This window comes from Tyto alba, unplaced genomic scaffold, assembly GCF_018691265.1.
Source record: "Tyto alba isolate M040663 unplaced genomic scaffold, T.alba_DEE_v4.0 Super-Scaffold_48, whole genome shotgun sequence".
NCBI classification, from domain to species: domain Eukaryota; kingdom Metazoa; phylum Chordata; class Aves; order Strigiformes; family Tytonidae; genus Tyto; species Tyto alba.
The window spans coordinates 15,479,070-15,620,027 of record NW_024881324.1 but is presented as its reverse complement, the minus strand read 5'-3'; the positions used below and the strand labels follow the sequence as shown (position 1 = coordinate 15,620,027).

General features: G+C 41.4%; 9 protein-coding genes across 19 annotated transcripts; all 9 read left to right on the top strand.

The window, feature by feature from the left end:
- Positions 1-4,236: 4,236 nt before the first annotated feature.
- On the top strand, positions 4,237-9,795 carry LOC116961322 (leukocyte elastase inhibitor-like). The gene is made up of 8 exons (XM_032991961.2): positions 4,237-4,398; positions 5,275-5,459; positions 5,724-5,786; positions 6,218-6,346; positions 7,383-7,500; positions 7,818-7,960; positions 8,465-8,632; positions 9,171-9,795. The coding sequence occupies exons 2-8, from the start codon at positions 5,292-5,294 to the stop codon at positions 9,573-9,575; spliced, it is 1,194 nt and encodes a 397-aa protein (XP_032847852.2). The 5' UTR covers positions 4,237-4,398; positions 5,275-5,291; the 3' UTR covers positions 9,576-9,795.
- Positions 9,796-18,125: 8,330 nt separating this feature from the next.
- LOC104361395 (serpin B11) lies at positions 18,126-25,005 on the top strand. Its single transcript, XM_032991960.2, has 8 exons — positions 18,126-18,154; positions 19,405-19,589; positions 20,086-20,148; positions 20,746-20,874; positions 21,986-22,103; positions 22,428-22,570; positions 23,298-23,465; positions 23,626-25,005. Exons 2-8 carry the CDS (start codon positions 19,422-19,424, stop codon positions 24,028-24,030), a joined length of 1,194 nt encoding a protein of 397 aa, XP_032847851.1. The 5' UTR covers positions 18,126-18,154; positions 19,405-19,421; the 3' UTR covers positions 24,031-25,005.
- A 7,384-nt stretch (positions 25,006-32,389) lies between these two features.
- Positions 32,390-38,938, top strand: LOC104361391 (ovalbumin-related protein X). The gene is made up of 7 exons (XM_009967519.3): positions 32,390-32,557; positions 33,197-33,247; positions 34,523-34,651; positions 35,447-35,564; positions 36,296-36,435; positions 36,758-36,913; positions 38,537-38,938. Exons 1-7 carry the CDS (start codon positions 32,390-32,392, stop codon positions 38,936-38,938), a joined length of 1,164 nt encoding a protein of 387 aa, XP_009965821.3.
- A 6,762-nt stretch (positions 38,939-45,700) lies between these two features.
- Positions 45,701-53,640, top strand: LOC104361392 (ovalbumin-related protein Y). Of its 2 annotated transcripts, none has more exons than XM_032992024.2 (8): positions 45,701-45,855; positions 48,398-48,582; positions 49,240-49,290; positions 49,910-50,038; positions 50,796-50,913; positions 51,150-51,292; positions 51,631-51,786; positions 52,590-53,640. In XM_032992024.2, exons 2-8 carry the CDS (start codon positions 48,415-48,417, stop codon positions 52,989-52,991), a joined length of 1,167 nt encoding a protein of 388 aa, XP_032847915.2. In that variant the 5' UTR covers positions 45,701-45,855; positions 48,398-48,414; the 3' UTR covers positions 52,992-53,640. The 2 variants fall into 2 exon arrangements, with proteins under 2 accessions (XP_032847915.2, XP_009965822.2); XM_009967520.3 differs by lacking the exon at positions 45,701-45,855 and adding an exon at positions 46,408-46,452.
- Positions 53,641-68,465: 14,825 nt separating this feature from the next.
- LOC104361393 (ovalbumin) lies at positions 68,466-73,855 on the top strand. Its single transcript, XM_009967521.3, has 7 exons — positions 68,466-68,633; positions 69,117-69,167; positions 69,750-69,878; positions 70,555-70,672; positions 71,899-72,041; positions 72,213-72,368; positions 73,440-73,855. The coding sequence occupies exons 1-7, from the start codon at positions 68,466-68,468 to the stop codon at positions 73,818-73,820; spliced, it is 1,146 nt and encodes a 381-aa protein (XP_009965823.3). The 3' UTR covers positions 73,821-73,855.
- Positions 73,856-82,606: 8,751 nt separating this feature from the next.
- LOC104361396 (serpin B10) lies at positions 82,607-90,631 on the top strand. The gene is made up of 8 exons (XM_032992021.2): positions 82,607-82,646; positions 83,734-83,911; positions 85,219-85,332; positions 87,008-87,142; positions 87,532-87,649; positions 88,020-88,162; positions 88,724-88,879; positions 89,718-90,631. Exons 2-8 carry the CDS (start codon positions 83,744-83,746, stop codon positions 90,120-90,122), a joined length of 1,239 nt encoding a protein of 412 aa, XP_032847912.2. The 5' UTR covers positions 82,607-82,646; positions 83,734-83,743; the 3' UTR covers positions 90,123-90,631.
- A 2,456-nt stretch (positions 90,632-93,087) lies between these two features.
- LOC116961333 (heterochromatin-associated protein MENT-like) lies at positions 93,088-120,127 on the top strand. 3 transcript variants are annotated; one of them, XM_042806710.1, is made up of 8 exons: positions 93,088-93,134; positions 94,445-94,621; positions 95,557-95,640; positions 112,685-112,822; positions 114,773-114,890; positions 115,450-115,592; positions 118,134-118,301; positions 119,163-120,127. In XM_042806710.1, the coding sequence occupies exons 2-8, from the start codon at positions 94,454-94,456 to the stop codon at positions 119,562-119,564; spliced, it is 1,221 nt and encodes a 406-aa protein (XP_042662644.1). In that variant the 5' UTR covers positions 93,088-93,134; positions 94,445-94,453; the 3' UTR covers positions 119,565-120,127. The 3 variants fall into 3 exon arrangements, with proteins under 3 accessions (XP_042662644.1, XP_032847914.1, XP_032847818.2); XM_032992023.2 differs by lacking the exons at positions 112,685-112,822; positions 114,773-114,890; positions 115,450-115,592; positions 118,134-118,301; positions 119,163-120,127 and adding exons at positions 96,031-96,168; positions 96,424-96,541; positions 97,130-97,272; positions 98,394-98,561; positions 99,624-101,118; XM_032991927.2 differs by lacking the exons at positions 93,088-93,134; positions 94,445-94,621; positions 95,557-95,640 and adding exons at positions 109,801-109,977; positions 111,072-111,155.
- Positions 120,128-120,432: 305 nt separating this feature from the next.
- On the top strand, positions 120,433-130,731 carry LOC122154802 (serpin B6-like). Its single transcript, XM_042806711.1, has 8 exons — positions 120,433-120,595; positions 122,807-122,916; positions 123,360-123,537; positions 124,543-124,680; positions 125,769-125,886; positions 126,119-126,261; positions 128,677-128,844; positions 129,531-130,731. The coding sequence occupies exons 3-8, from the start codon at positions 123,370-123,372 to the stop codon at positions 129,933-129,935; spliced, it is 1,140 nt and encodes a 379-aa protein (XP_042662645.1). The 5' UTR covers positions 120,433-120,595; positions 122,807-122,916; positions 123,360-123,369; the 3' UTR covers positions 129,936-130,731.
- Positions 130,732-131,361: 630 nt separating this feature from the next.
- SERPINB1 (serpin family B member 1) lies at positions 131,362-140,116 on the top strand. 8 transcript variants are annotated; one of them, XM_042806705.1, is made up of 8 exons: positions 131,468-131,555; positions 132,107-132,245; positions 133,060-133,235; positions 134,975-135,112; positions 135,968-136,085; positions 136,707-136,849; positions 137,609-137,776; positions 138,527-140,116. In XM_042806705.1, exons 3-8 carry the CDS (start codon positions 133,068-133,070, stop codon positions 138,926-138,928), a joined length of 1,137 nt encoding a protein of 378 aa, XP_042662639.1. In that variant the 5' UTR covers positions 131,468-131,555; positions 132,107-132,245; positions 133,060-133,067; the 3' UTR covers positions 138,929-140,116. The 8 variants fall into 8 exon arrangements, with proteins under 8 accessions (XP_042662640.1, XP_042662639.1, XP_042662643.1 ...); XM_042806706.1 differs by lacking the exons at positions 131,468-131,555; positions 132,107-132,245 and adding an exon at positions 131,362-131,390; XM_042806709.1 differs by lacking the exon at positions 132,107-132,245 and having other exon boundaries at positions 131,504-131,555.
- The last annotated feature ends 842 nt before the right edge of the window (positions 140,117-140,958 follow it).

Sequence of the window (140,958 nt, the reverse complement as noted above, 5' to 3'; positions counted from 1 at the left end):
TTGGCTAGCTGGATTTGGCTAACTCCACTGAGCTGTGATCGGTTACTGATTTACAGCTGGTCAAACTAATTTATAGTACCCATGCTGTATCACAAAAAAACTGAGTTGATAAAAAATGGAAGATTTATTAGGTATTGTGTCTTAGACCTGAAACTTACATGCACATTTTAAAATCTCAAATTCTCCTGACTTTAATATCCCGTATTATATTTACTGAAACATGAAGGAACTGCTTTGTTTCCCTACTCCTTTCTGGAACTGGAAGTGGGAGAAACTCAGCTGTGATTGGAATAATGATTATTGGCATAATATACAATTTTTAAGCTATAAAGTGAAGAAATACTACTTCTCAGTGTTCATGGCCTGAGACTGAATTTAAAGACATGATCAGTGTTGAAAGTTTGACTTTCACAGTATCACTTTTAATCTTTTATGCTTGGTCTGAGCTAACTTTACATGCTGTGTCCTCTCAGTGTGAGGCAAGTAGTGGCAGTAGAAATTTACACAGTAAGCATCTGCCGCTCCTCTTGAAATTTAGCACAGTGCATTTGGGTTGCACAGTGTTTCAGCTTTCCTCTCCAAGCTGTGGGGCCACAGCCCTTCTTAGAGGATTAATTAGCAGCTGTGGATGCTTTGTCACATGGTGCTCATCATCTCCCTGAATTAGGTACTTGCTTCTTGCCTGGTATCAGCTGGGGGAAGGGCCACAATTTGGCCCTTAAATCACAAAATCAGTTGATACCTTATGAGCAGTGAAGTGAAATGCCTACCCCATAGACAACTATTTGTCTTATTCACTTATCTTCAAAGAGAATTAAACTACTTTAGAAGCCAATTCAACATGTATTTAAAATCAAATAAAGGTGGCATACTTCAATTTTCAGAGGAGTCAAGAACCTCAGAGGTATTGCTGTAGAAATCTTAAACACTGGTTTGACTCCTGGGGAAAGTTTCACCCTGAAGGCTAAAAAATAAACCAGAAATGGTTTAACTGGTGCACTTCAAGAGAGGCTGCGTTGCAGGATTTATTTGACCTGTTACTTCCTAAGCTGTCCTGTGGACTTCTCAGAATTTGGCTCTCAGTCATTTTTGGTTTTGGCCTTGGTGTTATGGATTGCTAGAGACTAATCTATTTTAGACAGAAACTCAGATAAGTATGGTAATTCCTTCTGATCATGAGCCCGAACATAGCAGTATCATTATTAAAAATACTAACAGTAATCAAATGATGTTTAGAAACAATCCTGTCACTGATTTCTTACAAATAGTCTTATCTCCCCAACCCTTCAAAAAAAAAATGTCTGATGCATTGTATAACTTCTAATTTCCAGTCTCCCTTCCAGTATTTATAAACTTTCCATCGCCTTTCTCATGGATCATCCATCCCACACTTCCAACACACATATGGAAGTACCAGCTCACTTTCTTGGATGGTTTCAGAAAATCATCCAGAAGTAACGCTTTGAATTCACTTATTTCTTTTTCAACTTCTGTGTCATACTATATTTTATTCCACTAGCCCAGTAGAGTCAACTTAGCAAGGTAAACATATAGTAGTGTCTGTCTACATTCAGATAATACCAGGGCTTGTTCCCCTTGAACAGAACAACAAGAGAGGAAACATGCAGTCTGACGGGTAGCTGGGCAGCAGTGCTACTAGTTAGCATCTTCTGGGTAAGACTCACATAAAGTGTTGTAAACACATTATCAGGATTAAAATTCAAACTTCAGCCTCAGTATGATATATATAATATAAATACAAGGAGAGAACTCAAGGACTGATAACTTTGTAGTTCAATAGCTGTATTGTAGATGAATTCTGGTTTCCAGAATCGGCTCCCAGGACTATTCTTGTTTTAATACACAGAAATACACAGGAAAAAAATGTATCTATATGTGGGCAAGTATCCTAACAATAATGATATAGAAGTATTTTGGTCTATATCTTTCTGGTAGCGTCATTTTTTCCTCAATTTCTTAATATCTGCTTAGAAAAGAAAATGGTGAATAAAGTACTTCAGTTGTGAGCTTCCATCCAGCTCTTCAGAGGGTGCTGCTGTGCAGCTTTTCCACTTGAGTCCTCAGGCATGAAATTATACATTCTTAATTATGAGACAGTGTGTCACAGCTCCTGTATAAGAGCACTGCCAGCCACCTACACAGCTCCAAGATTGTTTCTCATTACTCCCCCACTTGACTGCTACAGTTTGGAAACAGGGTCCAGCTTTTCCATACACTTATTGACAGTTTTAACCAGGCTGGAAGAGCACTACTGAAGGGCCCCTACTGCATTTTCTGATGGACGTCTTCTCCCACTCAACGCCTCGAGGGGCAGCCAGCTTTAGGCACAGCACCGGTTGCAGCCCGCAGCCTCGCAGTGCCAGGCGTTGCCCCACCTCTGCTCACACCCCTGACAGCACCTTTCCCAAAGAGACCCCCACTGCTGCCTGTCACTTCTCTCCCCTGCAATCCGTCGGCACAAAGCAGTCCCAAACACAGGCCAGCAATGACTAGTCCTGCCTTTCCCCCAGCCCCCAGACCGCCGAGTGCAAAATTATCTTACTAAATGGTAGAGGGGCAACCACAGAGGGGAAAGGCTTTCTCAATCCAGAGTCCCCCCAATCATATTTTCAGATTATATTAATGCAATTATTGTGTGATATCTATATGGAGGCTTAACTGCATTTTGCTCAATGGAGTCAGCTGCTGGTCTTCTGTGAGAAATGCGATATTCTGCCCAGAGCAGTGCTGAGTACAGTGCCTGTTGGACTAAAATAAACACAGTGTTCAGCCCACAGCCAGCCTTAAGACCCCAGGGGGAAACATTGTGAAAAAGCTGACTGCTCCTTGTGAAGCAGAACAGCCTCTGGGGTCAAAAGATGTGTAAGGGCTTTGTCAGTGTGGCCCCCACTTTCTTGTTCATGAACAATGGTGAATATGAAGGTTCCTGAAAGACACAACCATGGGCCTTTGGTGTATCTCCTGTACCCCCAGACAGGAGCAACCCCCCCTTGCTGCCTTTTTTGCTTGTTGTTTTGTGCAAGCCATCCAGAAGTGCAAACTGACAATGACAATAGAACTCAACAAAAGCCTCATGAATCCCTCATGCGTGCACATGATGCAAAACCATCAATGCCTCAAGCTCCCCACACAGTTCTGCTGAAACATGTGGGCTAGACGTAGGGGTTAGGAAACCAGATCCAAAGCTGGAGTGCAGAAGCAAATATTTTGAGCTGAGCACCTCAGCTGAAAGTGCCCCCATTGCAGTGTCTAACTCTCTGTGGTATCGTGGGGAAAATCCATGTCCAGCCTTGTAGGGGCAAGCAGCACCAGTCTGAATGAAGGAGTTGCTCCAGCTCAGTGCTCTTCCCTGCACATGACCAGCAGTGCTGGCCATACTGAGGTCTCCTGTGTGGGGCTGCTGGTGCCTTCACTTTAACCTCCTTTTCCTGCATGAGGTCAATGGGAAAAGCCTGTTCCCTAAAATTCTCACCATATGAGAGCATCCTGGTGCCAGGATCTGTTCCCAAAGATGTGTAACTGGGACTCCTCCTGCCCTCTGGACCAGGTCCTGTAGCACCTCTTTAGGCCTGCCACCTCCTCACCCGCAGGCCGAGAGATGCTCAAAAATCAGGTTGGGATGTGCTGCTAAAGGCCACCGTGTGTTCCCCCTGCTCTCTGGCTCTTGCTGACAGAGGAAGAAAACAGTGCCCAGGTCCCTGAGACAGACAAAGTGCTCATGCTGTGGCAGCCCCAGCTAAGCGTAGCCCCCAGGCAGAGAAGCTGCTGGGGCACAGACTGGATCATTGCACCTCTCTGGGAAGGCCTGGGTTGAAGAAGAAATAGCATGTTGTGTTTATGGATCTAGCTCTGTCATGTGTGGCAGGACTACCAGGGCTCCCCATGAGACAGACATTATCAGATGCACGTAAGTACTTCAGGGAGAGGGAGGGGTGCCCCTCTGAACGCTGTGTATCAGACTCTTATTTTCTGATTTGTTTCTGTTTCCTTCTTGCTGTTACTGTATGCTTTCTGCAGATGCTTGCCACGTCTTTGAGATAATTTAGCAGAGCTAGCTAATGAGATGTAGCAGCAATCAACAGGGTGACTCCTCTTCTGGGAGGAGAAAAAGATCTATTTCCTTCTTTCACTCCTTGTTTCAGAGAGTGAAAACCAGAAGAGACTGGATCATGTCTCCCACTTTGCCGTGGGGCGTGAAGAGCCATTCTGCTTGTACCCTGTCTGTTGACCCTTGATTTCCTGGGGCACTCTTCCTCTTCAGAAATAAACTGGGCAGGCAGCCAGACAACACTGTGGTTGGCTTCGATTTAAGACGGGGGCAGAACACCACCCTCCATCAGCGAGGAAGCTGTCAGAATCAGCTCTTCCCAGGAGAAGGTAACTTTCTCAGCTTCAACTTTGCTCAGGGTAGAGATAGTAATGGAAACAGAAGCTGGAGGGGAGAAAAGTGTGTTGCAGCCATGCACAAGGGCAGGCTTTGGTGTTTCTGCCTGCAGGGCTGACTTCCACATTCCATGGATGTGACAGTCCCAGGATGTAGGAAGTATGTATCCAAATTCTTTGCTCCAGTGAACAAGCTCACTCAACAGCAGCAGGGAATCTGATAATTCCCTTAAAAGGCAAAAGGAGATAAATGGCAAGGCAGTAATCGTAGAAGTGCTGGGACATGTGTGAACTTGCTGCCTCAAATTCAGGAGGCAGAGGAATGTCTTTTCACATTGTTGTTTGGCTATGTCTTGACAATCTAATTTGCTGGTATCTCTGTTGGTCGTTATCATGCAATGTGCTTCATGTTTTACACAATATACAAACAAAAAAAAGTGTCTAGTTTTTGTACAACATATTTCAGTGAAGCACAGTGCCTGAAGGTTGGCCCATGCTTCTAAACCATGTAGCTGCTCTTGCAAGAAAAACAGCATGTTGACTACGTGGCTGTATTTACACAGTGTACAGCCTTCAGAAAAAAAAAAATCAAGGGCATGAAAGTGAGTGTGGAGCTAACTGGAGCAGACTGTGGAAAAGCAAGAGTATGACTAAAGGGGTGATTTGCCCAGAGGTAATTGTTCATGTCAGGGTGTGGGGCGAACTTTGCTGTGAAGTGCTAAGTGTGGTCTGAAACCAGCTCCTGGATCGAGTCAGTGCTTGGGGTGCTGAGTTTCCTGAGAAAGGCTCTGCATTTCCAGTTCTCTCCACACTGTGTGCTCTGACCATGGCAATGTTTGTGAGGTGGATTACATAGCTGTCCTGTTGCAGGCCTTGGCCACACCACAATGGGCTCCCTCAGTGCAGCAAACACCAAGTTCTGTCTGGACTTCTTCAAAGAACTGAGCAAAGCAAAAAGAAATGAAAATATCTGCTTCTCCCCACTGAGCATCTCAGCTGCGCTGAGCATGGTCCAGCTGGGTGCCAGAGGCAACACAGCTGAAGAGATGGAAAAGGTGAGTTTCTTTCCCTTTTCTTGGGAATTGCTATTAGAGGCTTATATCTGGAAATGGAAAAGAGGCAGGAGACTTCTGGCAGTCTGGGCCATGTTCTTCACAAACAGCAAACCGAAAGAAGTGGCAACTGCTGGTCTCAGAGCTCTCCTTTCCAAACACCCTCATGTGACTTGTGGTGCCTGTGAGTCTCCAATGCAGCCTCAATGCGTTCTTTCTGTCTTCGCTAATCTATTTACATAGATTTATATTGCATTTATATCGCAGATGCTTCATATTCATGAGGCGCTGAGCATGGCAAGTTCAGGAACCAAGAGCACGACTGGAAAGGTGAGATAGTATCTGAGCTTTGTGATAACATTGGACTGTAGCATGAAACGAAGCAGGGCAAGGCAGACTTACCTGCTAAATGACAGCATTTCATCCAAAAGCATTGTGAGAGTAGAGTTCAGCCCCGTTCTCATCAAACTCTGAAACCTGTGTGCACATACAGAAGAGACCCCATTGCTTTGCTCTGTAAAGTGTTGCCAGGTTTAAATAGGATGATCCCTTTCCAAGGTGGAAATTATAGGAGGGGAGGGAGGCAAGTGTGTGACTTTGGATGGTCAGGAAGCCCAGACATGTGTTTGTGGGTCTTTGCATGCCCCTTGGCCCCACAAGTGCATTTGGGGAGAGTGACTATGATTTCAGCCTGAGGGCACACAAGTGGAGCTCCAGGGGAGAGTGTCTTGCTAAAGAAAGCTTTGCCCTGCTTCTTGCAGTGTGAAGAAGCTGGAGGAGCCCATTCTCAGTTCCAGGAGCTTCTGTCTGCCCTTGGCAAAGCTGGTGCCACGTGTTCCCTCAACATTGCCAATAGGCTCTTTGGAGAAGTGACTTTTCAGTTCCTTCAGGTAAGTGACAACTGCTTACAGGTTTTGTGGTTTTGAAAAACTTCTGTACTACACTTGGAACTTCTGCTAAGGACATGAAGTTGCACGTTTCTGTCTTGCTGTTGCGAAAGAAAAGCAAGCTCTCACAGAGGGATGAAACACAAAGTGAACAAGAGTATAAAAAGAGCAACTTCCAAGATTTAATAGGCTTTGGGCAAAGTCAGGGAAAAGGGCCTGCATTTCCTGAGGAGGAGATAAGAATACTTTTGAAAGCCCTGTGTAGCAATTTTCACCAAAATGATGTTTCTTCATGCTTTGATATAGATGGAATTGTCACCCTTCATCTATATTTTTTTAAATGCTGCAGCACATTTGCATCTTTGAGTAGTGTAGTGCAGAGCATTTAATTGTTCCAGACAAGGGAAAAAATCCAGTTTTTCCAGACTGCAAACTGAGACTGTGGGGAAAGAGTTTGTGTCGTTTGTCTCTGCACACACATATATATGCTAAGACCTGACTTTAATGGCCTGATCCCAGAGGGTTCTTTCTGCTTATTTGTGCTGTGCACAACAGGGTAGATGAAGTCCTTGCATGTTATTTTTCATTTGCTGGCACTTTGAAGTGAATGGGGCTCCACACACAGTGGGATGAGAAGTGAGGGCCAGGGAGCAGCAGTGGGGAGGTTGCTCTGTGAGGACAGGGGAGCAGGGGCCATGGTCGTGCCCTGCCCTCCCCAACATCTATCTTGCTGAAATGGTTGTTGTGGTGAAAAAGCAAAAACACTTCTTTCAAATAACAGCGAGAGTAAAAGGCAGCGGAGCTGGGTCTCTCTTACATGACAAGTGTCCCAGGAACTGGTTGCTTGGCTCCAAAATGTGCCCAGAAAGTCTCTCCTGAAGAGTCACAGTGCACGTGCAGGACATTAGTAACTGGAACAAGTGGTTCCACACAGAGCTCTGATCTACAGGTTGGCATCCATTTCTTGGACTCCTATTTTTCCCTGTGGTCAAGCAGCTCCCCAGTTACCATCATGAGATGTTTCTTCCCTGTTTTGCAGCAATACTTAGACTCCACAAGGACTTTGTACCATGCAGAGCTGGAAGCAGTGGACTTCATTAATGCTGCAGAAGAGTCCAGGGCGAAGATGAATTCCTGGGTGGAAAAGCAAACTGATGGTAAGGACAAGGCCTGTGCTTGGCTGCCTGGGTAGTGTGCAACAGGACCATGCGAGAAGTCAATACATGGTGTATGAGTTTTTTCCCTTTTCTGAGTGTAGCAACATTCAGAAATGCAATGGAGTGATGCATTTTGCTTGTGGCTGCTGTAAAACCAGCTTGGGACATAAGATGCTTCTGGGAGCTTTACCTCTGCTAAAGCTGTGAATCAATTCTTGCTGTGGAAGGACAGTTCTTCCAAGTGAGGAAATAACGGGCTCATCCTCAGTCAGTGGTCAAAACAAAAGCATAATTCACCTTTGTTTGTTATTTTAAAGGGAAAATTAAAGATCTGTTCCCTCCTTGCTCTATTGATCACACAACGGTGCTAGCTCTGGTCAACGCTCTACACTTCAAAGGGCAGTGGGCTATAAAATTTGAGGAGAAAAACACCAGGGAAATGCCTTTCAGGATGAACAAGGTACAGCTGGGACAAGAGCTGTAGGGTGCAGGGGAAAGTGGGAAAAGTCTGGGTAACCTGTGCTCTGCTGTCTGCAGAGCAAGTCTCTGCCTGGCTCAGGTGTGGGGGCCCAATTTGTCCAAGCCAAGACTTCACTCTGGAGTGGGAAAGCAGCACCCTCTTCCCAATTGCCTCTGCAACAGAGGTCACATGAAGGCAAGCTTTGGTACCTTCTTGGAGAGGCTAAGTTACAGAGGAGACTTTCCTGAGGGCACATCAGTCTTTCCCAGGGGGTTGTAGCGGGACAGCGCAGAGGACAAGAAGCCCTTAGAGCAACTGTTATGGCTTTCATGGAGCTCAAGCCTCAGACAATGCCCTCAGCAAAAATATATAGTGGTTTGGGGAGTGTTCATGGAAAATGAGCAAGAAATTTCAAGCAGGTTGACCCTGTGGGGTTTATTACCTGCCTTATTTTGTCTTTTTTTTTTTTTTTTCCTGACTATTGTTTGACTTTCTGTATTCTAGAGAGAGGTCAAGAATGTACCAATGATGTGTCGGACAGGAAAATATAAATTAGCCAGGAGACAAGAAGAGCAAGTGACAGTGCTGGAACTCCCGTACACTGGAGAAGACCTCAGCATGTTCATTCTTCTGCCAAAAAACATTTGTGATGAGTCTACTGGCCTTGAGCAGGTAACACTTCTGTCTCTGCTCCTGTGAGGACAAACTACCCGTCCATCCAGTACTTAAACAAGATGCTTCCCAGCCATGCATGTCAACCTTGTGTCTTTTATTGTTATGGGTTTTATCTTGCTTTCCATAGGTGGAATGCTATTGCCTGTGTAAAGACTAGAGAGGCTCATGGTTATATAGATTGCTTCAGGAGAGCAGAGAAAGACTGAGAAAACCTAATCAAAAGCAACACTTCATAGTCTTTCCAAGGAAGTTAATGCCTATTTCAGTGGACAAAATGTAACACTAGCAAAGGGAACTTACTTCTTGCAAAAGTATCAAGACATGATGCTTTATTGGTGTCTGGTAAAAATCTGAACAAATTAGAAGGAACCCTCTGAGAAGGCTGGATCTGAATTTGCCTGATTTCACACTTGGTAGCTGTAAGGCACAGGTTCTGTCTTTATGAAAACCAGGCTTTTCCTTAAAGGAAAGTGTTGCTGTGAGCATTTTAATCTTGTTTCTCATGACCATGATACCCTGTGTTTTCTCCTTGCAGCTAGAGAGTGCTATCACCTATGAGAAATTAGCAGAATGGACCAACATGGAGAATGTGTATCCACAAAAAATTACAGTATACTTGCCCCAGTTCAGAATGGAGGAGAGCTGTGAGCTCATACCAGTACTGCAGGCTCTGGGGATGAGGGATGCCTTCATCTTTGAACAAGCTGATTTCTCTGGGATGTCAAGAGGGCCTGGGCTGTTCCTCTCCAAGGCCATTCACAAGTCCTTTGTGGAAGTTAATGAAGAAGGCACTGAGGCAGCTGCTGCTACAGGGGTGACTATAATACCATTGTGCCTCCACATTCCTTACAAGTTCAGAATTGACCACCCATTCCTGTTCTTGATCAAACACAATCCAAGCAAGAACATTCTCTTCTTTGGCCGGTGTAGTTCCCTCTAAGGGTAGAGCAGGTTCTACTTCTTTCTTCCCAAAGAGAGCACAATACTGTGGTAGAAAGGAGTAAGGCATAAATAACATGTTGCAGGTGTCACTGGCATTTCCTAATACCCATAATCTTGATCCCAAGAAAAACCACCTAGCTGCTTTGGCAAGACTACTGGAAAAAATTATGATGGGCCTTTCCTGTTTAGAGCTCTTCTCAAATGAAAGAACAGTGCTAATGGAGCTTATTTCATTCTTATTTCATTCTTAACCATAAGAACTTTCATTGTAGTTGGGTTGTCTAAACAGTTGGGTGAAGTGATGTGTAAATAAGAAGTCCAAAATGATGTCTCCCATGCCCGAGAACAAAATTCAGCCCCAAGTCTCCAGCTGAGTTGCTCAGACACCTGTGCATACCAGGAAGAAAAAAGGGCCATCATGAAATCTCAGTTTAGAAATGAACCCACACTGTTGTGTCTCTCCATGTAGCACAAAGGCAGACAAAGGGAGAACATATTTATGAGTACATCCTGTAGCTAGTTTCTAAATACAGGGGAGAAAAAGGAACCTGGTCTTAAATATATAGTAAACTGTAGCTCTGCAAAAGAAGACACATAGTTGCAGGCTTTCTCCACTCTCAAATGAGAAGGCTTGCTGGCAGGATCAGAGCTCTAAAGTCACCCCGCAAGCATTTGATGGCATTCCAGCTCCTGTTTACCTCCTGTGGCTTAATGGTGAAATATATTTCATTCAAGATGGATGTTTAGGAGAAGGGTCACACGGCACTTTCCACCAGCAGCAGCAGTGGTTGTGTGTGCTGCTGTGGCACAGGGACACTGTTCCACTGGCCCAAAAATGGATAGTTGTGTGGGAAGCATTGTGCCATGCAGACACTCTTAATGTCCCTTCATCAGCATTTTGTAGTTAGATACTTGCCTTCATCTGGAACAGTGTGAGACACTTCTGTGAGTGAATAGATTTCACACGGGTGTCCCAGGTCAAATACCAAAGCTATTGAACATCATGTTTTGTCAAGGCATTCTTGTTCACATCCAACAAGCATGCAAGACCAAAACAGCAAGGGCTACTTTGCATAGTCGGCGTGAAAGAATATTTCATGGAAGCATATTGCTTTAAAGTCAGCTTTTCTCTAATGTCTTATTCTGTGTAGAAAAAGTATTTTGTTTTATGAAGGTTGTTGGTAAGTGATACTGGTCATAGGTTCTACATTAGATATGCATAAATGTTTACAACCAGATGGGGTACAAGTATTTGGTATTCCCAACGTGATGTGTCTGGGTTATAGGCAGGCCAGAAATGAAGAGGCTGTCAAATTTTATCCAGGACAATATAAAAGCAACAATTTTATCAATGGTGAAAATCAGTGCAACAGAGAGAAATCAGAAATGAGGAAAGATATAGAGAACTTTATTTTCAGGACAGTTTAGTAGTCCTTGGTTACCCCAGGCACCTAGATAGGGAATTTGAATTTCAGAATGATGAAATGCTATATTATACAAATTCCATGGCAGGATGGGGAAAACATACCTTTTGCACATCCCCATTATTCCATGGCCTGAAGAAGAGCCTTTTTCCATGGGAGCAAATTCTCTTTTCACACCTCCTCTGGAGTTGACTCAGTTTATATTGGCTGAAAATTTGTCCCTGTGTTTTTGAATTGTGCACCTGTCAGTTCCTCAGAGGGCTTGGCAGATTGGGAAGGGTATTTCCAAATTTTATTCTGCTTTCAAAACTTGGTCACTAACAATATGTGCACAATATCGGCTATCATGCTCCACTTCTGGACCACAGTACATCTGATTTCCCTAGCTGGAAGGACTGGAATGAACATCCCCACAGTAACTTTTATGCTAATGACACATTGGACTACCAAGCAATTGCATAATTTGACTAGCTACGGAAATCATACCACAAGGATCGTCACGAGAAGGAAGAAGAACAATTACTTTTAACATCCAGTCCGACGGCCAAAAGCAATACCTTTCTCCTCAGATTTGTGAAAATTATACAATGCTCTACAGGGCTGAGCAGCCCTGAAGGGCATTTCAGGTTTCCAAGTCCATAATTTGTTGAAGTAGCTCAGTACCTACCAATACCCACAGTGTTTTGGGTAGTGTGATTAGTGTAGCAAGAAGTTCTTGATCATGAGTACATCTACATTAATTACATTTTATGACCAGGGAGACACTCCCAAACACTATGTCTTGTACAAAGAATAAATTGACTAATAAGTACTTTCATGGCTTGCGCAGTAGCATATGTGAAAGTTTAAAGATGCCTGGATGTAACTGTTCTAATTTACAGTCAGAATGATTTAGGACAGAAAGGAGTTAAAACTCCAGGGATAAGGAAGGACTGAAACAGAGGTTTGGAAACTCTTTGTCTAAAAACTTCTAAAAATGGGTTCAACAAATACCTATCAACTGTAATCTAGACATCTTTGATCCTACCTTAGGGCAGCAGATGCACTAGACAATATCAAGGCTCCTTCCAGCCACACATTTGTGTCATTTCCAATCAAAGCTAATTAATGGCTACATGGAGTTGCCAAAGAACAACAGAGACTTTCTCAATGTATCTGTTCAAAGTTATTACAAGATCTGTTGGTAGGAACAGATTTTTCATTCCTTTTTCATATATGTTACCTTGGAAACTTAATTTGCCATATGTACAACAGATTTTATCATCATGTTCTTCTTTACTAAAACCATTGCCCATCCATTGTATTTTCCATGGTTGGGTACCAGAGCCCCAGAGGAAGGAGTCCGCACACCATGTAGATTGTGGGCGGTAGCTGAATGCAGATTTTACAGTAAGCCTCCCCCATTTCTTCAGGTACAAAATGTTTCCTAGCAGTCCTTTGTTCTTTACAACGCAGCTCCAAGAACAACATGAAAATGACTGTGAATGCTGATCTGTATTGAATGTGTTGTGTTCTCCAAAATGTTTGGGAATTCCTCACCAAATTTAATTTAAATTAGCACTGTATAAATTCTTGTGTCAATCCCCAATTCCCTGAAGATATGCCTTGTCCTATGATATTACCTATGCCTCTGTTGGTGATGAAACAATAAATGTTCGTGATGAGGGTTTATTACTTGCCAATGTCCTCAGTAACATTGAAAAAAGCTTGAGGATTCTAAGGAGAAACACTTAGATGATAAAAACCAAGGAATTTCATTTTCACAAGTGCATAAACATGCTTAACTCCCATTTCTATCACTTGAAGCACTCCAAAGTCCACCAGAATTATGATAGCCAAGTTTCCCTTTGAATTTGTGCTCTTGGTTTCCATCATCTTCTGGGCTGCAGAATGACTGGTTTGGAGGATTATCAGGGCCTCAGCAACGAAATCATAAGAACTGATGTCCAGAGAGGCCACTGATGTATCATCTATTGACCCTAGCCTAGATTGAAATGCCAAAATCCTGATGTTTCATCTCAGCAGAATTTTCATTCATGCATATATTTCATTGTTAAAAAAAAATGTAACCAGTCTCTACCTTCATAGGAATGAACTTCAAAATGCAAATTAATGTCTTTTGCACTTTCAAAATCCCCCCAAACCAGCTCCATTGCATGAAAATACCTATTATCTTTTTCAGTGGTTAATCGATACAGAAAAACTGCCCCTTTCTTAAAATGCAAAGGAAGTTTTCTACTATCTCCATCACTGCACCCAACAATGCTGACTGATGAGAAAAGCCATGCATTGAGATGGATGGAAGTTTAACTACTTGAGGTAGAGCTAGAAAAGGAATGTTTATGGACATTCTGTATCTCTTATCTTTAAAAAATGCTGCATTTGTTCATTAGGTAAAAAGACCTGGCTTATAAAATGATTTAAAATGCCACAAGGGAATGATATTCAGAGATAATGGTAAATGAGATCAGTCACAAAGCCTGGATCAGCTGGAATTATCAAATAGGCTCATCATGCAGAAATATTTATCTGTCTAGCCATAAGCCCTTACTCTGTGGAAGCCAGTTAAGAAGACACATGCAGACATCCTTGCTTACAAATGTAATCTCCTATTGTTAGTCATGGCTCTTGAGCAGGTGGGAAAGGGTGTCAGCAGAGAAGATACAACAGGCAGAACTGGCTGCATTGCTAGAGCTTTTCTTGGATGCCAGTAAGATAAGTGAATCAAAGATGAAGTATTTTTGGATGCTGTTTTGGGACATGTCTAATCTTCCCTGGAGAGTAAAGGGGTCCATTGCAATCATGGAAAGACTTCTGGTGCAAGAAAAAAGTTCAGGTGGAAAAAAACAGTGCTGGGCTCACCTTTTCCATGGCAAGTTAAATGACCAAAGTGAGGTGGCCCAAATCTCTCCAAAGTTGACACCCATCAATTCCTGCACTCTGTTGCCAATAAATTCAGTATTGGAGAGTCAGCAGTGGAGTTTAGAAGGTAAAACTTGCTTTTCACTAGGTCCTTGACTCACACTGCCTGAAAAATCACAGGAATTAATATCAGACTTTGCTCACGTGGTGCTTCCCAAACGAGTTGAGACCGTCAGCAACATCTGAAGTCTCTCCCACTTCTTCATCAACTTCAGGAGGATTGTTCTGTCATGCTAATGTTGCTCTGATATGATGTATAAAGTTTGTTATTTTTTGTGATGCTTATATAGCAGGTGCCTGAAAAATAGGGTTAGCCCTCCTGATGGTTGGCCCAGTGAAAATCACAGAAGTCCTTGTTTCGTTCTTGATATTCAGCAACACTACTTACCCAATGGTACCTTTACTCACTGACAACCTCGGACACATCAGATACTCTGTAATTACTGCCGGAGAACTCTCAGAGTGGTAGCAGAATGTGCATTTTGTCAGATGATAGGGACAAGTAGAGCCTTTGCTGTCAAGCTGGAGATCAGCCTCTTGATCCTCAACAAGAAACTACTTGCCTGCTGCATCCTGCAGACACTGACAGCAAGGGAAGTATATGGCTGCAAATGGTGAGAAAAAGCCAAGGGAGAACTATAGCCATCCAGGGTCACTGCTGTGTGTCCACTTGCAGCAAAGAATGATCACGAGGGACATGCTGATGGTCTGTTCTGTACAGAATGAGTTGTTGCTTCTTGATGTGAAATTGTGTTCTACTGATTGACAACACTGAGTGGATATCTTGTTCCTTGTTTTGGCCTTCCTACGCTTATCTCATCCATGTAACCAGAACTCTTTGCAATTTATAAATCATATAGAGAACTATTCATTGCCTTGGTCCTGGCACCAAGGCCACCAGAAACAGTAATAGAAATGTCCCTGGTAAGTGAAAGAAAAGAGACTTTCAGCCAAAATGACTGCAAACAGGTAAACAGCGCTGAACAAAACTTGTCCCTAAGGGTGTGGTGCCATTTACAGTCTTATTTAAATGTGGGGAACTTCAGGGGTAAGAAGCAGCTCAGTCTGTGATTCACTCCTCTGTGCCTGAAATCCAGCAATGAACCTTTGCATTATTCAAAGAGCAAGAAGGGAGTCACAGGGCTGACAGGGGTGCTGCGAGTCCTAGTCAAGCTCCCTGTCCAAAGGCAGGATGAGCTATAGCTTTTCTTTTCCCAGCAGGCATCGGTGCACTGTGTCTCCTCAGAACCTACAACACAGGAGATCCTTCAATCTACTTGAACAAAACCTCCTGTGTTTCTCAGACATTCCTGTTAGAGAGCTATGACTGGCTAAACCACTCTTCTAACCTGCATTATATTAACCTACAAGAGACTAGAAGAGCATCAGAAAATGTTCCTTTCTGGGAATTAATGTCAGCCCAGTTACTTCATTAGCCATAATTTGACCACTGACAGAAAATGATCCATGTGTAACAAACCTCCACCAAATGGAGCAATGGAACAACTGTTAATCTTCAGGGTAACTCAAAACGTAATACAAACAGAAATATCTAAAGAAACAAAGAAATAACAAACAACAAAGAAACCTGCTTGTTAAAGACAGTTAAGCAAGAGTTCAAAAGTATCACAAAACTAAGCAGAGCTAGGAGTATAGTGTTTCACTCTGCTAGCATGTTAGATAACTTGAACTTTGCCTTGAGAGATACACAGAAGCATGAATTTTAAGGGGACTTGTGGCTCTAGCACACACCCCTGTGCCTAAAGGACATGATTTACTATGCTCCAGGATTGTAATTTTCCATTCACTATATTACTTCAGATTCAAAATTTCCAGTATTCCTGAAAGAGAAATACACAGTTATGCCTTGCTGCTTGAAAACCTCTTCCCTTCTTTTGCTCTGGGACATGACTCTGACTTAGAGCTCTGGTATCTTGCTGCTTCTGCTTGCTCTTATATTTCTACTGCTCTTACATTCCACAGCATTTTTCTTCCAACTGTGCTATGTCCCATGCCAAAAATAAGAATGAAAGAACAGCCCACCACTGCAAGAAAAGGAACAGTATCTGCCTGGTTCTGCTCTGCAGTTTCCTTTAGGCAACAACATGAGGAACAGGCTCAGGAGCTGGGTTTTGAAGGGACTGTGGAGAGCAGCCACTTCCTCAGCAGAAACCAGGAAAGCAACCTGGACACTTCTTTGAGAAGTTTTCTTGCCCCAACATTAAGCAAGTAAAACCAGACTCCACGGCTTTCTTCCCTTCAGTCAAAATCTGTGCAGGTCTAACCCTCTTTTCCTCAGGGCTTGAACGAACAGCGCGTTTTTAATTTCTATTTCCTCCAAAAAAAGAAGATAGAAAATTCAAACTGGAAAAAAAATAAACACGTGAATATCTTATGACTGATGTGAAACTGCCTTCAGAGCTTCCTAAATACCAGAGAAGTCTAGTGTCTGATTGGGTTGATATGTAAGTATATGCTAGTAGTGATAACCAAATACTTCTTACAAAACAGTGTTCTAAGTGTTTGTGCTTGCACACACTCATGCAAATACTTGCCCACCCACACACCATATCAACATAAACATCAAGGAAAATTTTTTTTCAGGAAAAGAACTCCAGAAAGGTACTCATAATTAGGTTGCTCTGTCCCTGCTGCCTATGCCTTGATGAAGCAATATAAGACAAGGACCAGACTTCCTCAGAGACACTGATAAAAATGAGAAGTAAGGAGAAGTTCTGTGCTAAACTTAGGTGATGCACCACTGTCTTGTGGAAATCCTGCCTGGACAAAGCTCATCCAGCTTTCCTCTAAACTCATCTGCAAAATGCAAGGTTTTGAAAGAAGACTAAGTGGACAGGGATAGCTTCTCTACCTACGTGTTGTCCCTTGTGTCAGAAATGCCTTCCCCACTTACAATAGAAATACCAGGAGAGGAACAGGGCTCCCATATTTCCATCAGGAATACCTAAGGAAATATGGGTGATGCATGAGGAGCCCCTAACTGCAGCATCTCTGCAGGAAGCAGATAGGAATGATACAATGTGATAGGAACGCACACAACCTGTGCCCCATCACGGGAATGCACACAGCCTGTGCCCCATCACGGGAATGCACACAACCTGTGCCCCATCATGGGAATGCACACAGCCTGTGCCCCATCACAGGGAGGCACACAACCTGTGCCCCATCACGGGAATGCACACAGCCTGTGCCCCATCACAGGGAGGCACACAGCCTGTGCCCCATCATGGGAATGCACACAGCCTGTGCCCCATCACGGGAATGCACACAACCTGTGCCCCATCACAGGGAGGCACACAGCCTGTGCCCCATCATGGGAATGCACACAGCCTGTGCCCCATCACGGGAATGCACACAACCTGTGCCCCATCACAGGGAGGCACACAGCCTGTGCTGCACCACTGCAGCAGCTGTGGCACTCAGCTGCAGCAGAGCCAACACACACACACATGGCACAGCTGTGCTCTGCGTGCACGGTGCTCGCTCTGCAAGGGTGTCATGCAAATGAAAGCGAGCTAGTCTTTGTCCAAGCTGTTGGATATTCAACAAAGTCTGGAACATATGGTTAAATTCTTCTTCTCCATTAAGGACAAAATTTCTCATTGAGGAAGAAAACAAGTAGGAAATGCACCCTGGAAGGGATCTTCAAGGGACAAGTCTTCAGAAGCACAGAACTGTAGCAGGCAAAGGGAATTACCCTATTTCTACCCCAGAACCACCACCTTACATCACAGTTGGCCAGACAGGTACTTTTATAATTTATATTTTTCTTTTCCATGCTACTGTGCCACCTGCAGAGCTTTTAATATTTAATTTCTATGACAAAATTATATGTGTTTGTATTGGATAGTGCCACTTCTGACAGCAACACACATAAAACTTTGTACAATTTATTTTTTTACAGGTAAAATCCCTGAAATCTCCTTTGTTTGTAGGAGTTTGCTTTCTTTTTTTTAACTAGGTAGACTTTTCTTACATCTCAGTATGTATTTAAAATTGTGACTTCTTTCTGAACCCCTAGCAATAAGGAAAAATTCAAGATTTAACAGAATGTCCCCTAATTATACTAACTGGTTGCAACAGACAGACATGTGACTCATCGTGAGTGAAAATTATGCTGCCACTGGGAGTGGCAATGGCTTTATATCCCACTGCTCCAGAAGCCCTGCCACCAAGCTCAACAGTCGACAACATCAGTCCTGAGGAGAAGGTAAATATCTCCTTGACCTTTAATTCTAACCTTCACATTACAAATAACATAACTATGAAATGTCTAAATATTGATATGTACATTAGCCGTGCATTTATCTGCTTAGCACATATGTACTGTATATAGCATATTTTGAAGAAGTGAGAATATTTTCAAGATGCCATGCAATGTTTTGGATTACAGTAAAGCGTATGGGCCGTGTTCATCAACTATGCTTGTACAATGGCGTTACCAGGTGTGTTTCTAAAGATTAAAACCAAACCTTTTCTCACTTCTCCTGCATGACCCAGATTGGTAATTTACAAGAGTATAATCTTTCTACAGTATTCCATCTTTTAAATATTTATCTGGATAATTTAATTCTTCTTGCGTAATGGAGGAAAGGTATCTTTCACATCTGTGGAGCAAGTTATTTAGACTCAGTAAGAATAAAAACTAAAGTGACTTAGAATGGTGGAAACTCTGAAATACTGAACTGACTTTCTAAAGGATCAGATGCCTCTATATCACTTTACTGGATGAAGACACTGGGAAAAGGATTTCATAAGAAAGGAACTCTGTCCTCGGTGTAAGATGTGAAGAGTTTTTCAGGACATTCAAGATCATCTGCTAGTAATAATTGTGATCATAACCAAAGTATATCTGGGAAAAGTGTTAAAGCTGCAGGTAAAATAGAAAATATGGCAGATAAAATATAAAATATGACTGGAATTTTCCACTAATACACAATGTGCCTTTGTTGAAAATCTTGCTAACTGGCCTATCTGTAGTTTGATTTTCTGTCAATGTTTGTTAAGCAACCAGCTATAGAAGGACACAGTATGTGAGGCACAGCTGATAAATGCACACAGTTTTTCGAGAGAGGCACAGAGAATGAGGTATGATCAAGGGGTGTGATTAAAAAGTACTATGCCTAGAGGACTCGAGGCAAGAAAAATCGGGACAAAAAGTGAGCTGGGACTGTAGTTAGGACAAAGCTAGGGCCAAGTGACAAAGCCATAGCTGTTGTTTGAGGTAGAGAAACAAGTGAACTCAGAATATTGTTTCTGAAAATGTCTTTCTCCTGCCATTCAGGGTACTGGTTTTCAGATTCAGTGTGAAATCCCAGACGTGGAAAACCAGGAAATTTCTGTGAAGTGCTGAACAGTTCAGCCACCCTACTGCAGAATACTTTACTGTGCTCTGCCAAGGCATCTAAGCGTAGCAGGCGTAAGGATGAGAAACCTAAATCTTTGTTTCCCTTGTTGCAGGTGATTGCAGTGCCACAATGTGCTCGCTCAGTGCAGCCAATGCCAAGTTCTGTCTTGACTTTTTCAGAGAGCTGAGCAAGAGAAACAGAAATGAAAACATCTTCTTTTCCCCCCTAAGTCTCTCAGCTGCCTTTGGGATGGTTGTCCTCGGAGCCAGGGGCAACACACTCACACAGATTGAGAAGGTAGGTTTCCTTTGTTCTGAAAAGGGGACAGTGGCAAGACATGAGCCAAGAGCCTGATAGTACCATCTGACATATTTCCTAAGGATCCAAAGGAGTGATGTACACAGAGGGCCCTTTAAAAATACCTTCTGTTATGCTATTCCTAATGCCAAACTTTTTCAGACTAAACACTATTACATTAATTGATCATTCAGTGAATGCATCAGTGCTAAAGAAAGTGTTTTGGAGGTATCTCTCCAGGGCTCAGAAGTGGTGACTCCCTTTGACATGGTCTTCTGCCTTCTCTGGATACCTGAAGTCTTCTTTCTTAAGAGGAATGATTTCAAAGATTTCATGAGCTCACCCTCCACAAAAATTTTTTCACTTGCAAGGATCTCATGATAAAAGACAGACAGGACTTGCCCCACTGTGGCTGAATTTTGGGATAGGCTTGCAACACTGTTTTAGCTTTGAGGTACCTTCACTCAGCTGCATTCACCCAACATTTACATTGCAGGTATTTCATTTCAGTGAAGTTTTGAGCAGTCCGAGCCAGGGAAACAGATACCCTTCTGAGAAGGTAAGACACAGTTGCAGCTCTGAGATGAAGCAACTGGTGCCGGTTTGTCAGCCCTTCGCCTGACAAACTGACACTTAATCAGAAAGCAGGGGCAGGGCTGAGCAACCTCTCTGTCTAGATTTGCAGACCTGCTAATTACTGTTCTTTTATTAGCTATTTAAGGGGGCATATGAGATCACACATTTCAACAGCTAAGCCTTCTCATTACAGGTCTCTAACCAAAACAGCAGTACCAATCTAAAATGTGATATGTGCTTAAATTGCCACCTGCAAAGTTTGTCTACAGGGCATGGCAAAGTCACCTTGGAGCTTGCTCTTCCCAGCCTCTAAGCCTGCAGACTTTTGCACAGTGAGCACAGAGTCATCACTGTAGGATACAATGTGATTTGGAGGCCTGAAGGGGAATCCTTTTGTAGTTCTGTACCTCTGTTACAGGGGGGAGTTGTAGGTGGTGTCGTGATGCATTTATTCCAATGCCTGTATCAACAGGGTGGAGTCAGGCTTCTCATACAGCGAGAGGCTGCGATTCACACTCAGGTCCAGCTTTGCATAGGAAAGCTCAAGCCTACCATGAAACTTCTGTTTTCCTATTTGAAGTGCGAAGAAGCCGGAGGAGTCCATTCCCAGTTCCAGGAGCTGTTGGCTGCTGTCAGTGAACCCAGACCAGGCTGCTCTCTCACCATTGCTAACAGGCTCTTTGGAGAAATTACTTACCCGTTCTTCCAGGTAAGTGGCTGTGGTGTCCATCTCAATAGCTCCTGGGAGTTACGAGATCAGCAGAGTTTCTTCCATCATAAAGTACAAAGGGCAGTGAAACACAATGGTGCTGTCAGGGTGTGCTGCCAAATGACTGCACTCCACAGCTCTTGCAGTCAGGGAGCCTTTCCATCTCAGCTGCCCAGTGGCTAGACACGGGCAACAGCAGAGCACTGGGAAGCTGTGACTTAAAGGCTTTTATATAAAGAAGCAGATCTACAGTAACAGCTCTCCCTGGGCATTCCAAAAAATGTGGAGGTATTAATCGCCATCAACAGATCCTTGCCACGCACACCCAGTGTCTAACAGCGCTGGCGCTTGCTGTCTTATTTCTAGCCAAGAAACAAAGCTTTGTGACTAGCAGAAATCTTGTTTTTCTTCCCCTGTGTCTCCTCTGCTTCTAATAAAATGATTGTGCTCACTCTTCCACCTTTCCTTCAGAGTCTATGCAAATGTGGGACTTGATTCCTGTTGTCTTTTTAAGCAAGCCTTTGAGATTTTTGTCCATTAGTCTACTTTAAGTGGAAATGACCATCTCAGAACATTCCTGTGGAACACTGACAGCCAAGGTAATGCAAGTGCATACAAATAATTTCCTCAGGAAAACAGACTGAATGTGTTTATAAAAGTATAGCTAGAAACAGCGCTGTTTTATCTCTTCACAAGTCACTCCCCCACCCCCGCAAAACCCTCACTGCGATATTAGATACCCTGGTTATTTGTTTAAAATAAGGCAACCTTCTTCATTTGGTGTCTGGGGGAAGACATGCAGCATAACAATGATACATAAGCTTAAAGAAAGGTACCAGGTTTTGATCTTAGATATTTTTTACTGTGCTGAGACATTTCTGCTGCTCAGTACATCTTGAAAATACAGAAAGATCTATTTGCAAATGTGGTTTTTCTAAATAATCTCTCTCTAAAAACTGCTTGAGTTATTTCAGTGAATTTCTTATACATACCTTTTTTACTCATTCCTTCCTTGCTGATCTACTACGTGGAATTATCCTGAAGCCTTGAAAATATCTATCTTATAAAAATCACTGTGTTGCAATAAACTTCTGTTATTTGTACTTTCCAGCAATACTTGGATTCCACAAAGAAATTCTATCGAGCAGAGCTGGAACCAGTGAATTTTAAATACACTGAAGAAGAAGCCAGAGAGAAGATTAACTTCTGGGTGGAAAATGAGACAAAAGGTGATGAAGAAAATGTGCGGGTTGTTTGGTTTGCAATTGAACCAGCTAGGAATATAATGTCTGAACTTCAGTTTCCACCTTTTTTTACCAAAGGTAGCAAGATTTTTATATATTAAACACTGAATGTTTTTTCTCAATAGGAGATAAATGTAGGAAGAAGCACAAAAATGCCTTGAAAAGCTTCAAAAGCTGTACATAAACTTTTTGTTAGTTGTCTGACAGCATTATACTACTTTTCAGATTCACAGAAATATTTATTAGTAGTCAAATGGAGCTGACTGCATGAAGAAAGTAATAATTACTCTTAATTCATTATTTTTAAAGGTAAAATCAAAGACCTATTTGCTGCTGGGTTTATTGATCCATCTACTGTACTTGTCCTGGTCAATGCTATATATTTTAAAGGGAAGTGGGCAGTACAATTTAAGAAAGAAGACACTAAGGAAACCTATTTCCAACTGAACAAGGTACAGTATGGGCAGGAACTGAAACAGCTAGGGGATGGAAATCAGATGTCTGTCTCCTATAACAACAGATGGGAACTTTCCTCCTCTCTGTTATCCCAAGACAAAACACTTTTCTTCAGCTAGAACAACAGAAAACTACAACTCCTCTCCAGTTTGAGAACCAAATATGTAGCTGTTTCTGTCAATTCACATCAGTAGTGGGTCTCGTGCATCCTGGCTGGTTCAAAGTCACTCAGCACGTGCACTAACTTTGGGGATTTTGCAACCAAGGATGCTGTTTCAAAAATAGCCTGCTTTTGGGACTGAATTTGAGGATTCTGTTGTTCTGTTATCGCTTACCAACAGAACAGTGTTTGTTTTCAGAAAAAAAATGAGCTAAAGACAAATTATCTCAGGAGAATATATACATTACTCATGAATAATCTAGATTCATGTTTGCATCAGATGCAACAGTTCCTCATTGGACATGCCAGAAAAAAGAAGGATGTAATGAGGGAGTTGAGTAAACTAATCTGGCACTAATAGAAATTAAAAAGTAGGTTTTATGCTTCTAAAATGGATAACTTTATTGGAGCTACAGTTAGGAGAGAGGAACACATCAATGATACAAGTACATTAAACCCATGTCCACTGTAAATAACGTTTCTGGACTGAACTCTAATCTCAATACTGAAAACAGTTAAAACCAGGGTGATCATTTCTGTATTTTCTGTTTCATGTGTTCTAGAATGAGAGAAGGACAGTGCAGATGATGTTTCAAGAAGGGTATTTTAACATGGCCATCATAGAGGAAGTGAAAATTAAAGTGATAGAGCTCCCATACTTCAATAATGAACTGAGCATGTTCATTCTCCTTCCTGAAGTTGTCTGTGAAGACTTTACTGGCCTAGAGCAGGTAATACTTCCTAGTGTAGCACACATAAGGGGCTGTAAACAGAGCAATTCTTTAACATTGTTCCAGTGTGGTCAGAAGACAAGCAGGGAAAACCGAACCTTTTTATCTTTTCCTTCTGTTCATTATTGTGTCAGTCATTATTGTCAATACTGCCTTACAGCTTGAATGCACCCTCACGTATGAAAAACTGGCAGGATGGACCAGCTCAGCTAGGATGCAACAGCTGAAAGTGAAGGTGTATCTGCCTCAGTTCAAGATGGAGGAAAGTTATGTTCTCAACAAAACTCTCCAGGAGATGGGAGTGATGAATGTTTTTGACTGGGGGAAAGCTGATTTGTCAGGAATCTCTATGAAAGATGGTTTGGTTGTGTCTAAGGTCATTCAGAAGTCATTCGTGGAAGTCAATGAAGAGGGCACTGAAGCAGCTGGTGCCATGGGGTTTGCTACGGTGCCTTTGTGTCTCCCAGTTTCTTATGAGTTCAAAGCTGACCATCCATTCCTCTTCTTTATCAGACACAACCTTACCAACACCATTCTTTTCTTTGGAAGATATTTGTCCCCTTAAGTGGAGTTTATTTTGGAAATTAGATCTTTCTCCCCACTAACATCCCCACTGGCAAGCACTGAGGACAAAAGAGGAGCACATTTTCTCTAGGCTTTATCCTAAGGTGCTAATTTACTGCAAAAAAGGCTATCTGATAAGAGCCAAAGTAGAGACAAAAATCTAAAAAATGTTAACTGTTTCCTTTCTAACATCAACTTCAGGCATGTTTTAGTTTTAGGATGCCTCACTAAAATGACATCTACCTTAAAATACACTATGTGATATTTGCCAAAGAGCTGTAGGCCTGTAGAGATATCTGCATAGAAAATCTTATTTTGAGGCTTTCCTAATGTAGTATGTCTCCAATAAACCCATCATTTTAGTGCCCTGAAGATGAGTGATACCTTCTCCCACATGAAGGAGACAGGAGGATGGGGATCTGCATTAAAAGGATAAACTCAGGTACTCAGTCTGTTTTAGCTTTACCTACCCAACCTCTGTGTAGGTCTCAAGGAAAATGCTACTTTGTATGGGAGTAGCAAAGTATTCCTGCGGGACCCCTCCTTTAATCATTGATCAGGGGTAATGGTGCAAGCTGGAATTCTCGGGATTTTTTTCTCAGAGAGCAGAAAAAGCAGAAATGTTTTCTAGTGTAATCTTGCTTGTTCTCAAGCAGGGAAGACCCATTGCTTTTTTTCTTTTTTTTTTTTTTTTTTTTTTTTCTGTGGGAAAATCTGTATGTGCTAGGAAGTTCTCCAACTTCTTCATAAACTTCCACGTAACAAAACCAGTGTTTCAGAACAATGGAAGGCCTTTGCTGACAAGGTCTGCTCTGCAATGGCTATGAATTAGACATTTAATTCCCATATAAAACTTAAGTAGTGATCAGCCATTCTCACTTCTAAAAATCATCTCTCTTTTTGCCTCAGATACCATGAGTTTCTTGTTTCATCTGGTTTATTCCTCATTAGCATAAAAACTAATAAAAAAATCTATATCAATGGTATTTAGGTGGATTGTCTGTATTTGTTCCATTTATAATAATAAAAACACTGCAAACTAAATATTAAATGTCTGCAGAATTAAGTGGACAGAGGGACTAGTCTAATGTAGCATGTATAAATAATGCTAATCCTTTCAAAAATGTGACACTGAAGTCTGCCTCACAATTTTAAGTATTCATCATGCTAAGTTTAGTCACTGGACAACTCTACATTAGGATACATAAGCCCTGAACCTTACCTAGTGTTTCTCTCTTGCATTTGATTTTACCAGGGAATTAAGAATGCAGTTTTATGACATGGTTGACCCAGTCTAACTGAGGAGGAGGATGCTGCTCCCCTTGCCTCCTTCCTTCCATGTGTTTCTTCTCCCTCCCTTACGCCATCACTATTATTTGCCTGACTTGGTGATGAGCAGTTCTCTGGGACATAAATCAGGAGGAAAATTTCTGGTAAAGTTAATTTGCTTGATGATGACCTAGTTCCCTAAACCACCTCCTGGATGTTGCAGAGTAGGTGGTGGGAAAGTGTAGTGAGGGGTTACGGAGAAAAGAGCAGCCTGCACATTTTGGCAGCGGGTAATGTCCAAAATCCACAGATACATGAGAAATACTTGCTTTTAAAGAAAAAATATTTCCCGTCTTTGATGACTCACTCTCCTTTTCCTGTTGCTCACTGATGCAAAGCAAGTAAATGCTGAGAGCATACTAGTGCCATTTCAGAACTGCGGATTTAATGGTCTCTTCCAAATGCTGAGATATGTAGGAAAAATTACAGTAATTTACAGTACCCAACACTAATTCAATTACTAAATAAAGCAGTCTAATGGTAGTCTGTGGAGCTGTCTCACACAGCTTCAATTTCGGTATGAAATACAGCCCAAAATAGTAAAATTACTAGTAGAGGCACAGCTTTTCATATCAATTAGCTGGTAAGAGAAGAGAACACCAAACATAGGCTGTGGGCATTTCTGATGAATAGGATATGCAAAAAATAGCCATGTATGTTCTTCAATGACTGCCATTGGTATGTTATATATATCTGGTTTGTTTCAAATATAAAATACGTAAAAAAAAAAAAAAAGTGAAATGAACAGTGTTAGAATGTATTAGCTTGCATAATCAGATCTATATATTTTCAGACAAAATGTAAAAGAAAAACAATTAATGGCATAGGTGACAAAGGCAAATGCTGTAAAATATTATCCCTAAGAGTACAAATCTTACAACAAGAAAAGGAAATCTGCGTGTGAGCAAAGGAGAAGGTGTGGCTGAAACAAGGCTTGTCACTTAGCTTACTATAGCAGTAGTAGTCAGTTATGATTTTTGTTTTTGTTTTTTTTTTAAAAAAACTTACTTTGGGGATATTTATATAACTTCAAAACCACAAACAAAATACAGCATAAATGAAAAAAAAAAATCCATTTTTCTCTTCTCATAATCTTTTTTCTAATTGCCATATTTATTTGTAAAACAGCTAAAAAATGTGGTGAAAACAACCAGGAGCTGCAAAGTAATCTCTTGCTGCTAGTGTAGTGGAAGCAGCTCCTAATGTAAAGGGCAGTGCTCCCACAAAATCAGAGACATTTTCTTAAAAATAGCAGGTAAACCCTGCACTGTGGCAGCAAGTGCTTCTCCTGTGGGGAACTGTAGCTTGTAAATGTGCAATGCCAAACACCAGAGCTTGCAGAGCAGAGCAAAGCCAGAGACTCCGATTGGTGCCTGGTGCAGGCACGATCCCAAAGGGGTGACACTGCCTCTTCCCCAAGGACAGGCTCGATGCTGAGTGTTGCTGCACAGCCTGTTGAACCACACAGGTGTATTTCATAGCTGACAAATATGTACACTATCAAAAAGCAAAGCAAAAGAAGTCAAATACTATTTGCATGAGCATGCATGGAAAGATAGTGCCCATTTGTCCCACACTAGACAGATTTGTGTCTTTCCACGGTTTGATTACTGAGTAACTCTCAATTTACATATTCACCTTTCCACTGGACTCTAATTTCTCTGATGGTTGCAGTTCTCAGTTTTCTCTGGTATTTTCCTTTCCTTGAAACTGTTTCTTAGTACCTATGTATAACATAGTTATAATAATAACTTCAAAGATTTACAATGGAAGGACAAGAAGTTCAAAGGAAGATTTTTGGGTTGTCACTGAAAAAGCCAGAGAGCAGTATTGAGTAATATTTTTTTTTCCCATATGAAAACTAGTGCTTCTTTCCTTCAAACTATAACTGGTAGAAGATTTTATACCAGGAAGCCTGGTTCCTTATGATCCCAGTAAGAACGGCGCTGAGACCCTGTAAGGTATCACTTCAAATACCATTTATTGGAGCTAATACTATAAAGAAAAGGAAGAAAGTAGAGCCTGCACAGATGAGCTACTCAGCAGCTGTGTGCACTAGGCAAAAAGCAGCCCTGTTTGCCAGAGAGCACCATGAGCATGACACTTGCAGCAAGTGAGATTCAGCTACCTGAGGAGTGGCAATCGGGCAACCCTCTTCCTTTCTTTTGGCAAGTGTGTGCAGCAGAAAAAAAAAAAGTCACTGTTTTACTGCTGCTTTATTATAACAGATTGAGCTCTTGCTAGAGCCAACCGGCAGTCAAGGGGTATAGAGGACTGGTGGATGTGCTCGGCCTCCTTTTGCCTTGGGTTGCTGTGCAAACACAATGCACATTGACATACCAGCCACTATGTGCTCTGAAGGGGAAAGGACACGTTAGGCATTAACTTTACCCTGGGCCTGACACACTGACTTTGAGAGGTTTCATACAAGGTATTGGTTGTCTATAAGTGCCACAGAGCTGATCATCTCCAGCACAGCAAATACCATGACCGAATAAAAAGCATCAGAAATCCTGCAAATGGGACTTCTTTAGCCATATCTCAGGTCACTGAGAGATGCCAGTATAGCCTCTGCTAAGCCTGATGAGGATGGACAGGCCACCCAAAGCATAAGCAAACATTACCCCCACCCACTGCATAATAGTTGCAGAGCAAACATAAGAAATTAAATGTGATAATCTGAACAGAGAAATGATGGAAAGCGCGGCTTTTTCTGCTGCTTAGAATCTCCTTGAATATGCCAACAGTGAGGAAGAGGGGCAAACACCATGAACTAGGTCAGGCACAAAGGGCAGCAGAGTCCTTGCTGATGTCTTTCTTGGGACAAACATGGATATGGAGCTGATTTTAACCTGTTTGTCTTGCTTTACAGTACTACACTCTCAGCTTTTGAATTTAAGGAGGAGCATCTGATTTCCCCAGATCCAATGCCCTAACTAGGAAAAGTTACAAAAGAGCACTTGTCTGCCTCATGGTAGCCCCTTCTGATAAAAATTTTCAGCTACTCACAGGCTGCTCCTGCAACTACTTTTGCATTAACATTCAGCATAGAAAAAATAACAAAGCAAACCCCAGGGTGTGTAGTGACGGACTACTTTCTGGAGAAGTTGTACTGCCTCATCCACAACTACTGGCAGAACCAAACTTTCTCTCTTCCATGAGCTCATTTATTTTGGGTGGTTTAAACTATCTTGCCTGCCTTGACAAAGTAGTTTTTCACATTAGGGTAGTTAGCATAATTCAGAAACTGAGCAGTTATCAGACATTCAACAAGCTTGCCTGCGCAGAGAACTGTTGTGGTCGTTGTGCTGCTGCAGAGATATGAAATGTAGAGTGTATGAAGAAGGCAAATATATTGGCTGGGAGAACATACCAGAAATACCTACATGGCGTCTTCTAGAGGACTTGATGCAACAAAATGTTTGCTGAGCAAATCTTAGACATTAGGCAAAGAGCTGGCTGGTTGTGTCCTTCAGGTGCATGATCCACAGATGTCGAAACAGGACAAACCCATTGAACCAGAGCATACAAAGGAGTGTGGGTTCCCAGGAAAGCTCTTCATGGGAGCCCCAAAGGCATGTTTGGGCAACTGCTGACCAGTAGCTGGAACTCTAATGTGAATATGTGAAATGGGAGAATAAGAGAAGATACACTACAGATCTTTCCATATAAAACCTGTGCCCTCAGGCAGTGATGGCTTGATAGGATAAAATAAAAGCTACAGCAGCCCAGCTCACAGAATAAGGAACATTGAACAAGGTGAGAGGAAAGCTGCTTACTGTTTTTAGTTTTTCCCATCCTCATCCCTGCTATAACATCCTCAGATGAAAAACTCGTTCTGAGATGGGAAACTGAAAGCCACTCCAATTATCAGGCTCTGCATGTACATGCCTGCATTTCAGCATTTCAGCAAAACAGAACACACCATTAAGAGTAAAGTAAAAAAAAGCTCCCTTTCCCTTTCACAGAGGGTGCACCTACTGCTGTATTCTCTGTGACTTAATATGTACAAATTTGGGATTTCTATTATCCATCTCTATGGCCTTTACAGATGCCAGATTTGTTTCGTTACTGCTCATCAAGTCTATTATTCAATAAAGAGTAATAGCTTTATACAATTGAATTATATTCAATATTGTGCATTATGATTGTCTAACAGACCATGAATGTTCCTGCAGACAGATTCTGTAGTTTATTCACCTGCCATAGGAGAAAGGTAGGTATGGAAGATCTATGAGAATGGCCTGTGCATGTACCATGAGCCTTGTTGCCATGACCTGTGGAGAATGAAAATTAGAAGCTGACTCTCAGTCATCCTTTAAATCCTGCTGGCTGGTAAAATCCATTTCTGAATATCTGATTACTGCAGTCTGACTTACAGCCCAACAAATATGTAATTTCTGACTCTTTCTCAAATCTCTTCTTCTGCCATGCCCACCCTTAGTCCTCTAATCCACCTTAACACTGATGCTTTGAATGTTTTCATCAAAATGAAGTTTTAGCAAGATGTGTTTTCTCCTCAGAGTCCTTCTCCCTGCCTCCATATGTATGCTGTAGACCCTATAGTTTAATCTCAGGTAAAAAACTTTGGCCTTACCTATGTACAGAAATAGCTGTGGCTGTGCTTTTAACAAGTACAAGCTATAAACCACACCAGTCCTTGGACTCCAGGAATATACTTCTGCATTTTGGCAGACCAAAACACCATTCAGTACTACTTTGGTCTTGAAATATAAACAGAAAGTTTTGGGTTTGTTCTTACATGGAAAAAATCAACTTCAAAACCCTCTGAATGGAATGACCATCCGGCAGCTGGCTCTGCTTGGCAACAGCAGATTGTCACTGTCCATAAGGAAGCTCCCCTTGTTTCACTGCACAGACACTGCAGTGAGTTGTTGCACGTATATTAGTCCTTCTGCAGTTACCCAGTATCCACTTTTCCCCTCACACTTGGTGGGAGTACTGTTACAGTCCTTTCTGTACTTCCAGTGCCCCACAGGTGAGAAGTGACACAGCTCGGTTTTCAGGGAGTGATGCACTTTTTTGCAGTCCCTGGTAATAGAAAACTCTTTCCTCAGCTGTATCCATGGATGGACACAAACGATGAACTCTGGTGGGAACTGTTTGCTCGCTCCCAGATCACTGCACTATGACTAGGTCTTATTTTCCTGTAATATTTTGGGATCTTTACCTTCACTTGACTGTGAGAATCACCCGATCTGATGTTACAGCTAGGTTTATTAAAAATGTATTATGTTTCACTGGACATATTTGTAACACTGTTTTTCCTCAGTTTTTTGCATTTGTTTTTCATTTGGCTCTAGTTAACTAATATGGCCCAAGCACATTACTGTGTAAAATCAAAAGAACTTTATGAAACATAGCTTTAGACTTGAACTCCAATTGCTTTGGTACCACCTTACAAGCTACAACAAAAGCTTAAATAATTAATTTTTTTCTTATTGGGCTTTACTTCAACAAATAAAGGTTGACTTGCTGGAGTACCAGTCTAACATTGGTCTACTCAACGTTTCAAAGTGCAATGAATCAAAAGGTCATGACAAAAAGTAGTGACTCAAAAGATGACTCCTTGAAGGCTAACAGTGGGAGTGTCTCAAATGGTACAGTATATATCACCAAGATCTCAAAGAATCTGTTTAGGGTCAGCTGACGAGCTGGATTATTACATGCCTCTGAAGTTTGTGGGGTAAGTATTTCTCCAAGTAAAATATAATTTCTAATTTACATTCTTTAATATGGAAAAAAAGTGATATTATGTTTAAGAACTTTAAGGTAAGTATAAGATATGTAAAAAGACAGCATATACAGTAATTTTACCTTGCCTTATCAATATATCTTATACTGCTTGACTGTCAAATACTTTTAGGTGTGCAAAATGTGAATGTTTGCACATCATAGCTTTGAGTAGAAATACATCCTTTTAATTGAAAATCTGGTGTCACATTAAAACTGTTCTCTTAAAATTTTAACAATTATTTTGGGAATAAAGGCATTTCTCTTTTCTCAGTTTCACTCTCTGGAGAACACAGGTGAAGTATGGTATGACAATTCACAGACTGTGGTTCCACAGTCATTAGTGCCAGGTGCCTCTGAGGTCACATAATCAAACATACCTGCTCCACACTATGGGTATGCTGCTATTCCTCCAACTTTAACTGGTTTAGAGATACAAGAACAGCATGCAATTTTCTCAGTCTCAGATTCAAAAGAGAGAATGGCTGCAGGTTTCAATGAATATCCTTAACATGTCACATTCATTTTCATGTACAGGACTTGCACCTGACTGAATGAATGCAGCTCTACACTGTTTCAAGCTGTATTGTCAAAACCCATGTTTATGATATATGTGCTTATGCTTTTTCTCAACAAAAAGCATCAGCAGAGATTAAATGTCTGAAATGGGACTACTGGAAAGAACTCCCATAAATCTATAGTTCAGTATCTAAGCAACTGGCTGGGTTTACAATTCACTCCTGTTATTCCTATAAACTACAGGAAAGTAATCTTCAAATTTGTGGCTGGTTGTACTAAGCAGCAGTAAGAATTGCACTGAGAGTATAATGAAGTGACTACATTTGTTTTAAAGATCTGGAGCATGGTCCAGTGCAGCCACAGAAATGAAATATGAAGTTTGCATTGTCTCAAACATAATTCAGAGTCCTCTGGATGGCCACAGGGAAACTCATCCATTCAGTGTTATATTCATCATATTGAAGCATGGATCTAACTATCTATTTCCTAAAAGGCAAGTACAAGATACTATCTTGATGATGAGCTAGTGCCTTGCTGAAAGAAAACAAACATGCATTCAAAGATAATTGTGTCAGGAGTTACAATATTTCTAATGATCACAGAATCTGTATACTTCATATCATCCATTGGTTCAGCATCACAAAACCAGCAATGAGCTAGCAGTTTCTGGGCTACTGAGAGTACTTTTAAAAACAAGTGCCACATATCACCACTACACAATTATATTTCTCTTTGCTACAGACAACACTGATTTCACAATGGGCTCCATCACTGCAGCAAATGCAGAATTTTCTTTTGATGTATTCAAAGAGCTGAAAGTCCACCATGCCAACAACAACATCTTCTATTCCCCCCTGAGCATCATTGCATCCTTAGCCATGGTTTATCTGGGAGCAAGAGGTAACACTGAGTACCAGATGGAGAAGGTAAGTCGCATAAATGGATACAAACACCTTTTGATCCTGTTCAACACAGCAAGATTATCCATTTACATCTTTTGGACTTTCTCCAGTTGAGGGGAGGAAGTCACATAGTCACATCTGGCACTAGATTCAAACCTGCCTAGAAAAAGAATGGCATTCCAAACTGTGAGGTTTGGATCTCGGGATGAGTTTCACTTACTGTTGCTTTCCCCAGGAAGTGCAAGAATGGCCTTTGGTTTCCATTAAAAAAGAGCAGTCTTGAAGAGTGGTTAAGGCAGGTCTCTTGTTTCATCTTGTATTATCTCACAGGCCTGATTCCTTCCAGGTGTAAAGGACAACCTGTAATATACAAAAGATTACACATTCAGAAAACTAGAGTCACAGTTATAAATAGAATAGATTAAGACTGTAGCTGGTTTATAGACTGAATGCCATTAAATGGAAAAGAAAAGATCATAGTCACAAATTTTCAGTGTGGCATATGCAGTAAAAAAACTGATTTAAAGCTCACATGAAACTTCTCAGTTCATCTATGTGCTAACCAGACCTGCTTAGTCCAAACCTATAGTTTCAACATAAACATCAATGATTCTCAGTAGACTTAATGTATGCAATTTCTTCTACTGATACTTCCAATTGCAGGTTCTTCACTTTGACAAAATTGCAGGACTTGGAGGAACAATTCAGACCAAGGTACAGAAACCTAAGATACATTTATTTCCTTTCACATTTTTCTCCTGAGAATAGACTGTTCTGGCTGTGCTTCAGGTAGGTTCAACACCTTCTCAAACATTTGCTAATGCTCTTAATTTCACAGATGTAAGTAAGAAAAAAAATAAAAGTGTTGCACCAGAAGAAGTGACAGGATAGGATAGGATGCTTTGGGCACCAGGCTACCTTCTTGTGTAGATGAGCATCTGCACACCTGCAAGTGTTGCTGGGGGTCAGCACTTGGAAGGGGCTCAGCACCTGGGGCTAGGGTGCAGCATGCAGACCTGCAGCTGTGACTCCAAAGTAGGGCAGGAAGATGCTTCAGCAGAAAAGAGCCCAGAAGCCTCAAAGACTGGAAAGTAATCACAGTCTTTCAAAAGCTACAGGGATTTTTCCAGACTCTGACTTCCACTGCTACTCCAAGAGCACCATGAGGGTTTCCAGTACCTTGATACCAGCTGTGTGCTTTCCTCTGTGCTAATCTGCTGCCTCTGTAAAGGTAACACAAGCCATTATCTCTGGCCTGTCCTCATCCACTTGGGATCAAGCACAAGGTGGGATTTGTAAAGAACAGAAGACTTTTTTTTTTTTTTTTTTTAAAAAAAAAAAAAAAAGAAAAATAAAGGTAATATCAGCTAGAGCATTTAGTGGCTGGTTAAGAATTTAGGAAGCAGTAGTTCAACAGAATTCTTCTCATAAAATTGAGTACCAGCCATTTTTTATCATTGTGCATTTTTCTTACACTCTCTTAGCCTGTGCCACCTGGAACACTATTCTTGGGACATTAGACAGTTGAACCATTTTTTCACTATATTATGAGACACTTCCTGACTCCCTTGTCATCTAGCACTATTCTCCCATCTGCAGCTTCAGCAGAAAGCTGCCATGAAAATGCAAGCAAAAGCTGGGAACTAGAGGCTCTGTATCTATGACAACTCACCAATTGCAATAATTGACACCTGAATTTTTCTTTTTGTCACCTCACCCATGAGCCATACAGTGTCAGATTCAACACTGAGGTTTTCTGCTTGTTATTACCTAGATTGAGTGTCATCATATGCTATGAATTAATTTGTACATCATTAGTTGCTTATATTGAACATCCCTCCCATGGAGATTTTAGACTGTAGTACATGTTTATCTGCAAATGTCCAAACACTGTGTGTTTTCCCATGTTATTTGTACCTTATAAACAATTTTCTTCCTAGTAAAATAAGCTAACAGCTATCTCTTTTTACCTTGTTATCAACAACTCAGTGTGGCAAGTCTATGAATTTCCACATACTGTTTAAAGAACTTCTCTCTGATATCACTGCACCAAAAGCCAATTATTCACTCCACATTGCCAAGAGACTCTATGCTGAAAAGACATGTCCAATCCTACCGGTGAGTTGTACATTAGAGTGATTTCTTTCTAAACCCTGTACAAACCTGTAATTAAGGGGGATTTGCCAGAGTAGGTGATCTGTTAATTCAGTGGTCCCCACTGGAGTGACTTCCACACCTCTCCCTTTGCCGCAGCCCTGACAATAGCCTGAATGGAAAGGAATTCCAGTTAAAAAGATGGTGCCAATCAAAATGAATGGAGTAATAAACAAAACTATTTAGTAATGTAATTCCCCCCTCCCTGCTTGCTCCCCCAAAGCCTTTTCATTTTAATAGATTGTTTGTTTGTTTGTTTGTTTGTTTTTTCAGGAAATAATTTGACTTCAGCACATTTCACTTGAAAACTTCACTTCAGAAACAAGTTTTGAAAGTGTCAGAATCTTTCATTGGATATTTTCAAAACAAATTATATGAATATTCTAAATCAAATAAACTTTTTATATTTCAAAATAAGGGAAAATGCTTAAAAAAAAAAAAAGTGGACATAATGGTAATAAAATACTCTGAACTGCACCTGAAACAATGTTTTTGGATCAATCTTTCTTCAAGAAAATATTTAAACATTTCTAATATATACTTTTAACTGGTCAAGTAATAAAAATGTCAGATCTGAAAATGTTATGGATCAGAATAATTTTCCTGGTGCAGTTTCAGCAGGTTCTTCCAGGAAGTAAGCAATGAGAACAGCCTAACCATGGCATCGCAATAAAAATCCTTTTAGCCATATTTTATTTCACCTTCATACTGTTTTTTAAAAAATTACTAGTTTGGTGGCTACAATTGCTGTCTTTACAGATCTACTTAAAATGTGTGAAGAAATTGTACAGAACAGGTCTGGAAATGGTCAACTTCAAAACAACATCAGATCAAGCCAGACAGCTCATTAATTCCTGGGTGGAAAATCAGACAAATGGTAAGGTCCGACAAGATTTTGAAATATACTTTCCTCTTGCAACTGTGTTTGAACAAGACTAAACATTAGATGAGAAATTTCCTCCTCCCAACCCCATTAGTGGTATTTCCTGTGGAAAGGGATGACTGTTGCACCTGTGTGACAATGACAGTGTGCTTTAAGCATATCTGGAAAAGGCAGATGTGCCAGGATATGCACACTTTATATGGACACTTTTTGTGTCTGGAGAGCTTAACTCATGCAAGGTTAGTCCCAGCTTCTCTAGAATATTGGCATAATTTTATAAAGACAGGCTGGATGGGTAAGAAGTGGGCTTCCACGGGAGAAAGTAATGCATGCACTAGGATGATGGTGTAAAGGAATGACTTGAGACCTTGTGTATATTTATTGTACTGAGGTGGAAGGAAAACCAAAAGTGAAGTGTGAAAACCAGAAAATCTATATTGCTGCTTCCCTCTCCTGTTCCTTCTTTTATATGTAAATCTTTTTCCAGCACTGGTTAGAAAAATTCATGGGGATGTATACCACACTTGAACCTACCTGTCTTCTTGCAGAAATGTTTGGCCAGGTGCCAGTCATTCTGCATTAAATTTTCCTCATGAACCTGAATACCACATGCAGACCTTTGAAGAAGAGGAAGTCAAGTCAAGCAGCAGCATGTCAGCTGACCTTTAAAATGCAAGACTACTGCTATGAAACTTGCCACTCTCTGCCTTGTTTCTTCCTTAAAGGACAGATCCAAGATATCCTTGAACCAGGCTCTGTTGATCTTGATACTATGCTGGTCCTTGTGAATGCCATTTACTTCAAAGGGATTTGGAGGACAGCATTTAAAGAAGACTCTCAGAAATTTCCCTTCAGCGTGACAAAGGTAGGGGGGCATAGACACAGTTTTTTGCCAGGAAGCCAGGCCGTTGGCTTGCACAGCCAGCAGTCAAGGTGTTACACATACAACATGCTGTGGTCACTGGCCAGGTGATTTGGATGGGCCCCTCACTGACAGGTTTGCAAGAGCCGTGTCTGACCAGAGAACACCAGCAGACAAGAGAGGAAAATGGAGACACAGCTCTTCTTCAAAGGCAACATGCTTGAAAATCGAGTCGTGTCCCTTTCAAAGGGCTTGTACATTTGCCTGCCTGCTTAAAGGAAAAATTGCTCCCCGGTCATGTTGACTCACGCTTCTGTTTTTGCAGCAAGAAAGCAGGCCTGTGCAAATGATGTGTCAGAACAGTACCTTCAAAGTGGCAGCAGTGGCTGCAGAGGAAATAAAGATCCTGGAGCTTCCGTACGCCAGTGGACAGCTGAGCATGTTGGTGCTGTTACCTGATGACGTCTCTGGCCTGGAGCAGGTACGGCCCTGGCAGGGGAAGCAGAAGAGTTACCACTTCAGTGGGACTTGGCTGCCACCAGACCTTTTGCTGCCCATGTACACGCGAGGTGCCCACAGCACGGCTGTGCTGGGCAGGCAGGGGAGCACAAAAGCCCCCCGGGGGCTACCAGGTGCTCAGGCAGAGACTGGCCTCTTAGGAGAGCCCTGAACTCAGTCTAATAAAACAACGGTAAAGGAGTGAAGTGCTGTTGTAGACCTGCACAATAAGATGTATGACTGGGCAGATATTTTTTTTATATTGATAGGTAACTTCACACACACACACGTATAAACTGTTGAGCACATGTTGCTAAAACTGATGAGAATGAAGCATTCTTTGCAGGAATCAGTAACAATTTTTTTTACAAAATCCTCATTGAACATCATAAATGGGCCACTTTCAAAAATTGTTGTGATTATGTCATCATGGAATGAAAACCAAAGTTAGATAAAACATATTCTTGGCAAAATATTCTTGATTTTGAAATGGTGAAACCAATCAAGCTAAACTAACTGATCAATAACACTACATCAGTTAAATCTTCAAAGAGTCTTAATTATAGAGATGGAAAGGAAATGCATGGAAGATATTTGGAAATTACACATCAAACAAAGAAAACAGAAGAGAGTTTGGTCTAATAGGGTGAGCATCAACAGCAGAAAGAATCCCTGAACATACAAGGAGAGAAAATGAGAACAACATAGAAAGTAAAAGAAGACATCAAAAATGCTTTAAGTCAGGTTGAGTCAGTTTTTGCCAGATGCATAAGAACTACTAATAAAAACGGTTTTGTTGTTTAAAGAAAAAAAAGGAGAAAAGTGGAATCAGTATGTAGTGAGGCAAGAATACAAATGTAATCTACTGACAGTGCAAAATTAAATAAAAAGTTTACCTTGGTCTTGAAAGAAAACGAAGCTAAGCAACTGAGTGAATGCAGGATGCTCATAGCAAAGATGAAATAAAAATGGCCAGATACAAGGGAGATGCAAAACTCAAAACCTTAATTTGCTTCGGTCAGGTGGACTGTATTATCTTCATGCAGGATTTCTGAAAGAAATAGAAGAAAACTCAGAATTCCAGTGTCAAACATTTTAAATAATCAAGGTTTTATCAAATTACCTATCTGTGCTAAAGAAAGGGAAAAAGTGATGCAGCTTGCATTATGTAACCCATTATGCTTATTTCTGCAATTTTTTGGAATTATGTTATAAAGTAATTAAAGACATAGAAGAGTTTGCATTTGTTAGGTACTATCAACAGTAGGTAAATTTTCATGGCCTTTTTTTTGCCATCTCCTTCACAATCTGACTAATTTTCTAGGTTGTGAAACTGTTGGTTTGTACCACATGAGACAGAAGATTAGTTGGACAGAAGGGGATGTGTCAGGTGGGTAAGGAACTGAATAAAAAGAGAGTGACACAGACAGTATTGGAGAGGCAAATAATAAACTACAAGAAGGATGTTGATAAGATCCAGTTCAGGAACCATTCTGGTTTGGTTTGTTTTGGTTTGTTTTTTTTTATGATAGCCTTGATTAAAATGAGTGGTAAGAAGAAGCTGTATTTGTGTCCTAGGCATTTCATTCCCTCCCTCTCTTTGCAGCTTGAGAACAAAATCAACTTTGAAAAACTTACAGAGTGGACCAGTCCTAACGTGATGGAAACAAAGAGAGTGAAAGTGTACCTCCCGCGCATGAAGATTGAGGGAAAATATAACCTCACATCTGTTTTAGTGGCCTTGGGTATGACTGACCTGTTCAGTCCTTCGGCCAATCTGTCTGGCATCTCTTCAGCAGAGAACCTGAAGATATCTGAGGCCATCCATGAGGCGTACATGGAAGTCAATGAAGAGGGCTCTGAGATGGCTGGCTCATCTGGTGTGATGGAAGACATCAAATATTCTTCTGAGTTTGAAGAGTTTAGGGCTGACCACCCATTCCTTTTCTTGATCAGACACAATCCAACCAACAGCATCCTCTTCTTTGGTAGATATTGTTCCCCCTGAAGAAAGAGCAAGCCAGAAATAATGCTTGCCTTCCCCTCAGCAACAGAACCCCTTTACCTTTACTGTAATATTGTAGCATAATTGCATCTCTTCAATATTTTCTCCAAGTGGAAAGCCTAATCTAATAAATGCCCATTGCGGAAGCTTTCACTGCAAAGACATAGCTGCAGGTGAGGAAACAGCAGCAAGCAAGTTTACTCCTTTCCCTTCTCATACAGGTTTCAGGATTGCCTGAGCTGAGCAAAGACTGAGCCAACAGAGAATAGAGGCACGCACCAGCCAGGAAGGGGCCAAGTGATTTTCACTCAAGGAACTAGTTGCAGGCATGACTCCAAGTCTTTGGGAGTCCATTATATAGAAATCCATGCACTGTGCTCATCCCATTCCTTGGTAGAATCCTGCTGACAAACCCATGTTGTTGTTCCTGAAACACAGGCTTTGAGATCTCCAGTCTGGAGGAGATGGCTGTGGGTAAGATTCTGTTATGCAGGTTATTAACTGGTGCTTATGTAAATTTAATTTTTTTTTTCACTTAGCTGTTGGGAAATGGTGTACATGTCCACTATCACCAGAGTTGTCCTCTCAGCATGAGTTCCCCACCTAATTCTGAATTTCTTGCAGAGGTTCTCCAAAGTCATGGAGAGTCTCCCTTCCACTTTAGAGAGCACAGAGATCTAACTTCGTGTAGGTACAGTTATGTCTTCTCACACAGTGTAGATTAAAAGCCTGAAACATGGATATACGGATGATCCAGATGATCCAGAACTCAGTGAGAATTAGCATGTAAAGGAGATCTGAATTCTTGTTTGAAACATTGGAAGACACTTTAAAAAAAATTGAGAAAATTTTGATTTTTATGAAAAATCCTGCAAGTGGTTATAAAGAATCTGATTTCTCCATGGGAGTTTTGTGAAAAAACACAGATTTCAAGATATTCCCTGTCTCTGTTGAGCTTGCTTAGCAAGTAAACTTCAATTAGTCATTGGAAAGCCCTCAGGTGAAGTTCAAAACTTGAGTACATTACTCTTCCATGAATGCAGCTGAGCTTCTTTGTTCCTATGCCAGTTCAAGGCTACATCTCTTATTTTTAAGAAATAAATGAGAATCCTAATATTCTATGTCTTTTTCTTCCATTGCCATCTGCAAATATGAATATATTGGCTCAATACTAGGTCCTGTTTTCATTCTAATCATACATCATACATTATTGATTTTGATGCATATAACTGATTTTTTTTGTTGTTCACATAATAAAAGAAAATCACAAATGCTTGTCATGAGAATTACATTCATTTTCTGGACCACAAACCTTTAAAAATATCATTACGTTGGTTGTTGTAAGTAAGATAGGATTTAGTACAAAATCCCATTTTTAGAATGAATAAGGTATGTAGATATGAAGTTTTCTAGGCGTTGATGAAATGCATAAATGCACATATCTAGAATTTGATTCTTCTCTGTATTACAGATTATCAAGAAACAGCCCAATCAAATACTAATTTATTCTTATGCATTTTTCAATACAAATCCAATGGGTATTAAAGAGGCACTGACAATCAGTCTGGTAAATATTTCAAGGAACAGCTATTCCAGCAGCTATGCCATTTTAGATGGTGAAATCATCTGAAAATCATATAACTCAAATGACATAACAAAGAATAAGTAGATTGACAACTATTAGGCAAAGAATTTCCCCACTGAGATATTCTTGTTAATGTCTGGCTATTTCCACATTAGCATATAATGTGGTCTGATAAAAGCAGATCTGTAGAGGAAAGCAGCTGGTGTCACAAGTCTGACATCCACATTACTTGAGTATCATCAGGATATTTGTGATACAGATGCAGCTGTTTTTCAGTGGCAAGACCAGCTATTTTACCAAGTATACTTCAAATTTTTTCTTTAGAAATTAAAGCAGTAATATGAACAGTTCCGAGAGATGCAAAACTTCAACACCTCAAGGTTCAACATAAGCAGGTAATTCATCTCTTGCATTTCTTGTAGCCAGAAGCAGGCACTCCAGTCTGTTAAATTTGAAAGCCCATACACTTAAACAATAAGAAGACTTAAAAAGGGTTACATTTGCAAAGTAGCCTTCCTATGATTATTAAACTGGAAAGTGCTTGAAGTACAAAGATATGCCTCAGTGACCAATGTTGTTTCCTGAATGACAACAAAGGTCTGAATGAAGGAATGGGAAAAAAGCAAGGAGGCAGGAGGCTTATAAGCAAGTACAAAGCTTCCCCTTTCTCAAAAACGGAAAAGAGAAGGCAGCAAAACGTGCAAATTCAGCAATACTGGACCAAACCTGCAACAAAGTAACAATGGCTAGGACCTGACCCTGGCCACCACAGACCAGGTAGGAGGCACAATATTTAAAGGGAAGTGGAACAGTATTCCCCGTGAAGTGGGTGGCAGACCTGGCCGGTGGGATGATGAATGCCCGCTGTGGCCTCTGCACTCTCCAAAACCCTGGGGAGATTTGGGAGAAGCAGCCTTTCCTGTGCCCCAGAAAGACAAGGTCTGTGGTTCAGCCTCTCTGTGCTCTCACTCCCCAAGCAAGCACGCAGTGGGAAGGTGCAGGTGCCCCAGGAGCAAGGCTGGACCCCATGCTCTGCCCGAGCACCTCCACGCTTTCACCTGGCAGGTTTCATTGCCCAGGCATGGTTCTGGTCCTCATGCCAATAGGTAGCTGAGCGTATTTATTTTAAAAAGAAAAAAAAAAAAAAAAAAAAAAAAAAGTGGCCAAAATTTTAACAGTAGTAAAATGGTCTGAAAGTTTTTATTTGAAAAAAGACAAAAATAAATAAACCTTGAAAACCTCTTTGCTGCTACTGGCATTTTTGTTGTAGCCTTACAAAAGCTTCTGGCATTTGTTTTCTGAAAAATTGAGAACCTGTTTCTCTGTCAGACTGCTGTGCATGATCAGGTGGAAGGCTTGGCAGGTCACACATGTGGGGCAAGACAAAGCCTGAAACTTTCTGCACCTTTCAGTGCAACTAACAGAAGCACAGATCGGTGCAAGGGCCTCCCAGTGAGAGGTGACTTTGCTCCCTGGAAAAGTCATGGAAACTTTACATGGAAACAGTGTCCTTCTGTGGGCCTTGCCAGACACTCCCGTTCTGAGTGCCTCATCTACACCACAGTACTTTTTTTGCATATTAATGTGCAATAACGCTTCTGCCTCCGTCTCCCTTGAGATCTTCCTCTACATATAACACAAAATCACAGAACAGCTGAGATTGGAAGTGTCCTCTGTTGACTGTCTATTCCAAGCTCCAGCCTTCAAGCAGGGTCAGCTACAGCAGGTTGCTCGGGACCGTGTTCTGCTGGTTTTAGCTTTTAACTATTTCCAAGGGTGGAGACTCCACGGCTGCTTTGGGCAACGTGGCTTTAAATCCCTCCCCACAAACAAATGTATTTTCTTATGTTTAAATGGAATTTATGCTATTTCAGGTTGTGTCCATTCCCACTTGCTTGTTCACTGGAGAACTGGCTCCATCTTCTTTTCACCTTCCCATCAAGTTATGCACATGGATAAGATGCCCCCCTGCACTTTCTCCTCTTCAGAATAACAAGTCCCATCTCTCTGAGCCTCTCCTCTCATGACAGATGCTTTAATCACTTCTTTGCCTTTGTGGCTCATCTCTGGTCCTGCTCCTGTACATCCACATCTCTTTTATACTGGAAAGCCCAGAGCTGGATGCAGTGCTCCAGCTGTGGTCCTGCCAGCACGGAGAAGAGGTGAAGAATAACCTCCCTTTACCTGCTGGTGATGCTTCTTCTAATGCTGCCCATGATGCTGTTGACTTTGTCACAAGGACACATTGCTGACTCACGGTCAACTTGGTGTCTGCCAGGACCCCCAGTTCTTTTCTGAAAAGCTGACATGACGGCATGGAGCTTTCTGTAGTGACATTTCTCCTTCTCTTCTCTCCTTTTCTGCAGCAGTCTTCTCCTGCAGGTGAGGCAGGAAACATGTCAGGCACATTATTAAGAATCTCAGTATGCTAGTAGTCAAAGGAGAGGAAGGCTTCATGGAACAATGTGTTGAAACAGCGAAGAGATTAGTTTATTCTATTTTGTGCAAAAGAAAAATGCTATTTTTCCAGGGAGCACGTGTGAAGATAACTGGCATGCTGGGCAGCCTTCCCGTGAAAGGTGGGAGGTAAAGTGACAGGCATGTTGACATAAGCAGTGCTAATCACAGGCTGCCATGAACAGTCTTGTCTGTGAGGAAGGACCGTGCTAACTAAGATCTCATATGGCACAGCCAGTCAACTAGTCGTGCCAATGCCAGTGGCCACATGTCCTGCATCGTGTGTATGTCGGGTGTAAGGGCCTTCATTTTCTTCAGGTTGGGGAAGGAACATGGTCCTACAAGACATCTGAGAGGGAAACCATCATTGGTAGCTACAGCACCAAGTTTTGCAATGGCAGCTAACTAAACAATCACTGGCAGTCTCTCTGAGCAAGACAAACACAAAAAAATCAACATGCTCCTTCCTACTGACAAAAGAGCAGCAGCATGGACAAGAACAAAATCTCGAGTTCTGTGTGTGTTGCTGTGATTGGTTGAGAGGCTTTGGTCTGTGAGGTGACCTGGACTTCATATCCTTTTGGAAAGGCCCAAATGTTCAAGAGTCTATTGGTTTAGGGACAGCTTCACAATGAAATGCCTGGCAGAGCAAAGGACATCAGAGCCTTAACTGACCTCTTTCTTGGGGCAAGCATTGTCGAAACAAGGACATGTGGCAAAACACATCCTTTTGTGTTTGTGCTGCTTTACACAGGTGTGCTGAACAGAGAAATCCATTATCTTTTATCCTGGGAGGTGTTTCAGTTACAGGAAGGTTTGCTTAATCTCACTAGACTCCATGACAGATCTAAAGTCACTGAGTAGACTATGCAGTACCTCTTATATTATTATTATTCTGCACTGAAGCCTGATCATGATCAAGATTTTTACTTACTTGTGGAATGATTTTGTTGCTTCTGCAACTTGCTTTACATTAATCATTCATTTGACTGATAGAAAATAGGAATGCTAACAGAAACAGTAACCTGGGTTGTGTGCTAACATGCTCCTGGAGGAGTGTACTACCGCTTCTCAACTGCAAAACAAAAAATTCCTTTAATTAATGAAGATATTCAACTCAGAAGTATTTTGAAAACTGTGATATTGCTAACAACATTAATGCTGTGAATTGTCTGTTATGAAACAACTGTACTGACTCACTGGACATCTTTGTAGCTACTAAGCTACAGGCTGTCTATGGTGGTCCAAATGTGATTCAGGTAGCTGGTGCACAAATGCCAAGGTGGGTCACATATGGTGAGCTGGAGCATACAGCTAGAGAATTTGATGGTCAAGGAAGAAGATTCAAGCCATACTCAGAAGTTAGAAGTGACAGGGTAAAACATATTGGTTAACCCTTTGACTTCTGAGCTGTAAAGCATACAATGGACCATGACCGTGGGTGTTAAAGCCTGTTTGAACAGGAACAAAGCAGTCTTAGACAGGGAAGGCAGAAGGGGCAGCAGCCACAGGTACAGCTTGCATTTTAGGGAGCACTTCCAACCATGTGATTGGAGGTATTCACCATGTGCAGACACATTGACCCATTTGACTTGTCTTTCCACCAGCACAGTGATACCATTTTCAGTTAAATGGCACTCACAATGGTGACCAATTTACATGCTGCTCCTGTGAGAGAACAGTGCATTCTCTATACAGTAGATTTGCAGTGATGGGCCACCAACGTGAGGCAAGGCCTAAAGATCTTTCTTCAAAAGCACTGTTGTTGCACAGCAATGGCTGTAGCAGACCAGTCTGGGCTACACACTGCCATGTAAAGTACTAGTGGTATGTTAGTGCACCAGTCCAGACTGAGCCCTTCATGGTAACTGTTGCACTAGCATCTTCAGGTGAACGGGACTAATGAGGACTGTATTAGGGAGAAAGATATGGATAATTCAGCAGCTTTCCACTAGCATAGACAACTAAGGGTTAAAGAGTCCATCTCTTCTCTCCAGAAGCATAATTTGTTCTAGACAATTTCAGAGGCATTTTGTGTATTGACTTTGGATTCCTGCTTTAAAATCACATGGCATTTAGAAAGGTCAAAGCAGTTTCTTTTACTGTCTGTTCATTCTTTCAATTCAAAGGAATTATGTGACTGCTTTCTCCTTGCTATTGTATATTCTAACTGTCCTGCAGACCATGAATGTTTCTTCAGCTGTTTTTTTCACCTGATGTGCTATGAAGTTACTTGCGAAAGATTTGTAAGAATGGTCTTTGTATGTATAAAATGCACATTTTGAACCTAGCATCTGGTGCTGTTACCTGTGGAAAAGGAAAAGAACAACTCACCTTGAACTACCCTTCAAAATTTTAGTAACGAGTTCAAATCCTTTTCTGGTAGCATCTGACTGAGATCTAAATATCCTGATGCCTGAACTTAAAAAGTAACAGAAGCCTTGTCTTCTGCTCAACCCCTCTTTCCCCAACACACTTTTCTTTAGCTCTGTAATTCTTCTCTATAGAGATGCTCTGAATATTGCTTTTGAAGTTAATTTGTATTCCCACAATATGCTCACTGAAGGTTTTGTTCAACTGCTGTGCTGCGCAGACTGTGACTACATCTGATTTCTCTGAGCTGGATGAAAAACTGTGCTCTGTGAAACACTGTCTGTCGTCTTTTACAATGCAGGCTGTAAGTGGCACTGGGCAAGTTTTGCAGAAGAATCTATTCCAATATTATTAAATTGGGCAACTAACATTTGAAGGGTGTACTCTTTCTCAAGTTCATTGGTAGCAGAAGTTTCTCCATTCCTCAGCAAGAGCTATGGATTCTGGTGGGAAGAAAGACTAGTGATACTGGTAGTCCAGCCAACGACGAGAGAGAAAAGTTGCAGTAAGTATAGACTGGGCATATCATAGCAAGCAGTCCTGTATATGCTGATTGTGTCATTTTTTTATGAGTTCACAGAATGTTGACTCTGAGAGGGATCTGTCCTGCAAGTATTCATTACAGAGGACCAATAAGGAAATTAACTCAAATTTCCTTGAAGACATTCTGCAAGACTGAATTTCTCACTTCTTTTGTTTTATTTTCACAAGCTATGCCACACTATCTGATGCCATAACCAAACCATACTTACTATTCAAGTTCCAATAAATAGATTTTATCATTGTTTTTGCTTCAGCCATTTCAATATGTTCCTTCCTTTTCTGAAATTCATGCTATGATGAATTAATCTTCCATTCTGGAGATATTGGGGTAAAATCCTTTAATTCAGGATTTTTGTTTTCTTTTGAAAGAATGGACTTATTCCAAGTAAAAATGCGTATCTGACATTAAGTTCCATCCATCACTTTGTTTGGTAAACACAGAACAGGCAGTGTGGGGCGTGTCACAAAATTACACAAGATATATTTCAAGAGTTCAGCAAGTCTGCCCCAAGTACAGCTGAGAAGCTGTACTATTACCTTCACAGGTGAAGCTGACAAGGTAAGCATTTCTTTTGATTATGATTTGAGTTCTAATCTGAAACTTTTTAAAAAAATATGTTACAAAGCTTACAAAAAGATTGATGTAAGCTCATGTTTATGACCTTCAACATCAGTTGATGACACAAATGATTAAAGGATGTCTTCTGCAGAAGCCTCATCTCACCTTCATATGTGTGTTCTCTATTATTTTACTGTTTCCTATTCTGCAATGCATAAAGTCAAAGTGTTTGTTTGTATGAACTAAAGCTTTGTTTACTAATTCTTCCACATTGAAAAGCTGGTGATATGACAGCCTTTCTTCCTTCGTCCTCTATCCGTTTATTTTTTCATTTAGAATTAAAAGACAAAATTGAATTTGTTTACATTCCAGAGGATGCAATTAAAGCTCAGTTGCAGAGTTTATGGAAGATATTCTCTAAATGACATTAAGAAATTCTGTATGTTCAGGTGACCCTAGTATACTGCAGCTCTGCGTTATCTTTAACAGTTATGTTTTCTAAGATTTAAAAAAAAAAAAAATTGCTTCATGAATATGTTTCTTCACCAAGACCATAAATGGAGCTTAAAGCCTAAAATATAATAGCTACAAGAACTGGTAAATACTCAAAATATCTGCCTTATATCTACCTTATATAAGTGATTCGATTTAGAGAGAGATTGAGCATCCATTCAAGCAGGGTGCACTGTTGTTCAAATGATCCCACATTAAGAAATGGCTGTCACATGAATGCATTGATTCCATAGGGACTGTGATACATATGACAGAATATACTGGATTTTGTTCTCTAGCAGTCACAGAGGGAAACAAATTAAAGTTTGAACTGCTTGGATAACCCCAAGAGCTAGGGAAAACTCCACCCTAGCAAGGCTCTCTCTGCTAGCGTCAACATATGGGAAGTTATATGTGGTATAAACACTATATTGCTGCACTAGAGTTTACAGTACTGTATATTCTGCTCTGTGTTGTATTCTTGACTAAAAAATCCTTCTCTTCAGTGCTAGATGAAATGCTAGGTGCTGAAACTACAGGGAAAAATTTAAAAGAATGTCAGTAAAAAAAGGCAAAAAAAATACTTAAATATTGAAGGTGTGCAATCTCTGCAAATTAAACACAAGGCTAAACAAGCACTGTCTTATTAAAAGGTGTATTTTATGGAAAAGTTGATAATAAGAATTGAAGAACAGTTTCTAAAAACAGAGTCAACAATTCTTAAAAAGTTGAGTCAACAATGAATGGAATGTACTAGCTACAGAAGCTTGTCATAAACTGGATGAATTGGACAATTCATTTTCAGTCTCCATTGCTGTGCCTTCATTATCCTATTTTAAAAAATTAAGGTAATGATGATAACATTTGAGACCTCTGATAAAGTAGGTGGTGTAAGAACCTAGCATCCATTTCACTAGGCTAAAATTAGAGTAAATTTATCTAAACTTACACTTGCTTCAGACTTGAACACTGTATACTGGAATTAACTGTAGTCTGGATCATGGAGGCCTGATCTCTTAGTTGATCTTAAAAGTGATGTTAAAAACTATAGTGAAGAACCTGGTTTGGAGTCTCAAAAAAAAAATGAAGATTCTGAGAACAAATCTATGTGGTTTTTTTTTCATTAAAGGATGAGAAAAGGCTGTTAATGAGCTTATTTCAAGGCAACTAATATGCTTTGCAACATTTTCAACAGTATGGTATATATGTACAGAGAAGGATATCTCAGGTTTCAAATAAAAGAATCACCAGCCTATGCTAACACTGGTAGCTAACCAGCATTTTGATTGCTCATTAATCCAAAAGCAAGTCTGCCTTTTAAATACACACCACTGGATTCTGTTTGCTGAAATAACTCTGTGCACCAAGTTCAGGGGTTCAAGTGCACTGATTTTCTTGTATTGCAATTAATATATTTCATCATAACAAGTCAAACTCTTTCTGTTTCCTTTAGCCAACACTGATTTGACAATGGGTTCCATCGCTGCAGCAAATGCAGAATTTTGTTTTGATGTATTCAAAGAGCTGAAAGTCCACCATGCCAATGACAACATCTTTTATTCCCCCCTGAGCATCATTTCAGCCTTGGCCATGGTCTATTTGGGAGCAAGAGGTAACACTCAATCTCAGATTGAGAAGGTAAATTACTTACATGGGTGTAAAGTGACCTCTACTTGTGCTTGTTGTTCCTTCTAAGTTACATCACTGAAAAATATTATCCACTGATGAGGTTCTCACCTGTTTTAATGCACAAGAAATAAGCCAAAGTCACGAAATGGAGAACTGGATTGAGTGTTATTTAGAGAAAATACTAAAAAAGATGTGTATATTCACTATAAGGGGCAGTTAGTTTGACTTAGAAAAAAAAAATCAAGGAAAATAACAAAATGGATTATCAGTCAGCAGATTTTGTTATATGATTTTTTTCCTAAAGTCTGACATCTTCCAGAAAATGTGATCAGATTTTTTTTTATTATTATATAAAAAAGACAAATTCCAGGAAGGTAAGAAGACAGAATATTATTAGCAGTACATAATATGTAACTCAGCTAATTTCTAGACATTTACTAGAAAAAATATCACCTCAGTAAAGAGTGATATTTACAGTTTCCAGGAAGGCCAGAGAGGGCATAAACCAGTAGCAAAATCACTTGTAAATTTTTAGTTCATCTATGTTCTCAGTTAGCACTTTTTTCTCTGGCCAACAGCTTTACCTCAAACATCGTGTGTAAATCTCAAATTCACATAATTTTTGGTAATGCTTGTCATTTCTACCACTGGCATTTTCTCTTGAAGGTTCTTCACTTTGATAACGTTACAGGAGTTGAAGATTCTGCTGAATCCCAGGTAGAGAAATAACTTGATCTCCCTTTCTGTCTTATTTTCTCCTCAGAACAAAACTTGAACTGTTCTGTCTCTCCTCCTAGAAGTTTCAAACCCTATCAAAAACTATGGTAATGCTTGCAAACCAAGGAGACCTGTGGAGGGAGGGGAGGAGGGTGTAACTCACCTATTTGTTTAAAAATAGAGAAAGAAGGCAGGTTGCACATCTTGCACCAGGACAAGTGAAGGTGTGGGGCAGGATACTTTGGGCACCAGGGTGTCTTCCTGGGCAAGAGCTGCTGGGGGACAGCATGTGAAAGGGGCTCAGCACCTGAAGCCTGGGTACAGCAGACTTGCAGCTTAGAGTCTCAAAAGCAGGTCAGAGAAGAGCCCAGACATCTCAGTGACAGGAACATAACTGCACTCTTATAACAGCACATTTCAGGGGACTTCTTTTCAGGGGCGGTTCAATGCACCATCACTACAGCACTTGCTGTCCCAAAGGTGACAGCCTTCTATCCATGGGGGAGGACTCCACTGCAGCATGACTCTTAACTGATAGGGACAATCCTTTAGGGTCTTATTTCCTAAATAATAGGAAGCTAATGCAACATATCTTCTTATTTTCATGTCATCACCTCAGTGTGGCACTTCCGAATACATCCACAATTCATTCAAGGATCTTCTCTCTGCTGTCACCGTGCCCAATGCTACGTACTCACTCAAGATTGCTGACAGACTCTATATTGAAAAAACATACCCTGTTCTTACGGTGAGTTATACTGTGACCTGGCTTCAGCAAGATTCCCCATAAAGGTCCCTGCAGCTTTACCCTAGGGAAGAACCACCACCAATAGCACACTGTCTACTGATGAAGAGGTGGTGGTGAGCCATGAGGGAAACTGGTCTGGAATGAGTTTGAACCTTCCTGTGGCTGTTAGGTGGAGGCCAGGCAAAAGTATAACAGCATAAAACATGTCCATGTTGCAAGAGTCATGGGGAGTAATCAAGGTTGCTGTTCATTTGCTAGAAAACGGCTTTTAATGAAAAATGTAACTTAAGGGAAATTAAATACATCTTATGACTTGAAAGCATGAAGACAAACTTGGATTTTTTTCAAAGCCAAATATAAAATCTTCCGAGTGAAAAAAGCTTTGTTTTTGAAACCTAATAATGTAAGAACATAGTATTCAAAATAACAAGAGGGCACAGAGAGAAGGAAACAAACATTGTCTGTCCTTAAAAATGTTTGTTACACTGAAAGTGTTTTTCTAAAATGAAGAAAATATGTCAAAATTTGAACTTACAATCCTATCTGAAAAAAAATGTGCCAGACCTAAATATGTGAAGTAATATTTCTTGTCCGGCTTTAAGATTCAGCTACAGGAAGACAGCTGTGACTGACATGTTCAAACACCGGGGTATAAATTCACTGTTCTTTTAAACCTTTTGCTTCATAAGCTTGCATCTCACATTCATATATTGTCAAGTTCTCATCAGCCTGACAGCTGCAACCCTTCTGCTCATAGGAATACTTAAAGTGTGCAATGAAATTCTACAAAGCAGGGCTGGAAGAAGTTAACTTCAAAACAGCTACAGAGGAAGCAAGACAGCTCATTAATTCCTGGGTGGAAAAAGAAACAAATGGTAAGGACAGAAAAATGGGTAGCAGGTATTTTCCCCTATCTACCATAATCTATATCCTTGTCTTCCTCTCCTCGTAATGCCTAGAAAAAGTGGGTCAAGCAAGAGCAGGTTGCTTCTTGTTATGAAAACAAATCTCCTCAAAGTGGCACCCCCACCTCAATGCCCCTCATTGCAGGCATTTGTGCACACCAGAGGAGATGTATCTTACCACTCTCTGCACTGCTTCTTTCTTAAAGGACAGATCCAAGATTTCCTTGTGTCAGGCTCTGTTGATCTCGATTCTGCACTGGTCCTTGTGAATGCCATTTACTTCAAAGGGATATGGAAGACAGCATTTAAAGAAGAACATACTTGGGAAACACCCTTCAATGTGACAGAGGTAGGGGGGCACACACACAGTTTTTTGCCAGGACAGCTGTTGGCTCACACAGCCAGCAGTCAGGGTGTTACACATAAAACCTGTTGCTGTCACAGGTTGGGTGATTTAGAAGGCTCCCTCACCAGCAGCGCCTGGGCCTAAGGCCAAGGAGTGTTTGCAAGAGCTGTGTCTGACCAGGCTTCCAGGGCACACCAGCAGGCAGGAGACACAGCTCTTCTTCAAAGGCAACATGCTTGAAAATCGAGTCGTATCCCTTTCAAAGGGCTTGTACATTTGCCTGCCTGCTTAAAGGAAAAATCGCTCCCCGGTCACGTTGACTCACGCTTCTGTTTTTGCAGCAAGAAAGCAGGCCTGTGCAAATGATGTGTCAGAACAGTACCTTCAAAGTGGCAGCAGTGGCTGCAGAGGAAATAAAGATCCTGGAGCTTCCGTACGCCAGTGGACAGCTGAGCATGTTGGTGCTGTTACCTGATGACGTCTCTGGCCTGGAGCAGGTATGGCCCTGGCAGGGGAAGCAGAAGAGTTACCACTTCAGTGGGACTTGGCTGCCACCAGACCTTTTGCTGCCCATGTACATGCGAGGTGCCCACAGCACGGCTGTGCTGGGCAGGCAGGGGAGCATAAAAGCCCCCCGGGGGCTACCAGGTGCTCAGGCAGAGACTGGCCTCTTAGGAGAGCCCTGAACTCAGTCTAATAATAAACAACGGTAAAGGAGTGAAGTGCTGTTGTAGCCCTGCAGAATAAGATGTTGCTATATGCACCAGTCTCCCTAAGGTACCAAAACCAGATATACTAGCAGGACTTTTTTTCATTTCAAGTGATTTCAGTCTTCCAAGAGAGCACTCGACAGTTTGCTAAACAATAAAAGTTTATCCAAGGGGAAATAAAAAATGCAAGTGATGAAGAAAGTATTTCAAGAGCTGACTAAAAGGAAAATGGGAAAAGTAGCATTAGAAAGGAACTAAGATGAGGGAATGCGTCAATAAAATATGTTCCAGGAGGAACAGTTTTGGAGACAATTTGATCTGATGTTTTCAAGAACTGTATTTTCACAAAAAAAGCCTTGATCTGATGAAGAAACTTTCAGATGCCAAAGTTTTGGAGAACTTCATCAAGACAGAAGAGATATAGGCCATAGTCAGAAAGAAGCATACAAGATAAATACATTTAAGATTAAGTATCAGTTCTATTGTGTACACAAAGTAATGGAAAAAAGTAGTAACAAGAGGTATAAAAATAGCTGCTAAGGCCATTCCACTCTTGTCTCAGGCATTTAATTCCTTCCCTCTCTTTGCAGCTTGAGAACAGAATCAGCTTTGAAAAACTTACAGAGTGGACCAGTCCTAACGTGATGGAAACAAAGAGAGTGAAAGTGTACCTCCCGCGCATGAAGATTGAGGGAAAATATAACCTCACATCTGTTTTAGTGGCCTTGGGTATGACTGACCTGTTCAGTCCTTCGGCCAATCTGTCTGGCATCTCTTCAGCAGAGAACCTGAAGATATCTGAGGCCATCCATGAGGCGTACATGGAAGTCAATGAAGAGGGCTCTGAGATGGCTGGCTCATCTGGTGTGATGGGAGACATCAAATATTCTTCTGAGTTTGAAGAGTTTAGGGCTGACCACCCATTCCTTTTCTTGATCAGACACAATCCAACAAACTTCATCCTCTTCTTTGGTAGATATTGTTCTCCCTAAGGAGAACAAGAGCTTGAAATAATGCTTGCCTTCCTCTCAGCAACAGACCCCCTTTAATGTAGTATTGTAGTTTAATCTCATCTCTTCAATATTTTCTCCAAGTGGAAAGCCTTCAATATCTAGGGAGATATTCTTGAAGAAGTGTAGGACTTTTCAGATCTTTGGGTTCAGGTATTTCTGCTCAAACAACTTGTGTTCAGGACTTATAACCAGGATTGAATGAGAATTTCAGGAGTTAGTTAAGGATTCCCATCATCATTGAATAACTTGAGAGACAGGGCCAGTGTTTTGATTTTTGTGAGAAATGCTGCCACTGTTTTTGAGAATCTGTTTTCTCTGCCGGATTTCTGTGAAATAAACACAGCTTTCAGAATAATACCATTCCTTTCTTTTGAACTTGCTGGGCAACCATCCTTGAATTGATGCCTGAACAACTTGCAGATGAAATTGTAAACTTCAGCAAAGCATTCTTCTTCCAGGAATAAATTTGGGCTTCTTTGTGATGCATGTACTATGAGGCTGTGTCTCTTGTTCTGAAGGAGCATACAGAAAGTCTACCATTATTGCATAAATCATTATCTCCAAATATGACATCTTCCTGACTAATATAATTTCCCATCTTCATTCCAGTGACATATCATTGATTTTATGAATGTTAATTGTTGGTTCTTCTGTTTGTTCTAATAAAAGCATTTCAAACTAAACATATCATTACCTATTCTGGGTTACTGTACCACACAACCTGAAACATATGATATAGTGAGTAGCCATTATTGACAGAAGTGGTTTAGATTAAGATTTAGATCCTATTTTTAAAATGAGAATATATCGATATATGAAGTCACTAAACAGCTGAAGTTGTTTTGTTTTGTTTTTTAATTTTTGAGCTTAAGCAAGGTAAACCCTGCAGCTCCTATTCTTACCTTGAGATTATCTCCATATGGCATATCAAATAACTAATATTTTTTAATTTGCTATTGTATTTCCAGATAGTCTTAAAAGATTTCCTCTATGTGTCCTCAGTAAATATATCAAGATGATACCAAAGAGATATAACTTCAGAAATATGAGAAGAGTGTTTGTCTTAAAAGGTGGACTGCTTTAGCTCTCTAATAGCCACAACAATCATATAAGGAAATCTTTCTTACTGCCTCTTGATGTAATAATCCTCTAGAGGTATTATTTCCTATTTCACAGTCTTTGGAGAAAAGGCTCTTTAAGTTACAGTTTGTTCAATTAAAAATACTATTAGTGTTAATTGTTGAGTTAAAGAATCTTCCTTCTGCTGGGATACACATGCAGAACTGGGAATTACAGTATCAGTACTTTAAAAATGCTTTAAAAAGGAGACACATGGCAGTATTGAGAGCTGTCTCAACCATTTGCAAAGTCAGTGTTAAATATGACTTGAAATGATGATGCTGACAGCAGGGAAACACATTTTCATAGCTGCTATGAAGACTATGGGACAACTGCAAATACTGGTCTTCCCAATACAGTCATAAAGGATTAGCTACAGTTAACACAAGTGTTCAAGCAAAAAAGACATTTCAAGGTTTACCATATAAATTATGTTCTGCTTTCCTTATAGCCAAAAGCAGTCAACAGTTTTGCTGCAACTAAAAAAAAATTAAAAAAGGGGAAGATTTGTGAAATATTGTCCCAAGGAGCAGAGTGTGTAAGGCTATTAATCAATTATAAAACTATTCTCAAACTGGAATAAGCATGTCTGTCACTGCACTTTGTAGGTACAATGACAATAAAACTATCAACATTTATTATGGAAGTATTTATTACCTAACATAAAGAAAAAAAATAGCTATTCTCTTAATTACTTTTTTGCTTGATGATTATTTTAAAACAAAGAAATTGAGAAAATCAGGCTGAAATGGTAAGTGGCTTCCTAAAACTACACACAAGAGGTTTTCAAGGCACAGAGTCCACCTAATGTCCCCACAGTGAAACAGAACTATTTGACTCGTTATAATCTGGGCCATTAGGTGTCACTAGGGATACGAAGTGATGTCTACCAGTCCTCTGAAAGACATCTGTTGAAAACTAGGTTTGTGAGTTTAATGTAGGCTCCAATTTTGTTCTTAATTTTTGTGCAAGCAGATAATTCTGACCGATATACTGAAAATATAGACCACTGGCACTGTGCTTGGAACCCTGTAATTTTTTAAGAAAAAGACAGAAAATTTTTTGGTGAAAGTTCAGAGGTATTTTAAGATGTCTGTGTCCTGAATGAAAAAATAATATCACAGTCAAATACCATGGAAGGGATAGAGCTCTTTTGTTTATGAGGAGAAAATGTCCTCCGTAGAGGCTAAAATGAGAGGTAAAAGTGCAGATTCAGCAAAGTTGAGTAAGATCTACACCTCTGTATCAATGGCTGGGCCCAGAACTGTGCCCTGGCATTGCTGACCTGGGCCAGCAGGACCTGCTGTGAAGGTGCTGCCGTGGCAAATGAGGCTGCTGCAGCCCCCATGGGAAGCAACTCTGCAAAGAGCAGCAGGGAGGGTGATACAAAGGGATGAGGGAAGAGCAGCCGAGCTGCTTCCGAGCTCTGAAGGCCAGCAAGAGTTTAAAAATATGATTCCTAGTTCCTATGAAGTCTAGGTATTTTCCAATAAACCTTTTTATTCTCTGGCAGCATGTCTGAAGTTGGTATGTCAATAAATTGCCATCTGTCCACCTGCTACACTCCATTTTCACTATGTGCTGTGTTGTTTTGGATACACAGTACTGCTAGGAGTCTGTGGATCAGAAACAGCTACATACAATCACATTCTTTGTAATGCTGCATAGGCAGCATTAGAAGTGCTCTGCAGTCTAAGTGTGCCCTTCCTTCTCATGTCATTTGGGGAAGGGTTGGAGCTGACATATCTTCCCTGCCATTTGGGAAATATAATTGTCTGAGACCATTCCACACTTCTCTGCACATTTGACTTGCAAGAAAGGCCCACCTCACCTTCTCCTGAGCAAACCAAATCCATGTCTGAAGGCTCAAGACTTTGCAGACAGTATGCCCTAATTGTAGTCACCAGAGGATGAGCACTCAGAGAACCTCCTGGACTCTAGGGGAAAAGCTGTCCTGGGCTCCAAAATGATATTTGAGAAGGCACAGCATGCTGAACCAAGCTGAAAGCTACATATCCACTTGGAAGGCTTTGACACAGAGCAGCAGTTCAGTTTTCTGTTTCTTGTGGCTAGTGAGCTATGATTCTTCAATCTGGAAAAGAGACAGCAGAGAGGGGATTGTCAAGGAGTGGCAAGAGTGAGGCTGCTAGGCAAGAGAAGGGGCAGCAAGGCAGCAGGTGACAGCAAGGCCAGGAGGGCAGGGGCCTCCCTGGTAAGGAGTTCAGTGTTATAGTTCCCAATACTACCACTACAGTCCAGTGATTCCTGAACAAGTCTGTAGCAATGAGGTAGGTCAAATATCAAGCCTGGAGGTTATGTCCACATGTCAGGGCCTGCAGTGGTTCAAACCTGAAGACTGTTGTCCATCAAGGAGTTAGTAACCCACATAAAAACTGACCTGATCAGTCACAGGCGTGAGCTGTGCTGTGTTACATTGTGCTACACATACCTCTTGACCTCCAGGTCCATATGTACTGAACATATCACACGGCTGAGGGACAAACTTTGCCTGCAAATCATAATGGAGGAGCTTGTAGATGGTCCTGAACTGGCACCTGCTGATGATGCTGCTGGCACATCCTTGTTTTTATCTTGAAGTGAAGAAGCATGTTTCTATATAAATAGTTTTCTTCAACAGTAAATAGGATAATCGGTGTTTTATTTCTAAGAACATACCTATAAAAGTTGTAAAGATCACATCACCAGTGAACCTCTGCATGCATGGGATATGCACAGTGTACTGTGCCTTGAATAAGGATCCATCCAATGCTTCACATATTGGGGTTCCCGCCATCTGAAGGGACATGAAATTATCTATGTTACCTCCTTCTTCCCTCTCATGTTATTTCCATCTAATTGCATTTTAATCAGTTTCTTACTCATGTCCAAAATGAACACTTGAAGTGGTGCATTACATGGTCCATCTTCATGAGGTTCATAGCCAGGCACAGGCATTCAAGGTAGCAAGGACCACAATCAAGAGACTCGGTTTAAATTCTCTCAACTGAGGGGGATGTAGACCCCCATGGAGGCATCTCACAACTTTATCACAAACAGCACTCTGATTCAAGGCTGGGCAGTTGCTTCAGATGTGCCTGAGCCCAGGCAGCCAAACTCCTAGGAGAGGGATTATGTTCTCAAGATCAGGGGTTTCTGAAGTCCTGGGTGATACGGAGACAAGGACAGTGATTGACTATTCAGTATCTCTTCTGACATAGGAACTTAAAGAAATTAAAAGAAGTTAGTAGAAAGCAGTTAAAATGCCCCACAGAGGTAGCTAACAACAAGCAGGTAGCTGAATGATGGACCTCGTGGTCAAAGGATGCTGGAGATGATAAAATTTTACATTATTTTTAAAGGGAGGCTGGACAAAACCATGGAAGAGAAATCCATTGAGAGCTAATAAATATATAGAAAATACTACCAGCTATTGAAGTCCCAGGACTGAAAACAGCCAATGTTAGGAACCTGATGCCATGACCAACCTCAGCAGGAGCTTTCCCCCACACCATCTGTGTGTGGTCCTAGAAGCCTTTATTGGGCACTAGAATAATTTTGGTACTAGAGGTGGTCTTTGTGAGAGGAGGACATGAACTTCCCTCAGCCAGTCACAGCCAGTTGCAGCTGGCCCTGTAATGAATTAAAAGAACTCATTGTATGCCGAATCTCCAGTCAGAGGAGCATATGGCACCTCTGCTCAAGCATAATTAAGAAAAGGTGACAGGAGAAATGTGGGAGTTGTGTTTAGAGAAACAAAACAGAGGATATAGGTGGAAGGAGATTTTATGGAGAGTACAGCTGAAGGCACACTCTTGGGAGGAGGTGCTCCATGCCAGAGGAAGCACCTCTGAGGGACTGCAGCCACAGGCAACCCAGAGGGACCGCAGCCCGCAGGTGGCTGACACTGGAGAAAGGACATCCCTGTGGAACTGCAGCCCATGGAATAGACTATAGTACAGGAAAAAAGTGAGTAGCAACAGCTGGCAGACAGAAATAGTTATACATCAACCCAAATCTCTTGCACTGACTGCTGCTTCACCAAACGGACTGTGAAGCAGTGAGTGTAACAAGAAAGATGAAACTAGGAAGTGGAGGAGGACAGTTTTGGGACTGAAGTTGAATGCAGGGAAGTGGGATGAAAGGTCTGTGTCTATTTCATAGGTTTTTATAGTGCTTTTTGTCAATACCTGAATCAACAACAAAAATTTTATGTTAATCACCAAGAAATTATGTGAAACTCCCCAAGTCAAGACTGTTGCCCACAACAGAAGCCCATTTCAGCTGAGCCTTGGCACTTCAGTCCTTGGCTGGAGTACACTGTAGGTGCTTGTCTCCAGACTTGCCTCCTGATGGACCTCAGACACAAACCTTGTAGCATTTGCCTCCAGGCTCATCTCTTTTGCTTAAAAGTGGCTGACAGGGCTCCGAGTGCACTAGTAAGCTTTTAGTGGTCCTGACCAGACACGCATGGAGCCTCTACCTATGAGCCCAGGAGCTCTAAGCTTCAGTCCCTCTCTATGCCACATCAGAGGTGTATCAGTCTCCAGTTCAAACACAGCTGTGCCCATGCCTGGTCAGGGACTCCTAGTGTGACCTTGGCCTCACATTGTGATCACTGGACCTGCGCCTAGCTCTGACATGTGAATTGACTACCTGTTTTTTCTTTGGACCTGCCTCATAGTAATGACATTACCTTATGACCTGGGCTCTTGGTTGGAGGTGTCTGTGAACTCTGGGTCTGCTCTGCTCAGGCCCTGTGGGACTGGGTCCCCGATGGCGAGGGTCCTGCCCTGCTGGCTGTGGGATCCCCCTTGCTCCTGGTTTGTCTTTCCTTGGGGCGAAGTTGGCCCTTGCTGCTCCCTGTCAGTGAGCTGAGGCCTCCCGGAGCCCTCTGCCGAGCACCGAGGAGCCTGTCTCTGATCATGCAGGGCTCTGTCCTTACAAAACTTCCTGACTTCCACACAGCACTTGCCTGTTACTCAGACCCAAGCTCCCGAGTCAACCCCCTTCCACCCAGCTGAAGCCTCCTTCCCCACCCCAGCTTGTGCCCAACCAGCCCCCAGGGCCTGCTGGGGTGGCCTGAGCCCCTCACTCAGCCCCCGACCTCTCATGACATGTCCTTTCCCAACTCACTGTCCTCACGCTGGCTCTGCGTCCCCTGAAACAGCCGCTGAGTGACTCTAAAGCAAGTCCCTCCCGAGCCCAGGTCTCCATGAGGAGTGAGGACACACTTTCCCCAGGGGGGAGGCTGCTGTGTCTGAGCCCGGAGGGCGCAAACAGCCCTTGCTGGCCCTGACCTCCCATGGGGCCTCCCCCACCTGCCCACAGCCCAGGACTCCATGTTACCCGCCCCCCCCGGCGCCATCAGCCCCTGCCCCAGTGACACTGCGTCAGGGTTGATCTCCAGCTCCCCACATCCCTGCCCTGCCCGGCCACGGGCCCTCTTCATCCCAACTTGTGGCCCGACACCCTGGCTTGACTTTGGCCCTGCTCTGTTACTACAGATCTGCCCGGCGGTCGCTGGGCCTGATCCCAACCCTTGCTTGCGGATTGGCTTCCTGGGTTGGTTTTGGACCTGCTCCACTGCTATCTTGCCTTATGATCTGAAGACCTGGTTGGATCTGCCACCATTTCAGGCTCTGACCTGCTTCCCTTGCTCAGGTACCACGGGTCTGGGCCTTGGTCAGCGAGTCTCCCATTCTGCAGGGAGCACCCAGCTCTCACTGCTCCCTGGCCCTGGGCTCCCCAGATGGACCCTGGCCGTTCCTCTCTTGCTATGTCCGTGGCTGTTGATGTTGGTGTCCGTGTCATTTGGTTCTGCCTCCCCATGGTCAGATCTTGTGGTGGCTGGCTGGTGAGGGCACTGCCCACCCTGGGGGTGACCCTCGGCCTGGCTCACTCTCCTCACGGAGCAGCCCTGCTCCCGCTGCTCCTGGCAGTCCAGCTCATTTTCCACCTACAATATTTTCTGCTTACTCAGTCTACAGCTCTCCAAAGTGACTACAAGGATATTCTGGGAGATCATTCTGAAGGCCTTACTAAAGTCAGGGTGTACAATATCCTCTGCTCTCCTCTTGTTTATAGAACAAGCCATCCCACCCTAGAAGACAATGAGGTTGGTCAGGAGAGATTTGTCCTTGGTAAATCTGTGCTGGTTTTCCCCATCATGTTTTACTCCTTTGTGTGTCTTGAAATACTCCCAGGAGGCTTTGCTTTGAAGCTTTCTGTAGTGAGTTAAACTTGAATACAATGGTACATCAAGGAGTTAGTGATCCACATAACAGCTGACACAAGAAGGCACAGTCCTGTGCTGTGCCGAGTGTATAGGTTGGCTTCCCACCCTGTGCTGTGCTGTGCATACCCCTGGGCTGCAGGGTAAACATTGCATGCCAATGAGAAGGAAGGAACCTCCCTTTCCACCTGGCATGGGTGATTGCATCACCTGTGTCCTTGTATTTATCATAAAGTGAAGCAGCATGTTTTCATATGAACAGCCTTTTGTTTCACGGTAGAAATTAATTGAATTGTTTTCTTCTTCAGAAAATCCTGAAAGAGCTCTAAAGACTGAAGTGTCAGTGAACATCTATCTCCATGGATGGGACCTGCACTGCATGCCATTCCTTGACTGGTAGTCTGTCCAATGCTGCACAACTTGGGGTTCCCTGCATCTGAGGGAATTTAAAATTATCTATACTATCTTATTTTTCCTTTAAGTGTTATCTGCAATAAATGGTATTTTAAGTAATATCTTACAGAGTCTGAGTGCCTTTCTTAATGTGCTAACACTTTCATAACCAACACTAGCCCTAGTGACTTGCAGCAATGCATTACACCTTCTCCGTGACTGCAGAGACCTGTAGTATCCTGAATTTTCATCCTTTTCCTTTCTGAACATTAGTCACTTTTTCAAATCATCAGGAACCTTCACTGATCATTCTGACTTTTCCTTAGTCTTCTTTTTGCTGTTCTACCTAAAGAAGCTTTTCTTACTGACCATCACATCACTTGTCAGTTTTTCATTCAGCAGGATATTTGCTTTTCAAATTTCATCTCTGCATGCACAGGGAAAGCTTCTATACTCCTGCCTGGCAGATTCTCCTTACTTCCAGCTCTTGTACACTTTCTTTTTTCATTTGAGCTCAGTCAGAATGAAGACACCTTCATCATCAGAGACAGCTTATATATTGCTTCAGCAGCAAGACATGTGGCATGTACGGGAGCAAGTGAAAAGCTGTGTATGTATGTGAGGCTAAAACTCATTCAATCACAGTGAGGATGACCTTTAGGTTCTGGGTAAAATACTCCCACCCTAACCTGTTGCTGGCCTGTGGGACATGATCATTGAAAGTTATGCCATGTAGGTCACATCAACCTATGTCAGATCAAATATCCATGGTGGACCATTAAGAAATCATCAGCTGTACAATGAAGTCCATGCCAGGTTAAAATGAATGTAAGACCTGATATGGGGTATCACAATGAGAACTAAGAGCAATGACATATTCCCCTGTCACAGCCTGTGAGCGATCAAGGCAGCACTGCAGTCAAAAATGTCCATCTCTTCAGAATGGCACAGCACTGATGCAGAAAGGTGCCAGGTGGGCTGTGAGCTCCTGTCTGAGGGAGCTAGACCAGACACCTCATTTTCTTTGTACTGGGGAAAAAATACAGTCCCACAGAACAACTGAGAGAGAAACCATCATTGATAGCTATAGCACCAAGGCCTGCAATGACAATCAGTTAGAGAGTCAGCTGGAACCAATCTGGGCAAAATGATTTCTCTCACTGTGAATGGTTGCTTCTGTCCCTCATCAAAAGACAGCCTCCAGATTCACAATGTGGAATGAAGGCAAACACAAAACAATTAACATGCTCCTTCCTGCTGGCAAAAGAGAAGCAACATGGATGAGAACAAAATCTTGAGTTCTGCGTGGGTTGCTGTGATTGGATAAGAGGTGTTGGTCTGTGAGCTGACCTGGACTTCATATCCTTTTGGATTAAAAGTGCCTTTTATGCCTTCAGGTGTCCAAGGCTCAGGTAGTCAAGAGTCTGTTGGTTTAGGGAGAGCTCCACAATGAAATGCCTGGCAGAGGAAAGGGCAGCAGAGCCATAGCTGACCTCTTTCTTGGGACAAGCATTGTCAAACAAGGATGTGTGACAGAACTGTTTGTACTGCTTTGCACAGCTGTGCTGGACAGGGCAATCCATTGCCAGTTGTCCCACGTAGCCTTCCAACTGCAGGAAGGTTTGCTTACTCTCTCTAGACCCTATGTCAAGCAGTCTATACAAGACCTTTTGTGTATTGATGCTATGCTGATGGCCTATTCTGATCTACTTCTTCATTTGCTCATGGGTGGATCCTGTTGCTCTAAAACTGGCCTTGCATTAAGTATCAGTTTGAGCACAGAAAACCAGAACAGGTCTCTGGGAAAGAGCACAGCAAGTCTTTCTCATACACTGTCAAAGCAGAGCTTCTTATCCTCCATGTCTTTGCTTATTGTGGGTGTGTTCTGAACCTGAAACTCCAGTTCATGGACAGAAAACATGGCTTTTGTATAACTCATGAAACAAAGCTCTGCATCAAACACAAACAAAACTGTTGTGCAGGTCTGGAACAAGGATACTACACAGAAGTCAAATTCACCCGGTATAAAAGCCACCTCTGGGATAATTTTTATTCTATACTTGCAGTGTGATGGTGTGAAAAAATAATCACTGACAAAACTGCAGCTGCTTCCTAGGTATGTTTGTAGGTCCTAAAATACAGGCAAATTTTGATGACCTGGGCATGTGACACAGGTTTGGACACTTGTATAAATCATGTATAATATACCAGATTAAAGGGAGGATTGTTTAGTAGAGAGGCTTGAGGGACAGCTGGACGGTAGATTTGACTGAGTTAAATGTACTGGTCAAGTCGTATATGCAGCAATGGAAGACCAGTGCGGTAGAAATAAAAATAAACCCCTGTGAGCACAAAGTGGCCCTGAAAAAAAAAATGGATAAAGAATTAAAATAGCGGCACAAATTTGAGGTTCACTATAAACAGTGTGAAAAAACAGCTTATTAGGTGTAAATAGAATCAGATATCTCAAGTTGGAAGGGACCCATAAAGACCATCAAGTCCAGCTCCCTGCTCCTCACAGGACTACCTAAAACTGAACCATCATCCAGATGCTCCTTGAACTCTGTCAGGCTGGGTGCTGTGACCATTTCCCTGGGGATGCTGTTCCAAGTGACTGACCACCCTCTCAGTGAAAAACCTTTTCCTAATGTCCAATTTGAACTTCCCCTGATGCAGAGAGAGATCAGCACCTCGCCCCTCGCTGATCCCCTTGAAGAAGTTGTAGACTGTGGTGAGGTCCCCCTCAGCCTTCTCTTCTCCAAACTGAACAAGCCAAGTGACCTCAGCTGCTCCTTGTAGGTCTTGCCCTTGAGGCCTTCACCATCTTGGTTGCTCTCCTCTGGTGCACTCTTAATAGTTTTATGTCCTTTTTTCACTGAGCTGCCCAAAATTGCACACAGTAGTTGAGGTGGGGCTGCACCAGTGCAGTGTAGAGTGGGACAATCACCTCCCTCGACTGGCTAGCTGTGCTGTGCTTGAGGAACCCCAGGACACAGTTGGCCCTTTTGGCAGCCAAGGCACATTGCTGACTCGTATTCAGCTTGCCATCAACTCAAACCCCCAGATCTCTTTCTGTGGGACTGCTCTCCATCCTCTCATCCTCCTATTTGTATATAGAACCAGGATTACCCCATCCTGGGGGGAGAATCCACACTTGCTTTTGTTAAATTTCATATGGTTGGTGATTGTCCAGCTGTCTACCTATCCAGATCTCTTTGTAAGGCCTCTCTACCCTCAAGGGAGTCCACAGCTCCTCCTAGTTTAGCATTATCAGCATATGCCCACTTTGGCATGTTTTATTCAGCCTTTTCATCTTCAGCTTTGAAGGACTCCCGATAACAATTATTTTGTGGACATGAAGTTTAAAAGCAAAACAAGGTGTGATATACTACCTGTGACTCTCAGGGTCCAGGCATACCTCCCAGTATTTTATTATATGCCAGATATTCTTCTGGCCACCTAGCACTAGAAAGCACTTCTGCCTCTCCTGATGTCTGTGGTACCACATCACCTACTGAGCTACACAAATGAAATGGGGACCCACTCTGCCAGGGGATACAGAAGAGGGAATGTGGGTACCTGTTTAAGTGTTTAGTGCTTTGGCTCACTGGTACACCAAACTGTTGTGTGAGAAACACCCTGTTGTCATTCACCACTCTTAAGACAGGTCATGGTGAAGAGTTAATAAAAGCACCTATTCAAAACATCCAAAGGAGGCAATACATTGAACTATATTCATAAAAATGTAAGTAATAAAAAAAAAAAAAAAAAAAGAAAAAGAAAAGCTTAATTGCTTAATTATATACGCCAGAGTTACTCTGGAAACACCTTTCCCTTACTGACCTGACCTGGTGTCTGCTCAGACAAAATGGCTGATAGTTTTGGTCGTAGTGGATAGCTCACCCCTTTCCTGTAGTGAAGACAGAAATTATTGAGGATCCTCCATCTGACAACTCAGCCAAGGATAGAGCTTCTCCCAGAGGGTTTCCATTAAAAAAGCACCATTTGTAGTTTTACAAGGCTTGCTCATCCTTACAGCTGCTCTCCCTTTGAACACAGGGGAGGGTGGGCTAGGAGTTGAGGCACTAGCTGAGCTGCCCAGTCCCCTGGCTGTATCCATGTGACATGGTTTCAGACCAGGCCTCTAGAAAGATTGAAATTTTCTGCCTCCCTCTCAAGGACCATTCTTCTCAGCTATGGTAGCACTGTCTTAATGCTTTAAAATATCTGGAAGTATCCTTTTGATACTGGATGTCTTCTCCAGCACCTGTATGGCTGGTAAACAGTTCCTTGACTCAGTGAGAAGCAAAACTGTCCTCCTTTTCCTTGTGATTTCACAGGATTTTTCAGTGTGGCAGGACCACCTGGTATAGATTGATCTGTAAATTAACAAACAGATATGAAGAGCTAAGTAGAATGCACGTACACAACCCATTACTGGTCTTTGACCAGATGGTGGAGGATTTTTGATTAACAACACACCTGAGAGACTCATTCTCCATTCCCTTTCTCCATCAACATAGTAATAAATATTTTATAGGTAGGGATAATGGTTTATGAGAAGCACTATCATAAGAAAAAGCAAGCAAGCTTTTTAGGCTTTCTTATAGCAGAAGCAGTAGGTCTGACTTAAGAATGAGAAGAATTATTCTGTGCTTAAGTACAGATACCTGTATGTCAGAGTATCTGTGGGAAAACAAAAAACTCAGCCAAGACCAAAACACTTGGCTGATACCTGTGGAGCAGGGATCTAACAAAAAATAACACTTCCACTACAATCTTGTCTTGCTTAAGTCCTCAGACTGCCTTGGTGACAACAACTTGACAAGGAGACTGCAGATTTCTATGGCACGTCTATTTTCACAAAAGGGAGACGACTGAGGCAAAGAAAACCGCACTGTCTAAACTTTTGACAGCAGTACCTGAGCCTACCTCTTCTCCTTAACAGAGATCACAGTTGTCTCCATACACGTTCTAAAGTATTATGTCATACTGACTTTGCAATTCTGCCTCCCCCCCCTTTTTTCTTAAACATCACATAGTGCTTTCCAGAGGTCAGAATGGTTTCTTTACTGTTTGTCTATTCTATTATTTCAACACAGAACAATAGCTTTTATAACTGAAATGTTTTTATAACTGAAATATATATGCAATTGTATATTATGATTGTTCTATAGACCATGAACACTCCTCTAGCTGGATTTCACAGTTCCTCTGTCATCTGCCAGGCCATTAAGTTGCCCATGGAAGATCTGAGAATTACATTGCAAGTGCATACCACAGACACATTTGGAAATGACTACTTTTTACTTTGTCTGGGGCTATGTTTTGCTATTACTCCCTGAGAATAGACTAGTGTGCTAAAAAATCTGAAAACTCATCAAAATATCTTTTTAAAATATCCTACCTTTTCAAAGAAAATGTGCCTGCTTTTGGCTTTCATCTCTGTTGGCTTTCTCACATGCACCATCTTCTATTTCCCCAGTTTTGTTAGTTGAATAATAGGCCAAGTCCCATTCTCACTTACCTTTTGTCTAGTATGGCTCAGCTGCATTTTTAGATTCAAAAAGGATCAACTGAAAACAGTTCTGATCTGTTACTACAACCATAGTAACACATTGACTAATTACTGATAGACTGACTAATAACTGCTAATTATGTTTTCCATCAGTAAGTGTTTTACATTTTTTGTTTTTATGAACATCCCAGTAACTAGTTGCAAATGAGGCTTAAAGGAACGTGAGCATTATTTCTCAGTCTTTTCTCCAATCCAACGGTCCTGATGTACTGGTGGAAAACACTTTGCTATACAGAATAAAAACCTAATATTTGCTCTCCCTTCAATCAAAAACAGACCCATTGAAACTAAAAACTGACCTAATCCCATTAAATTATTTTTATGATGTCAAAGGTCAAACTTCTGAAGGGCAGCAGCGGGTGGGTCACAATTCAGACTGTATAAATTCCCAAGGGCTCAGCCAGTCTGTCTACATACAGCTGGAAAGCTGTATTGCCCTTGGTACTGAAGCTTGAAAGGTAAGCATTTCTCCAGGAAAATTAACCTTCTCACTATATTATTTCTTGTTTATGCCTAAACTTAAAGCAATTATTGTGTTGTGTTTAGTATCTTTAAGGACAGAATGTTTACATGATATTCTTTACAAATCTTCTCACCTGTGTGTATGTGTTCTACACCATTTTATTATGTGTAAACCCCGAGCATTTGTTTTCAGGAGATTTTTAAAAAGTTTTTATTTTGTGTTTATGATTTTATTTCAGAGCATTTTATCCTCTAATTCAGCATCTTACAAGTTTGATTTTGGCAGCCAAATAATAAGTTTGCTTGACTGACCTCTGGTTTAACAGGGTGCACTGAGAGAAAAAATGTGGCATTCAGTGAATTTGCTAGGTTTATTTTAGTTTAAAATTTCTCTAACAGTTTCATCCCTGGAAAATAGAGCTGGTGAACACTACACAGGATAAGAATGTGTGGGGATGTACAGTCTTGTATTTTTACAATAATATATAAATGTGAACTTGTATACAGAAAGGAAAGTGGAAGAAAAGTGTGTGTGAGTGCATGTGTATACTCATGAGCAAGGTCACTAAAAATCTTGGTTGAGTTTAATACTCCAAAGTTGAGATCCCACTGTTAAGAACCTACATAAGGAGAAGGATTTTGAAAGAAAACAGACTTCCACAATTTCTATATATCACAGGAAGGAAACTAGATTCACACTGACCTCAAAAGTTCTGCTTTATATGAGCACAGAGAGTACACAGGACTTACACCGTCCAGCACTTCATAGCAGCCTCAGACAGAAACAAATATAAAGCTTCTACTGGTCTATGCCACAAGCAAATATTAATTTTAAAGTCTTGTATTATGGTAGATACTGCTATTTTATCATGTCTGTATTTCTATTCTATCTGAATGTCACTAACAAAATTTAATTTCTCAGAAAGGTTATCGTGTAATATATATAGATATATTTAAGCAAAGCAAGTTATATCTGAAAGCACAATAAGGTGGTATATGAATTTTGTACATCAGTCTCTCTCCTAGACTATGTGACCTTAGACAAATTATATTGCCTATCCATGTTTCCATTACTAAAACAAGGGTAAAGATATAAGCCTTTGAAGATCTGACAATAAGTATTGTGCAACAAATAGATATTTTACTGCACTTATTTATTTTTAGAAAATAAAAATAGTCAGCTGGCCTCTGCTTTTACTTACATCTGTCCAAACCTAAGACTACAAAAATTTGCACTTTAAATTTCCAGCTTTTCAAATATATCAAAACCGGATCACATTTTCTTGTTTTCATGAAAGGTACTACAAAGTACCAAGGAATTCTAGCCATCACTGAATGAAAATAAGTGCAGGCAATTGTTGTTTGACTGCTTTGAAAAGGTAAACAGAAATCACATACACATTTAAGACCTCTGAGGAACTGTACTGCCAAAAAGGCAACTGAATACAAATGCAGAAAGAAAAAGACTTACGAATAAAGAGTTTCTAACATGCATGATAGGTGAGCATAGCAATAGGTATGTCACTACAGAATTACTTCAAAACTACTTGTTTATATTTCACTGCCTAAAAACTACTATTAAAATGCATTGGGCTGTGTTTGCACAGTATTCTATCATTGCACTGTCGTTGTATTTCTGCTGTTTGCTCTAGACAATACTGGTTTCACAATGGGCTCCATCGGTGCAGCAAGCACGGAGTTTTGTTTTGATGTATTCAAGGAGCTGAAAGTCCAGCATGTCAATGAGAACATCTTCTACTCCCCCCTGAGCATCATTTCAGCTCTGTCCATGGTCTACTTGGGTGCAAGAGAAAACACCAGGGCTCAGATAGATAAGGTGAGGCTACAGTTAAGAATTTAAACCTTCCTGCTGCTCAGCAGAGCTATAGCACTTAATTATATGATAATGTCACTTGCATAGCTCAGAGGATAAAAAATCTGGATCTAGAGTTATCAAAAGCTGTGGCCACCTCAAACTCCCATAGTGTTAAATAAATTCATCAGCTAGAAATCTCGAAACTGGATTTAAATTTTAATTTTATCATTGTTAGCAGTAGGATTCTCAAAGAGAACATCACATTCCATTGGTCCTTTGTTTAGAGTAAGGAAATTAGATAAAATCTCCAGGGAAAGAGCCAAAACATGTCTCCAGACTGCAAAATGTTTCACATGAGTTTCCTACAGCTCTCACTTCATTCACAGATGGTGGCTGGCTTCTTACCTGGAAGAAAATTAGTATTATCATATGTTAATCTCAGCTGCATAATTTTTCTTTCTTTGTCATACCTGTTATTTCAACTACTGTTATTTTTAATTACAGGTTGTTCACTTTGATAAAATCGCAGGATTTGGAGAGTCCTCTGAATCTCAGGTACATAAATAATTTCATCTCCTTCTCTACGTCATTTTTTTCTGGGAGCAAAATCTAGCAGATAAAGCAGTTCCAACCACTCTTCGATGAGCAGCTAGTGCTCTGCATCCAGCAGTTGGGGCAACTCTTTTTTTCATAAAAATAGAGAGAGAAGGAAGGAAACAGCAGATTCAGAACAAGCATAACATGAAACCCAATATCATCATATTGGGAAAATATGGAAAATTATAGATCTTTGTATGCTTAGGCAAGGTAGCTGGATGTTGTTGGTTAAATGGGACTGGTTGGGAATGTAGAAAAGTCTACCTGATCTGCTGGAACTAGATTACTGTAGCAGGTAATTAAGAGTACCCCTGAGAGAGGTATGAGGAAATGACAGTAGAAAAAGAGCACATAACTGTATATATTAGAAAGTTACTACCTCAGTGTAATTATAGCAACAAGACATATAGGATGAACAGTTTTGTAAGCAGAAATGTCTAAACTACTCTACTCTTCTCATGTAGTATGAAAAACCTACTAACTACTAAAACTAGAATAACATCATCTATCTTTTTATTTGCATTCATGCCAACGATTCAGTGCGGCACATCTGTAAGCGCCCACACCTCACTTAAAGACATGTCCAACCAAATCACCAAACTAAGTGACAATTATTCACTCAGCTTTGCCAGTAGACTTTACGCTGAAGAGACGTACCCAATCCTACCGGTGAGTTGCTCTAAGATCTGATCTGAGTGTATTTCTATGTCAAAACTGTACCATTCTGTAATGCAAAAGCATTGTTGGAAGTCTAGGTTCTGCTAAAAAAGTTTTTTTCCATATAGAAGACAGCATTCATGACCTCTATATCATAGCTCTAACCCTTTACAGTCTTGAGAAAAAAATGTGCCTAGCCAAAAAGATATTTGTGCAAAGTACAATCATGATCCAACCAAGTTAAGGTATAATTGATAAAGGTAACTTTTGTTGGATTAACTCCAAATGTCTTCTCAACTTGTAAAAAAACCTGAAAAATAACTTCAGGTTCTCAAAAATATTCCAAGTTTTCCCATTGAAAGGAACATTCAATTTGAAATGAAAGGAGAATACCATTGCAAAATAAAAAAGTTTAGAAGTGAGCAAAATGGAAAAAAAAAACAACCATACTTCAACTGAAATGAATGCCATTTTTGGATTAAACTCAGTCCTGGAAAATATTTTTAAAAATGTGAGCACATACTCTTTCCTGAAGCAATGAATCATAAGATGCTTATGAACTAGAATCATGCCTTACTGATAGCCTTAATAAGCAGATTATTCATATCTGTTAATTTCAGTCTTGCATTTCAAATGTACAAAATGCTTTGACATTCTGATCTGAAAACTGCATACTCTTCTTTTGCAGGAATACTCACAATGCGTGAAGGAACTGTATAAAGGAGGCTTGGAAAGTATCAGCTTTCAAACAGCTGCATATCAAGCCAGAGAGCTCATCAATGCCTGGGTTGAAAGTCAGACAAATGGTAAGAGCAAGCTAAGTATTGGCATAGGTATTTTCCCTTCTGCCACCATATTTGAACAGCATATGAGAATACTTACTTCAGGAGACAAAAAACCCCAAACCTCTCCCTCTGTTCCTTCCCCTGGATAATAGATCAGTTCCCAGATATGGAACTACCATTTAACTTTTTTTTTTTTCTCAGACACATCCTTCTTAGAGGACTCTTTATCTGTAGGTGCTTTGTGGGTATGTAATACTTTCGGTCCTGATGAAAGGGACAGCACTAGAATGTGTTTTGTACACACTGACAACTGGTTTGACACTAATGTTGAGAATCTGGTATCCTTTGATCAGTGTGGTTTGCTCACAAGCTTCTGAGAGTTGTTGTATGCCTGTTGAGTAGGGCATGTGTTCCTAAGGTACTTGAGAAATCTTAACAGGTAAAGGGCAATGGAAAACCACAGAGTTAAGGAATGGTAGGGAGGTGTATGAAATGCATAGAAAGAGGTATAACACAATTGGGATTTTTACTCTACAGCATCTCCATGAGGTTCTTCCATTCTTCCGGTCTCTTGAAACACATGGTCTGAAGAGCAAACACAGATAAAATGCTGAATTTTAACTGAAATGAAAATACACACATTCACATAACCTCTGGTGTGGTATCATATTTTGAAGGAGAAAACCAGCCCATGACTGAGCTAATGGTGGGAAAGGACTAAGGGAACAGCTTGCTGTATGCATGAGGATGGTAGAATAAACAAGAACAAAGTAGAAGAAAGCAGAGTAAAATTTTGGTTTCCTTTCCTGCTATGTTCTTTATATAGACATCTTCTTCCAATTTTGGTTTGAAGCATTTATGTTTCAGTATTTATGTTTGTATGTTCAGTATTTATTAAATATTTATGTTTACTGTTTGGGTTGGAGATCACCCTGAGATAAAAGATTCCATGGTTCTTTTCACTGTCACAAAATATACAGGTTTACTCATTTTGTAACAAGTAAATCTCTGGGTCTTATATCACTCATAATTCTTTACAGAGAGGGAAACAACAGCTATTGCCAACAGCCATGAAGAAATCAACATTGGAAATACAGGATTACAGCTGCAAAAACAGAACAGTGTCCCTTTCCTACACCCTCCTCCCCAAAGATTTGATACTCTTCATTTGACGTTGTGATTGCCAAGATGTGTTATACACAGATGTGTTATATACACGTGTTCTCTTTTCTTATACATTCTTACAGGAATGATCAAAGATATCCTTCAACCGGGCTCTGTGGATTCCCAGACTAAAATGGTCCTTGTCAATGCCATTTACTTCAAAGGAATTTGGGAGAAAGCATTCAAGGATGAAGACACCCAGGAAGTGCCTTTCAGAATGACTGAGGTACATGGGCATACCTTAAAGATGTCATCTTTTAGAGTTTATGAAGAGAGTAGATAAGTTGTTATATAACCTCTCGAACAAGAGCAGTTGCTAGTTTTAACCATAAATAGACACTTCCACACTCTAAGAATAACCTTCGTGAAAACTATATTATCTTATTTGGTTTTGCAGCAAGAAACCAAACCTGTGCAGATGATGTATCAGATTGGTTCATTTAAAGTGGCAGTGATAGCCGCTGAGAAAATTAAGATCTTGGAGCTTCCATACGCCAGTGGACAGCTGAGCATGTTGGTCATTTTGCCCGATGACGTCTCTGGCCTGGAGCAGGTATGGCCCTAGCAGCTGGGCTTCAGAAAACCATAAACACAGTGAAATTTAGGTGCTGCAAAGCTCTTCATGATAAAGATATCCTAAAACACATCACCAGTACAGATCTGAACATTGGCAATACGGGATTGTTGTAGAGAAGCATGCAGCTGTCTCCCTAGTCCTGCAATAGTTTGTGCTGAGCTTGCATTGCTTAAGGAACTGCTTTAGTGGGCTAAATATTGGTCAGTGCAGAACAGATTCTTCTCGACTAAGCAGCTGTTACTCCAGCAGCTTGAACTCCAGAGGTTTTGTATCTTCATTCTTGTATGCTGAAGAGCTTCCTGGGAAGTTCATGTTAACTTTACTACTTGTAATTATTGTTTGGTTTGGCAGTGCTCAGCATGCCTCCTTTATACCTTCAAAAATTAAACTATCTGTAACTGAATGAGGCGTACTGGAATAGTTAAAGCAATTTCAGAAAATAAAATGTACCTGACATACTATTGTTGATATGAACAGACTACAGGCATGGGATATTGTCATTAGCTGGACTGCAGTTAGTCTGAATAGGAAAAGTTATGTAATAAATGAGAGTTGAATGAAATGTTTGTGCACTAACTCAAAGAATCTAAATTATAAAAATGAAGAGGCATTTGAACACAGCTAAATTTCCTCAGTGATAACTGATAATTCAGGTATTAGTACTTGGTTACCATTAACACCTGGTTACCTGGAGGTCTTAAATGTAGATAGAGCCTACAATGCATAAGCACAGAATGATTTTTGGAATACATTTCCCAAGCAAAGAAGGTAAATAGGGAAGCGCTTTAGGTGAAATTTGCTGAGTATCCATCTCATTAAGAAAACTAATTGGCAGTGAGCCTATTAAAGAAATAGTATGCAGGACAGAGAAGAGAAGAAGAAGTCATAGTTTGTTCTCCTCTCCTAAATACATTAACTTGTATATACTTAGAAAAAAATGCCATGCCAATAGCAGTCAGTTTAAAAAAAAACCACCACTGGTATTGTATTGACACAAAGGAAGTTGTGCTCTCATCCTAGAGATCTAATTTGCTTGTCTCCTTGCAGCTTGAGACGGCAATTACCTTTGAAAAACTCACGGAGTGGACCAGTGCTAGTGTAATGGAAGAGAGGAAAATTAAAGTGTATCTCCCTCGCATGAGCATTGAGGAAAAATATAACCTGACATCTGTCTTAATAGCCTTGGGTGTGACCGACCTGTTCAGTTCATCAGCCAACCTGTCTGGCATCTCGTCAGCAGAGAGCCTGAGGATGTCTGAGGCCATCCACGAGGCGTTTGTGGAAATCTATGAAGCAGGCTCAACAGAATCTGGGACAGAGGTTACAAGTGCCTCTGAAGAATTTAGGGTTGACCACCCTTTCCTATTCTTGATCAAGCACAAACCAACCAACAGCATCCTCTTCTTTGGCAGATGCTTTTCCCCTTAAAGAGAGGAAAGCTGAAAGAATTTCTGTCCCTCACATTAAAGACCCAAAGCACTGCAGTATCAAGGGTAAAAAGAAACACATACTCTCTCTTTCATGAATATTTTCTAAATCCAGAAGGCTTTATATTAAAAAAAAAAAAAAAAAAAAAAAGTGAAGTCAGAGGAACTGTGCCACGAAAATAGAGGCCCTTTGCTTTTCCTTTCTGCAGAGTAATATTATTTACTCATGCATGAAAAGTTAAGGGAATGAAAATTGGACCCAGAGAAAGCATGAGCATGAACAGAGATGTTCCTGGTACAAGTTAACAATAATAATGTTGAATCTGGAAAAACACAACCCCACTTATCAGCAGAATTTTTGTGGAAAAAAATGCAGCCTTCTAATTATGCCACATTTCTCTACGGCCAAGCTTTGTGGTGACTCCTCTGGAATTAGTCACTCAAAAGCTACAGATTAAATTCAAAAGTCACAAACCATTCCTACTCTGACAAGGCAATTTCGTTTTTTTTGTGCTCCTGATACTGCAAGGCTCTTCTTCACGTTCTAAAGATGCATTATAGAAATCTTAAAATTCATATTTCTCCTTAAATCTTTTTGGCTCAATCATCATGACCAAATATGGCATACTACTTATTCAAATTGTTTTCAATGTAACCATATGTAATGGGTCTTGAGGTTGTACTCTTTTGCTCCTTTAATCATAATAAAAACATGTCTAAGCAACTGAATTTCATTTCATGTGTTTGAAGTGCACCTGGGACAGGCTGACAGGATGAAGTAACTGCAAAAAAGCTATGCTTTTTCCTGACACCAGTATGCACAGCATGGCACCAGTGCTAGGTGGTCTGTGATGGAATGTTTTTTCAGTTCCACCACGCAGTATTTTGCTTGTTCTACTTGTTTTGGCTTCCCCCCTGCTCCCTCTTCCCCCAAGATAACACATACTTTGGCAGGACCTAGGGGGCATAACTTGCTGGTAACAAACATGATCTTGCAAAAAAAGGAAGATAACGTGACACTACCTTCACTGGTGTATAAATAGTTCAAATATTTTCCTTCACTTTCCTGTATCTTAGTTGATTGCTGGTCAGGAGATAACAAAAGGGGAAATTTATTGCAAGAGAGCTAACAATACATTTACTATTGTCATGGAGTTTCTGTTGATCTGGTCATGGAAATAGGACATCTAAACACCTCAGAACACTCCATTTTCAGCAGATTTTTTCTAAAACTGCATTATTTATAGGCCGTTGTAGTTCTTATCAGTTAAAACATATTTCTTCACAAATGGAAGATGCAAGTAAGTACATCTGCTCCTGTATGCAGACACATAGGATTCAGTGCTGCCTCCTAATTTCTGACATCTCCTGCCCGCAAAGCAACAAGCAGTCATATTCTTGTCCTCGGTAGTCACTTTTTTAACCAGCTGTGCAGTTGTTCATCTCTAATACGCAAATGGGAAAAAAAAAAAAAAGTAAGCATGCATTCTCAGTCCTGTGTTCTCAGAGACAGAAGACTTTGAAATCATTTTGGGACTTGCCAAATCACATATCCTCTAAGGAAGGGATGCTAGAGTCCTCAAATCTCAGACAGAGGAATATTTGTCTAACAGCTAAAAACTTCAACAGCCTTCTACACCAGAGGTACTGTAGCTTCTGTAATAACAGGCACATAAAGAACAGGCCTCTAAACAACAGGCCTGGATGTAGCCCCAAGTTGGTGACAGGTATTAGACCTCCATCACCCAGCATGGAACAAGGCTTCTCCTTTGTGCCAACAGAGGAGGCTGCAGTTTATTCTCTCCATGCCCAAAGAAGCAAGATATCAGCACAATGTCCCAGAGACTTTGGCACTCTGCTGTGTTGTGAAAGTACAGGTGGGTTACCCTCTCTTTTAGCCCCAGTACTTCTTTCAGCACAAGTGTGGAAGAAAGATCAGACTCAGCTTTGGATCCTGTCATAAGAGGCTTTTACTGCTCTACCACCACACCTCATATATGTTTGCAATTACATACATTAAAAGAGACATAATTAATTCAAAGGATTAATGAGTTGTACAGCTACAAGACCACACTTGTTTGCTTGCCTGCAGTCTTACAATGGGAAGGTAATTCATATAATGAATTTCCATAGAGATGACAGACTTTGACCCTGGGGCCCTACTGTTTATTCCTGTTCTAATTCTTTAAATACATAAGAATGTAAGTAATATTTCTCAGCTGAACAAAGTCAGTTATTTGCAAAAATTGGTCTCCTGAATTTCACAGAGTTAAAGAGTAACGTGTTGGAAAGGGCAGCTGGCAGTTATCTGGTCTGAACTTCAAAGATATACCAGGTTCCTTAGGGCCCTTCCCGGTCAAATGTTGCATATTTTTAAGGCTGTAAAATCCACAATACTCTAATTTCAATTTACACATAAATCCAAATCTCACTGATGTAGAAGTAGTGAAAGCCATCCAGTCAGTTTAGCTTTCTCTCACCAAATGAGAGTTGGTTACATGTGAGGATGAGCCCCACCGGTTCCTTAATTTTGATTCTCCCATGATTAGCCCACAAAGCTCTCACTGTCTCTCCTCACTTTTAAACTTCTTGGAACCAAAGTCTACAGAATATCTCTGTAAATCCCAAGCAGTGCTTAGTCACTCTGCGAACAGCAAATTCCTAGGATGGTTAACAAGGCTTGGGAGCAAAGGTGATATAATACATAGCTTTGTGCTACACATTTTTAATCCCAGTAGCATATTTATACTCTGACTCCATTTTACTATATGTGGATATCAATGGGCTATCATTTGTACCTGGCCTCCTGTTCCTCACTGTTGTACTCTTAAACATCACAAGACAAAGATTTTAATACCATACAGCCTAACTGTCTTGTGGCATGAGCAACCACTCACAATTGCATGCTACTCCTGGAAAAAAAAAGATTCCAAACTAATTTGGAGCTTTTATTTTTTCAACTCAGACAGCACTTTCCTACTTTTTCTAAATGCTAGTGATAGCAGCCCATGGTCTAAAGTCAATGCAGACAAACAATGAACTTCTATTAGTGGCACCTTACAGACAACAGGAACAGGATCCTGGAGGTGACCAAGTCCTTGCAGTGGAAGTCTGACTTCTTAGTCACACAGGTAAAATTCCAGTGTTGTGGCTTTAATAAGAGGTCAATATGGAGTGGGAGAATAGTGACGTGTCAGATGAGTTCCTGTAAGGAAAGCAGAGATATGGGAATTAAAGGCGAACAAAGAGGGTGGAGGAGGAATCATTAAACTTCACAGAGCTGTGTGTAAGCAGTTCCTCTTTTCTCTTCCCTCCTTTCTGCCTTATTTCCCTTGGTATGGTTCATTGCTATCCAGTAACTCCCTTTCCCCAAGACAGTGACTATCCCCACCTTCACCATGTCCTCCTTTATCGTCCTTGCACTTCAGCAATCTCCATCTACTTCTTGGGGCTGTGAGGGAAGAGGGCAGGGCTGGGATTGAGCCTTGTTTCTAATAGGAGAAATGTCAGGGAGAGGCAGGTTTGGTACTAAGGAAGAAAGTAGGAGAGCATTGCCACTCCTACTGCCTAAAGGGATCACTTGACATACAATAACGCTGCATCAACTACAGAGCCCAAGCTGCATCTCAGCTGCATCTGCAGGAGGTGGGGTGAGGGCTCAATCCTCCAGACACAGAGAGCAAGAGCTCTGCCCCTCCTTACATGTATTCTGCTAACTTGCCTTAGCCTGATGTTGACTCTGTACCACTGAGTTCAAATTAGTCTTAGTCTATGGCTCAGTCTGTCTATGTTCCCAGACAAGGAATTAGCAACCACGGAAGCAAGGGATACAAAGGAAGCCTCAGAAGATAAATCCAAAGCTCTAGAAAATTAAGGGAGGTAGACCAAGAAGAAAGAAAAGTCTAAAGCAGCTGAAAATGACAATTGCACTAGTTTTAAACTACACTAACAGAGTTCTGCTTTTGGCTTTGAAAGACCTAAAAGAACACAAATACCAGTCCAAAAGATGATGGACCCCTGAAGACCTGCATACAGCTAAATGACAAACTGGAAAGGGTAGCTCCAAACAGCTTGTAAATGTTTTGGTAAAGAAGAGCAGATGATCATCAGGATATTTTAAAAGAAGGTACTCCATTCAATACCCTGCAAGTTCACACTTCTGTATCTCTCACAAAAGCTGGAGGAACAAAATCAAAACTTGCCATCTCATTTTGTTTGAGAGCAGAAAGGAACAGGAGATCATCTTGTCTTACTTGTCATGTATCACATCATTAATTTCTACTTGGTGACTTACAAAAAGATTGCTAACTTGAACAACGTAAAAGGATGTCAGGTCTCAAGAGACTAAGCTCTTTTGTGCAACAGGCAGAGAACATGAGAGATGGAAAGATGGAAGAATCTTGCAATGGTAAAGTCATTGGTAAGACATGTTCAAATGATGTTAACAGCACTCCAGTTCACCCAAGGTCCTTGTCAGTCTGAGGGCGAAATTCCACTCCAAGCCCTCTTTTTAGGGTTTCTCTCCTGTAGGACAAAGGCTTACTGCCTTTGTATGTGCACTTCACAAGGCAGTTCAGATTAGTCCCAAGGGTAGCCTAATAAGAGTGAAACTACAAGGGGCCAGCAGGTGTCAACCAGATCAGTGACTAGTTAAGATTTCTAGAACATTTCCACAAGTATCAGGGAAATTATTCTGATGAAACCAACTGCCATGTGAAACCCCTGGTTGTTCCACCACACAAGAATATTTGCTGTTGAGCTGTATGAAAAAATAGCAAATGTTTAAATGGGCTTCTTGAAAGAGAGGCCTTCCTCTATACCCTGCTCTTGCACACCAGCACAAGGCTCCTGCTCAGGATGCATTCTTGCTTAGAAATGATTTGAAGATACATTGACTTGACATTCACATTCTTCATCCTGCAACATGAAACATCTTGCACTATGTCACTGCAGCCTGGGAAACTCCCATTAACACAAAGCAGGGATCAGCTTTCTGATTCAGTAGTCATGTAGTTGACGTACAGTTACACCCTTTGAGAGAAAAATGACAAGTTTCAGCTAAAGTGCATAGAAGCCACACACATGTCATTACTCATAATGCAGTACGGTATCATGATTGAGAAATTCAGGCCACTCTTCATGTTTTTGATGTTAACTGCTACCTGGGATACTTTAGAAATGCTCACTGCCTGAGTCATTCAAAGGACAACTGCACCCTTGCATATGTGAAAACAGTGTGCATATTCATTAACAGATAATCTCTTTTCAGATATAGCGATCAGTCCTTTCTCAGAAGTGTTGCGCTTCTTAACAGAGCTGAATTTCTCAGGACAAACACTACCTTTCTTAATGACAGTGTCTAAGCCAAAGCATGTAGAAGTGATGGTAAAGTATGATGAATTGTGCCAATACTGTCAGATTTCACCACACCTTTGCTTTCTGCAGGCGTGGAGCAAAATGCCTCAGTGATATTTATACAGGAACCTCACCACACCCTCTGGCAACTCATAAGGTTTTAAATACTGTTAGAGTATGTCAGCAAGGATTGCTTGACAAGGGAAGACTTGCAAACTTACTCGTAGGAGGTGCACAACAGATAGCTATCTACTTTGTTTCAAAATAAAGACACGTGTATTCTCAACCAAAGCTTTAAAGGGAAAAAAGATAACAGAAGAACTGATCTCTCTTAAATTTAAAAACTATTTGAGATTTCAGGATGACACAAACTTACCCTACGTAAAAATCTGTTATAGCACAACCCAAAATCTGTTATAACCAGTCTAGGCTATGCCTTATTTTTTTTTAGTTGACAAGGTTAGAAAAAGCTCGTGCTGTGCTCTCAATTACACTATCAAGATGCATCACCCAGAAGAGTCCTCCTTAGCACAGAAAAGTTCATCTAGCTAGGTGCTCAGCACCCTTACTATTTTCTCAGTTTCTGGGCCCCTGTCCTCCTTACAGTTTTTAACTTTAAATCACATAGAGATTAAAAAAAAAAAAAAAAAAATAGTCAGAACTCCAAAGGGATTAAAATTTTCTCATATTTAAAAACTCTTCTTCTCCCCATGCTTCTTGTATCTCCTGAAGTCCTTTTAAAGTTCTTGGGGACATTTAAAATCCTTTCATGTTTAAAATCTACTGGCCTGCTCTGGCTGAGCCAAAAACCTGAACAGAGTGCTCTGCTGGCGGAACCAGAAATTATTCCCTCCCCAGTAAATAAACAGTGCTTATACTGGTAAGAAAAATATTCGAAGATGTCAGGGAAACTGAACAGCTTTCCTTCACACGTCACTTTTTTCTTTTGATCTTCCTGAAATACAGAACATGTTAGCTTTTAATTAAAACAGATTTCCAACAGCTATACAGAGTTCATAACTAAAATAAGCTACCAATGAACATGAAAACCAGCCACAGAAAGTTTTATCCTAAAATACTGTGTGAAAACAGAAGCTACCATTTTTTTGTGACAGAAAGTCTTTCTGTCAAGACCCTCAAGAGCCTTTATAGAGCACTTTATAATATTCTGTTTAGACATCAAGTATTTAACCTACTCCTGAACCCAGGTGCTAATGAACAGAGCAACACACTGTGTAGGAAAGCCACAATAACTTGTGTGAAGCTACACTGAAACTGGAGAAAAACAAAATGCATTTATATAGCTGAGATCTGGCCAAGGCACTGATGTCCTGCCAATATTTGTCCTGACCAAATGGAAACATGAATGACTACAGTGAAAGAGCCCACAAGCTTACTTCCCACAGGAAGGATACTATTAATACAAATATAAGTCTTTTAGTGTGCTGCTGTAGGCTTGGTATAGAGTGGGAGTGAGAGTACCACTGCTACTGAGTCAGCAGTAGCACCATCCACCGAGCCATGTCCTCTGGTGGGGCTAATTTAAAAGGACATTGGAAAATGTTATCAATCCATCACATTGATTTAGCATATATTATACTTTGAGATTGGTATAATTTTAGTTACTTGTATGCTTTTTTTTTTTTTTGCTAATGACCAGCCGTGCCATTCAAGAGGTGTTTTATAAAGATAGCTTTAAAACCTTGTACAAAGGCACAAGCCTCTCACTCAGTCTAATGCAGCATTTCTGCATAAACAGAACACCTCAGTCAATCCTTGTAAAGCAGCAAGCAGTATTACAAGTTATCCAATTAAATTCACCCCCGCTTTAAAACCAGAAAATCCACAGGAATTGCTCTAAGGGATGAAGTCTATCCAGTGTACCTATCACTTGTTCAACAACATGGCTAAATTTGCAAAGATTACTCAAATCATTTAGGCTTTGGAAATCACTTACAGCCAATGTAAACAGATTAAAACTTTCCCAGATGCAATGGAAGCAATTAATTCTGCAGTGAGCACCTCTCCTACACTATGCGGCTCTGTGGAAAATGTAACAGATGCATCTAATTAATTACACGTCACACTGAAACGTGCTGGTTTTGTGTAGCTACAATTTCAAAAGACCAGAGGGTCAGGAAATCACCATACGATTAAAGTTGTGCAGTTCACACAGATAGGAAAGCAACTTTAACAAAGCTTTCAGTTCCCAAATTATACTGATGAAGAAGATTTGCCATTGGCAAGGGACCCTTTGCAGTTGCATCCTCCTATGCCCTACATCAAATTTTGGGGTACTCCAAGGCTCCTTCCTTATTACATGATCCTCTGTGCCAGCCACTGACCTACAACATAAATCCATGTTAAATGTGTGCTTATAGACAGCAGGTCAGAATAAAGATCTCAGAAGGCAGCTTATGCTAAGGAAATAGACCTTGTGAGTAAGTCTGGCTCAGTTGAAGAGGCAGCCCTGGAGAGACAAGCAGCTCCTATCCAGGTTTTCAAGGTGGTATTACCAGCACAAAGAAGTAAATGATGAAATAAAGGGCAAGGGTAGGATTATACAGGGTGTTTCAGTTAAGGATCAGAGTGGGGATGGACAACTACAAAAAGGACAACAGAGGGAGGGGCAGCATAACTGCAAGGAAAATCAGGGAAGAAGGTATTTTAGTAGCCAAGGCAAGAAGAGAAGGAGGATTTGATGGAATATCCATTTCCGAAATGGAAAATAAGAAATAGATCTCTGAGGTGCTACACTGGTCAACCAGCTGCTTTCAGATTAGGGTGGGGAAACAGAAGCAGAAGGAAAATGAAGTCTAATCTAAGACCCACACCAGGTTCTGGTGATGTCACCACTGATAATAAAAGCAAGGGTCTGGTGCCTGTTTCTCAACCTTCTCTATCTCACAGTGACAACATTTCCCTGGTTGTACAGTCTCAGAAACCTCCAAGATTAACCAAAAACATTTTTCTAAAACAGAAACCCACAATGAGTGACAAATACTGTCTCAGTAGGAAATGGACAATAGAAAAGCTCACACATAAGAAGTCACTGTCTTTTCTCTGTCTGTTCTTCAAAAATAATTTCTATTAGACGAATCATAAAAGCAGGTCAGCAACTGCATTTTTTTTAAACCCTCCAAACCGCAAAAGAAGTGTTGTTTAAAGTAGTGTGGGTTCAAGTTGTTACTAGCCTGCTGCCACAAAAGTGTTTATAGAAATACTTCTGCAGTCAGTTTTGTAAGGTTCTTGTATGGTATCATTCTCACCATCACTTCACATCCTACTCTGAGATGATTCAGTTCTTCCACAGGGATGGGGCCTTCAGGACATAATACATTGCACAGTCATGACTCATAAGTACCTTTGCAGAACTGGCCAGACACACTATAAATTCACTGTACCCTTCATGTGTACCACAGAAACCTTGGAGACACCCGGAGCAGCAGCTTTCCTCCCTGCACAGAACAAGGTACTGTAATGATTTCTAGAGATTATTTATTTCATATACTCTTGGATAATGTTTGTTAACAAATGCATAGAAGAAAGGAAGCAGAGATCTGAATTGGAAACAACAAATGCTTGGGAAAGTAATTTACTAAGATGGCACAGGCATGGTCTAGAAGGTGGAAGTCTTAAAAATACACAGGTAGAGCAATTTATTGTATAGTGTTTATAATTTCTAGAGCTCACTGGCAAGTATATATATCATAGCAGAGTAAGAACCACTGTGATTGCTTAAGTCAGTTAATTTGTTCTTGTGCTCTTTAGTTCTTATGAACATCAGGTAAGCTCCTGGTTTGCAAGCTACTCAGGAGACAAACTGTCTTTATTCTAAGGCCTTCCTATACCAACCAGAATAGCTCCTAGTCCATGCCTAGAGCCCTCAGCTAAACTTGCAATGCAAATGACAAATAGCAGCACCTGTGGTCTACTGAATATAGAAGCCTTGTCCTGCAGAACTGCGAAGCTAGGATCTGGGCTTTCACTGTGAGACAGTTTCAGGACATTTTTGAAAGTGAAAAAGGGAATTCAGGATGCTTAGCATGCAATAGTTGGGGCAGTGCTTGCCAAGCATTGGAAGGAGTATTTTGTCCTGTCCTAAAGGAATAGTTTGATTGTTACTGTTACTAGAATACTTGTTCACTACAGTCAGGAGCATCGAAAGGCTCCTACACAAACTGAAGCATTAAAGTTGTCGTAAGAGACAGTCTCTCATTATCCCCTAGCCCAGTCACTGGTGAGTAACATTATCAGCTGTCACTCCAAGATGCTGTAAAGGACAGTGCAATAAACGTCCTGGTGAAAAAATACAAAAGTATGCTGGAGGTTGCTTTTTCCCTAACCTAAATGATAGCCAGTGTCAGCAGTGAAATAGGACATGCTAAACCTGATATGAATTTATAATAGTCAATCCTCCTTGTTCTTCATATAGATAAATACTTTTAGAAAGCCTTTAAATCATAAAAGGAACATCAAAAACTGAAGAGAAACTTGCAGGCACATAGCAGTCATCATTAGAGGTTCACTAGTAGTATCTTTTCTCCCTTCCTGTGCAGGTTCAGAACAATGGAAGCTTTGAATAAAGCAAACACAAGTTTTGCTCTCGACTTTTTTAAACATGAGTGTCAGGAAGATGGTGACAAGAACATTTTATTTTCCCCTTTGAGTATTTCATCTGCCCTGGCTTCTGTTTATTTGGGAGCTAAAGGTAACACTGCAGATCAGATGGCAAAGGTGAGTCTGGGCTTCAAACGGTAGCTGTCTGAAAGGGTTGATCTCTTAGAATAACATCCTCTATGCAAGAATTTTACTGTGATGGAACAGAGGAAAGCCATAAGCAGAAAAATTACTCTCATCAAAAGTCTGCATGTTTATATGCCAGGTCTCATTTCACCCCTAATGTGCACTGCAATGAACAGACCAGCTCTCCACTTGTGCAGGTCAAAGAGATAGTCTAGTCTAGCCTCTGGAAACAGGACCCCAACAAATGTCAGAAGTGGCTCTGGTGACATTGTCTTCTTTTAAATCTCACCAGCAGAAATAAGGAATCTTTATCCCAAAGCTCAGTGGATCTTTACCCCAGAGCTCAGTAATTTGAGCACTCACCAGAGAGTGGGAAACCTGGATTCTCTTCCTACTCTGCCACAGACAGTCCCCATCTCACATCTCGACCCATTGGAAATGACCCCCCACAAAAAGGCTGTCCCCTATAGTTATTGTAAGTTTTGCACTTTGCTAAACATAATTCCACAACTACAAGATCAGAGAAGAAACACAGTGAGACTACAACCCTTTCTTTGGGGTATGTATTTTACAGGCAAAATCACTTACTGAAATCCCTGAGTTGTACTTGTGCAAAGTTCATAGCTGAGGCAGGCGGCAGTGAGAGCAGCCCCAGCGCAGTTACCCGGCTCCTATGGAAGGAGGTGAGCCTGATGAGCGCATCTGCTCGGGCAGAAGTTGTCCCACCTGCTGAGGCAGTGATCTAACTCCTGATCTACAGGACAGAAGAGGATCAGTAGGGGAACAAAGAAAGGAGTGAAAGAAGGGAAAACAACAACAGAAAAGGCACCTCTCTTCTGAAAAGTGTTCCAAGGTTGGACACACCCCTCTGTAGCCTGGCTAAGGTGCACACATCCAGAGCAAGGGATTTAAGGCATGAAAATGCCGCACCATCTTCATGCTTTCTGACACACGGCAGCACTCAGACTTCTGCTTTGGTAGTGTCCATCTGGAGATAATCGCCTCTTCCCAGCTATTAACTGGTCAGCCTAGGGCATAACCCAAAGCAGGCAGATTCCTCTAGAAAGGTCAGGTACATGAGAGTTTTGCCCTGCAGCCCTGAGCTTAGTGCGTGCAAGCCATTTTGTACACATAGGTCTCAAGACCTAACCAAATTTTTCGTATTCAGTCGGGGATGGACATGAGAATAAAATCTGAGTTTGACTCTCTTCATCACCAGTACCATGATGTCACTGAAAGATTTTACTGAAACAGAAGATTTTCTTTTGTTGCATTTATTATTGCTTTTTCCACTATAGGTACTTCACTTTAACAAAGTTGAAGAAGCCAGAAATGTCACCACAACCATAAAAATGCAAGTCTATTCCAGAATGGAAGATTGTCTATCAAATCGATGTGCTTGTTTCCAGAAGGTATTTCACCAAGTCTAGTGATCAAGCTATGGGCATGGTCACATCTTTTCTTCCTTGTTTTTTCTTGCACATTTGCATTTGCTTACGTTTGTTTTGCTCAGATGTAGTGTACACAGTTAATTGGTATAGCATCCTGTGATACATTCACCCAATTCAATACTTATTAGATGCTTCCTCCTTTTAGGCAGAATTGCAAAAAGTAACCTCAAACTTGCAAAATTTAAAATTTAATGTTACCATTCTCTGTCAATAGATCTCTTGATCTTTTTCCTTTATATTTGAGGTGAGATTTCTTTCTCAAATTATTACTGTTCAATACTAGCTATTTAGCAACAACATGTTCTTTGAATAGGCATGGTTACTACTTCAGAGGGCTAATCACAAGAACAGAGCTGCCCTGCCACACATTTGATTGCAGCATCAGAACAACAAAAAACAGAACATTAACTTTTCCAGGCTACCTATGCTTGGTATCTTTTAGAAATTAGCCTCCATTTCAGTTGAATAATTAACAAAATAAATTGATGTTGGAATTTCCCAGGGTAGACCAGTTGCTTGCAATAAATCTGAGAGAAATAGAAGTCATTATATTCCTAAGATATTTCTTTGACATACTGGCAGGCATCTTATACCAAAGTATATGTAATTTAACAGCAGAAAAATATGGAAAAGCAAATGTAATCTGATTACATCGGCTGAACAATCAGTAAAGGATGGTTTTCCTCATTGACAATTCAGCCATGGTAGTGTCAAGCTCTTCTCCCTGCTATTTCCCATCGTCCTTATTCTGTGTGGGAGTGAGCCATTTCCCTGCAGTCTGCCCACAAAGACCCAGCGGCTGCGAGTTCTGATGAATGGGAACTTGGATCTGCATTCCACCGTTAAATCCCCTGGTAGGAAGATTTACTTTAGGGGCTATGTCAACAACGCATTTGCACTGCATGAACAGGAGAGGGATTGTTCCTCATGAGTAATGCTTGCCTGAACTGCAACAATTACAGAGCGCTGTGGGTAGGGCAAAGGGACCATTCTACAGTTTAAAAATTTAAGTGTCTGTTCATGTCTCTGATTCTAATGGAATGACAAGATGAATACAGCACAGGTCCAGATTTTTAGTTTGCTAATTCACAGCTTAACTTCCTTGAGCTCATTCGAGCATTTGAGCCACATTCATTTAATCTCGTTACTTCAATATAAAGAATTTACTGCAATTACTGCAACATAAAAAAATTAAAAATAAAAAACACAAAATATTAAGAGCAAGATTAAGAAATTTAAGGGCAAGCTTTCCATGTAACACACTTGATTTTCATAAATGAAAGAAGTCACACAGCCAGACCTTCATGCATTGGTTAACAATTAAGTGTGTTTCATTCTCTGGATATACTTAGTTTCACAATCTCCACTTACAAATCCTTAAATGTTTTACATAGTTCAGGCTCTTAACCTTGTATTCTGAGATACTTGCAGTGTCTATACCACATTTGCAACTTTTAATACTTTCAAATTATTATTTCAATAGCTGTCTGGTTTAGAACACCTCTCGCACTGCAGTACAGGTAACAGATCACCTGAATAGAAATACTTTACTTGGAGATGCATGAAGGAAACAATCAGAAATTTTGAACTATTTTACACAATAAATGAATAACACCTTTTTTTGCTTTTCTCCTAGACAGAAATTGGCAAATCAGATAATATCCATACTGGATTTAAAGCACTCAGCTTTGAAATCAACCAACCCACTCAAAATTACCTGCTTAAAAGTGTCAACCAGTTATATGGAGAAAAATCATTGCCTTTCAGTAAGGTAGGTAGGCCATTTATTCAAATTATGCAGTGCCATATAACCTTTATGATTTATCTATGACAACATACCGTAAACCATATGCTTTTAAATATTTTCATTACATCTGCCAATCATATTGTTAACATAAATGTTTTCTATGAAACTCTGGACACTAAAATTTTAGTTTTATGGGATGTGTACCTAATTTCAGAGTGATTTGCAGATGAATCTGGGTGAGAACATTTAAATTTATTATTTCCACTAAAAAATAATTTGTTCCTTTGACAAAATGCAGTGCTTGTAGTCTAGATAATTTTTATTACGTTTTCTCTCTGTTTGGCTGTAGTTATTTATTAGCATTCATATTGGCAGGCAACAAACATAAGACAGGTGTCTCTCTCGCACTGCAGGAATACTTACAGTTAGCCAAGAAATATTACAATGCAGAGCCACAATCAGTTGACTTTTTGGGAGCAGCAGATGAAATCAGACGAGAGATCAATTCCAATGTCGAACACCAGACTGAAGGTAAGTTCCAGCCTCTCCTCTCCCAATTCAAAAAGAAGCCATTTCAACATTGAACAATATCTCTGTACCCTAGGGGCCCACGGTAGGTAAACAATTCACCTCAGAAAGGTAAATCAGATCAGTTTTCCTAAAGCAGTCATCTCCTGACAAGCCATTACTAAAATTAGTGTCCTCCATCTGAATGTGGGGTGGGAATCTCTGTAAATCAAGATTACCCCAGTAACCACATAATTGTGAATAATCTCAAACTAGACGCATCCTGTATCAGTATTTACAATTTCCCTAGCTTATATCCGCAGAAACTGTGCCAACACTTAGACCAAAACAGTAAAACTGCACAAATGTGTAAATGTCCTTCTGCTTTCTCTAGGTAAAATCCAAAATCTGCTGCCATCTGGATCCATAGATTCACTCACCAGGCTAGTCCTCATAAATGTGCTCTACTTCAAAGGAAACTGGGCAACAAAGTTCGAAGCTGAAGCTACCAGGCAAAGGCCTTTCAGAATAAACATGGTATGGGAATATACTGCCCAACATCCTACACTGCAAGTGGAAAAAACTGAAAAAGATGGGGGAGAAAAATTCCTGTCAGTCTTTAAATCCATGCAGTATGAAAGTTATTTCATTTAAAGCATATTTTATTTTCTTCACCACAAGTTCAGCACAAATACTGCACACACATACTAGCACCTGAGCCGCATGTAAAATTGTCAGGAGCTGACTTGAAACAAGCTTCTATTCTCTGAAGGCAGGGAAAACAAAGAGGTGAACAAAACTGTATGGGTTAGTTCCTTACATTTTAATTTTTAACCATACAACAAATCGCAGTGGAATACAGCTTCCTATAATGGGTGTCATCTGAGACATCTTAGATAGCCTGGCTAGCCTCCAAGTGCATTTCCAGACCAAGGGTCCTGTGCAGATCCTGTTTCCTACTCCTTGGAGCTATAAGGATGTCTCAGACACACTGGGCAGCTTCTACAGTAAATTCAGTAAACCTCCACTGTGGTACTTTAACCAAGTCCTTTACTGTTCAGAGTACAAATGACAAACCTGTAATTTGATTTGTTGCAGCATACAACCAAACCAGTGCCCATGATGTACCTGAGTGATAAATTTAACTGGACCTACGTAGAATCAGTCCAGACTAACGTTCTTGAGCTTCCATATGTCAATAATGACCTCAGCATGTTTATCCTGCTACCAAGTGACATCACTGGCCTACAAAAGGTAAAGCGACTGAGAACACAAATGATCTGAAAAAATAAGAATGTCATTATTTACTTACTTTATGCATGTGCAAAGTAAAAGACCAGGCTGCAGTCATGCTTCTAGGAAGGCAGGTACTAATCAGGCTCAAAGAAAAGAAAATCCCAAACTTGGTCTAGCACTGTGAACTTGAACCTCTTGGAGCTCAGACTAGATTTCTCACTCTTGGCAGCTGGCAATTCTGTGGTTCCTAATGTTGATCGGTCCTGGAAATGGGTAACCCAAACCCCACAAGACTGACTCCTCTTCCAGCTGAACAAAAATGAGGACAGAAAGCCAGCCCTGCTGAGATCCACTGTCTGTACTGACTCAGAAAGCTACTTCATTCCAAAAAAAACCCCAACCACTAACCCGGCAGACTCCATTACTTTCCAGGATGTCCAGAGCTAATACATATGGACACTGCCACCTTCTGTAAAGAGACCAATACTGCCTTTGGATAATAAACTTACTAAATTCTCATTTATGTTAGTTGGTGTTCTGTGGGAAGACAGAATTGTGAGCAGCAAATCAACCAGAGTATGGTTACCTGACACTGATGTTTTTGTTCTACAAATATTTAACCCTGCTATATTCCCAGACAATTAATGAGAACAGTTCAGATACTGCATTGAAGTACCATAGATCAACATACTCCTTTAGTCAAAAATATCTCTAAATCACTCTTTCACTACTGTTTTTCTTGTATTCTTACAACCGCTTGAAAAGTTCTCCATTTAAGAAAAGAGAAGAAACAGCCCTTAGGGCACAGGTTTTTGAACACTCTGTAATTTTCTGATTCTCTTTTTACTGACTGCAGCTAGAAAGAGAATTGACTTTTGAAAACTTGTCTGCCTGGACCAGCCCAGAACTAATGGAGAAAATTAAAATGGAGGTTTATCTGCCCAGGTTCACGTTAGAAGAGAAATATGACCTCAAATCTACTTTGAGCAGGATGGGGATAGAAGATGCCTTCACTGAAGGTCAAGCTGATTTCACAGGAATGTCAGAGAACGGTGATCTGGTTTTGTCACAAGTTTTTCACAAGTGTTATCTGGAAGTCAATGAAGAAGGCACAAAGGCAGCAGCTGCCAGTTCAGCATCACTGGCATCACGAAGTCTTGGTGCTGCTATTATTTTTGTGGCAGATCACCCTTTCCTCTTCTTTATCAGGCACAACAAGACCAAGAGTATCCTCTTCTTGGGAAGGTTGTCTTCCCCCTAGAAACTCAACCATTACTAAACAGGCTCATACAACAGCAATTACGCACCACGAAAAGCATCTCAGTAGTCTGTGCATTCCTTAATTTTCCCATACTGTTGACAAATCTCTCAATGTTGGAAGAGCGCACATATTAAAAATAATCTGGAATTCATGCCTCTGGTTCATTTTCCTGGCCAAAGAAGCTGAAAATGGTAGCACTACCCTATAAGCACCAAACTGTGCACAGAACAAGATTGATTTGTCTTTTCAGCACTTTCTGAACCAGGACTGCAACAATGTGGAACAGACTAAATTGATCTAAAACAGTAATTCCCAACATATTTGCTTTGGTATATAAGAAGAAAAGAAACATGAAAAACCCCTTCCTGCAGAATGATGTTGCATCTCCCTTGGTTTCAGCTCATGCAGCTGGTCACCCCATGAGGGTTACCTCACCCACACTCTTGTCAGTGTTATACCAACTTTGCAGCCTGGCACAGCTGATAATTAAATAAACCTGCAAAATCCTCTGTGTTCCTGATACTGGTGCTTCTTTCTTGCATGCAAAGGGGTTAACACATGTACTTTCTAATCTTTGTCCCACAGCAATTGGAAAATATTAAACAGCAGTATAGAATTGGACAAAAATAAAACATTCTTAAAACCTTCTCCTTTATAACCTTTCCTGCATTCAACACTGTTGCCAGCCCAGCACTGCACGGCTTTACTCTCATTTTGCTTTTCCACTTATTTCACTGGTTTGAGGCAAGATCAAATTGGAGAATCAAGCCTGTAATACTAGCTCCCTAAGTGCTCTCTGGAAGATTACATGCAAATGTCCCAGTACACATTTAGTCCTGTCACAGCTCTTTCTCCTAAGGAGAATGTCCTAACCAGTCATGTGTGTTTGCAGGGGATGCTCCTAACTCTCTGAATTCACAACAGAGAGCAAAGGACTGGGTCTCTTACAGGACTTGGAGACCCTAACAGCATTTTACTAGAAACATCTCTTCTTGGGACGGCAGGACTCCCTTTTCCTGACGAGGGGGTGGGGAGAGACTGCTGACTGTTATTGAGTCCTTTCTGCTTTCTTCCACGTGGCTAGCTGCTTCCAGGGTCCCCTCTGGCTCTGATTCCCAAAATGGGAAGGAGCATAGGAAAAGTATTGTGAAGCAAGTGCTTTATTCTACCCCCAGACAACCTCAACAGCACTGCCTTCTGTTTGTCTCAGCTGTGAAACATGACACAGGATCCCTGTGTGTTCAGGTACAATTCTGCCATGCCCTGCTTCACCTAATGCAAGGGCTTCGTGTCACCATGGCCAAGCCTCTTAAGCACTTCCTGATGCATCTCAGGAATAAAGACAAGAAATCCACACCTGGGAGGCCAAGGAAGAACAAAACCATGACAACATGTACCCAAACTCACTTGCGGGCCTTTAAAGTCAATGGAAAAACGAGTCACCTTTTCTTTCTCCTTTAACCATTTTAAGTATGATTGCAAAGATGACAGAGTTTATGTCCTCTTGGCAATATCTGATCATTACCAAGTGGTAATGGCCACAACACTTGAAGGGTGAAATGTACATTAGGGGATAATCTTTTCCCAGGGTGAGAAGCACAGCACTGGAGAAGGTTGCCCAGAAAGGTTAGGGAATCTCCATCCTTGGAAGGGCTGTGGCTGACCTTATCTACTGATGGTCCTGCTCCACGCAGGAGATTGAACTCTGGATGTCCCTTTCTAGTAATGTGTGATTTTCTCTCTCTTGTCAATATCCATTCTGCCTTGCCACCTCCCTTTCTTATCCTGCCTGTCATCCTTGCAACTTGACTAGCAAAGGGAGCTAGCTTGCTCACTCTCAGCTTACTTCTTTGGGACTTGGAGTCTCCTGGCTTGGGCTTTCCCACCACACCTAACCATTCATCTCACCTTTCCTCTATCCTGATTTCTTGAGGACTTACTCATCATACTAAAACCAACATTTGTTTAGTTTCTGGCATTTCTTCATTGCCTTGCACAACTTTGATTTCTGTCACTTTTTAGAAGACTTGACCCACTCTGTTCCTGTAATCAGGCTTGCAGCAAGATGCTTAGCACACAGTACAATTTCCTTCCCTTTCTCCACCCCCCTTCCCCCATACCCCAGGGTCTTACAGTTGTTTCCAACACCTTCTCCTTCTTCCATCACCCAACAGCAGCCCTGTTCTCTTCTGGGACTGCAAAGTGACAACTACTGTGCCATGTCTGCCACTGCTGTATTTTTCACTCCATCCTTGCTCGAGCCCTCACAGGGGGGTTGTTTCAGTCCTTTCCCTCTTTCACTACATGCAAGTACTGTGCACTAACTCAGTGTTTTGCAGTGTTCCTCTCAAATGATTCCCAGCCATGGTTGCAATGAGATTTCTTCACCAACACAACCAGTGGGGTGTCCCATCCCTTACCCTGCATGGCTTTGCCTGTCTATGCTCCTAATGATCTTCAATCTGAAGCTGGACTCCCAGTACCTAATTCAATTCCTAAGGTTGATGTTTTATGCTGATGTACTGCCTTTGAAACGCAGGAGTCACAGCTGCACAAAGTCAGAGAGGAGAATCTGTCCTGCAATATCTGCTTATATTCAGAAACTAAAAACAAGCATTCTAGTTGTGCAACCCTTTCACTAGTCCTTTATTTTAAACAACAGATCAGTTGTCTCCACAACATCAGAAGACCATTGGAATATGTGAACTGTTCTTCTATCCTGTCAGTAAACTATTATGGTGTAACAATAGAGCTGAGATTTTAGTTTCATTGTTCTTTTGAAATGTCTAAAACTGCAAAGTGACAAGGTCAAGAAAGAGAACAAAATTACCTAAGATCTTTTGGGGATGTGGTAGAAAGTAGCTTTGGGTAGGCGGAAACAACCTGGACATAGTGGAGAAGGAAAGGGAGGTGCAAGCAGTACTATATTTCTACATTTATTCATTGCTTAACACACAAACGCAGAACCTGACCAAGGACAAGACATAAGTCTTCTCTCTCACGGGATCAGAGGTAAATATTTAAATCAATTTATGTAACTTTTCTGATGCTTTTAAAAAGCTATCATCTGCAGCTTGCATGACTGTATAGGTAAATGATAATATACCAGTGCTATAGTGCATTATTCTTGCCTCATGTTTTTCTAGATGTCAACCCTTAGAGAAAATAATTCTGTAAGACTAAGGAAAACTGCTAATTTGGGTCAGAACTGATCACAAGGAGGAAAGTTTTCTGAGGGCAGTAACTCTCTTATTACTTAAAATGTTCAGTTAGATAAAGGATTCCCATACTTCAGGTGATTAAAAGGCCATTTCCATTCTGCAGAGGCACAGCACTGCACATTATCAGGCCAGGGACTGAGAGGAGTATTCATTAGCAGAAAACAGAGAAACCCCCATCCTGATGCTCTCTCTGTTGTGTTCTCCAAGAAAATCACTCTGAGGTACAGATTTGGTACTGTCAGCTCCCTGACTGCCAGAAACAAGTGGCTTGGCAAACAAACACTTGATAAGTACCTGTAGATTTCAGAGATTGCCCCACAATTTCTGTTGCTCCATTCCATAGATATAAATCTTAATAACAATAACAACATTTCTGGTCTCCTGACTGGAAAACAACATGAGGCAGGTACTACTGGGCAGATATCTTAAAGCCTGAAATACTCATAACCTCAAGGAATATGCTCATTTCTGGGGCAAATAAAATTGCTGAGACATATAGAAGGGGTGGTAGGTACACATCATGAATAAAACTCCATCACTCTAAAAGCAAATCACAGCTTTGCTATTCATGATACTACTCAGAATTGGTGGCTGGCCAGGAAAAGCACACGAGTCTAAGAATTATGCCTACATTCTTTCTCATTATCAGCTCTCAATTCTATACAGTTCCAAAATGAAGTAGTGGGAAACCCAGGTGTGTTGTGAACCTATGTACTAAAACTGCATTTAAATTCCCTTGAGAACACGACTTTGATAAACCACTAGTTAAGGACAAAAAGGAAGAAAAAAATGCAGCTTGCAAATCTGCACATTTTTAAAAACCAAAGGCAGAAAGAAACACAAATTAAACCGCAGATGTATAAAAGAGGACCTATGTGCAATTACAGGATAGTATGATCTGGATAACAACAAACTTTAAAGAAATTGCTGCTTCTAACAGGTGGCAAACAGTATCTATGTGGAAGATAAAATAGACAGCTAGGCTATTAGTTTTAGTTGGGGGCTGATGCATTGTGTTGCACGTGTAAGATTTCTCACTAATATGCCCTGTGTACATAATTTTAAACATTCAAACAGTACAAATCTGTCGCCTCTTTCCAGGTTGTAGCAATGGAACAGGTGTCAGCATCAGTTGGCAAATTTACAGTCGATCTTTTCAACAAGCTGAATGAGACCAACAAGGGCAAAAACATTTTCTTTTCCCCTTGGAGCATATCATCTGCTCTGGCTCTGGTGTACCTGGGTACAAAAGGCAATACAGCAGCAGAGATGGCAGAGGTAAGTTGCTCTGTGATGCATACACCCCACAGAATACCTAGCTTCTGTATTGGTTGCAAAATTTAGTGTTAGACAGAAAACTTGCCACCACAATGACAGGAAACCAAGGCAAACCAGAGAGTATAACAAGTAAACAGTAAATTTTATTCATTCCATAGCAGGTCCCCCACTTTTCCACTAAGAGAAAGTGTCCTGTGGTTACCACACACTGAGCAGAGGTCCTCTGACCCTGACTTCTAAACTATTCTACACCTTCTAATTTACCTTGTGATTCTATGATTCTGCCACAGATGGGATATTTCCTTTGAAAAGCAAACAGCTGATGCCAGTAGCTCCTGACTAATCAGCAGGAGCCTTGCAAATCCCAGCACCCTCCCTCTCTCCCCTGGCCAGGATGCATCCTTCTATCTTGATTTATGCTTTCCTAAACAACTGCCTGACAATCCAGCCAGAAAATAGGAAAAGCTTTAGTATCTTCACATCCCCCAGTGCAATCCTTCCTAATGCCACAGGGGCACACTGCTGGCTCAAGGGGAGCTCTGGTGCTCAGCACTGCCCAGCGCTCTCCTGTGTCACTGCACTCCCATTCAGTTGCCTTTGTACCATTATCGGGAGAGCCATTTGGGTTTGTACAAACACATTGTTATTGCTGAGAGCAACTGCTGTGGAAGGGAGTTCAGCCTTGCAGCGTGCAGACAGGAGCACTGCGTTGATGCTCTGGGAGGGGAACAGTGCTACTCTGTTACTCTGTGGGATTTACGAATACTACAGCTTCAGTATCCCTTTGATTAGTCACCTAAGCAGCAGTCTTTGATTAGTCACCTAAGTGAGTTATCATAAAGAGCAAAACAAGACAACCATTTGATCCCCATTTGGCTTTAAGTCACACCAGTTCCTTCATGCCTATTTCTTACCTTTGGAAACTCTGCTTGCAGGTTCTTCATTTCACTCAAGCAGCAGGAGCTGAAGGCTCTTCTGTGGCCAGACCTTCTCGGGGAAGACCAAAGAGAAGAAAAATGGTATGTATTAGGAGTGAAATACCAAGATAAAGATTCTCCAGAAAAAAAATGTCCAGATACAGCTTCAGGAGTCCAGTATTTCTTGTCTGCACCACTCTTTAATGTACAAACCCCAATATACTTCACAACAGGTTCAAGTTCAGTTTCTTTCACTCACTCAGACTCTGAGAAGCATGGAAGGACCAACTAGGCTAGTCTGGAAGGTTTGCTATGTGGAAAATGAGTTATTCTAGTCATAAACAGAGCCCTGCAAATTGCAGTGATGGTAAACTTAGGAAAAATAAAAAGTAAGAGAGAGGAACACAAATCTCTCTCCCACATACATCACTTACCATGTTCTGAAAACTATGCAAAAATGCAATTGCTGAATGCGTTTTTTCTCTTTACAAGGATCCTGAGCACAATCAAACCGAATATATTCATTCTGGCTTCAAAAAGCTCCTGACTGCCATCAACAAACCCAGAAACAGCTACTCACTGAAAAGTGCCAACCGCATTTACATGGAAAAAACCTTCTCATTACTGCCTGTAAGTTAAATCTCAGAAAGGAGTAAGAAAAGATGCAAAAAAAATATTTATCATTTTAATTACTTGCCATTAATAGAACAGGTTTGAAGCTAACCCTAAATACTGCAAACAAGACCTCTGGATTCCAGTGATAAACTTAACTGGAAAATACCAGTCAGTCTGCTCACAGTATTCATGGATGCACTGCCCTTTGTCTACAGTGTAAAGTGAGTATAGTATAGAACTTATTTCTTTTTTTTTGTTGTTATTTTTCAGGAATACATACAGCTCAGTAAGGAATACTACAAAGCAGAGCCACACAAGGTTAACTTTAAGACAGCACCGGAACAATCTAGAAAGGAAATCAACATTTGGGTTGAAAAACAAACTGAGGGTAAGCTGAGCTCAACCCCAACATCTTCCCTCTCCTATTCAGTCAATCTTCCATTTCCTTTAGGCAGGTGCCCTTGCTTCCCCATGTGCTACAGCAGCAGCCAGGTCATGCCTTCTGACCTGGACAGTGAGCAGAGATGTAGTGGGAGGACAGAGAAAGAGCAGCACACTTAAGCAGCTTCAAATATCTGATCCAGACCTCAGCGAGCTCCGTGGGGAAAGTCCCATCATCTCCGCTGTGCTCTGCATCAGCTGGTGCTCGAGCACAACTGCTGCCCTGGCACTGCACTCATGCAGCACAGGCAGAGCAGAGGGGAGAAACCCCTCTGCCTACCAGTGTGCTTGCCATGAAGCTGTGACAGTTCTGGGGGAAGGAGTCAATCCCTGTCAGCTAGTCAGGAGAACCAGGCAGCTAACCGTTTTGGAAACTGTAAACAAACTAATTGATTATGTCAGGGGACTATTTTAGGGACTAGGGCATTGAGGCATGGATTTTTTCACTAAGGAGTTGAACTGAGAAAAAAAAAAATCAAAACATGTCCTCACTGTGTTGCACTGGAATGAAACCTGACTCTTCTGATTTCAAAAGGCAAAATCAAGAATTTGCTGAGTTCACAAGATGTGTTAAACTCCACCAAGCTGGTCCTGGTAAATGCCATTTACTTCAAGGCAGAATGGGAAGAGAAATTTCAGGCAGAAGCTACAGATCTGCAACCGTTCCGGCTGAGTAAGGTAAGCTGCTCCAATATCCTTCTTACTGTAAACAGCCTGGTGACAACAGGTACTGCTGAAATCTTTCCATTTCATAAGTCTTTTAGGTAGTCCTGTGGTAACTAGACTCACTGTGAAAAGCTGGTTACAGCTAAATGTGTCAGTGCTCAGCTCATGGTAACATTAAGATGCTGCTCAGGTAAATGTTAATGAGCTCCAGACAACAGCTACCGTTTCCAAAAGTGCTAGAGTTAGTTAAGGCCTTTTTGTAATCAGTGCTGAAAGGCCTAGATTGTAAAAACATGATTTCCAGAGTCCAAGCTTCATGGACAGAAACTACATGCCTTGTCATGGATGAGTACAGTACCCGGGCCTCTGTGCTACACAGCCTAGCTAAGTGCAAGCATACCTGCTCAAATACAGCTGCAACAGGGTACCCTGAATGGGTGCATGGTAGGGAGAGACTAGAGGAAATGTTAATGGCATGTATCCGGAGGAGATGTCAATGAATTCATTTCAAAAGACAAGAGCTCTGTGCAATTTCCACCAGCTGTAGCTTCTGCCTTCTGATCAACTGCTTCTCTGAGTGAAGGGATGTGGATGTTAAGAGAGGCTACATATTCCTGCAAAGGTGACTGCTAGCCAGGAACTCCCGTCATCATGAGACCCTTTGCTCAGACATTAGTATTATCTTCTGTTAAGAGCTGTGACATGAAAAGCAGTCAGCTAGTTACTTTTTATTGCCAGAGAGAGAAGACCACAGAAAAACTGCACAGCACTCATCCTCTTAAAACCATGGCGGTTTCTCTGCTGTAGTGTTGTAAGGCCATATCCCATACCTGCTTCATCCCCTAATCCTTGCAGACATTTCTAACTCTCTTCGCCTCTCCCCTGTGGGCTGCTGTGCATGTTTTGGGGAGAAGAGAAAAATCAGTTAGTTCAGCCCCCAACAAAATGCTCTATGCCAAACACCAAGATGATCAATATTGTCCAGCCAATAAAAGCTTTGGAAAAGGAATGACAAATCAGTGTTGTAAAAGCTGCTTACAAAAGTTTCCCCTCCCTCAACTGCACCGAGTCATCATCATCCTTCTTTTCAAGGATTGTTTTCTTACTTATAAATAAATACTTTATTTATTTAGAACAAGACCAAGCCTGTGAAGATGATGTACATGAGACATACATTTCCAGTTCTCATCATGGAAACAATGAATTTCAAAATGATTGAGTTGCCGTATGTGAAACATGAACTCAGTATGTTCATCCTCCTTCCCAATGACATCAAAGACAGCACTACGGGTCTTGAACAGGTAAAAAAGTATGCTACATCCATTTTGTGTCATCACCCACTCACTAAAAAAAAAAAAGGATAGTCTGGCAACCATATGTCCCCCTTTGAGGACATGCTGTTTGATCTCCTCCACTAGCTGAATTAATTTCCTTTATTAGTTATCTAATCCCAAGAAAGTTCCTCCACACTGAGTGCCCTTAGTTCATTAAGAATTGAAAACAGTCAACACTGCATAATCAGATGCTTAGCTCTCCAACAGCCCCATGACTGACACCCAATCCTACGTGATCTGTAGGGGTTGAATCTCCCTTCACTGCAGATTTGGGAGGGACAGTACTGCACAAGCTGCCACAGCCTCATCCTGAGATAACAGACACACCTTCTCCACAACCTGGAATTTTGTTCAACATCTTGTTCTCATTCTGTCTGCCCCCACCCCCCATTTGTTTGCTGTCTGAAAAACTAGAATTTTGGTGATATTGCATTTGCTACAATAATGAGATCTGCCACTGTAGTTACTACAGTTACAAGATTGTTAAATTCTTGGCATCTATCATGTCAAGAATGCCATTCATTGCTCTCCTCCATTTGATCTGAGCTGAACGCTGGTGACATAGTGGCCACCACATAGAGTGGCAGTGAAAGACTTCACTGGAAGCAGTTTGTTTTAAAACTGCCAAGGAAACGTGCAATATTAACACCTGTTTCTACGAGACTGGACCAAACCACCTTCTGCACAGCAGCCAACCTCCCAGCAATTTCCTTCAGATCAAGACTGAACTAAAAGAGAGGAAAGAACTACCTCAGGGGACGGCAGCTGCAAGTGTTGAGTGCCCTGTCTCTTTTGCAATTAATCTTGCAGGGGTGATGCTCAAAACTTTGCAGCATTACGTCTCAAATGCTTGTTGCACGCTGCCTCTGATGATCAGTAAAGCCAGTTTATATTTCATGCTTTCAGCTAAACGTTAAATTTGCCATTTAAAAACTGTCTAATTCATTGAATTGCCATAAAATTGACTGATAGTCAATGAATTGTTTTCTCCTTGAAAATATCAAATTCCTTCTCTTTCTTAAATGATAGCTGGAAAGAGAACTGACGTATGAGAAGCTGTCCGAATGGACTGATTCCAAGAAGATGACAAAAACTCTTGTGGATCTGTACCTACCTAAGTTCACAATGGAGGAGACATATGACCTCAGTAATAAGCTGAGCAGCATGGGGATGCGCACTGCCTTCACCAGCAATGCTGATTTCAGAGGAATGTCTGAAAAGGGTGATGTGCTGATCTCCAAAGTTTTGCACAAGTCTTTTGTTGCAGTTGATGAGAAAGGCACTGAGGCAGCTGCTGCTACTGTAATTACAGGAATAACAAGTGGACCTCCTGGCCATGCTCTGAAATTTAAGGCTGACCACCCCTTCCACTTCTTCATCAGACACAATCAATCCAAGAGCATTCTCTTTTTTGGCAGATTCTGCTCTCCCCCTGAATGAGCTTATTATTTGCTCCCAGACAGCACCGAAGGTTCACTGTTCAATGGAAAAATGTGACCTGCAGTGTAAAATGGTCAACCTTAAGCCATGTAGCCACATGTACTGAAAGTGTACATCCTTTTTCTTCCCCACCCCCGCCCCCCCAAGTAAGGCAGCACCCAGAGACCACCCTGTGCCTCAAAAACCACCCTTCTATTGCTCCTTTCCATTGTCCTAATGAGGGAGCCCTCCACATAAAACAGAGAGCAGAATTTTGCTCCCTTGTCTCAAATCTGCTCTTCTGGCTTTGTTGTTTGAGAGTAAGGTGGAGCTATAAAAGGTCTCTGCAAACAGGCCATCATCTAGCCCCATGCCAAATGCTGACTTCAAGGGAAATGCAGTTCATCCTCCTGAATCTCCTAGAGAGGAAAAAAAAAATCCCTGAAATAAAAAAAGAACTTGTAGAAATCCATATGTTCTCTTCTTCTCACTGGGAAACCTGCCTTGGCATTACAATGCAGTTTCCTTATGTTCATTTCAAATTTAAAGACTGTTGGAAATTAACAAAATCTAATACAAACCCAGAATAATCTTAAAATGCCCCTCACCTTCCCCTTTCTTACCATGTATATAAAGACACATTACATTCAATCTCTCCTGCCCTTGCAGCTTCATAAAGAAATGAGGGAGCGAGGGAAAATGGTTCAGCCCTTAACATTTAATCACCGACTTCTAATCACCTTTCATTTTTTCCTCATTTTTCTAAACTTTGTAGGTTAAGGTTGCTGAGAGTTCCAAGTAGCAAAAATGCAAAGAAAAGTATAAGCACCATGCTTCTTGCTACCTCTTATTGATATGTAATCTAAAACCTCAAGAATTCAAACCAGCTTCCTCATTTAATATACCAGTTTCCTGGCTAATATCTGCAGTTTCCTTGCTACCTGTATCATTGATCTATGCATGATTTATGTAATGATTTATAATGAATTATGTAACTTATGAGTGCATCGCAGCAAAGATAGTCATAGTATTGACAGAAACACCAGTGATTTTGACTGATGCTTCATAAATTTACTGTGATTTGCATTTAATCCAATAAATGACCTTGGAGTTGTGTTTGTGTTATTCAAGATAACCTTTTACCTGGTTCTCTTCGAGCCTCGTGTAAGGTGCATGGCTGGAGCGTGTTTCCATTCTTGCCATTCCTAATCAACCATCACATCATCCCGACTGACACCGCTGACACACTTAGCGTCTTATTGCCACTAAGCTTCAAACAGCTCCAAAACCACTGTTATTCAGCATGTTATGCTAGGCGGTTATTAAACATTCCAAACCAAATTAAACTCTGTAAGGAACAAGTTTTTGCTGAGTCAAGGCATCTGAACTTTTCTTTTTAAGCATTCAGTTTTCCATTTTTGACCACTGCTTATTGCACTATCACCCCCCCAATCCCCCTCCTTCCTAGGACCTACTCAGGAGGCTTTTTTTCCTGTCACAGCACACTAGAAATAAAAAGTCTGACTGGAGTCTGTAGCCCAGAAAAGCAGCTTCCAAACGTCCCTTTTGCCCATGTACAATAGTGAACAAGCAATGCTGCACTGGCAGCATCAGTTCTCTTCAATGGCTTGGGAGGGCAGCACTTGTGCTCTCCTGTGGCCATGAGGAAGAGCATCAAGTTTTGTAGCCATCATGGTACTCAGTGACAGCATGTCAGAGAGCATGAACTAAGGCAGGAAGACTTGAATGCAGGAGGGAGGTACTGTAAAAACATTTACTCTCAGCAAAATTCCACCTATAATTACAACTCACTCCACCTCCACAAAAGGTATTCTATTTGGAAATACATCTCCACCCAACAAAGTACACCTGCATCTTCTTCCCTGTACAAAGTACTCCTAAAATCAGTGCCCTCCCTTGCCTGTAACCCTCAGCTCAGGGTTCCGCTGTCTGTCACCCAGGACCTACGCTGGTGCAGCCCAGTTGTGTGCTACTAGTTCAGCTTTACTAAGAAGTTTGTTGTTTAGGTGTGGGAAAGTACACAAGTGAAAGCCATACAAAATAATAAAGTAAAAACAGAAACAGAAGTTATTATCAGGATGGAACAGTCAGCATAGCAAGGCTTGAGGAGGAGAAACACTTGCATGAGGAGGTATAAAATCTCAATAAAAAAAAAAAAAAAAGAAACATTGGAAGACAACAACTAGCAACATCCAGGCTGAGCCTCCTCTAGGGAGCAACAAAGACCAGCCCACCTCCACTTGAGTGATGCCTGGCCAGCAAAGACTCATTAGGTTGGTAAGCATGTTAATTCCTAGCCTTGTAGCCTGTTAATCCTATCTCTCTGATGTGTGTATTCAACAATAAGTCATTACTGGGAACTCCTAAATTATATACACCCAGTTTGAAGAGTCACTTCATGTAAAAACAAAAATTGCCCAAAGAGGTGGGAAGAATTCCATGCCAAATCAAATGAAAGGTCTTCCCATGCTGATTTTTGTTCATCCCCTCACTCATACCACACTGCAGGGCTCTGCAAAGCAATACTGCTGAGGCTCTCTCAGGAACTACAGCATGGTGTCCACCAGCTGCAAAGGGTCAAACAGGCTGGTTTTGGTACGAAGCTATGCCCAGTCCCAGCTCTGCTCGGGAGATGATGCCAAAAAGCACACCTTCCAGTGTAAGACATACTTGGGATGCAGGTGAAAAGGGTGAAAGAGAAGGAAAGGAAGACAACCAGGGGGGAACACTCTTTAGAGCTCAGCTACTGCAACCAACACTGGAAGTGCTTCTCTGTACTATTTTCATGGTAACCAGTGTCTGGCTCACCCTTACAGAATCACAGAATTGTTCAGGCTACAAGTGTCCACTTGAGATCACCTGGTCCAACCCCCTGCACAAGCAGGGTCAGCTACTGCACGTTGCACAGGACTGTGTTCAGCTGGGTTTTGAATATCTGCCTCCACCAATGGAGACCACACAATCTCTCCAGGTAATCCGCGCCAGTGTTTGACCATCCTCACAGCAAAAGAGTGTTTTGTTGTGTTCGGATTGAATTTATTGTTTTTAATTTGTGTCCATTGCCTCTTGTCCTCTCACTGGGCACTACTGATAAGAGTCTGGTTCCTTCTTCTTCATTACATTCTGTAAGGTATTTATGCACATAGATAATATCCCCCTGAGCTTTCTTTTCTCCACCCTGTAAGTCCCAACTCTCTCAGCCTCTCCTCATATGAAAGATGTCCCACTCCCTTCATCAACTTTGTGACCCTGTTCAGGGGGCCACAGTTGAGGGCTACACTGAAGAGCCCAGAACTGGACACAGCACTCCAGCCATGGTCTCATCAGGGCTGAGCAGAGGGACCTCACTCAGCCTGCTGGCAACACTCATCCTCATGCAGCCCACGATGCTGTTGGTCATCTTTGCTGTGAGGGTGCACTGCTGGCTCATGGTTAGCTTGTTGTCCACCAGGACCCCAAGGTCCTTCTCTTTAGAGTTGCTTTCCAGCCAGTTAGTCCCCAGTGTGTACTGATGCCTAGGGTTATTCCTTCCCAGATACAGAACTCTGCATTTCCCGTTGTTGAACTTCACAAGATTCCTCTCCTTCCAATTCTCCACTGGGTCCAGGTCCTTCTGAATGGCAGCACAACCCTCTGGTGTATCAGCCATTCCTGCCAGTTTTCTATCGTTTGCAAACTAGTTGAGGGTGCACTCTGATGCAGCATCCTGGCAATTAATGAAGATGCTAAACAGTACTGGCCCCAGTATTGACCTCTGGGGTACACCACTAGTGACTTGACTCCAACTGGACTTTGGGCCAGCTCTGTGCATCCCAGCTGCTCTCTCACACAAAGGGCAACTCCCCCTCTTTGCCTTCCTGGCCTGCCCTTCCCGAAAAGCCTGTAACCCTCTACTGCAGCACTCCAGACCTGTGACCTATCCCACCATATCTCTGTGACCCCAATGAGGTGATAGCCCTGTAACCCCACATGAACTTCTAATGGCTCTTCTCTGTTGCCCATGCTGCCTGCACTAGTGTAGTGGCACTTCAGAGAGGCACTCCAGTGTGCTGATTTCCCTGTACAGAGTTGAGAGGTTTTCCCTCAAGGCTCTTCTGCAGGCACGTCATTCTTTACATACCTATGCTTGAAGTGATTCCATTTTAGCTGTTTTGTTGATTGCTATGTCCCTCCTGTTCCCATCACCTGAGAACACTGGCATTCTACCATATTCACAACCTCCTTTTTTACTGAGGAATCACTCACTCCCCCGTCCATTTCTAGTTGAAAGCTCTGTTTAGCAGGTTGGCCAGCCTCTTGATGAAGATACTTTTTCCTGTTCAGTCAGGTGGATCCTTTATCTTTCAAGCAGCTGGTGAACCTCAAAGAGGTCCCATGGCCATAGAAACTGAATTCCTCCTGCCAACAACAGCAGTGCAATGAATTGTTAACCCACAGGTTCTATCAAATCCTCCTCAGGTCCATGCACCCCACCAGCAGGATTGAGGAGAGCCACCTTGGTCCCCATGCCCTTGACCACTTCCCCCAGAGCCCTGTAGTCACGCTTCATACTTCCTAGGTCACCCCTGGTAGTTTCATTTGTGACTACATGGAAGAGCAGCAGGGAGAGGGACAGATGAGCCTCAGTAGCCTCTCCACAACATCCCGAATGTGTGCCCCTACCAAGTAGCAAATCTACACGAATGACAAATTAGGTCAACAGATGTGGGTCCCAACCCCTGCAGTTAATTTCACTCCTCACAATTGTTAATGCTCTTTGAGATCTGGAAGGTACATCTGCCAGTGCTGGAAGTTAAGAAAAGTTGCAAGTCTTTTAGTTTCCATGGTTTCACAATTATTACCCCCTGTTAGGTTGGGATGCCACACTTGCATACAGCAAAGGAGGCAGTCCTGGGAATTTGAATTTCCAGTGCAATGTGATTGCTTGCTGTTGTTGTTCCAGAAGGCCTGGGGTCTCCTGGAGGTGACAGGCTGACTGGCAACAGGTTTGGATGGGGGAAGGGAGGAGAAGACAGATCTAGAGCAAAGCAGTTCCTATGTCATGTACAGGTCATAGTGTTCCAGTGCTCCTCTCAGCAACGACTCTCCCAAGCACTGTCCCTTCTCTCCTGTCTGTCACAAAGGTTGGCTTGATGCTTTCAAAAGACAGTTCCATTTTATTCTTCCATAATGGGGAAAATGTTATTTAATCACTTTTCTAAAATACTCTAAGGTAGCCAAGTAATAGGTGCTACATGACTGCATTTCCAGATGAAGCCTGGGTTTGTTTTGTATCATCAAAACTTGTAACTTCAGGTCCACAAACTCCTCCTTGAAAGGTCCCAGGACTTTGAAAACTATAGAAAGAAGCAGTTACAGGAAACTTCTGAAATAAGCCTCAATACAAACACGATGTGAGCATGGACTGCTTGTCATTTAGCGATTCCATGCCTGTCAAAACACAGTAGATTAACATGCTTTCAGTTTATCCTACAATGAAAGATGGGGCTTTTTTTCTACCAATGCAGATCTCAGCTTCATAAAATAATCCCTGGTACCTCTGTGGTAGATTGACCTCATGACAAGCAGAAATGGCAGACACAGCACACAATAACAAAGACAAGAAAGTTTGCAGTGCTGGTGTAGTATTAGTATTCAAGACAAGGACACATAAAACCCTCCTGCTTTAGAACTGAAATGCAATATTTTTAAATGTTTCATTTTGCCATCAGTAACAGGCACAAGAATATCCCTTCTAAAATCCTTTAGAGTTCTGTTGCAACATATGTGATACTTGGTCTCATTTTCCTCCCTGGAGGACACAGCTGAATGGGATTTCCTGCAGAGTGAAAATCTGCAATTGGATTTAGTCTGGCACTGATTCTAAGTTGTGCTGCTTTTTACCTGATGTCACTGAAAGAGAACTGATCTTCAGGAAATGGTCAAACAGTCCACTCAGAGTGGGCTATTTACAAAGTAAGGTATGGGAGTCTGACAATCAGGCAGAAACATACAACCCGGCATCCATGATGAGCAAGATGGGTATGAAAGATGGCTTCAAAAAAGGTCAAAATTTCTTCATCAGTTTGCTGGAAGAAAATGACTGGTTTTATCAAAAGACTTTTATGACCATTTGTCAGAGGTCAATCCATTTGAGGTCAACAGGTCAGGTGTTGTGAAGCTGGGAAACTCTGTTTCTACCATTCTGGTTGCAGCAATTCACTATTTCCTCTCACTATTTCCATCCGGCACAGCAAAACCAAGAGCACCTCTTCTTTGGCCAATTTTCTCCCCTTTGAAACTCCACTCTCTTACTAAACAGGAACTTGCAGCAGCTGGAATATACCACAGAGTGTCTACACAGTTTGGGTACCCTTTCTTCATTTTCCTGTATTTTTGGCTAACCTTTGTAGATTGTAGTACCACTAATTGTTAGTGGTTTTTAATTCTCCTGTTCATTTAGCTAAAAAATAGACAACAGCAGTTTCAGATACATAACAGAAGCATTTCTTACGCACATAACTAAACATAACGGTGTCCAATACATTTCTGAAGCAAGAAAATAAGATGGATATTTCAGGCACAAAAGCTGCAAGCACTTAAAAACAAAACGTGTGAAAAAAGCACATATATCTCTTGAATCTTGTATGGCATATATACCAGTCAGATTCAAAGTGAATATAAGCACAAAAATGTAATTCTAGTTCAAAATATGGACTTGTACTCTTCATACTGATGCTTTTTCTGTGTAAGTTGACTGCATGCTGGCAATTGGTTTACTCTGCATGTGTCACACTAGTGGGCACAGGCCTTTCCTAACTAACCATAAATGCAGCAGAAAATATATATAATGATCTCAAAGGAAACTTATCAATGCAGTTTAATCTAAGTCACACAAATAAGCACAGAGCGAACCAGCAGAACTGCTAATGACACTGGTTTAAAGTAAAACACTTGTGTACACATAACTGTTTTGTATTACACATTTGCTGATGTCCAATTTTACACATTCTGCTGTTTTGGCTCTCTAATACAACAAATTCAGTAAAATAAGTTATTACAAATAGAGCTTCCAAAATGTTCTGCAGCTTTGGTGGATGATGCAAACTCCCCCAATACATCACAGAGGAATAATAAGCGTGATACAGTGCAGGCCTGTATATAAAGCACCTTCACCTCCTCTGCTAGGAGCAGCAGCCTTAAAACAACATCCACCAGTTCAAGTGAGTCCAGTGTTCATTCTTATTTCACCACTTAATTTAGGTGACTGTGTAAAAATACCTTCTGAGCCTCCTTTGTGATCTGCTTACTGAAACAGAAGAGCAAAAATGTAAAATATCTCAAAATAAGTGTTGTATGTGACCGGAGGGCCACATGTATTCAAATCCTTCCCCTCTCAAATTTAACCACAGGATGAATGAGACCAACAACCTATTTCAGTATTCCTTTTTAGCCATATCTTTGATATTAGTTTCTATTAATTACTGCAGCTTGTGGAGTAAAAAGAAAAGGAAGCGGTAAAATTACATCAACATGTCCCTTGCCAGCAGAAGGTGGCTGAATTCTTTTCTGCAATTCCTGCATTTTTGCAGCCCAAATCCCAAGGTTGCGGAGGACACCTGTGGGAGAAAGGCATACTGGCCTTCACATTTCCCGATATACACCCTGTGGCCTTGAATTCAGGACATGCACTAACAGTGGCCTTGAACTGAGGAGGTCTCTCTCTCAGTTCTGAAAGCAGATGATATAGAGGAGAAGTAGGAATAAGTGAAGGAACGTGCACATTAATACAAGAAGAGGATGCAGAGAAGAAAAGGGAGGTGCAAACATTTCTACATTTCCAGAACTGTTCATTGCCTCACAGACCACCACGGATCCTGACTGAAGACAGATCTTAACTCTTCCCTCCCTCAGGATTTCAGGTAGTGTAAATATTTGTATCAAAATAACTAGCTTTACTTTGGAAGTCTTAAAAATGCATGTTAAATTCTCTGGAACTGAGCAGTTAAATGGTGGTGTGAGAGACACCCAGGGGAAGGGAGTGCTCATTTTTCAGTACAAAGTGTAGCCCTTAGGAAAACCCTGTGCCAAGGCACAGTGGTCAGAATGCAAGCCCAGGTTTGGCAAAGCCTACACAGCCTGGGAGGGCAGAAAGTTTCCTCCCAGGTAGAAAGGGTGCCTTAATCACCAGGCTACCAGTCAATTTAGGATCAGAGGACTGAGAACAGGCTGCAGGACAGAAGGCACTCCTACTGATCCTGGAACTGAACACACAAGACAGTGTGGCTCTGTAGCACAGTGTTTCTGATGCTCAGTATTGGTTCAGGCCTCTGTTTTATTAATATCAAATAACTGCTGGATCAGGCACCCAGACTTTTCCTTTCCCAGATGACCGAAGTGGCTACTAGACCAGTGAATCTCACAGAATCACACACACATTCTCTCTCTCAAGCCTGAGAAATGCTTGAGTGCTCCATGCAGATTCAGTTCAGGTACTCTGGGAACAGGAGATGGAGGTGTCAGTTTTAAATTCTTCAGGCAAAAATGTTCAGGTCAGCCCTGTTCCCTCGATATGCTCTGGGAGTATCAGCATCTCCAGGTACAGCAGTAAGAGATATCTGATTTGAAGGTTCTCAAAATGCTTAGGTATGAGCTAGGCTGCATGGCATACACCTCTGAAGCACTCCTGAGAATGCTCCAAAGCAGTTGTTGAGCCCTGGAAAGCTTTGAAATCAAAACTCAAGGATCCCAGAGGCTCTGGGCATCTCTAACATTGCATTGCATCTGGCTGTCAGGACTGTAGTTTTTGATTTAAGCAGGTAAATTATGGGTGAAGATAGATTTAAATGTCCAGTTGCTACTGTTGATCTAATGCTTAACCTTTCACCTGATGCCATCTTACACTGACTTTAGTGCATGTTTTAGTAATTCTTATACTGAAATTTCTGAATTTATGCTAATATTTGTCAACAGTATTAGATTGATCTAAAATATGCTAATAGGAAGCACAAGTTTGTTCTGGATTTATGTATGGAAAATCAGTTTAATCCTGGGGTCGTTTTTTCTGTTTGCTTTGGTTTTGTCCTGTAAAAACATACTTAGAAAAAGAATCAGAGCAAGGATGGAAAATCTGCAGGTCTTGATAAGCTAGTAGGAAACCAGGGAAAATTTATTGTTTAAAACAGGAACTATTTGGGGTTGTATGTAAGATACAAGAGTTTACTTTAAAAATAGTAATTAACAAATCCAGCTACAGCTTCCAAATGTGGGTTTACCTACACCAAGAACATATAAGGATCTACGGATCTCTAGTAGCCTTCAAGATACATATAGTGAATCACATAAATTCACCATGCGTTTTTCAGCAGAAAATAATAGCACAGGAAGTTTAAAGAAATGGAAAAAAGCTTAAAGCAGCACAGTGAGAAATTACTCTGCTTCACCCCCACAGAATTGAAGAATAATTCTGTGAAACATAAGCAAATGGGGTTTTGAAACAAGTTTGGTCTGTGAAAACATTTCTAGCTAAAATTGTGCTCATATGATTAAGAATAAATAAAAAAAAGCTGAGGACATTAAGGAGTAAGGGGGAAGGAAGAAACAATGCAGGTCTTCAAAAGAAACCTACTAGCTGACTGTACTTGGTCTCTGCAGCATTTTACCCACTGCAAGGACACACCTGCACTGTATTTGAGAGGCTGCAGGCAATCTCCCATTAGCAGCTTTGTATTTTTAAAAAGAAGTGAAGAAGCAATCATCACTTCTCTCTGACACTCGTTTATCTCAGGCTGTATCGATGGAGTCCCTCTCAGTGTCAACAAACAGCTTCACTCTGGACCTTTACAAAAAGCTGAATGAAACTTCCAAAGGCCAAAACATTTTCTTTTCTCCTTGGAGTATTTCAACTGCTCTGGCCATGGTCTACTTGGGTGCCAAAGGTGACACTGCCACCCAGATGGCTGAGGTAAGCTCTGAAATTAGCAGTGTATCACCTTACAGGTGGTTCCCATCACACCCAGACAAATTGCATTATTCTGCCTATGGGGAAGAGAAAGTAATGACATGGGAGAACAGTGATTTGCCATAATGTTGGTACACGAAATAACCCCACTCATGCTGCTAGCAGTCCTGCAGGTCACTGTTCTTCAACTTTATCTCCAAGATCTCCCTGCTCTGCATTACACCTATGTTTAGCTTACACTTACAGTTCCTAGAGCACTGTGAGTGGTCTGCCAGAGGGAAGTTACTGACATTGTAAGGTACTGCTGGAATTTCTTGGAACTCTACCTTCCATTTTAATAGCCCTTTGAACAGAATTAGTCACCTGATATAGTGCTCAAATAGTAATGAAGAGACAACTTTATTAACAAAATTAACATAGAGCTAAGATGGGCCAGAAAAAGAAAAGCCAGAGATAATAACCCTGCTTCTAGACCCCAGCTGGTCCTGGAAGCAGTATATCTGCTTTCTCATACTGCACATCAAAGTTAATAAGCCCTCCTGAACATGCGTTTGGCAGGGCAGGAGCAGTACAAATACCTTTACTTATGACACAGTCCATAAATAAGGTAATCCTCCCATGAATAACGGAAGCATACTAGTACTGAAAATGTGATTTAACTTATGCCCACTTCTGCAAAACTTTTCAATCTTTGTACTCTTTAAGGTTTATAAATCTTTACTTAAACATATTAAATGTGAATTTTACATTTGTGTCCTGGTAGTAAGACTCTGAAGTGTACTATGCTCTTTGTTGTATTTGGTCATGATCTGAAAATAAATTCCATGCAGCTAAGCATGAACTGACTATTCATCTAAATAAATTCATGTTTGAGCTACAATATTGAGCTATATTATTAAGCAGTAAATGTGACTAAAATCTATATAGTAATGATACAGTTATAGAGACTAAATCAGGAGTAATGTCCTCAATAACATTAACAGACTCTCATTGAGCACGACCGGTGAATTACTGTAGAAAACTAACACGTTTACATAACCCTTGGGCATATTTATCTTCAAAAAACAAGCCATTTTTATGAACATTTATCATCACAGGTTCTTCATTTTAACCAGATCACAGGAGAAGATTCATCTGACACAACAATGCCTTCTCTGGGGAGACCAAAGAAAAGAAAGATGGTATTTATTACAACAAAAGACTCAGAAAAAAAGTCTCTGAGAAAGGGATAGTTCATCACAACTACTGCTTTAGTCTTCTAACATTTGCTTGTCTTCAGTCTGTATTTACTGTCTCACTTCAGTAAGAACTACGTATAGAAAGAGAAAAAGCGAACAAGCAGGTAACATTACCATAAAACTCACGAACTCAGGCCTTCAAAAGCAGAACTGAGACACTAACAGCATTTTTATTGGCCCTAATACTGTGTTACTCGTTTTTAGCTGGCCTATGGCAATATCAATAAATCAATTGTCCTAATGTGCTTAGAATTCTTTGTAGTGAACAACAACTACTGCATTCCCACCCGACTCCAGCCCTACCCAATAAACTCCCTTCCACCTTTTACATGTAAGGACAGGACGCATCAGGCAAACAAAATACCCCTTTAAGCTAAAGCATGACTCAGCCCTGTTCATCAGTTCCCCAGAGACTTGCCACCAGGAGGAACTGCCCGATCTTTTTCATCAAATGAACTACTCCCTTAAGCACTGAAAGGCTTGTAAACTCAAATAAGCTATGTTTGTTTAGCATAGAAACTGAAGGAAAGTTCACAGAAACTATATTAGACAAAATGGAAATAAAAGGATGTAGAAGGTTATATCATTCACTCCCTAGATGGCAGGGGATGAATCAGTACATTGACATTCAATTTAGCAACTCACTGACTTTCTGAGTTGTAGCAAAGTCTGCCTAATCTGGTCGTTCAGACATTTCCATCCATTACTTCTTCAGTCTGTTCCCAAGCCCTTGCAAAACCCAACATCTCCTATTCTGTGTCCTCCAGCTACCAAATCGTTTCCCATGTGTCCTTCCTAGAAGCTGAATGTCTCAGCATGAGTGAGAAAAGAGCAGAGCAAGGAATGCCACCTGATCAACCTCAGGATAAGTCACCATGAGTCAGTGGCACAGACTCCCAGTGTCTCACATGCAGTGCATGGTATATGCCATGGAGGAGGAGACTGCACCCAAGCAGCTGACACGTAGCAGCTTATTCCTCCATTAGCAAAGCAAGAGCTGGCAAGCAAGCTCCTGCTCCCTAAAACCATTAACACTGACCAGGACAAGCTCCCTACAAAATTCAAACAGCAACAGCAAAATTCATGTTGCGAAGTGCACACTCTGCCATTACTGTCTGTCAGAACAGTGCACCTCCTTAAAAGCTGCAAGGGTGCCTACATGGGTCCTTGTGATGCTGAAAATTAGGCCTGGCCATGACTGAAATGAGGAGATTCAACTTCCTGGGTGCACCATCAGCTGATGTCCCCAAAGGCCTACACAGCACTGCAGAAACAGATCACTGCCCTACAGACAGAAAACAATTTGTCCAGTTATGCACAGTGCTGCAAACATGCAACATACTCTAAAAAAGAGCTCCATCCCCTGAAACTTCATTTTAATTAAAACAACCTGTGAATTTTAAATGACCACAGCAGGTGCGACACTTCAGACAGAAAAAAACGTTCCATATTAACTGGTGTCTCTTTCCGAGGATCCTGAGCACAAGCAAGCTGAAATAATCCACTATGGCTTCAAAGAGCTCCTGTCTGCCATCAACAAACCCAGCAGCACCTACTTGCTGAAGAGTGCCAACCGACTGTATGAGGAAAAGACCTACCCATTACTGCCCGTGAGTTGCACATTTTTACTTTAGGATATTTTGACATTAAGAGGGATTGTCAACAGAGATGATAAAAGTTTTCCAAATGATAGCACTGCAGTTTCAGTGAGAACATGAGGACAGCCATACGGGTCTAGCCTTCCACAGACAACGCTTGTCTCCAACAGTGGTCAACAGCTCAGGAAGCGTATGGGAACAAGGCGTGCTGTGCAGTGATGCCTCTCCAGAGCCTGCTCTGGTCACCCATCAGCCTGCAGCTCAGGGACTTCCCGAACCAGTGGGCATGTCTACTTAAAGGACCTTGAGGAGCCATTCTTTCAGGAATTTGCAGACTTGCCTTTTGAATCTACCACAGCCCTCAGCACCAGGAGTTCCACAGCTGAACTAACCACTGTAGTCAGCGCCTGTTTTTTGAGCCTGCTACATGTTGGCATCGTTATCGGTTGTTTTTTCCTCTAAAGCATGCTTCTCCATATCTCTGGTCATCCCTGTCCCCTGTCTTTGTATTGTCCATACTCTAGCACTTCTGAGACTGAGGAGGCCAGAGCTGCACAGAGAACTCAGACAGTGGGTACACCATAGCTTTATACAGTGGCATCCTAATATTATTTCTTTTGTTCCCTACTCCTTTCTTTGTAACTCTTAAAATTGTATTTGCCTTTTTGGCCGCAATTGGGCAGATTGTATTTCATGCAGCTGTCCATTATAGCTTCAATACTCCATTCCTGAACAGTAATAATCACTCTGTAGTGTATCCTTCACTGGATCACTTATAAATATTTTAATATATATTTAAAAGTAAATATTTAGACCTGTATTTTATAGAATATTTTAGCACAGATCCCAGCACATATCCCTGTGGTAGTCCAGTAGCAATAACCCTTTCCCTGTGAATGCTATTTCCTCCTATCCTTGGTTTCCAGTCTTTTAAACAAACAAGACCTTTTTGTGTAGTTCCACAGGTGCTCAGCCTTTGGTGAGAAGCCTTACGAAATGCCTTTTGGTAATCCAAATAGACTGTAATGGCACAATTCGCATGCTTCCTGGCACCTTCAGAAAACTCCAACAGATCTCTGATTTAGGATTTCCTATTACAAAATGCTGTTGACACTCCTCCAATACGTCATGTGTATCCATACACGCACCAGACTTATTCATTCGCCCCGTACAGACTCATGAGTTCATAATTACCTGTGTCTTTGAAATCTTTTTAAAAACTGATGTGGTATTAATCATCTTACAATTTCTTGGAAGGTGGGTTTAAATAACATTACTGTTCTTTGATCTTGGAGTTTGTTTTGTTCTCCTGAGTAATTATTAATTTGTCCTTCTAAATGTTTATTGATCATTTTCTCCACAACCTCATGTACCTATGCATTACAGAGAATCTAGAGAATTTTCTGCTGAGAATCCCCATGAACCATTTCACAGCAGACAGGATTGCAAATGCTAATTCTGACTTTCTGCCATGGTTTTATTCTACCAGAACATTTCCTTTATACCTGGTCCTCTATTGTCCTCAAACTCTTGGCAGGTTCCTTGCCTGTGAAGCAGACTAAAAGCCTTTTTTCAATTTTATATGAGACTATTCTTCCCTCTTGTACTGAACTCTACATCACAAAGCACAGAAAAAGTATTTAAAATCATATAAAATATCATTTTAAGAAAAAAATTTAAGAATGTTTGTTTCATGGTATATTTGAAATTTACAAATTTTCACTTTGGATTTCAAACACAAAAATCTGAAGTATCAGTTTTCTTGAGACTGAAGTTTGATCAGTCCTTACTTAATATTTAGCATCGACTGCATCAGACCTTACTTTAAGGGTTATCTCATTTCAAACATATTTCCTTCAATTATGTATTAGCAGATTGTATAACCTGTTGAAGTGATTATTTCTAGCATTCTGTAACTCAAATTTAACCAAATAGTATACATTTTCCAATTCTACCTTTCAGAAATTCTTACAGCTCATTACAAGCTATTACAATGCAAAGCCACAAGCCGTAAACTTTAAGACAGCTGCAGAAAAAGCCAGAACACTGATCAATTCATGGGTTGAAAAGGAAACTGAGAGTAAGTACCACTCTAATGGCTTTTTTCTTGTCTCACTTTCAAAGCATTTGCATTTCCACATTTATTGCTCTTGCAGCCAAGGATCCATAAAAGCTGGAAACTCAGGGGAGGTGACGAGCAAAGTGGAGTTCAAGCGCTTGAAGAATGCCTCTCTCCAAGCCTAACTTCTGTTCCTTACAAAGTCCTTCCTTTGATTCTTCTGAATTATTGCTGTTCAGAGGGAGTCACAGGGAGATACTGAGTGGCTCCACCCTGATTAGTGAGGATTTACTTTGGCATTCTTCAGCTGCTTGCAACCAACTTCACAGAACACCCAAACTATTCCACTTTACCCACTTTTCAGTTCCATTTACTACTGAAACTGCAATAAATTTATTTTTTTTAGAAAATAGGTATACTTCAAAAGCCATTTTTACCACATGCACACCACGAAAAATGTACAGTAAAAACACTCCCAAACACAAACATTTTTGCTACACAGGCACAGAGAAGGCACAATTAAAACTGGAGATTTACACAGTCACACTAGAATAACAGCCCTATTTGTCTGATTTTGAAGGGAAAATACAGCATCTGCTGCCTGCAGGATCTCTCAATTCTCGCACTGTGTTGGTCTTAGTAAATGCCATTTATTTCAAAGGAAACTGGGAAAAGAAATTTCTGGAGAAAAATACTTCTGAGATGCCCTTCAGACTGAGCAAGGTAAATTCCTTGTCTATATGCCTATTGTCATATGTAAATATGTCTATTACTGAAGAGCTAGAAACCTCTTAATATTTCACCTGCATTTCGTATGCCACTGCAACAGCTGGGCACATGGTATAAACTCAGTGAGAATGGCAATTGTGAAAATAAATCAGCATTATCTTATGTACACATATCCATGAGAATAGGATTTTCCCTTCAATTAATAGTTCTCCAGTATCAAAACACTTGAGAACACCTTGGTTGAGTAGCTTAAGGACAATGGAAAATTTCCCTAAGTACCAAGGTCCCCTTTTCAAAAGAGACTGATTTTCTTTTGAGAGCAGTACTTGCACACTACATCTCTTTTCTGCTTTTGAGACACATTCTATACTCTGAGTTCAAGGAAACTGAACCGGCTGTTCTTTCCTCACACACCCTGGGTGTTGTGCAAAACCTCAGAGGGAATTTTCATGGCAGTTTGTTATTTTAGCTGAGTGAGGATGATCAGTATACACTGAGGGCATGTTATTGAGCTAACAGTATTAAAACAATCATGTGCTGACAATTCACAGTAGCTGACTGCATGCATTTTTTTGGACTGTGTCAATGCAGAACTATTTGTCAATGGAAGCATGTATTTTGTTTGACATAGATTACAAGTGCAAACACCTTTTGTATGCCAGGCAATGTGAAGCAATTGCATTGATGATGTGACTCTGTATCCCAAACCTACTACACTACATGTGCGGTTTTAGGATCAGTCATGGTACATGGTTGTGGTGGGTTGACCTCAGCTGGCCAGTAGCTGCTCACCAAGCCTCTCTGTCACTCCCCCTTCTCAAGAGGATGGGGAGAAAAATAGGACAAAAAGCTCATGGCTCAAGATAAGGACAGGGAGATCATCTCCCAATTATCATCACCAGCAAAACAGACTTAGGAAAAATAATTTACTGCCAATTGATCAGAGTAGATTAATGAGAAATAAGACCAAATAGAAAATACCTTCCACTCACCCATCCCTTCTTCCCAATCTCAACTTCACTCCCAGCTCTTCTAACTATCCCCCAAAGCAGTGCAGGGGGACAGGGAATGGGTGTTGCTGTCAGTTCATCGCACTTTGTCTCTGCTGCTCCTTCCTTCTCATGCTCTTCCTCTGCGCTAGTGTGGGGTCCCACCCACAGGACTCAGTCCTTCAGGTCCAATGTGGATCCTTCCCACAGGCTGCAGTTCTTCACGAACTGCTCCAGGGTGGGTCCCTCCCACGAGGTGCAGTCCTTCAGGAACGGACTGCTCCAGTGTGGGTCACCCACAGGGTCACATGTCCTGCCACAAAATCCTGCTCCTGAGTGGGCTCCTCTCCATGGGGTCAGAGGTCCTGCCAGGAGCCTGCTCCAGCGTGGGCTCTCCGTGGGTTGAAGCTTCCTTCAGGGCACATCCACATACTCCAGCATGGGGTCCTCCACAGGCTGCAGGTGGGCATCTGCTCCACCATGGAACATCATGGGCTGCAGGGGACAGCCTGCTTCACTGTGGTCTTCATCACAGGCTGCAGGGGAATCTCTTCTCTGGTATCTGGAGCACCTCCTCTTCCTCCTTCCTCCTTGACCTTGGTGTCTACAGAGTTGTTTCTCTCACGTTTTCTCACTCCTCCTTCCCAGCTGCTGTTACATAGCAGTTTTTACCCCTTCTTAAATGTGTTATCACAGAGGTGCTACAAACCTCCCTGACTGGCTCAGCTTTGGCCAGCAGTGGGTCGATCTTGGAGGTGGCTGGAACTGCCTCTGCCTGACATGGAGGCAGCTTTTGATGTCTCCTCACAGAAGTCATCCCTGCAGCCGCCCAGCTACCAAAAACGTGACACGTATACCCAATACATTGGTGCACAGAGAGGGTTTAATTAACAGGATACCTGATAGAAAAGCCTGCAAACAAATAAACTTTTGTACTCAAATGTAACAATGTAAAGGAGAGAGTGGATATATTAGTAAAAGCTCTGTGAACACTATACAGCATAGGAGTTCAGAATACTGTTGGATAATCCAATTCCATTTGGTAATCCTGTTCTCTATGCTTTGGGGAAGAGGAAAAGCCAGCACAGGTCACAGAAAATATGGCTCAGAGGCAAGTGAGACAATCAGTATTGCCTGGAAGTATAAAATAGGCAAAAGAGTTGATGGCATCCAGTTGAAAAACATCTTTTCCCCCAGTCAAGGCCCTCACTCCAAAAATGAAACCTTTGGGAGAAAACTTGAAATACTTACAGTAGTTACTTGCTTAACAAAGCCAATTGTTTATTTTCAAATGATAAATACTATTACATGTGATTCAGTTAGTAGGTAGGTAGTGTATCTGTTTATGATCATTTTTTGTAAAGATCCCAATGACTTTGAAAAGGGGGTGTGTGTGGTACTGGTTGAAGGAAAGGGTACCAAGTATCCAAATGCAGCAGAGTCTTGTTTATAAATTTTTCCTTTCAGTTCAATGAAGCAAGTAAACTTTATCATCCATTTTAAGGAATGAAGTAACACTATATTTTATGTCTGAATTTTTTCACAGACCAAGACTAAACCCGTACAGATGATGTTTCTGAGAGATGCATTTTTGATATACCATGAAACAACCATGAAATTCAAAATCATTGAGCTGCCATATGTGGAGAATGAACTCAGCATGTTTGTTCTCCTACCAGATGACATCAGTGATAACACTACTGGTCTGGAGCTGGTAAAACTGACCTACTGTTGTATCACATACGCTATAAGACAGTAACAGAAAAAGATGAAAAAGTGAGGAAGAATGAGCTTCAAAATCACAGTAGAATAGGTTCTGATATCTAACACCGTGATTTATCAGCTTAGGATTCAGGGCATCTGATAACATTGCAAACATAGTATTTTACTTAGGGATACATCTAAAAACTATGCCCACACAACTGTCTTAGACTATTTTGTGTCCTCTTTTCTACTGACAGAATAGCACAAGGAAAGCAAGGACCCAATCTGAATCACTATGCCCTAGAGTTATCTTCTCCTGAGGGCTGTATTAATTCATTTTTATGTCATTTGCTGTCTGGATTTGCACCGGATATTTTGCGGTGAAGTTTCTCAGACTAAGTGCTGACTACCCTGACCCAGAATGTTATCAACAGCCACTCATGACCATGCCAGGATCAGTTTCAGAGTCTAAAGAGATCAGGGCAAACATCTTTTTATCTGAGATCTCATGCGTTCCACTTATTTACAACTGCTACGAGAAAAGTTATCCATATACATACATAGTAAGCACATAATAATATAATGATGAGTCACACATTGCAAAAATGCAATATTCTTTACACCAGAAAAAAACAAACATGTTCTGAGGCTTCAGGCCTATACCTCAACACCTTTAAGAAAATGAGGAGTGTAAGTCACTTGGCACTCTGCAGGATCATGCCCTACGATTATGGCGCATGTTCCAGCTGTACCCACTGCTTGTATCTGTGATTTTTTTAATGTGCTCTTAACAAGCATTAAGACACTGGTGTGTGCACGTCTTGTCTTTGTCCTTCACATTCCAACTGTTTTGTTCCTCAACTCATTGCAGGTGGAAAGAGAGTTAACCTATGAAAAACTGGCTGAATGGACCAAATCAGCCAATATGATGAAAGCTGAAGTGGATCTGTACCTACCCAAGTTGAAGCTGGAGGAGAATTACGACCTTAAATCCACTTTGAGCAGCATGGGGATACGAAATGCTTTTGATCCAGTTCAGGCCGATTTCACAGGGATGTCAGTGAAGAAGGATCTCTTAATCTCAAAAGTTATTCACAAAGCTTTTTTGGAGGTCAATGAAGAAGGTACTGAGGCAGCAGCTGCCACAGCTGTCCTGGTGCTGAGATCAAAAGCACCAACAATGACTTTTAAAGCTGACCACCCCTTTCTCTTCTTCATTAGACACAACAAATCACAAACCATCCTCTTCTTTGGCAGACTCTGCTCACCCTAGCCAGTCACTCCTTGCCCTGCAGAGCAGGAGGTGCTCGCTTGCCAGCAAAGGCAAACGGAAAAACCTGAAACACCTTCTGCAACAGGGGAAATGGGACCTGAACCCCTTTTCCATCAGACCATGCACCCCAGGGCCTGAGGCACAGCCCCTCCTGTGCCCCTCTCCTACGCTGAAGGGACAACCAGGGGAGTGCACGGTGCCTTAAAATCCTGGTTGTCATTCTGTCCAGTCCACAATGGGTAGCTCTGTCCTAACCACTATTAGCTATGGCATTTCTATCCCTTCCCCTCACAGCAGCGTGTACAAATGTATGCGAACACAGCCCCTCTCCTCACCCTCATGACTAGAGCCTCTGATCCAGATGTAATTTTAGCACTTACTCCCAGCCTGCAGCACTTAGACTCAGCTCCCATTTAAGCCCTTGATCCAGTCCTTGCATTACAGCTGGAGGCAGACCCTCCCTACCCAAGGCCCCTAGCCATCCCCTTGCCATCCTTCCACATCCCAGCTATAAATCTTCATCAGCTCCTATTTAACCTCAAATTAGCTTCACATGTGACTCCACAGATTTCCTCAAAAAAATAAAAATACACCTCTATAAGCGCTATTTGCCTCACTCAGACCCTCAGGTATGTGAAGAAGGGCCAAGCTCGCATGGTCTCTGGCTACAGCAACTGCTCACTTTCGTTGAGAACAACCGCCGCTGTAAAAATAATAACAGCAATAATCACTCGTGGATTGAGGGTATTTTCTGTCAGCTCCGCCACAAGAGGGAGGCACAGGTGGAAAATCGGCACCTGTGGCGAGGCGAGGCCTGGGGAGATATAAAAAGAGGGTGAAGTATTGCGCGGCTTTTCCGCGACGGCGCGCGGCGGCCATTTTGCCTCGGGCGGCTGCGTCGCTTCCCCGTTCGCAGCGGCCAAGGGGGAAGCGGCGGCGGCCGGAGCCCGGGGCGCGGCTGAGGGGGCCGGGCTCCCGCCCTTTCCCCCCGCCCGGCGATGCTTCCGAGGGAGGGCGAGGCGCCCGGGAGGGTGAGTGCGGCGGCTCCGCTCTCCTGGAGATACCGTTTTCTACGGGAAGCTTGCGCTTCTGTTTGTTGGTTTTGGTTTTTGGTGTGGTGTTGTTTTTTTTTTTTTCTTTTCTTTTTCTTTGTAGTTACGTTTTGCTTTATTTTTCTTCTTAAGAACTAGCGGCTGCATGGTGTTGCTTCCGTTATTTTTTTTTCTTCCGTGACGTGATTTCTGCTTCTTGTCAGCTGGAGTCCCAGTGGCGTGTCGCAGTCACATCTTATGCATAGGAGTGACGCCCTTTATGGTCCGGTGTCCAGCTCTGAGGCAGAGGGGGTTTTTATTTGCCCTGGGGAGTGCCAAGCCCTTGGCTTCTTGGGCCTGAGCTCGCAGGGACGGTGTCGGTGGTGGGGCTGAGTCATCCTCCCGTGTCCCACCGCCTGCCCCTGGGGGGGGGGGGCGATGTGAAGAGCCGTTATCTGGAGCTGTCGGCAATCTTACCTTGCTGTTTAACATCACTCCCAGCTCTCCAAAGCCTAAACGGAGCCCTTTTTCCCCCCAAACCCCCCTTGCTTTAGCCCTTTTCCCCCCAAAAAAACCCTTTGCTTTAGTTCAGAGGGTGGGAAAAAGGATGTCTGTGCGGCAGACACAGCTCCCTCTGTGGAGGTGGGTGCTGCCTGATGCTCAGTTCCTCCTCTGGCTGTGTTTGAAACAGTTGGCTTGGGACTCCTCCGAGGCACTCCTCTGAGGCGAGGAGGCGTCCACATGTACTGGGTGCTAATCCGTGTTGTAGGCTTGGTAGGATGTGTCCATGGGCTGCGGGCTGGAGGAGAGCTGCACCCTGCTCTGGCCGGGTTCCCCCATGGCAAAACTGGTATTTGGGAGGGACACCGCGGTGCGTATTTGCTGTTAGTCGAGATAGAGCCTTTCTGTCCATAAAGACTGTCCTAAAACATAGGTGTCTACTGCTGAGAATATATGCTTCAAATTCATAGTGGTAGGAGCATACGGGGTCAGGGCATCCAGAAAACTCCACATCAGCGCCTCACTAGTGGCCTGCAGAGCCCGTGGGCAGACCAGGGTGAGGAATGAGCTGCTGGCAAACCCTCTGATCACTGAGGACTTTGCAGCAAACAGTTTGCAGCAACTGACAAATATATGCTTGTGCATATCATACGTTTTTTGTTCCTTAAAGTGCAGTCATTGTGTATCATCTACAAAACCCTTCTGATGAGAAAGGTATCTGTTGGTAGTTATGTTGCTATTCCTGAGCCACAGTGAAAGTATGGATAACTGTACAGATACAACTCCTAGCCTTGTGTCCCAGCTGTTGAAATATTACTTACAGTTTGGTTAAATGCACTGATTTTCAGATAGCTAAATAGTGGGAGTTGCATCCTTTTGTCTGTAAAGCCTTGCCTGGTATGGAAGCCCTACAAAAACTTTGTAGGTAATTACTGCTTGCTGCTGTCACTATTCTTGTGCATTTTGACCTCCAGGTCAAAAAACCTTATTGCTAGCGATCTGGGACAGTAAGAAAATTCTGGTCTTCACTGCAAGGAACATAAAACAGAAAATTCTAAGTGCCTTAAGCTGTAAAGTACATGTAGTTAAATTATTCATTTCAGATAGTATTGGAGGATTGTTTTCACCTGAACTGTTTGCTTGGGGTTTTTTAGCTATGAGAGAAGAGAAAAAGGAGAGGAGTTGCTAGTGTTTATAGCGAAGCTACTAGCAAGAAATTTTCTTAGGTGGAAAATCATGCATGCAAAACCTTGTTCTTTCCACCTGTTTGTTTGAGATAATGAATCAGTAGTATGAATTAGGTGTTGGTTTTGTATTTTGTAGCAACATATCAACACCAGGCGCTGCCCTAAGGGAGGAACAGAAACTTCTACTACCAGATGATGTCTTACGATGTCTGATGATACTTATCTGTAGTTAACTCAGCATTCTAGTATTTATTGCTCCTTTTATTGGTACGTGGTTTATTCTCAGATTGACTACCTACCCAGCTGATGTATGTAGAGTATGACAGGCATCAAATTACAAATGTTGAAGTGTGCATGTACCAAAGTTATCTATAAGCAGATTTTTTTTGTGTGTGCTGCTGTGTTGCAGGCAGTAAAATGAAACTGAAAAGGACTTTGATTTTAATTTGTAGTACAGCAGGAAATTACAGTAATCTGTCATGCTGACCAAATAACATTTGTCTTTTCTTTTTTGATCTTGTAGGTCAAGTCATTCTGTTGACTTCTACCGGGCTGGCTGTTAGGTTTAAAACACAGTGTGGACGTGTATAAGTAAACTGACGCTAATACTGAAGATCTGTAGACTTAGACAAGGTAAGAGTTTATAATTCTGCCATTCTGATGCCTAACATTTTGCTCTGGTTTTCCTAGAAGGGCAAGTAATTGTCGCTAAGTCAAAAGAGACTTGTTTTAATGAGTCCTAAACAAAATACTGTTATATCTGATCATGTCAAAGGAAGTAATATTACTTACCTAGTGAAGAGTCTAGTGACACCAGTGGGAACTGCTGTCTCTGTCACAGGTATGGAATTGAAACACAAAAGCAAACAATAAATCCCTGAAGTAACTCAAGTGCTTAGTATGGGTTTTGAGGTACTCCTTCCACCAAATCAGTTTTTCAGTGAGTTGATTATTGTCAAACCTAATTATGATATTTCCTGCATAGTTTATACTGGGAAATGTAAAAGCCAGAAGTAACTTACCAGTTTATATTCAAATAAATTTGAGCTGCTCTTGTTCTGTGTTTTATTTCCCAGGCTCTGAACCATGGACAGCCTCAGTGCAGCAAATACCACTTTTGCGCTTGACCTCTTTAGAAAGCTGTGTGAGAACAAAAGTAGGCAAAATCTATTCTTTTCTCCTTTTAGTATTTCTTCTGCTTTGTCTATGGTTTTGCTGGGGTCGAAAGGTAACACCGAATCCCAAATAGCCAAGGTATGTTTAAATAAACTTAGTGTATTGAATTTGATGGGACCATGTGAAGAGCAAACCTGTATATTATAGTATGTGACATCCACTTACATTAGACTATGTTGTCAATCTGGTTTCAGAGCAGAGGTATTCTTTGGTATGTATGTGAGCAGTACCTGTTCTTACTGTTTTTATAGGGGGAGCTTCCTTTGGTATGTAATTAAGAGGTTCCTGGTTTTTTGTTGGATGGGTTTTTTGAGACAGATCTTCCTTCAATATGTCATTGAGGTACCTGGGATTTTTTTTGTAGGCTTTAATCTCTGTCTACATAAAATACTTTCTTCTACTACTTTTTTTTTTTGACCAAATATCAGACTACACATGTTTTAAAAATGTAGCCAGGCACATTAAAAAAAATTAAAAATCGACCCTGTATGCATGTCAGTGGTAGCTGTGCCTTAGTTTAACTTGCTGAGGTGACAGATACCACTTGGCATATTTTTTACATATGCAGTTGATAGTATTAAATGCATAATCAGTCATTTTTATTATGTTTGCCTCTTTTAGCGAAGTGGGAGTGTAAACACCATTTTGTTTTCATTTAAATCTATAAAAATTTCTCCAAAATTGTATATTGCTGCCATACTTTGAGATATTCAAAAGCTGTTTGGATATAGTCCTGGGCTACCAGCTGTAGATGGCCCTGCCTGAGCAGGGGAGTGGTACCAGATGACCTCCAGAGGTCCCTTCCAACCTCAACCATGCTGTGATCCTCTAATGATTGGCTTGAGTGAAGGAAACTAAATACTGCTGACTCTTCTGCTCCTTGCTGTATTAGTTGTACAACATCTGGCTGGGTGCATCATATGTGACTTGCACAGTAAGCGCCATCTGGGAGGTGTGGTGCAAAAACTTTTGGCTTCAAGTTACTGCTTTTAAACCCAAAAGTCATTTAAAAAATAGACTGTGCTGAAGCAAGTGTGTTTGAAGAAAGCATGGGCTTGGTTGAAGATGTTTGTTGTTCTACAGGTGCTTTCTCTGAACAAAGCCAAGGATGCTCACAATGGCTATCAATCACTTCTCTCTGAAATTAATGATCCAAACACCAAATATATACTGAGAACTGCTAACCGACTTTATGGAGAAAAGACATTTGAGTTTCTCTCAGTAAGTAACCATTAAATTTGTGACTTTTTTAGTATAATGTAATTGTATAGTATTTTAGTTGTATTTTAGTATAATGTATTTCCTTTGGACTTGAGGCAGGATCTGGGTTTTCCTTGCCAGATTTTCTAGGTTGAGACCTGTCAACACAGTAGAGTATGCCAGAGCCTGGTACCTGAACCTTGTGGAGAAGCTCCTTTTAGATGACCTGTGATCTGAATGCATAACTGGTGTAAAGCACTATAAAATCCATTAGACTCTAAATCTTCAGGGTTCAATGATCTATTGGTACTTTTGGCTGTGGGACAGATGGTTGATGTATCTCTCTTCCCTTGGTCATATATAAAGATGGTAAAAAAATAATTCTTGCTGCTCTTCATGGGCAGTATTTTATATTTTTTCTGCTATGTAAGTCATCTAGAGATCCTACGGAGAAGAGTACATGACTGAAGATTTTCCTTATGAGAAGATCAAAATAAGGTTAATATGTATTGTTATACATATTACTGTAGATGCTTCCCTAGAAGCAACAAGGTGTAAAGCTCTGTTCTTTTTTTTCCTCTGAGTGATTTACAGTGATTCCTTTTATGAAGAATGCTAGCGTTTCATTTGTCTAGTAGATAATTACATGCATTGTACTCTAAAACTTTGCATCTGTGTAGTAAAGATCTAATTACATTAAATGAGAGAAAGGGGTGGTTTTTTCCTAAGAAAAATCAGTTTACCCTCTAAGCTAAAAGGTTTATATTTGTCTGGGCAGTTTAACAACTAAACTTATGTAGAGAAGCTTGCAAGATCATATGTTCTCTCACTGAAGTAAAAACCCCCCAAACTAGCCACATTTCTCAATTAAGTTATGTGAAACTGTAGCATAATACACAAGCCATTTGACTTAATAACATAGAGTGAACAACTCCTAGTTCAAATAGGTGGTACAAGACCTAATAGGAATGTATCAGACAAAACTTTAATGGCTTTATATGAAGCTGAGGGAGGAAATCAGGCATTTTTCTTTGTGTATTTAAGAATTATATGTGGCTGAATGAGAGTAAAATACATTGCTGTAAAGCTGTTCTGAATGTCTGTGTTAGTCATTTATAGAGTTGAGTCAGAAATTCTACCAGGCTGGACTGGAACAGACTGACTTCATGCATGCTTGGGAGGATGCCAGAAAACAAATAAATGGCTGGGTAGAGGAAAGGACTGAAGGTGAGTGTTTTGCAAAATGCCCTGTTGTGTTTAATGGCAGCCAGGCCTTGAGTAAACAGCTGTTTCAAGGTACAATATTGTGAATTTAAAAAACCCAGACAGTGAGCTCTTGTTCTGTTTGGTACATAATTCTCTTATCTATTGTGTATTAACTACAGAGTAGATGCTATATTAGATAATAGATATATGTCAAACTGTTAAAAAAATAGGTTTTTTTCTTTGTATCTGAAAGGTAAAATTCAGAACTTGCTGGCAGAGGGGATTGTCAATTCACTGACCAGACTTGTGTTGGTAAATGCCATCTATTTCAAAGGCAAGTGGGAAAAGCAGTTCAACAAAGAGAGAACAGCAGAAAAGCCATTTCAAATTAACAAGGTATGATGTGCTAAAATGCTAACAATACACTGTTACTCTGAAATGAATACATTTAACACGGAAGAAAAAAAAAAATCATTCAATTGGGGTTACCTTGGGTGGGCTATATGAAATTCCTCCCTTTAATATGAGCACTCTGTTTAGTTTCTGTTTCACATAATCACAAGAAACTTTAATATAACACTTCAGTATTTTTTTTTTTCTTTTGCCCTTCTTGTTTGTTTGACAGAGGTAGCCCTCTACATAGTTATGGAACTTAGAGCTGAAGAGAAAACAGTTGAGTGAAGCAGTCAGGCTATTTGAGAGTTGTGAACAATTTCACAGAAGTCAGCAAGCTTGATTATTTTAGCATAAAACTGGTGTGGATAAGAAATTTTCCTTTAGGTAGTAGGCAGAAAAGAGTACTTATACATGTGCAGAAACTTCTGAATCTAAGTCTTCAGTACAGGGATTTTTGCTGCATTTCTACCACTGAACTGATCCAAAATAAGTAGGGGGAAAAAGTCTCATTTGAAGACCTTGATGCTATACTTTCTTGCTTTTAGAAGTAGATCAGTACTACTGAAGACTCTGCTACTACTGTTAGCAGGCCATGGCTGCCCCTCAGGATCACCTCAAACTCTGGGTATGCCTCCAGATGTCATTGAAAAGAACTGTTAGCATGACTTCCTTAACTCACCTGCTTAAAAACATTATGCAGAATTGAAGCCCTCATGCCTGACTTCAAACTGCCCTTCCCTCAGTGGTGACAGAGATCTAAGAATGCTTGAAACTGCTCATGCCACTTTTCAAATAGGGACTGTTACTGCTTACCCTGTACTACCTACTACAGCACTTCAGAAACTACTGGACTGACTTGGTTCCTGGCACCTTTCTGTCTCACTGTTGAAACATGCTGAAAAAGCTAGCAGAGTATCCAGATACACTATTCTGTTTTCTTTTCCTTGGACCAGTGCAAACCTAGGACCAGGTTTTAAGATGGAAACACCAGCAGCATGTAGTGCTGATGAATAATCTTCCTTTTGACTCGTGATGAAATAATGTATAGGAATATTGGAAGGTTTGGCATCAGTTTCCTGCAGAGATGTCACACAAAGCCCAGGTTTATAGATTTGTGTAGGGTGCTCTCCTTCATGAGGAGAAGCAAAATCACTGATGTTTCTGTATTGGGTACTGTGCTGTGGTAAGGTCATAACTTAAATCTTAATGTTCCTGTAATAAGACCCAGCCTAGCTCTGAGACTACCTTTTCCTTTGTAAATAGAGAGTGTGTATATATATATATTTTTTTAAAAAAAATATTAAGAGTCTTTGGGATCCAGATAACTATTGAAGAAAGTTGTAAGAGGTAAGGTTGGAGAATGCATATCTAAAAGTAAGTTCCTTAGGTAAGCCAAGGCAGCAAACAACTGCAAATCTTTTTCCTTCTAAAACTAAATGGCTTAAGTTTGTATTTTCACCCTACTAATGACTAGCTACTGACAAGCTGCAGAAGTGTGTGAGTAGGCTCAAATGAGCAATTGGAAATGCCAGGTGTAACCTGAAGTTTTAAGCTAGTTATTTTATAATTTTTCCAGTAGCAAAGAGTAACTTTAGCATCCCAGGAGCCTCTTCAGCATCCTGTGATCTTATTTCTGTGACTCTTTTGCTTCTTACGACTCACTGGATGATTTTCACATGCTATGTGGCCTTTGCTTATACATCCTTTTCGTGTATCGCTGCTGCAAAATAATTCCTGCTGTATCCTCTGTGGGCATTGTTTTAATGGGCTTTGCTTTAAAACCAAAAAACTACCTGTATGTTTATCTTATGAAGGTAAGGGAGGAAGCAATGAAACTCTTAACTGAAATGGAGGAAAATGATGTAAACAGTAGCTGATGCTCCATGTGAAAATGGGAGGAGACAGTAAAGAATGAAATTGAGAAAAGTCTTTCCCCTTCTTATTCTCCATATGACTCTTACGAATTCAGAATAAATGCTCTCACTTTCTTGACATTTTTAGTACCATTTTAAAATATTTTAATTCTTCTTTGTTATAGCACTTGGAGACACATGGACTGAAAATGAAAATACCTACACTGAAATTACATGGTATTGATTTCAAGCAAGGAACACAACCACTGCTTCTTGCCAGCTCTATTTAGTGTTTGTCACCAGTTCTTAAATGAGCAAATATGTGTCCTTGCCTCTTGGCCTTAAAGGAAACATCACAGACATTTCTACATTAAGAAGTAAATCTCAGGGATCCTTAATTCTTACCTCTTGCTTTGGAAAAGGCAGTGGTGGGCCTGGACTAAAGTGTATTTAGTTCTTTTTAGTCAAATTCTAAAAAGCCCCGGGTAACTGGATGCCTGTTTTGTGTTTTGAGACTAGCATACTAGCTCAGTACTAACAGTTGACATCTCTTTATTTTTAGAAAGAGACCAAACCTGTGCAGATGATGTTCAAGAAAGATAGATTTAACATGACCTATATTGGGGATTTCCAGATGAAAATCCTTGAGCTTCCTTATGTTGGTAATGAACTCAGCATGATAATCCTGCTCCCTGATACAATCCAGGATGGATCCACTGGCTTGGAAAGCGTAAGTTGTTGAGCTGAATGCAAAGGCAGCCTATATGCTTCCAGGGAAGAAAGTTTGATACTGTATGTAGACCTGCAGTTCTGTTCCAAAGCTGTTGTCATCGGTGCTCGGCACCAGCTGAAATGTCCCACACCTCCCTGCCCCCAAAGTGACTGGTATGCCTCGTGTCACTACTGGTCAAGCTGTGTGCTGCCCCCTTAGCCAGAGGGTCTGGAAGAAGACCTGACTCTCCTCAGGAACAGAGGTTAGCTGTGGCTATGGTGAAGACATAGTGTATGGTGAGCATCATACGTGGTGAGAGGGGATTTGGGGCAGCTCTTAAGACATCCTGTATCTTGTCACATAGATCTTCCATTCTGAACAGCTGTCATCATTTCTTCTGTGGCCTTGCTTCCCATATGTCAAAATGTAAAAAAAAAAAAAAAAACCCACCAAACATGTTTTCTAAAAGTAAACTTTATGTGGAAGGGACTGTTCCTTATTGTATCTTCCAAAAAGCATGTGGGATTGACCTCAGCTGGGGCTGTAGTCTCTAGTGCGAAGTGACTTGCAGTTTTAGCTTGAGACACTAAACCCTGGAAAAAAGATGCATGTTATGCACTATGTAATCACAGTAATCACTACTTCTGGCTGTGTAAAACTGACTCTTCTCATTTTAAGTGTATAAATTTTGGGTATTTCTTTAGCTGGAAAGGGAACTTACATATGAGAAGCTGATGGATTGGATCAATCCTGAAATGATGGACTGTACAGAGGTGAGGGTGTCTTTACCCAGATTTAAACTGGAGGAAGATTATGATCTGAAACCCCTTCTGAGAAGCATGGGGATGGCTGATGCATTCGACCTAGGGAAGGCAGACTTCTCTGGAATCTCGGCTGGCAATGAGCTGGTGCTCTCTGAAGTGGTTCACAAGTCCTTTGTGGATGTCAATGAAGAAGGTACTGAAGCAGCAGCTGCCACGGCAGCAGTGATGATGCTGCGCTGCGCACCGATCGTTCCAGAATTCACTGCGGATCATCCCTTCCTCTTCTTCATCCGGCACAACAAAACTTCCAGCATTTTGTTCTGTGGAAGGTTTTGCTCTCCCTAAAAAGGAGATGTTTTGGCAGAAGAGTTGCTATTACACAATAACTTTCTGTTTCTTTAGAGTAGGGATGCTCTTTTTGTAGTAATTATTTCAGCTGTGTCTGAATCTACTCCTGTGGCCTTCCTCTCAGGCTTGGATAGACTAACAGAGCTACTGAGACCTGCCATGTAAAACAGCTTGCCCTGGGCACCTGAGTGCAGAGGTCTCCAACCTCTTGCTGACACAAACATCCCACTTGCTCAGTGAATGCTTCATCTGTCCTTGCTGTTCCTATTGCAACTCCACTTTTTGTGGCCACCAGGCAGTGAGTCAGTGACATCTTACATAAAAGGAAGAGCTTAAGAATGTTTTGATACATTGCCCAGAGATGAAAGGAGTCTTTGGGGGCCTGTTCCAAGTGTTGCCTAAGCATCCTGACTAGACAGCTTTTTCATAATAACTAAACAAGCACTTAGGCTAGAATGGGAATAAATAAGAGTATGTCTTTTCACCAGATGTCCTTATAGGGTATTCATGGGGTGAGCCTTGGTCACTGTTTTATCACCACAGGATCCCTGGGTTTATTACCTATCACTCAGTTCTAGACCGTTAACAAAGAATGTAATGAAAGAGCACATGATGGCTATGCACTATTTAAATGACAGAGCTTTAACTACTTGCTATTGTTGTATATTTTTTTTCCTGTTCATAGTTAAACAGTTTAACTGAATAACACCAGACAGCTGAAATATCTTTCCTAATACAGTGATTTGTTTTGCTGTTTGTTACTGAAATAATAAAAGAACTGCAAGTGCTGTAAGATTCCATTTCTCCTTTTCAACTGTAAGTTATGCATTTTTTCCTGTAGTATGAAGAAAACAATTATTTCCTGATAGAAGCTGGTTGCGCTCCATGTAGCTTGTTCAGACTTCATTGTTGAACACGGGCTTTTTCAGAATGCAGTGTAACTGAGGTGCTTGCTTGTATTGCCCTGAGGTTTGGGGTTGGCCTTGCAAGGATTTGTGGCCAAGAGCCTTGACAGCAGCAGGGTGGGGAGCCAGGTGTGTGTCTCTGGGCTGGACTGCAGTGCTACGTCTTGGCTTTGTGCAGGGTTCTCCCCGGGGCCTGGTGGTGGCCACCCAGCTGGTGCTCGGTGGCCCTGGGCTTTGCTTGGGGTGGGGTAACTGGTCTCAGGTGAAGAAAATTAAAGCATTATTTGAAGGGGGGACTAAACTGACAGTTTGGTCAGCAGGACGCAGGTGGTGCTGTAAGGGACTGGTGCTCAGCACCCAAAGGGGCCCTATGGGTGGGCTGGGGGCCGGGCCCTGGGGGAGAGAGCTCGGGTTAAACCCGACCCCCCCCCCCACGCTGTTACTTGCTTTACTTTTTTTTTTTTTTTAACGTAAAGATAACCATGGCCTAAAAGCTGAGCGTAACCAGAGCCGCACGCAGGGAAGGAGGCGCAGGCGGGCGGCCGCGGTGCGTTTGTCCCACGGGGGGCAAAGAAAACCCCACTCTTGGATCGCTCGCGCGGGGGGGCGGTGCGTGGGGGTGTGTGTGTTTCCCCTTCGCAGGGAGGCCCAGGCGGCACCCGTGCGGGCTCCCCACGCCCCCGTGGGCTGCTCCGGCTCCGCGGGCGCGCAGGTAGGCGGGGGGGGGGGGGGGCGGCCCTTGCCTGCGCTGGGGCTCCGCGGGGCGGGGGGGCGATCGGGGCTGCCCCTCCGCCCCTGTCCCGCCCCCCCCCCCCCCAACCCCCGGGTGCTTTCTACGGGAACGGGGCGATAACGGGACGAAAAGCGAGGGGGTTTTCCGCCCGTGCTCCCCCGCTGCGTGGGGCGGCGGTTCCCGGGCAGCCGCGGGGTGGGGGCTGTGGAACGGCTGGTTTCAGTGAAACGCTTGTGCACGGGGGCGGTGGTGTAAGTAAATGAAAGTAAAACTGAGCTTTGCATTTGTGCTTGGATTTTTGGGGTGGTTTTTTTTTTTGTTTTTTTTTTTTTTTTTTTTTTTTTTTTTTGTTTGGGTCTTTTTTTACCATAGAGCTAGATAAAAGAACACTGCAAAGATGCAGCGCGTTTACCTGCCTGGCTGTGGAAGCAGCTAGTGTTGTTTTGCAATACCTTGTAGAAAGATTGTGCTGGAAATGCCCAAATTCTGGTGCAAACTCCTCCACGTAGCTGGGTCTGGTGATGTTTCAGAGCTGCTGCCCTGGCTGCGGGGGGCAGATGCGCAAGTGCCTGCGTCTCCAGTGAAACTCCTTGGAGGAAAGAAGCTGGAAACAGCCAAACCCAAGAGGCCCGCTGCAAGCGAGCAAAGGGAAGCAGGAATCTGAGCCGGGTGAGCAGGAAGGTTTTACAGCAGGGAGCTGCGCTGCCGCTAACCCGTGGGTGGGTTTGTGAATGTGACCCGGCCCTCGCACCCCTCGCCCTGCTGCAAGGGCCTCCTCGGGAGCATCCCCCCGAAATGAATCACTGCTCGGGGGCAGCACGGAGCTTTGTCTGCTCTGCCCTCGCTCGCCGGCACGTCCCGTCCCCTTCGGCGAACAAAACCCCGGGCGCGTTGGTCCCTGGGTCGGTACCAGCGCGCAGGTGGCTCGCTGGCCCTCGGCGGGGCAGGCTGCTGCCAGCAGTGGTGCCTTACGCTGCCGAAGGTGAGCGTGTGCCTGAGCCTTTGACGGGATTGACACCTTTTTTTTTTTTTTTTGTGTGGCGTGGTTTGTGCCATGAAGACGGGCAGCTTGCTGGAAGGCGTCTAAATCTCCCCGAGCAGTCAGTGTGAGCGTCCTCTGGGCAGGGCTCGGGTAGAAGAGGTGGGGGGAGAGCTGGGTTTCCGAGGCTGAAGGACTTTAACTTGCAATCCTGGCAGCACACATACTTTTAAGTTAGAAGGCTAAGAATTTTTTAAAATAATGTTTTTAATGTTAGCGTGATAGGGAAAGTTGGGATATACAATCTGGAAAAAAAAAAATGCTTTTTCAGTGTGACTGATTTCTTTTGAAGAGGAAGATGATATGCTGACAATTAAATTCCTGCTGTTTCTGTACCCAGCTGCAACTAGATTAATCCAGCCTTTACTCTGTGAGTCACACGAAGTTAGGCTAGGTTTTTAAAGAGTGTTTCCTGGTGTCCTTACTGCCTGTTTTGTTTTTCAGCTATAACCATGGAAAGCCTGCATGATGCCAACAGCAGATTTGCACTTGATCTGCTCAGAAGATTTAATGAGACCAACCCAACAGGGAATGTTTTCTTCTCTCCTGTCAGTGTCTCTGCTGCTCTGGCCATGGTCCTTTTAGGGGCCAGAGGTAATACGGAGGCACAGGTGCTGAAGGTTAGTTAAAAATAATAAATTCTCTTTTGCTTTATATTTTATTTACATTAACAATTGTTGTGTTTTAGAGAAGGGAAAATGAAAGGGCTGTATTATTTTTATGTGCTCAAGAGATTTCAGTCATGCTCACTGAATCTTCCTTGGACTCCTTTCTCCAGTTACCTTCTGCCTGCTCTGCTCCAGACCCCTTTCTATATTTGCTGTGGCCCTTGCTTCTCATTTAATTTCACTTGTTAATTCTTGAAGTAGGAAACTGCTTTCATTACTTAGTAAGTCTACGTTTAAATTGAAGTTTTCAGCAGCAAGACCTTACTAGTTTTTGTGAGATATTTTGGCAAAACACTATTGCTTTTTAATACATGGTCACCAGTGGTACACTTGTGGCTAATAATACTGTGTATATTGTAAGAAGCAGAATAGTAATATGTAATTTTATATTTACACTGTATCAACTATGGTGATGCTACCTAAGTATCAGTACCTCAGTAACAGCTAGGCACTTGGATATTTTGGAGGAGGTGAGCCCACGTGCTTATTCTTGCCATAGCCTTCAGTTAGGTAGAGTAGTTTAAAAAATGTCACTAAAAATTGCGAAGATGGTGCATGTAGGAGTGTGCCAGTTTCCCCTGCACGGGTGGGACTTGGTCACTGTTATTTTTCTCCATTGTTAAGCCAACGCCTGCTAGTGCAAAAGGGTGTGTGAGACTTGTAGTTATCATCATGTATTTGCCTATGAATAATTTCACCTTTGTATTCTGGACCGTAGGAGGAACTGTTTTATACTGTTGAGTGGTGCTGTGCTTAGTGAATCAGAAAAGAAAATTATTTTCTCACTACTTGTACAAACAGACTTTGAACATATATTTCATGTAATCAAACTGACAGCCCCACCTAGGATAAGCCTGCTGACAGCAGGAAGCGTGCAAAAGGAATTTGGGGGGGGGGGGGGGGGGGGGGGAAGTGTGTCAACACAGTGACCTTCAATAGTACATGTTCTCACACCATAATGTTTTACTTATGAAAACACAGCTAATTAAGGAGGCAGTGATTGGTAACCATCAAGGGCTGCTTGTAAGCATGTAGCAATCTGTTTCTGTGATCGTAATCCTACTGTAAGTTGCCTCTGTGATGTTTTTGCACAGCTATTTGTATGTACAACACAACTTGCATTAATGTGGGCAGCAAGGCCTGACCAAAAACCCAGTGAGACAAAACGAGAGCTTTCCTTTGAATCCAGGGGGTGTTTCACAGCAGTCTTCCCTACTGAGAAATACATCACTTAAGTTTGAACGTGAACATCCCTGCTTTGGTCCAGCCTTCCCTGTCAATGAGGGCTGGCAGTTTCTGCTGTTGAACCTGTAAGCCTTGACCAGCCAGTTTGCCTCTGTGACAAGAGGTACTGGTAAAGAGAAACTGCACTAATGCATTTGATTTTTAAGATGATGCAGTTTTTTATATATATATATAAGCAGTTATATATTCATAAGACCATAAAAGATAATTGTTCTAAGTTTTCTTATCACCTCACCTGTGCTAGTTTTGATTGTATGTTCTGAAAAAGCACCAAGGAGCAGTTCCGTTCATTCTTTGAGGTTTACAGAAGTCTCTCAGCAGCTTCCAGCCTCTTCTTTTCTCTTTCTTCAACCTACCTACCTGCTGGATCAGACCCACCCTATAGATATACTGTATGTAATGTTAAGGCAGTGTTAGTGGGAGCTAGTTCACTTCTTTTGTTTCAGACGCTTCATTTTGACAAAGTTGAAGATATTCATTCAAGATTCCAGAGTCTGGCTATGGATATAAGCAGAAGCAATGCTCCCTATCTCTTACGCCTTGCCAATCGGCTTTTTGGAGAGAAGTCCTACAGCTTTTTGCCGGTATGCTGTTGCAGGTTGTGATGTTGTGGTGGAACCTGGTGGGAGAATGCAGCTATTTGAGCATTTAGGAAGCAGAAATATTTCTAGGCATATTTCTAAATATTACTGGGCAGTCAACAAGTGTTGCATACATGCACATGCATTTCCATATCTGTAGGCATCTGTGCATCTCATCTAAAGGATATTACAGAGCAAATCCTTTTCATTGCTTGTTCAGTTCTGCTGCTCTTGGGCTCAAGAGAAAAATCACTTGTGTAGGTCCTTGGTTTACAGTAGCTATCAGAACATCCCACTCTGTTGCAACCAGCTTTTTAGAATGCAACCAGCTCTATGTCTGTTGCAATCAACTTTTTAGGATGCAACTAGCTGTGTGTCTGTTGCAATCAACTTTTTAGGATTTTCATTGGTCTAGTACCACATTACTTAAAATATTTTTGAAAACAGTGTATTTATTTGGGAGAGGATGCTCAACATGTTTAAACAACATGCCTCTTCACCAGTGAGTTATACCTTTGTGGGTACCTAGGTTGCTATTTTTATCCCTCTTCAGCTCTTTTGGGGAGTTTTGTTTTATCCTACTTGTGCTTGAGCCTGTTTCAGGAGAATGACAGGTAAATATTGCAACATTAGCAGTAAGCACCCCATCAGCAGTATACCTGTCAAATGTACTACCAGGCTTCCTCTGAGAGGCAAAAAAACCAAAACCCAACCCCAGAAACGCCCCAGGCAGTGCACTGTTAGAGCTCCACCTCAGAGTGAGTGATAAGCTGTTTGACACGCACCTTATCAACATCATAAAGAGATACTTTCTTATCTGCATGCAATGATAGCTATTCTTATCTTTCAAAAATCTAGGATTTCCTGACTAATACTCAGAAATTATATGGAGCCGATTTGGCTACAGTTGATTTTCTTCAGGCTTATGACGAAGCCAGGAAAGAAATTAACCAGTGGGTAGAGGAGAAAACTGAAGGTAAACTACGTTGGTTAATAAAGTAACTGGCAGTGTTTCATACTTTGGGAGCAGGAATAGGTTTTATTTTCTGCCGCCTTTAGAACAGTTTAATTTTGCTCCAGGATATTCAATTAATGCATTGACGGAACCAGAAAATGCCTAAGCAAAACACTTAAACAGTTCCCTAACTTCAGAGACATTTGCACTTTTTGTGTTCAGGCCAGTGAGTGCAGGAGAGATGCATAAACATAGATTTATACTCACGAGTTGGAGAATTTGTTTTAGGCCATCTCTGTCCATATTGTATATATATTTCCAAATCCAGTAATCTGAAATGCTAGTGTTTTTTAGTTCTTGTATGATGAGTCATATGTGACAGTTATAAAAAACCCCATATATATATGTATAAAGATACATAAAAAGACTACATTTTCATCGAATTATTGTATATCAAAAGTTATAGTAGAGTGTACTATTAAAACATATGGTGAAGTACTGCAACACACTTCAGTATAGGAATGGAGTTTTGTATTTGTAGTATTTCTATGGCATCAGTTTCTTCATGTATGTTTTATATGCCATCGATTTATTACAAGATTTTGTTGTGACTTTTTTTTTTTTTTCCTGCCCCCTCTGAAGGTAAAATCCCTAATCTGCTACCTGAAGGATCGGTTGACAACATGACCAGGCTTGTACTGGTGAACGCTATTTATTTCAAAGGGAACTGGGCAGAGAAATTTAAAGAAGCTGACACCACCAACATGCCATTTCGGTTAAATAAGGTAATACAGATACATCATGGTAGCATTTATCTAACGAAAAGGTCAAATAATATAGGTGCTAAAGTGAAGGTTTGCTTACAGATAAAATAATGAACAAATATAAATAGAAAGTCTGGCATGAATGTTTTCAGTTCACCCAGAGGTTTATTATCGATTTGAGTATTTTTCTGTGTTCAGCAAGCTCTTTATTCCCTCACTTACTGGAATAGTATCAGTGACAGTTCTCATGTAGAGATTAGGACCCTGCCTGGGCCTAGCAGAGTTTCTGTCTGCCAGCAGCTTCAGCTGCTATGAATTGTGCCTGTTTGTGATGTTAGGTAAACAGTATTAAAATGATTGCACATTTTGGTTAAGTGCCATTTTCTCATTCTATATTCTGCTTATGTTAACAGCTTCACAAGATACTGTGTACAGTCATCTGCTTTATGCTGAACAGAATTGACCTTTGTTGACTATTAACACTGTAATTTTGGGGGCTAGAACAATAAAAAAGTACAGCAACTTGAAGAAATAGTTTCAGTTTCTGCAAGGGCTGTGCTATAGAAGCCAAAGGGGAACCAAATATAATACAAAATCCTTATGTCTTCAGAAGAAACTGTTATTAAACAGGCAGTCAGGAGTCTCACAAAGGCAGTTTTATAATCATCTGATGTAATGGAGGAAGAGTTTTTGCAAGAATGCAATTTTTAACTAATTTGTTTCCTATCAGTTCTTTAGTATTTTCCGAACTGTTACTTTTGGTACCTTTTATCCATCCAGAATGAAAGAAAGACAGTGAAAATGATGTATCAGAAAAAGAAATTTCCTTATGGCTACATCCCTGAAGTGAAGGTCCGTGTTTTAGAGCTGCCTTACGATGTAAGAGAACTTAGTATGATCATTCTGTTACCCGATGACATTGAAGATGACGCCACTGGACTGCAGAAGGTGACCCATCTAAGCTAATGCAGTTATTTAATGGATAATTCAGCCATTCAGAATTAAGGCCTTAATAAACCAATGTTCTCGGAGCCCCATATCTACTGAGCATATTTTTAGACATTGCTTGACTAGCACTGCAGTAAACAATACAGCAATACGTGCGTGTGCTGCGTCAGGAAGAGGAGCTGTGCTCTGGTTTAGTAGCGTGTGTGCGTGGGTCCTTTCGCTTGCTGAGCTGAACCGCGAGGGAGACTGAAAACAAAGTTAACTCTCAGAATTAACTTGCCATGCTTATTCTTTTTAATGACAGAACTTTTCTTTCATCACCTTTGAAAGTCTTTATGTTCTTAAAGTAGTGAGACTGTTTTGCATTAAATGACCAGGAACATACCAGCTTCCTCGAGCTCTCTGATGATTATTTTTTGTTACTTGTTTTTAATTGTGTAATACCATCTAGTTAGATTAAACAGTAAGAACGACTGGGTTTACTTGCTATCAGTGCATGTTTTTCCCTTCTGTACATTGCAGCAAGAAGCAAACGTCTGCATTACTTTGTAAAGTAAAAACTTCACTGGCTCCACTTAATTTTAATAGCATTTGTTAGCTCTGTATGGAGCTGTCAAAGATAGGGGTATGGTCATTTTTGTATAGTTGCTCTGTAGTTGTTTAGTGCTCTATAAAGCCTTGTAAATTTTACTGCAAATGAAATATTTCTACACTGGTGATATGTAATAATCTCAGTCTTTTTGATTCTAGCTGGAAAAGCAGCTGACCTTAGAGAAGCTCCACGAATGGACACGTCCAGAGCATCTATATTCTGCTGATGTTCATGTGCATTTGCCAAAGTTTAAGCTAGAAGAGAGCTATGACCTGAAATCAGATTTAGCTGCTATGGGCTTGCTGGATGTATTTGACAGTAGCAAGGCTGACTTGTCGGGAATGTCAGGGGCACGTGACCTTTTTCTCTCAAAAATTGTCCACAAGGCTTTTGTAGAAGTGAACGAGGAAGGCACGGAAGCCGCGGCCGCCACTGCTGGCATTGCTATGCTCTGCATGGCTATGGAAGAGGATTTCAATGCTGACCATCCTTTCCTTTTCTTTATTCGCCACAACCCAACGCGAAGCATACTCTTCTTTGGCCGCTATGCTTCTCCATAAAAGAGAACTTAGCATTTGCAAATCAGTTCCTGCTGTAGTCAATTAAAGGTTTGCTCCCAAATGAGTTGGATTTTTATGTAAAAAGTTAATGCTCCTGTCCTTCGTTCCTAGTACTTTTGAGATTCTGCCTTTCCCATTAAAACCATCCTAGAAAAACTGGGGTATAATTTACTTATTTATTGAGATTGACACCATCTTTAATAACTAGGAAAATCTTACCTGTAGACAGAAGAAATCTTTTGAAATTGGACTAGAAATATAAATACTCTTGGAAGAAACTTGTGCCTTTTAAAGCACAGGATCACCACCCTCTATGCATATGGGTTTCTCCGTGTTGACAGCCCCCTCTTGTAATAACTTAAAATAGTCCAGTCATTCCTTATGCAGGTATACTAGGATGTTCTTGCAAAGCTGATCCTCCCCTAAAGTCTTGCTTTTCAGTGATACCTTAATAAAATACTTCTAGGTGGCAAAAGGCATGTTCCTGAACAGCTGAGTTTACCCAGTTTGTCTGAAATAGAAGGTCAGATAACATTTGTTTAAAGACAGCTATTAATAGAGAAAGGATTAAGCTAGTTAAACAAAAGTAACCCCTTCCAGTCATTAGCCAGAAAACTTGCAGTACAGCTTTTGAATGAGGGGAAGAAACAAGTAGCAACTTTAGGTAACATGTTTATAGAGAATTTTCCAAATTTATACTCTGGTGCCATTTTAGTTACTGAAAACATGAAAATGTGTCAAGACTTAAGAGGTTTTAGGTGCTTGAAGCTAATGGGTGCTTTTCTGCAAATTGAGAAGCTTTCAGTATGACGTTACATTCTGGCCAGAACCTGTGTGATTCTCAAACAATACTTCAGCATCCCAGAGGATGACTCTGTATAACCTGCAATAAATATGTGATGTATCTGTGTTCAAGGGTTCAACATTTAGTGAGCTGACTTCCACTACCTCTTTATACGCAAATCTTGTGCATTGTACAGCAGCCTTACGCCTGGGAGCTACTGTAATTGCATTCTGCTAGTGTTCTGTGTTTATTTCTGGAGGTTCCTTGCTTGTATCATGTGTGTCTTGGGTACTGTAACATTTACCTGTACAAACTCAGTTCTAAGTTGGGCACAATAATTTCTTTAATTGCAAATTGTATATTAATTTTGTCTTTAAACAACAAATACATTTTTTTTTTCTTAACCTCGTGTTCAAATTGTAAATTTGTGCACACATCAGAGTACAAAATTAACTGTCCATCTGAAGGTTAGCTCCAAAGAAAACCACTGGTGCTGCAGGCATGATCAGCTGTATGAAGTCCTTGGCCTGTTCAGAGTAGGTGAAAATAATAAAACCCAAGTTATTCTGTAGGGGAAATGACTGCATGAGCCATCAGCTTCCCCTGTAAGTATAATGACCCCAGCTGCTCGCACCTACAGAGACAGGGAGGGAGTAAGAGTTTGTATGAAGTGACAAGAGCACTTGGTCTGCACAGGAGTAAACATGTTTCGGTGTGTTAGCCATACCTCAGCTGCAAAGGCTCTGGCAAATTGGTAAAGGAGAGCATGTAGTGCAGAGTGCAGATGTGAGCCTAACCCCTTCTGTGCCGAATGCTTCGCAAATAAGTGAGAAAAATAATAGCACAAAAGCCATGTAAAAATTTGGAACGGTTTGACTTGGGGTTTCTGGGCCTTTGTCTTCAGTCTTAGCAAATAAAGCTTCTGCTGTCATAGACAGGTTTTGACTAAGTAAAGCTCAAAAACTCTATTGCAATTGCATCCTTATCTTTATATGATTAACCTCAGTGAATGCCTGCAAGGTATATGATGTCTAAAGGCTTTTAGGGCTGTAATTACCAGGAAATCAGAAGAAAGATAAAACATTGCATAATAGTACAAATCAGCTTTATAAGGATACTCATGTATTTCTTTATTATTTTAGTAACCGACCTACTATTTTGTGACAAATTTGGCTTACTACAGACAGGATGCACAGGAAAAAAATCTCAGCAATAAGAATCTCAATGAAGTCAGTTTCACATTCAA

Excerpts from the sequence above, each read along its gene's own strand:
- LOC116961322 (XM_032991961.2), top strand. The coding sequence starts at position 5,292 with ATGGGCTCCCTCAGTGCAGCAAACACCAAGTTCTGTCTGGACTTCTTC. Across the intron at positions 7,501-7,817 it reads GGTGGAAAAGCAAACTGATG|GGAAAATTAAAGATCTGTTC; the intron begins GTAAGGACAAGG and ends GTTATTTTAAAG. Across the intron at positions 8,633-9,170 it reads AGTCTACTGGCCTTGAGCAG|CTAGAGAGTGCTATCACCTA; the intron begins GTAACACTTCTG and ends TTCTCCTTGCAG.
- LOC104361395 (XM_032991960.2), top strand. The coding sequence starts at position 19,422 with ATGTGCTCGCTCAGTGCAGCCAATGCCAAGTTCTGTCTTGACTTTTTC. Across the intron at positions 22,104-22,427 it reads GGTGGAAAATGAGACAAAAG|GTAAAATCAAAGACCTATTT; the intron begins GTGATGAAGAAA and ends TTATTTTTAAAG. Across the intron at positions 23,466-23,625 it reads ACTTTACTGGCCTAGAGCAG|CTTGAATGCACCCTCACGTA; the intron begins GTAATACTTCCT and ends ACTGCCTTACAG.
- LOC104361391 (XM_009967519.3), top strand. The coding sequence starts at position 32,390 with ATGGGCTCCATCACTGCAGCAAATGCAGAATTTTCTTTTGATGTATTC. Across the intron at positions 36,436-36,757 it reads TTCCCTTCAGCGTGACAAAG|CAAGAAAGCAGGCCTGTGCA; the intron begins GTAGGGGGGCAT and ends CTGTTTTTGCAG. Across the intron at positions 36,914-38,536 it reads ACGTCTCTGGCCTGGAGCAG|CTTGAGAACAAAATCAACTT; the intron begins GTACGGCCCTGG and ends CTCTCTTTGCAG.
- LOC104361392 (XM_032992024.2), top strand. The coding sequence starts at position 48,415 with ATGGGTTCCATCGCTGCAGCAAATGCAGAATTTTGTTTTGATGTATTC. Across the intron at positions 49,291-49,909 it reads AAGATTCTGCTGAATCCCAG|TGTGGCACTTCCGAATACAT; the intron begins GTAGAGAAATAA and ends TCATCACCTCAG. Across the intron at positions 50,914-51,149 it reads GGTGGAAAAAGAAACAAATG|GACAGATCCAAGATTTCCTT; the intron begins GTAAGGACAGAA and ends TCTTTCTTAAAG.
- LOC104361393 (XM_009967521.3), top strand. The coding sequence starts at position 68,466 with ATGGGCTCCATCGGTGCAGCAAGCACGGAGTTTTGTTTTGATGTATTC. Across the intron at positions 69,879-70,554 it reads AGACGTACCCAATCCTACCG|GAATACTCACAATGCGTGAA; the intron begins GTGAGTTGCTCT and ends CTTCTTTTGCAG. Across the intron at positions 70,673-71,898 it reads GGTTGAAAGTCAGACAAATG|GAATGATCAAAGATATCCTT; the intron begins GTAAGAGCAAGC and ends ACATTCTTACAG.
- LOC104361396 (XM_032992021.2), top strand. The coding sequence starts at position 83,744 with ATGGAAGCTTTGAATAAAGCAAACACAAGTTTTGCTCTCGACTTTTTT. Across the intron at positions 83,912-85,218 it reads CTGCAGATCAGATGGCAAAG|GTACTTCACTTTAACAAAGT; the intron begins GTGAGTCTGGGC and ends TTTCCACTATAG. Across the intron at positions 87,650-88,019 it reads TGTCGAACACCAGACTGAAG|GTAAAATCCAAAATCTGCTG; the intron begins GTAAGTTCCAGC and ends TGCTTTCTCTAG.
- LOC116961333 (XM_032992023.2), top strand. The coding sequence starts at position 94,454 with ATGGAACAGGTGTCAGCATCAGTTGGCAAATTTACAGTCGATCTTTTC. Across the intron at positions 95,641-96,030 it reads GACCAAAGAGAAGAAAAATG|GATCCTGAGCACAATCAAAC; the intron begins GTATGTATTAGG and ends TCTCTTTACAAG. Across the intron at positions 98,562-99,623 it reads GCACTACGGGTCTTGAACAG|CTGGAAAGAGAACTGACGTA; the intron begins GTAAAAAAGTAT and ends CTTAAATGATAG.
- LOC122154802 (XM_042806711.1), top strand. The coding sequence starts at position 123,370 with ATGGACAGCCTCAGTGCAGCAAATACCACTTTTGCGCTTGACCTCTTT. Across the intron at positions 123,538-124,542 it reads CCGAATCCCAAATAGCCAAG|GTGCTTTCTCTGAACAAAGC; the intron begins GTATGTTTAAAT and ends GTTGTTCTACAG. Across the intron at positions 124,681-125,768 it reads AGACATTTGAGTTTCTCTCA|TCATTTATAGAGTTGAGTCA; the intron begins GTAAGTAACCAT and ends TGTCTGTGTTAG.
- SERPINB1 (XM_042806702.1), top strand. The coding sequence starts at position 132,372 with ATGAATCACTGCTCGGGGGCAGCACGGAGCTTTGTCTGCTCTGCCCTC. Across the intron at positions 136,086-136,706 it reads GGTAGAGGAGAAAACTGAAG|GTAAAATCCCTAATCTGCTA; the intron begins GTAAACTACGTT and ends CCCCCTCTGAAG. Across the intron at positions 137,777-138,526 it reads ACGCCACTGGACTGCAGAAG|CTGGAAAAGCAGCTGACCTT; the intron begins GTGACCCATCTA and ends TTTTGATTCTAG.